This window comes from Magnolia sinica, chromosome 1 (assembly GCF_029962835.1).
Source record: "Magnolia sinica isolate HGM2019 chromosome 1, MsV1, whole genome shotgun sequence".
NCBI classification, from domain to species: domain Eukaryota; kingdom Viridiplantae; phylum Streptophyta; class Magnoliopsida; order Magnoliales; family Magnoliaceae; genus Magnolia; species Magnolia sinica.
This window is the reverse complement of record NC_080573.1, coordinates 136,585,188-136,729,366: the sequence shown is the minus strand read 5'-3', so window position 1 is coordinate 136,729,366 and position 144,179 is coordinate 136,585,188. Positions and strand designations below refer to the sequence as shown.

At 41.0% G+C, this 144,179-nt stretch overlaps 6 protein-coding genes across 24 annotated transcripts; 4 read left to right on the top strand and 2 right to left on the bottom strand.

Moving 5' to 3' along the window:
* Positions 1–7,754: 7,754 nt before the first annotated feature.
* On the top strand, positions 7,755–10,542 carry LOC131219888 (G-type lectin S-receptor-like serine/threonine-protein kinase LECRK3). Its single transcript, XM_058214891.1, has one exon. It carries the CDS (start codon positions 7,787–7,789, stop codon positions 10,346–10,348), a length of 2,562 nt encoding a protein of 853 aa, XP_058070874.1. The 5' UTR covers positions 7,755–7,786; the 3' UTR covers positions 10,349–10,542.
* A 26,517-nt stretch (positions 10,543–37,059) lies between these two features.
* LOC131219738 (uncharacterized) lies at positions 37,060–57,179 on the top strand. Of its 11 annotated transcripts, none has more exons than XM_058214878.1 (9): positions 37,069–37,241; positions 37,355–37,416; positions 37,813–38,313; positions 39,036–39,201; positions 39,298–39,348; positions 39,696–39,878; positions 40,013–40,130; positions 40,395–41,191; positions 42,013–42,773. In XM_058214878.1, exons 3-9 carry the CDS (start codon positions 37,850–37,852, stop codon positions 42,373–42,375), a joined length of 2,142 nt encoding a protein of 713 aa, XP_058070861.1. In that variant the 5' UTR covers positions 37,069–37,241; positions 37,355–37,416; positions 37,813–37,849; the 3' UTR covers positions 42,376–42,773. The 11 variants fall into 11 exon arrangements, with proteins under 11 accessions (XP_058070864.1, XP_058070861.1, XP_058070859.1 ...); XM_058214876.1 differs by having other exon boundaries at positions 37,808–38,313; XM_058214877.1 differs by having other exon boundaries at positions 37,801–38,313.
* Positions 44,519–59,385, bottom strand: LOC131219855 (uncharacterized). 3 transcript variants are annotated; one of them, XM_058214888.1, is made up of 9 exons: positions 58,910–59,385; positions 56,567–56,676; positions 56,343–56,399; positions 55,875–56,174; positions 55,015–55,265; positions 54,519–54,825; positions 54,164–54,437; positions 49,339–49,594; positions 44,519–44,535 (listed from the first exon to the last, which is right to left on the bottom strand). In XM_058214888.1, exons 1-8 carry the CDS (start codon positions 59,348–59,350, stop codon positions 49,340–49,342), a joined length of 1,995 nt encoding a protein of 664 aa, XP_058070871.1. In that variant the 5' UTR covers positions 59,351–59,385; the 3' UTR covers positions 44,519–44,535; position 49,339. The 3 variants fall into 3 exon arrangements, with proteins under 3 accessions (XP_058070871.1, XP_058070869.1, XP_058070868.1); XM_058214886.1 differs by lacking the exon at positions 44,519–44,535 and adding an exon at positions 48,107–48,253; XM_058214885.1 differs by lacking the exon at positions 44,519–44,535 and having other exon boundaries at positions 49,187–49,594.
* A 20,247-nt stretch (positions 59,386–79,632) lies between these two features.
* Positions 79,633–100,168, top strand: LOC131219671 (protein EMSY-LIKE 3-like). Of its 4 annotated transcripts, none has more exons than XM_058214869.1 (10): positions 79,633–79,805; positions 93,622–93,824; positions 93,931–94,040; positions 94,237–94,489; positions 94,682–94,867; positions 94,961–95,029; positions 97,885–98,130; positions 98,229–98,297; positions 98,383–98,446; positions 99,647–100,168. In XM_058214869.1, exons 1-10 carry the CDS (start codon positions 79,778–79,780, stop codon positions 99,850–99,852), a joined length of 1,434 nt encoding a protein of 477 aa, XP_058070852.1. In that variant the 5' UTR covers positions 79,633–79,777; the 3' UTR covers positions 99,853–100,168. The 4 variants fall into 4 exon arrangements, with proteins under 4 accessions (XP_058070852.1, XP_058070854.1, XP_058070853.1 ...); XM_058214871.1 differs by having other exon boundaries at positions 93,616–93,824; positions 99,668–100,168; XM_058214870.1 differs by having other exon boundaries at positions 93,616–93,824; positions 99,665–100,168.
* A 337-nt stretch (positions 100,169–100,505) lies between these two features.
* LOC131219717 (uncharacterized) lies at positions 100,506–117,320 on the bottom strand. Of its 2 annotated transcripts, XR_009158377.1 has the most exons (3): positions 116,789–117,320; positions 100,627–101,027; positions 100,506–100,582 (listed from the first exon to the last, which is right to left on the bottom strand). XR_009158377.1 is itself a non-coding variant. In XM_058214873.1 (2 exons), the coding sequence occupies exons 1-2, from the start codon at positions 117,135–117,137 to the stop codon at positions 100,705–100,707; spliced, it is 672 nt and encodes a 223-aa protein (XP_058070856.1). In that variant the 5' UTR covers positions 117,138–117,320; the 3' UTR covers positions 100,506–100,704. The 2 variants fall into 2 exon arrangements, 1 of the variants encoding a protein (XP_058070856.1); XM_058214873.1 differs by having other exon boundaries at positions 100,506–101,027.
* Positions 117,321–128,560: 11,240 nt separating this feature from the next.
* Positions 128,561–140,681, top strand: LOC131219639 (zeaxanthin epoxidase, chloroplastic-like). 3 transcript variants are annotated; one of them, XM_058214867.1, is made up of 10 exons: positions 128,561–129,744; positions 131,784–131,946; positions 132,283–132,357; positions 132,459–132,559; positions 133,086–133,201; positions 137,633–137,844; positions 137,962–138,053; positions 138,682–138,748; positions 138,963–139,066; positions 140,314–140,681. In XM_058214867.1, exons 1-10 carry the CDS (start codon positions 129,326–129,328, stop codon positions 140,342–140,344), a joined length of 1,380 nt encoding a protein of 459 aa, XP_058070850.1. In that variant the 5' UTR covers positions 128,561–129,325; the 3' UTR covers positions 140,345–140,681. The 3 variants fall into 3 exon arrangements, 2 of the variants coding, with proteins under 2 accessions (XP_058070850.1, XP_058070849.1); XM_058214866.1 differs by having other exon boundaries at positions 128,562–129,744; positions 138,682–138,796; XR_009158311.1 differs by lacking the exons at positions 138,963–139,066; positions 140,314–140,681 and having other exon boundaries at positions 137,962–138,569; positions 138,682–138,796.
* The last annotated feature ends 3,498 nt before the right edge of the window (positions 140,682–144,179 follow it).

The following is a 144,179-nucleotide window of genomic DNA, read 5'->3' as shown; positions in this document are numbered from 1 at the left end:
TAAAATTTACAAATTAATTTAAGTTATTAATTTTAATTTTTTACTAAAAATAATTCTGAGTTAAATTCAACAATTCTGATATAAAATAATAAAATCTATCTACATATATTATATTACATCTGACTTTAAAAAAAAAAAAAATCATAACTTAATTTGAACATATTCTATTTTTAATAATTTACCTTTATATAAATGAATTTTAAATTTTAGGAATAACTTATTTTAATTTTAATATTAACAAATATTTTTATATATAGAATTTATAAATTAAAATAAAACTTAAATAAATTGTTTATTTTATTCTGTAAATTTATTTTTTATATATATATATATATAACATCATGTATAAATGAATTTGATAATTCTATTTCTAAGAAAATTATTTCAACATTAAATATCAGAAATATATAAAATAGAAATTCATAAATGAGTAGAATTCCCTACATAATAATCAACTGACAATAATATTCCTATTAAATTTTTGAAATAAATAAGCATAATAATTAATTGAAAATGATAAACTTCAAGGTAAGATCACATACCTTAAAAGTCTGATGATCTGGCCCTGCTCTAATCTCTCTCTCTCTCTCTCTTGATCTACAGAGCTCTCTCTCTCCCTCTCTCTCTTGATCTACCGGGTTCTCTCTCTCCCTTTCTCCCTTTTCGATATGATTAAATCTTTGTTTATATCTTTCCTTCCTTTTCAATGGATGTGAGGAACGAGGCGTAAGAGTGGGGAATGTGGGCAGTTTCGTTTCGTAGGAAGGTTCGGTGCGCATTATTGTACGAAAAGGAAGGAAGAATGGAGAAGGTGAGTTAGGCGGCGAAGACGTGCGAAAGATAAAAATTTTATTTTTATGTTATTTTTTATTATTATTTTTATTTTTTAGATATGGCGGGTCCCCGATGATATAAATTTACTCTGTCCATCATCTCGGCCTGTCCATGAGAGGATATAAAGTCAAAAATGAGGTTGATCCAAAACTCATGTAGGCCACACACAAGCAGGCAGTGGGGTTAGTTCTCACAAAAAAATGGGTTGTTACACCAACCCAGCTACTGTTTAAATATAATACATTTAAATAAATTCAAGATGTAAAAAATCTTGGTCCTCACTCTAGATTAGGTCAACCCTATCCGTCCCCTATTGGTCGATTTTTGTTAAATTTAGACCCTTTGATCTTTAGTAATATCAACTGTTCATCTATCCTTTATTGGACAATTGTTTGTTAAATTTAGACCGTTAATCTTTTGTAACATCAATTGCCCATTTGATGAGAACCAGTCAGCCAGTCAGCTCATCCACTCCGTTCGATCTTTGAGTTGTAAACAATCCACAAGGGATCACACGTTTTGGACGGATGAGAGCATTTAGGACTTCCAGCTGAGAGTTTGCTACAATATAGCCCTGACAATGGCATAATGGGACATGAATTGCCTAACACCATCTCTTAAGTTCCTGCCCTCAGAATCTAGGCAGGCCCACCATGATGCTTGTGAGATATGACCCCATTTATCCCATTTGCCAGTTAACATGAGCCCAAAGATAGGCTGAACCAAAAATCAAGTGAGCCGCATGACAGGAAACGGTGAGGATTGGACTTCCACCATTGAAATATTTATGGGGCCATAGGAGCTTTGGATGAGGCTATTTTTTGTATTTTTAGTTCATCCTAATGAGAACAGACTTACAAACGGTTCGGATGGCATATAAACATCACGGGGGACCTAGGGAGGTTTCACTTGGAATTTCTCTACCAACATATTCCTATCACGTGGCTCACTTGAGTTTTGGATCTACTTTATTTTTTTGGACCATGATATTTTTGGATCATGAGAGGGTTGGCTTTCTCAACATTTCAGTAGATCCAACTTAGCTTCCGAGTGCAGTAATTTTGAGTGGTGGTGGACAATCTAACTCCGGCTATTAGAAAGTGCTATGTGGGATGCAACAATAATGGTTGTGTTTTAATTTATCCATGTCATCCATCAATTTTGGATCATTATTTTAGAGCATGAGCTAAAAATGAAGTAAATTTAAACCTCAAGTAGACTACACCACAAGAAAACATTGGTGATTGAATGTCAACCATTAGAAACTTCCTAGAGCCCATTATTATTTATTTGCCATCCAACCTCTCAATAAGGTCACAACACCTGGGTGAAAGTAAAACAAAGAATATTAGCTTCATCCAAAACTTGTTGCCTCAAGAAGTTTTTAATAGTAAGTGTTTAATCACTATTCTTTCCCGTGGTTTGGTCCACCTAGATTTCCATCCGCCTATCTTTAGGTTCATGCCCTAAAATAAGCTTGCAAAATGAAAGACCCATGCCCTAGAATGAGCTTGCAAACTAAGTGCATAAAATACATGCATCATAATGGAGCCGATGGGTTTGGTTAGGCAAAATGCAACTGGATACTATGGGGCTTTTGGCACCTTTGCATACGGAGTAATCTTCCAATGATCCAACCCCACCTTATTTTAAAATAGAAAGACAAAACCAACAGATTAGAATATTTCTACCCTTTGATTATTCAAATCTTTGAACATGGACGGTATCCTTAACTTTTAATAATCAAACGGTGGAAAATATTTCAAACCACGAGTTTTCCTCGGAGCATCCATCCACGGTGTCATTGAAAACGACCCCGACCCGAACGGCTCAAGTACGGACGGTTCTATTCCACAAAGAAACGTTGGGTAGTAGTCTAGCGACCCTCGTCTCCGTAGTCAACACGTGTTGCATGAATGTTCTATTCAAGTGCCTAGTCAAGGTACAAGTGGCAAAGATGTAATGATCGGAACCGTTGATCTGGTGAGTACCATGCCGATTGGCTATGGGACAGCCTTCTTCGGACGTTAACCTCTCGCGCTCAAAAGTCAATAATAATTCAGTAATTATTACTTTGCCAGGGTTGTTAAATGATATGCTAGCGGAGCATGGTTATCCATAGGCCATGTACAAGATAATGTATTCGTGGCATACATGCAATTCAATCCAAACCGTCCAAATCGTTTTCCCATCTTAATTTGGGTACCAGATTTATCGGATGATCATAAAATTTGCCATTTACTTGTCCAGTCTAGATCAATAATCACCTTTCATATTATCAGTCGATCCGATGTCTGTCTACCAGTAGGATTGTTATATTCTATCTTTGGCATGGTTGCTAGAGACCCATCTAGAGTGAGATCACGATTTTGGCGGTTTGGATTACATGCATTTCACGTTCAATGCAGTCATTTGCATCCTTACGGATCAACGTACTCCACCGAGTATCATTATTTTTCTGAATTATTTATTCCAGGCGCATCCAGAAAAAATCAGCGTGGAAAATTGAAAAAGTCCTGATAGACGGCGGATTGCGTCCTGTCCTTTAAAAGCGCGTGAAAGCCTTTAGCAGGAACTTGCAATCAGGACTACCGAGGCGTATGTATTTTGTCCATGAACAAGTCCACCGCACGTCAACTTCCGACCTAGAACTCGCCTAGAAAAGTATTTGTCAGATTCGTGGAATGCAGGATTAGGCGTTATTGAATGACGTGTTTCACATCATTACTAAGTAATGGTTATATATCTGTAATTACTTACTGTATTTTCAACATCTAATCTCATGTTTGGATCCAATTCTTACTTTTAAAAAAATATTATTTTATATGGAAATAGCATTTGGTGGGCATTGGAATTGTAATCAACAACTAAAATTCACAACTAATGCCTGCCACCTATATTTTACAGGACTTGACTCGAGTGTCACGTGTAAAGGATGCATATAGATGAATGGTATAAATAAAGTATTTGCATTAAGGTTAGGTTTAGTGATGTAGTGGACTTTGAAATCCATCAAAAATTCTTGTCTTTTGTACCTCATGGTGGCTTTGAAGGGTCAAATGCTTGAATTAATCTAACCATTCCCATTGATTCTAAACACAATATGTAATTTACATATGACCAAATGCAATTGCATACCATGTAATTCCACATTCCAAACAAGCCCTTATAGAATGCACTCAACTCCAACTAGGCGGAGGATAATGGACTTAGAATTTTGTAGTATAGCACACACTACATACTTCATTGGTGTGTCGGCACGATGTAAGTTCTATGGGCTCATCATGATGTACGCATTATATAAAAAATCATGCATACATTTTGCCAATTATTTTAGGGATGAGTATAAAATAAGGTAGATCCAAAGCTCAAGTGGACCACACTACATTAAGCAATGGGGATTGAACATCTACTATTGAAAACTTCTTAGGAGCTAAAAAAAGGTTTTGGATGAAGCTCATATCTGTGTTTTCACTTCACCCATGTTTGTGTGACCTTACGAACAAGTTCAATGGCAAGTTAACATCGTGGTGGAGCCTAAGAAGGTTTCAACGGTGGGCATCATTGTCCTCACTACTTTATGTGGTGTGGTCCACTTGAGATTTAGCTCTGTCTCTTTTTTTATCATTCCCTAAGATGATCTAGAAAAATGGATGGATATTGTGAATATAACACATACATAATGGTGGCGGCGTGGCGCCCACAAAATTTTGCCACATCAACAAGCGCTACACTATGCAATCCGAGTCTAGGGACGAGGGATGCGGATTGCATGCAGATTGTATCCTAGGCAACTCAATACGTTATAGCATGGGTGACATATATGTTTTATTCACATCCATTAATTCTTTTCAGCTCATTTTAGGGCATGAGACCAAAATTGAAGAATATCCAAGGCTTAAGCAAACCTCACCACAAGGAACGATGGGAATTGAATGCCTATTGTTGAAAAGTTATTGGGAGTGACAAAAGTTTTAGATCAAGCTGACATTTGAGTTTTCCCCCTTCATCCATGTATGTGTGAACTTATGAGTAGGTTGGATGACAAATAAACATCACTATAGGCCCTAGAAAGGGCATCGCCTTGCCAAATCATTTTAGGGCATGAGACCAAAAAAAAAAAAAAAGGGCAAATTCAAGGCTCAATAGACCATACAATGAGAACTGAACGCTGACCTTTAAAACTTCTTGGGAGCCATAGAAGTTTTGATCAAGCTGATATTCGTACTTTCCCTTCATCGGGACAGGGCATCATGGTGGGCCTAACAAGGTTTCAATGGGGTCTGTTATTATCACCACTGATTCTTGCGGTGTGCTCTACTTAGCATTAGATCTGCCTCCGTTTGGGGCTCATGCCCTAAAATAATTTATCAAATGGATGAACAAGGTGGTTAAATTAGGTGCATATTAGGCAAGCCCAAGGTACGAGCTTAATCAGGAAGTCCTTGACATTCATTTTACCAACTAGCTCATTTTAGAACAAGAGCTCAAAAATGAAGCAAATCCAAGTCTCAGGTGGACCACAGCACAATAAATAATGGTGATGGAACCTCAACCATTAAAAACTTCCTAGAGCTACCCTAATGTTTATTTGCCATCGAACATGTTGATAAGATAACACGGATGCATGTGTATATGTGTTCCCCAACATGCTCGTGGGGCCAGACTTTGGATATGTGTAGGACTCCGATTGCGTAGCATACACAGCACCAACCTTAGTATGGTGTACATGTGGAAAAGATCTATCAGCCACACCATGATGTATGTGTTTTATCTACTCCGTTCATCTATTTTTTTTCATATCATTATAGAGCATGAGAAATGAGGGATATTCAAGCTCAAGTGGACCACACTACCAGAAACAATAGAGATTCAAAGCCAACCTAGAAGTTTAGATCAAGTTAATATTTGTATTTTCCTTTAGTCAGGCCTGTGTGACCTAATTAACAGGTCGGACAGATCAAGCTCCAGGAAGGTTTCAATAGTGGGCATAATTATCCCCACCGCTTCATGTGATGATCTGCTTAATTATTTTTGAGCGTATGCCCTAAAATGATCGGGCAAAATGAATGTACGGCGCGGATAAAATACATACATCGTAGTTGGGTTGATAAAGCTTTTCCACGTACCTACCGAGGTGGGTGTTATCTTTTCCAACACGAATCGAGTCAATTTGTGCAGACGGTCGTTTGTCTTGCTAAACTCTTTCTTTCTTCCAAGGTGAGTGAAGGGATGCAGGGTTGGGTCCTTACTCTTACCCGGGTGGTAGACTCCCAGGAGTTTCAAAACCGGGTCAAGAGTTCGAGTACCCACCAGTGGTGAAATCCCACGGCGTGCGTGTGTGGGTGTGTGTGCGTGTGTAAGCGTGTGTGTGCGCGCGTGTGTAATAATAAATAATAAATAAATAAATAAGGGATGGCGGGTTGCGCGTGTGACTAAACTCCAACGCCTTTCCGAAGGTGAGTGAAACGGACGGAAGCGGATCAGTATGCCCGCTACAGTGTACTGTGTAAACTCTGTTCAGCCTATTGTGATGCATGTGTCTTATCTACGCTGTCCATCTATTTTTACAACTCATTTTAGGGCATAAGCCCAAAAGTTATGCATATCCAAAACTAAAATGGACCACACCACTGGAAAATGGGAATTGAATGCCTACAATTAAAAATTTCTCGGAGGCCACATAAGATTTCAATCAAGCTGATGTAAGGGACCTGGATTGGGTACTAACCCCACTTGGCCCAGCTCGGCACTCACTGGGGCTTTGAGGGGCCATTGTGACGGATGACTTTTATCCGCACCTTACTACATTTTGCCACATCATTTTATGGTTTAAGCCCAAAAAGGAAGCAGATCCAAAGTTCCAGTGGACCACATAGTGGGGGACTAAACACCTACTGTTGAAAACTTCCTAGGGCCACAAAAGTTTTGAGTCAAGCTGATATTTATGCTTTCCCTCCATCCGGGTCTAAGTTGAAAAGTAGAGAGAGTGTGCAAGATGTTACGTACCTGTAGCAGTGGGGTCTTTATTGTATTTATACCTGATCATCGAGCGGACTGGGTCCGTTAATCTCGGCACGATCCGCTCAATCAGTGAGATTTTCAGATCGTGGGGATATTGCCCGCAATTCAGAGATCATGCAGCATATCGTGCATATCTGTGGTCGAGGTAGTCGGTCATGCCTGCTTAAGGTAGTTTCTTATTTTAGAGCATGAATCATCCGTATTCCTCCCTGGCCTCGGCTCAGGACTTCTGGTCGAATAGGCCTTAACTAATGTGGACACGGGCATTTACTGTTAGTTTGTTGAACGTGGATTTTGTCATGAGTCCGAGTCGAGCACCGATCTGGACGGAATATGGACTTTATTCATCTATCGAGCATTCTAGAGGTCTTACCTCTGATCTCCGAGGCGGGTCGGCGGATCGATCAAGTTGAATTTTCCCGCAACTAATGCAAGTGGTTGATTTATTTATTTCTGGTCGGGACTGCCTGTAGCTTTTGACGTGAACATCACATTATCTATCTCAGATCACTTTAAACTGACTACGAGCCTCAAATGAGGAGTGCAATTAGGACGAAACCGAGAATTCTTCTTTTCCTTCAACGGCATTGTCCATTCAAACTACTTATTATGCATCCGATCGGATTAATGTATTGTGGCTCCTAGGATTTAAAGGGATTTGGATCTTCCCATAACAATCTCTAATGATTGGAGAAGATTTCATATAATCATCACTGTGGATAATGTAAAATTCAATCAAGAGGGGATGTATCGTAACTATTTTCCTTGGTGGCTACCTGTATAAGGTAGCCAGATTTTTCAAATTTGGAAGTAGAATTGGTTGGATAGGATTTGACGTATAAATTACAGTGGTTCCCGCCAAAAATATAATTAGATATTTTAGTCCCATGTTAGCACCAAACATAGAAGAGCAGGCTGACTTGTGATCATGATGGCCCACGCCAAAGGAAATGGTTGGGGAGAAACATTCATCCTTGACTTAACTCCTCTCCTCGAAACGAGTCCGATTGTAATTCTTCCTCTTCTTATTAATTATTATAATAAAGAGATACAAAGCAAATTATTATGGAGAAAGAATATCAAGAGTTTCCTATTCATGGCAAGCAGAGGATCCGGATTCGCGGAGAAAATGGATTCCGCTCTTTCTCATCTTCTCTGCCTCTTTCTTCTGCTTCTCCCACTTCCTGCCATGACTCAAACAAACATACGCTTGGGCATGTCTCTCTCCACCTCCAGAAACTCATTATGGCTTTCTCCTTCAGGTGAATTCGCTTTCGGATTCTATCCACATCCTCCTACAAATGACACCTACCTTCTTGCTATCTGGTTCGACAAAATACCCGATAAAACCATCATTTGGTCCGCCAATGGAGATAATCCTGCCCAGCTAGGATCGAAAGTCCAACTGACAAATGATGGTCGACTTGTGCTTATCAACCATCAAGGCCAAGAGATATGGAAAGCCAACACCAGAAACAGCAACATCACGTCTGCAGCGATGCTCGACACCGGAAACTTTGTACTCATCAGCAATAACACCTCTGATTCCGCATGGGAGAGCTTTGCATGGCCCACCGACACCATCTTGCCTGGACAGGTATTGCGTCGGGGCGGCAAGCTTTCTTCTCGCCTAATAGACAACAACTCGAATAGAAGGTTCGAACTCCATTTACAGGAGGACGGCAAAGTCATGCTCTATTACCAAGATCGTCCCACCAGATCCGTTACCGGTTCGGTCGATATGGGACCCGGCAATGCCTACTGGCAAAGCGAAACTGTAGGTTCCGGTTCCGATCTGGTCTTCAACGAGTCGGGCAGAATTTACCTGAAAAATGATCGAAATGATCCATTGGACATAACCCCAAAGGATTTCGATCCAATGGAAGACGTGTATCTCAGGGCGACGCTGGATTCCGACAGTATTTTCAGGCAATATGCCACTCCGAAGGCCAGTCAAGGAAGCTGGAAACAGGAGTGGCTGATCATGCCTCCTGATCCTTGCATGACACTTAATATGGAGACTGGAAGCGGAGTCTGCGGGTTTAACAGCTACTGCGAATTCAGCAAGGAGAAGAAGCAGGAGTGCAAATGTCCACCTGGGTATTCTTACTTGAAACCCAAGGACCCGTTCGGTGGATGCAAGCAAGATTTTTCTGTACAAGCATGTCGATTAGATCAATCAAGACTGTTGAATTCATTCGAGTTGGTCGAGATGATTAACGTGGATTGGCCGTTGTCCGATTTCGAACATTACAGCTCCGCATCTGAAGAACAGTGCAAACGAGCGTGCTTGGAAGACTGTTTCTGCGCAGTCGCCATTTACAGAGTCAGCGGTGACTGCTGGAAGAAGAAGCTCCCGCTCTCGAACGGGAGAATGAATTCTCAAGTGGATAGAAAGGCGTTCATCAAAGTGTTGAAATCTGACTCATGCAGAGAGGATAAGGAGACGGTTATCCTCACTGGCTCTCTGCTGATAGGCACCTCTGTATTTCTCAACCTTCTCTTTCTCTCAGCAATCTCCATGGCGGTTTTCTTCTCGTACCATAAGAAACTGTTTCAGTTCCACCAGGATTCGATCCTTTCAGGAAGGAATCTGCGATCTTTCTCTTACAGAGAGCTAGAAGAAGCTACAGATGGGTTCAAAGAAGAACTGGGCAGGGGTGCTTTTGGTCCAGTTTATAAAGGAATCCTAGCCTCAGATTCTAGAAACATCGTCGCGATCAAGAAGCTGGACAAGGTGTTACAAGATGGCGAGAGGGAATTCAGAACAGAAGTAAGCACGATCGGTCAGACCCATCACAAGAATCTAGTCCGATTGCTCGGATTCTGCGACGAGGGGACCCACCGGCTTCTAGTCTATGAGTACATGAGCAATGGCTCTTTAGCGAGCTTACTCTTCAAGGGCCCGACGCCTGGTTGGAACCAACGGATGCAGATTGCGATCAGCATCGCAAGAGGGCTCAGTTATTTGCACGAAGAGTGCAGAACCCAAATCATCCATTGCGACATAAAGCCTCAAAACATACTCCTGGACGACTTTTTAACTCCGAAGATTTCTGACTTTGGGCTGGCAAAGCTTCTAAAGACCGATCAGACTCGAACTCTCACAGGCATCAGAGGGACAAAAGGATATGTTGCAGCAGAATGGTTCAAGACGGTGCCGATCACGGCGAAGGTGGACGTCTTCAGCTTCGGGGTCGTGTTGCTGGAGATCGTTTGTTGTAGGAAGAACGTCGAGTTGGGTTTACAGGACGAAGAGAAGGCGATATTGACGGATTGGGCTTACGACTGCTACGGAGAAGGAAGACTGGATATGCTAGTGGAGAAGGACGAAGAGGTGCTGGACGACTATAAAAGGCTAGAGAGGCTGGTGATGGTAGCGATTTGGTGTATTCAGGAAGATCCGTCACTAAGGCCGTCCATGAAGAGAGTTACAGAGATGATGGAAGGAGTTGTTGAAGTAGCCGTGCCACCCGATCCTTCGCTGTAGCTAACTTACATCAGTTCAAGGCTCCTGTGGACAGAGTTTCTTACTTTTCCACCTTCTATTCCTTCATCCCTCATTGCCTATGGCTATCACCCCGGATTTTACTGCTTGTAGCAAGCAGAAGATAAATGCATGGCCGAGTGTAAGAGTCCAATTAAAGTAACGCAATTGCACCGTGGAGCCAAACCCCAGCATGAATGCCAAGAAAATTACAATTTCATCTCTCTTTTTTTGCTTTTTTTTTTAAATAAAATCTTTCGTACGGAATAGGGCTATCAATGCGCTGGGCCAGGTTCATAGGCCCGCCCAAATAGTTCAAAATCCTGGCTAAAGACAACACCGGGCCTGTTCGGACACACTTCCACATAGGACAGCAGATTGCCTGTGACCCGGGCACAGAGATATCTCTGTGCCCGGGGCTGTGTGGGGTCCACGGGGATGTCCGTTATAAATCCAATCCGTCCATCTGTTTTTAAAGGCCACAATAGAACAGTATGCTAAAAATCAGCCATATCCAAGACTCGAGTGGGCAATACAAACAAAACAGTGGTAACAGTTCATAGAATTATTATCATTCCGATAAACTGTAAGAACAAATGTCATCCCGATACAAAACTTCTGTCACCGCAAAGCTTTCGATCCCTACTGTTTCATGTGTTATGGCACACATGAGTTTTGAATATGCCTATTTCTAAAATCCGAATTACCCTGACTTTGTGGGACACCTTGATGAAAGTGTTGTATATCAACGCCGTTCATTTGTTTGTCCAGTTCATTTTAAGATGTGAGTCAAAAACTTAATTAAGCAGATACAAATCTCAAGTAGACCACACCGCTAGAAACGGTGGTGATTGACCTTTAAAAACTTTTTGACTTTCCGTGGGTCATAAAAGTTTTGGATGAACCTGATCTTTGTATTTTCCATTCATCTCGGTATGTTTGACCTAATCAATAGGATGGATGGTAAATAAACATGATGATGGGTTGGTAAATAAACATTATGATAGGTCCGAGGAAGTTTTTAACAATGGGCTTTCACTCACCACGGTTTCTTGTGTCCACCTTATATTTGTATCTACTTGATTTGTAGGACTATGTCCTAAAATGAGCCGGAAAAACAGATGGACAGCATAGGTATACAACACGTCATCAAGGTGGGTCCTATGATGGGATAACACTAACACACGCGTCACCCGGGCAACACTAGATGGGGCGCGGCTTAGGTACTACCCCTCCTCTTCCGAGCTCGGGACAGGTGGAGGCTCTAAGGGCCACTGAGGGGCCACCGTGATTTATGAGTGTTATCCACACCTTTCATTCATTTTCAAATATCATTTTACAAAAATGAAGCCAAAATTAGCGAATGTCCAATACCCAAATAGACTACACAGTGGGAATTAAATTCGTACTGTTGAAAATTTCTTAGGAACCACAGAAGTTTTGGATCAAGACTATATTTGTTTTTTCACTTCATCCGACTGTATATGACCATATCAACAGGTTGGATGGAAAATAATTGACAGAGCCGACCCTAAGAAGGTTTCAATGGTGGGCGTCCTTAGTACCTCTGCTTCCTGTGGTGTGATCCACTTAGAGTCTTAGATCTTCCTTATTTTTTGTTTAACAATCTAAACTGATATGAAAATATAGATAGACAGTGTGGATAAAACTCATAAATTACAGTGGTCCCTCGGAGCCTCTGCCTGTCCCGAGCTTGGAACAGGCGGGGGAAGTACCTAATCCGCGCCCCACTAGATGATAATACCGGAAACGGGTTGGCTACTCCCCCTGCCACCAGCCAATGGCTGGTGGTCGGTGTTCTTTGGACTTATACCGTAAAATGATCTCTAAAAATAGATGGATGGCATGGATGAAACACATACATCATGGTGGGGCCCACATAGTACCGACCACCAGCCATTGGCTGGTGTCAGGGGGAGTAGCCAATCCGTTTCCTGTTTTGGTGCCGACTCCAATAAATCGGCGCCAATTTTGTCAAGTCAGGGATGAGATGGGTTTGCACGGTGCGTCCAAATGCACGTCATCATCTCTGTTGTTAGGATCAAAACAGCTGTTGGGCCTCAAAAGTTTCACTCTAGGGTACACATCAAAATGGCCCTTAGAGGGCGCTTGCTCACCAACTCCATTCTTGCAGCAATGAACTTTTCCAACGCTTATGCATATATGGCCAAAGTATATAAATTACACTCGCCATTAAGGAATGCTACGAGTGTACAGGGGCGGCAATGGGCTGGGTGACCCTGCCTTGAAAGCCCACTGCTTTGTCTTTTAAGCTCGGCTGAGTACAAGTGCCAGGCCCAGTATAATCATCAAGTGGGCCACTTTTACTAAAAAAAAATTAAACAAAGGATGATTTAAAGATACTTGTGAGCAATTTGCATTTAACATTCAGGTGTAGTTTAAAAGAGTCTTGAATTTGAACTCATGTTTCAACAATCAAAACCATTTATATGTGTTGGACTATTTCATATGAGCATTTCACCTTTTAACTTAGAAGGTTGGCCGGCAGGACTACGACCAGGGCGAAAGGCTTTTTTAACCTGATGAATTTCAACCACACATTTGATAGCCATTAATTGGATGGTAATGATTGCTCAAACAGTTGAACTTCCTAGCCATGCTCATCCACTAATCCGATGGATGATTGGACATGCGTGCCGCGTGTAAAAGGAATGAGTCACCCAGATCACACTGCCCTATTTTTAAACCCGATTAATCAGTAAGTCAGATGCAGGTGTAGGTTTTGCAGAAATTCTACTGAAATCCCAAGAACAGGCATGTTTACAAGGTTAATGTGTGATCTTGGACCTGTAATCAATGACCCAGTTAGTGAATAGCTCAACTTTTAGGCCTCATCAACTGATGGGGCTCGAGCTGACCTTCACCTGGCCCATACCCGACCAGCGGCGAACCTATACAATGTTTCCTATTTTACTGTAATCGTTCATTGGTCTGGTGGGGAGAGAGTCAAGAGACACGGGCCACATACCAATATGATGCGCATGCCTGATATCTGAGCCGTTCATCAAGTGGAGGCCCACCATGAACATGCTATCGAGGTAAAACGAGGCTAGACAATTTATCGGGCGGACCATACGTGTGCGAGAAACTGGATATCTACATGCAACGTAAACGGGTGTTTGACCTTGATTCTTCGGACGGGACATGTCTACAGTGCACCCCACCTAATGAGTGGCCTGGATCACGCACACTTATGCTGCAACTTGCCTCTTCCCTATCTCCTGGAGGAAATTACTTCAGTATTTCTCGAATCTCTCAGTGGAAGATATCCGGAAACCAATCTTTCCCTTTTTTTTCTCAGTTGAATGTGAATCATTGCTCTACTTATTCTTCTTTTTTTAACCATTTAAGGTTCAGGACTACGCTAGCCAAAATATTTTTTCAGCATGCTTCATTGACAGTGGAACCCATCAGATCAGACGGTCTGGATCATTCAGCCATATGCCCAGCTTGTACGGACTGGACAACTGTGGATGAGCGCGGCTTGGTGGATCCACCGTGATTTATGTGACTTACATCAACGCTGTCCGTCCATTTTGAAAACTCATTTTAAGGCATCATCCAAAAAATGAAGCAGATTCAAGTCTCAGGTGTACCACACAAAAGAAAATAGTTGTGATTGAATACACACCACTAAAATCATCTTGTGAGCCACCAGAATGTTTATTTTCCATCCAACCTGTTGATAAGGTCCCAAGGAACAGGATGAAGAGACCATACAAATATCGGCTTGATACATAACTTTTGTGCCCTACAAGAAGCTTTTAATGGTCAATCACCACTGCTTCCTATGTTCTAATCTACCTGAGATTTGAATATGTATTATTTTTTGGATCATTTCCTAAAATAATCTTTCAAAATGGATGGACGGCATTGATTTAATGAAGATACATCGAGGTAGGCCCCTCATCTAGGGATCCACCGAAGCCGCGCCCACTGTGGATAACATGCGTATCCTCCACGTCAATACAATGAAATCCGATTACGTACTGTAACTCAGTACGCTCTTATCGTACTGAGTAAACTTCGTTGGGCCCACCGTGAATGTATGTATTTAATCCACGCCGTCCATCCGATTTTTCAGCTCATTTAAGGGGTTTAACCCAAAATTTAAGAATAAAAACCTCAACCGTATCATACCACAGGAAACAGTGCTGATAATGACTTTCACCGTTGAAACTTTTTTGGCCCCAAAGTGATGTTTACTTGCCATCCAACCTGCTCATAACATCTTAAATACATGGATGAAAGGAAATAACAAATATAAACTTGATAAAAAAAACTTCTGTGGCCCACAAGAATTTTTCAACGGTAGACACTCAATTCACACTGTTTCCTGTAGTATGGTCAATTCAAGCTTTAAATATGAATTATCTTTTGGTTCAAGCACTAAAATTATCAGGTAAAATGGATGGACGGAGAGGATTAAATATATAAATCATAGTGAACCCCACAGAGCTTATTTAGCGTACTGAGTTACCTAGTACGCAATCTGCTTCCTACACTACAAAACCCCTTTTTTAGAATGAGCGAGTGCTCCTCGATGGCGTAGGTCAACCGAAACCTGGAATTGCTTTAAAAGAAAAAAATTCCCATCCATGTCAATGTACAATGGAGTTGTATACGGCCAACATGTCATGTGTATACAGCATCCGAGCCATCAAAAAATCTTGACCCACCTTGATGATCATTGACTGAAACTGGCCCATCATCTGCTGGGACAGTCGATGGAAAACCACAAAAACCAATGGACGGCCAACAGATCAAAGCAACCTTCACATGTGACACACTTGATAAATGAATCAGCCTGATTTTTGTATTCAATGATCTCCAAGATGGAGTCAACCTTTTTAGTGGCACGGATGTCATAGAAACATGACAGGCTGGCTGTATAAAGCCAAATGCATGCATGCTTTTATCAATGGCCGGGATTAAAAAACGTTCCTCTTAAGATATAATGATTTTAACCTTACCTAAGAGAATCAAATAACATCTTGAAAGCACTTTCGGTTTCCACGGATATGATTCCGTCCATAAAGAGTAGTGAGAAATGATGACGTTCACATACATCCGTTTACTTCTCGCCGACGCTTCATATCTTCGTAATATCTGACCATCGATAAGGTGGACCACACTATGAAAATCGCCCAGGGAGAAGACACAATATAACAATCGATGGATAGCTGAATGTATAACTTATAATAGTCTGGCCCACCCAATGAGTGTATGGACCTGATTTTCATGCCCAATGATCAGCATAGTGTACCCACTTTTCACTCGGTTCAGATGATCATTTCTAAAGAGAAATCTATACTCTACTCGTTTTCAAAATACCTACAGTAATTCAAATGTAGTCAACGGCGGATTTAGAATATCCTGCTCCTCAGGAGTGCTGTTTGGTGGCGAACTGGATTTCTTGCATGGTGTCCCATTGCTTAAGCTATCCAAGACGTTGATGTGATAGGCCTCAAGGATTGGAGATTCATTGAAGACCACCAAATTTCGAAGATCAGGACTCGTTTATAAAATTCAAGGCTTAGAGGATAATTCCATGGGTCCACGTTCAATATAAAGGAAAAAAAAAAAAAAAGATCAAATACTAAATATTTATAATATTTCAATCTGGGAAGCTTGCAGGCTATCATCCCCCATCCACCGTAAGGCCTATCAAATCGAGTATCTACAGTTTGAATCCGCAAGCCATGGGCTCCACATGCATGAAATCAAAGTAGCTTAAAATAGAAGAAGGGATCATAAAAATATAAATTTCTTAGAATTGCAAGAAATAGAGAAAGGTGCACCTAACAAATGAAAAGCATCTTAAACCTATTTGAGATGGCTACTTTCTTTCTACTTATTACGACATGAGTTCTCTGGCTGCGATATGCATCCTGACAAACTGTAACAAGATACATCTGGATTCCAGAGTTTTAGAGGTTTTTCAATGATCCAAACTATGTATGTGATAGGGCTACACTTTATTGACAAATGGCCCGAAAAACTCTCAGGTTAAAATTTTCTAATCCTTGAGTATACGCAAGGTTGTGATGACCGCCTATATTCAAAGCAAAAGAAAGGGATTGAAATTATCCGATTGAGAGGACCCGTCGTAACAAGGACGTCTGTAATAAAGACCCATTGTAATGTGCCGTTTTGGTGGGGCCTGCACCACCTTCACTGCTCATCAAAGAGATATAAATAAAGGAGAATAATATATACCCTTGCAGACATGTACACGCCACAACTTGTGCCACCTGGCTTGAATATTTGAACGTTGTCATGTGAGACCCTATGTACAACATGTCTCTGATTGCGTGTGTTGCTAGAAAAGCTCGGCCCGGGCGACAAATAGTGTACGTGTTTTATACAAGTTTATCCATTTTGCCCACTCATTTTAGGAGTGTGCCAAAAAAATGAGGCAGATCCAAGTCACATGTGTACGGCACCATAACACCCATCATTAAAACCTTATCAGGGCTACAAATATTTTAGATTAAGTTGATATTTGCCTTTTCTCTGGTCCAGTTTTGTTTACCTAATCAACAGGTTGGAAGAAAAGTTTTGTTTACCTAATCAACAGGTTGGATGAAAAGTCAACACAACAAGGTGCTTTAGGAAGCTTTTAATGGCTTCCCATTGTTTCCTGCCATGCGGTTCATCTTAGATTCCGATCTATTTGTTTTTTGGACTCATGCTCTAAAATGAGTTGGAAAAATGAATGAACAATGTGGATAAAATACATATATCATGGATGGCTTGCAGACATTTTCTAGTAGCGCTACAACTACGATAATTGATTTGGTTTTTGTAAGTACCTGACTCAAACTTGATTTGATTCGGGACCAAGTCCAGCAGGGCTGACTCAATCTTAACCGATTCCTTGCTGACCTGATCCGAATCGAGTCCAACTTGGTTAGGGAAACAAAGTCGGATCGACTTGAGTCTGTCCGGTCAATTCGAACTGGGGTGAGTTAAGTCGAGTTAGAATTCTGGTTCTAGAAAGGAAAAAAGAGGGAAATTGGGAAAGAGAGAGAGAGAGAGAAGGAGATGAGGAAAATCGAGAGAGAAAGAGGGAAGGAGAGGAAGTCGGGCTGCGGGGCCGCATAGGTTCATCTGGCGGCGCCGGCTCCGATAGGATTAGGGTTCAAGTAGAAGAAGAGTTTTAAAAAAAGAAAAAAAGTAAAATCTGACTTTCTACAACCTGATTTCGGTCCGAATCGGATCGAGTTGCTATATGACCTGAACTCAACTCAGTTTGGCATCAAATCCAAGTGGATCTAATCAATCCGACCCGTCTCGACCCTGGCTTCAGTTTGGGTCGGATCCTGCCCACCTATGCACATATTAGACTCGTCAACTTATACAATGGGCCAGTAAAAAGAGGAAAAAAAAAAAAAAAAAAGGCAGGATAGTAGATGCCCAAACAATCAGAAACCATGCAAAGTACGGAACCATCTTCCCAAAATCAAATGAGTACTAAAATGATCATAACTGTTGTGCATTGGACATTTGTTTGCTGAATTTAGGCCGTTGGCTATTTCAAGTTTAGGCTCCCATTAAAATGTTCACCAATCCGCTGATTAGAAAGATAAATCAGTACAACTTTCTGGCTTATAAGCCATCTAAATTTGGTATAACAAGTTGAACGGCTCAATCTGAGTTATGAGTGTATAGCGTATAACTTCTTACTGCTTGCGCATGAAGCATCACACCCTCCAGGAGTACCAAAGTTTTTCTCTCAAAAATCCGCTGACAGTCGATGTTAAACTCGAGAGTAACCCCACCTCTTGAGTGGGCGAGTTCGATCTTTGGGCCATGATATCTATGCAGTGGGCAGTACCTGAGGCGCAGGTTAGATGTCCAAGTCATGTGCCAAAGTTGGACGGTGACTGTGTGCAGAGTCATCCCTATAAAGTTATAGGGCCGCTCAAGAACCCTTGGAATGCGCTATTACGTGTCATTATCATGAGTGTATTATGTACGAGGAGGAGAGGCCAGATCCTCTACATGGCCTTGTCAATGATGCTCATGGAGCCCTTGGTTGTACGTGCGGGTGTCCCGCATGTCTAGGAAGCTTCCAAACACGACACTCAAAAAATTAGCTGATCCGCTCATCATATGGGCCACTATGAGTATAAAAATTTTTGGGTGAATGTACATAGCCTTCTATGGTAGGGCCCACCTTATTTCGTATACACAATTTAACTTGTGCATCACTTGAATCCCACCGTGATGATTGGATGGCTATAAATAGTTGGGTAATATTATAGAAAACAATGGACATCCATTCAAAAACTTTCAAATTCACGTATTCTTTCACGGTGGGAAGAAAAAATTAGTAGATAAATTGGATGCCATGCATAGACACCATGGACTCATGCACATCATTCATGGAATAAACATAAATCAAGGATTCCAGGAAAGATGGGCTAAACGATATCCAGGTCCTGAGTATGTATTGATGGCCCGGTCACACCATAAGGCCTCTAAAGTCACCATGGACGGGAGCCTGATTTTTTGGGGCACCCGCTGGGAGGAGATTAGGTGTGACCTGGGTAACATCTTAGTAGGTGTTGCCTTAACTGTGGGGCCCACCTTGATGCATGTGCTGTTCATTAGTTTTTCTAGCTCTTTTTAATTTAGTACAAAGCATATATATATCTCAAGTGGACCACAAACACTATTGATAAGGTCATATGGCCTGAATGAAGGAAAACTTTTGTAGCTCTCAAGATCTTAACGGTGGGCATTTCATCCCTACTGTGCTACTTGACATTTGGATGATACAGTACATATATCAGGGCAGGGCTATCGGTCAGGACAACACCAGCTGATGTGTCTCCCGGGTAACAACTAGTCCCCGCCCATATTCCTACTTCCATGGCAAGGCCGCCCTGGTGGATAAGTTGAATGCCCTGAACATATTCCAGAAGTGGGCCCCACACGGAGCACTACTAAAATCAGCTTATTTTATGAGTTCACGTGTCGTCGGTAGAATGGACGCGGATTAGGTGGTGTGTGTCACGCGGATTAGATGATGTTGGGCAACACCACCCTCAATTGTGGCGTGTTGATGTATTGGGCGGTGTGGGGCCCAACATGATGTATGTGTTTATATCAACCCTGTCAGTCCGCTTTTCCAGCTCATTTTGGGTCATGAACCCCAAAAATAAGCAGATCAGAAGCTCAAGTGGACCACATCATAGAATCAGTGGGGATAATGACACCCACCGTTGAAACCTTTCTATGCCCACCGTAATGTTATTTGTCATGTAACCTCTTAAAGGTTCACTCAGACCTGGATGAAAGAAAAAAACACAAACATCAGCCTGATCCAAAAGTCTCGTGGCCATCAAGAAGTTTTTAATGGTGAGTGTTCAATCACGCAGAAGTTTTTGGTGGTGAGTGTTCAATCACGCGCGGTCCACTTTAGCTTCATATCTGCTTCATTTTTTGTCTTTTACTCTAAAATGAGGAGACAAAACAGATGGACGGTGCGGATATAAAACATATACATCACATTGGCCCCCACAGCCCACCACATCGACGCACCGCCTTTGGGGGTGTTGGCAACACCACCTGATCTGCGTCCCTGGTAGAATACGCCGTCCATTTTGAAAAGGTAAGACGTGCCATCACGGTCGCCTCATATGAAAATCAGGCTGATTTCATTGGGTGGGCCATAACGTAAAATTCAAGCTCAATTGATGGAATGACGCCACGGGCATGGCCCACCAGATGCGTCAACTGGTCTGATTTTCGTTATGGGATGGTCATCATGGCATGGCCCACATTTTGTACAGATCAGATGTGACATGGTGGCAGATAACAAATGATTGAATTCGATACAGTGGCCGTATCTGATCATCTATCATTATATATGTCCCTAGCCATCCATCAAGCGGATTCCATCATGTAGATAGGCACGACTCAGAATCAGGTTTGTCTACTGAACAGAAATGAAATTTAGAACGGGCAGGCTCTTTATAAATTTTATTTAAAAAAGAAAAAAAAAAGCCAAGATTTTCTTATCCGTCCATCTGTGAGATCAAATGAATGCCTACGTGTGGCACTAGCACCACTGGCCGTTCATCCCAACTCCACTCAACAAGCGGTCAGCGTACGGTGATTGGAACAGTTCATCTACTGCTTCCATTTTGCCAAGGCCCATTAATTAATCAAACACATCAGATGACGATCTAAGAACCATGAGGTATATGCGATGTTTCAGCTGCTTTTGTCTTCAGCTTACACAAGTGGAGCAAGGCCTACCTATTGCTGATCCAAAATGGGTCCCCTTGTGTATGGCCCATGAACCAAAATCCCCCCAAATTGTCAGAATCCTGACATTTCAACGGTTGATCAACAAGTAAACGGTCAAGAGAGAAAACAAAGCAACGGTTCACAATCAAGCTAGCATTGTACAGCTAGGTTCTTCCAATCTTGGAGATTTCGAATGCACATGCAATCCAGACGGCAGCCTGTTATATCAAGGGTTTGGATCACATCACCACGGACCCCACTTGCATAAACTGAAGAAAACCGGAACCATGGAGTCCAAACCTTCCGGAGTTTTGAAATTCGGTGCCTCGGCACCACAGAACCATACGATCGTCGGTTTCCACACATGGATTGCATTCTTAGATTGATCTGAACTGTTGATGTTCTCATTACTACTGTGTAGCAAGCAATGGTCTTATAATCATGTTTCAGGATGATACTGACCTTTGAATTTTGCATTTGAATGTAAACCATTAAAAATTACTTTCCGATGTTCCAGATTCATCTTCATACATAATCACATGTTCAACAAATACTTCTTGGGATGGCACGTGTAAAGTAGAATCCAGATGGTAAACGGCTAAGATCATCATCTAAGATGCAATCAAGGGTGGAGACAGGCTCAGATCATCATCTTAGGAACCATTGCTTACCGGCTATTTTGTTTTAACCGGTCATCAGTGGACCGCTGATGGCCAGTCAAAGACATCTACGTCGGTGGAGGTGTTTTTCTTCTCTATTCTCTCTCCTTTTTTTCTTTTTTCTTTTTTCTTTTTGGTTTTTGTCTTTCACCTACCACAGTCCGGACGTGCAACATCTACCGAATCCATCTCAGGAAAATATATTAATTTAAATTAAAGGAAACTAATCCGACACAATTGTATGAGTTTTAAAGGTTAAGGCAGAGCCATTTATCCAAAATCTTCTCTCACGTCATGATCCTAACCATCCAATCATTAGATCTATTGAGGACCGAAAAATGAATGGTCATGATTGTCCGATTTGTGCGAATGCTTGAGCTATAGTTGAACCATGAAGAGGCCCACTAGATGCAGTGCCTGGATCTGGTGCGTGTCTGCCCCATTAAGGCTCCGCGTATGGATTCAAAGTCGTTGTAATGACTGCAAAGTTAGATTCCGCAGCATCGTGGAAAGAGAAGCGCTTTGCGAAAAGCAGTGGGTTTTTTTTTCTTTTAAGATTTTGATTTTAAAATTATATTTTTACATTTTTTAGCGTATTTAGTTAACCACCTAATTAATCAAATTTAGAGATATAATTTTTAAATTTTGTGTTTTTATTACAACCAATCCCAAGTGTCTCTCGCACAAATCACTTACGAATCTCTCAAGAGGTTCACTAATTACACATGATGATAGAGCCGCATGAACCGGATTGCGTCATACCCATGCGCCGGAATGGACAGATCTGGCTACGGGCCATCCATGATGTATCTGTTTAATTACACCGTTTATTCCTTTTCTTGTATCATTTTAAGGCATGAACCTTAAAAAGGCAAATCCAACGTTCAACTGGGCTACAACAAATTTTAATCTTCAGTTGCATTAAATGCACAAAGCATTAATGCAAGACATCTTGCGTTGTATTAAATGCAAAAGTCATCTACAGTGTAGTGTGGTCCACTTAGCATTAAATCTGCCTTATTTTTTAATTCATGCCTTAAACGGGGATACAAGAAAAGGAATGTGTTGGGGACAAACGATATCAAGTTCGAAGACTCGGACTTAGTGCCTCGGGTCGCTAAAAGATGTATCAGATCCGAGGTATGGTTTATTAAGCTGAGACAGAAGTTGAGTCGGTTCGAACGACACATCACAATCCGGGCACGCGTCGGGCCGACTTTCTTGTCAGATTGGCCAGCGCAAGACAAAAGCCTCATCCCGAATATCTCGAGATAAGATCCCCGATCCCGAAGCTCACGGGATCGGATAAAGATTGGAGATGGGCGCGATCCCATCTCCGCGATATCAGGAGAAGAATCCTCGTACGATTAAATGCTCCAGCAGCTTTAAAAGAGGGACCTCCATCGTCTTGGGAGGTAAAAAATAATAATTCTTTCTCAGAACCCCTCCATACATCTAGACCCCGAATCCAGGCCTGACTTTGGCATCGGAGGGTCTCCTGCTCAAGCCAGGGTCTCCTTTGTCCCCTCTCTGTGCAGGTACACGAAGGTCTAGGAGGACGAACCAGATATTTGCATCAACAGTTTGGCGCCGTCTGTGGGAAACCGTACAAAAAAGCCATCTCATATTTCTACATTGAGTTCCATGGTGATGACTAGAAGGACGGTCCCAGAAGAAGATTTGAATGAGAATGCGATTACAGGGCCAGCGGGTCCAGTCGCGGTCCCCGCAGCCCAGAACCCACCTAACAACCGCCAACGAGGGGCGACCAGAACAAGCAACAATCAGCGGGGTCGCGACGATGGACGGTTGGACAAGGAGGTTCAAGAAATCCGCTCCGATATGAATATGATGAAGCAGATGCTGGAACGAATGTCAGCAGCAAATGCAACCACTCCCGCATCCTCAAGGGGAGACAGCGAACGCCGGCGGCGGTTGATCCTCAACCTTCGGCGCCGCAGTCTTTCAGGCCGAGCCAACCCCAAGGCGAATCAGAACCATCTCCAGCGTGCCAACGCTTCCCTGCCCCCGACCGATCTTCGACACGAGATAGAGCGAAGAAAGCGTAACCGCCCTTCCATGGAAGGCACGGCGGAGAGCAGTGAACCTTGGAAAGCCGATATTCAAAATTTTAAAAGAGAAGTGCGGGAAGAAATGGCGAAAGAGATGGCGGACATGAAGCACGGCCGAAATATGTATTTGACCAGATCCGAAGTAAAGGCGTCCCCCTTTGTGGACTCGGTAATGAAGGCTCGGTTGCCCGAGAGGTTTCTCTTACCTCAAATCACTCCTTTCACCGGCAAGACCGACCCGACGGAGCATATCGAATGCTTCAGAACCTATATGGAGCTCCACGATGCCTCGGATGCGGTAATGTGTAGGGCCTTTTCTCTTACATTGACCGATGTAGCTCGATCGTGGTTCAAACATTGAAACCAAAGTCCATCGGCTCATTCGTTGAGCTGAGCGACGCCTTCCTCACCAACTTCATCGGCGGAAAAAAGAAATTGAAGCCCCCTGCACATCTGAACAACATAGTTCAAAAGCAGGGAGAGCTACTGAAAGATTATATCAAGCGTTTCAATTTCGAATCCCTTCAGGTTCGAAAACATTCAGAAGAAACGGCCCTCAACGCGCTCATGCAAGGAGTTAGAGATAAGCCGTTCTTGGCATCTCTAGACAAAACTCCGCCCGACACTTTGGCAGAATTTATGGCACAGTCGGATAAGTATGCAAACGCCAAAGAAACGCGAATCCTGCGTGAAACTAAAACTCTGGCCAAAAAGTCGGCCAAAAAGGAAGCCGACTCGGCCGGAGGAAAGAAACGCAAGGATGATCAAGCACATGATGAGCGAAGGTCAGGCAAACGGCCAGATCGAAGATTTTCCACATATACCCCCCTGAACAAGACTCAGGAACAGGTATTGATGGAAATCAAAAACGAAGACTTTGTCAGCTGAAGCTCACGAGTAATCTTAATCGGCGGGACAAGGATAAATACTGCCATTATCACCGCGATCACGGGCATAACACAAGTGATTGCCGTCACCTAAAGGAAGAAATCGAACGACTCATAAGGGACGGCCGACTCAAAGAACATGTGGTTAAAGCTAGGGTAGCCGAGGGACGTCCGACCGAGAGTCAGCCCATGGAAGAAATTCGGACAATTGTCGGCGGCCCGCGAGGTGGGGGCGACTCAAACAATGCTCGAAGGAATCACGCGAGGAAGCTCAGTCAGCCTAAGTCCGAGCTTATGATTATAGATCGGCCGCCAAAGGAGAAGAAAAGAGAAAGATATTGCATCTCGTTCACAGAGGAAGATGCCCGAGGCATCTATCACCCCCACGATGACGCTTTGATTGTCACCCTGACTATCGCTAACCGAAAAGTGTTTCGGATACTCGTCGATACGGGATCATCTGCAGACGTGTTATTTACCCAGGCGTTCGACAAAATGGGGATCGAACGGTCCACACTACGCCCAGTTCGGACCCCGTTGATCGATTTTTCGGGAGGACAGGTACTGCCCGAAGAGATTGTCTCGTTACCACTCACTACTGGTAGTGCCCCACATCAGACGACGATGATGGTTGAATTCTTGGTCGTCGATCAACCTTCATTGAGTCTCCTCCAGGCCGTGGTATCTACATACCATCTTTCGCTGAAATTTCCGACTGAGTCGGGGATAGGAATTGTCGAAGGAGACCAGCAAGATGCAAGACGTTGTTACATAATAGCTGTAAAGGGAACCGTCGATAAAAGTTCGGTCAACATATCAACAATCGAATCACTGGACCCCCGGGGCGAGAGTCATGAACGAGGGCAACCGGCCGAAGATCTTATCTCAATCCCCTTTGTCGAAACAGATGGATCCAAGACGGTACGAATCGGCTCGTCCTTGCAGTCCCCCTTGAAAGAGAAGCTGATAGCCCTGCTCCGTAGGTACGCCGACGTATTTGCCTGGTGCCATGAAGATATGCCCGGGATCGACCCTTCTGTGATGACTCACCGACTCAACATCGATCCGTCGTATCGACCGATCCGACAGAAGCGGCGACCGCTCGGCCCTGAACGATACGCCATCATTGAAGAAGAAGTCAACAAACTCCTCCAGGCTAATTTCATAGAAGAAGTACACTATCCAGAATGGGTCGCGAATGTCGTGCTTGTAAAGAAATCCAACGGGAAGTGGCGAGTCTGTATTGACTATACTGACTTAAATAAAGCCTGCCCAAAGGATAGCTTTCCGCTTCCAAGGATAGACCAGCTAGTAGATAGTACCGCCGGACATGAGCTCCTTAGCTTCATGGATGCTTATTCAGGATATAATCAAATTGCAATGCATAAGACAGATAAATCAAAAACTACCTTTGTCACCGACAAAGGCCTTTATTGTTACCGAGTGATGCCATTTGGTCTGAAGAATGCCGGCGCAACCTATCAAAGATTAATTAACAAAATCTTTGCTCGGCTTATATGCCGAACCATGGAAGTATATATTGATGACATGCTCGTCAAAAGTATATACGCGGCAGATCATGTGAATGATTTGGAAGAAATGTTTCTCACCCTACGGAAGTTTCGGATGAAGCTGAATCCGAGTAAATGTGCTTTTGGGGTGGGCTCTGGAAAGTTCCTCGGTTTCTTGGTTAGTCAGCGAGGAATAGAGGCAAACCCTGAGAAGATAAAGGCTTTGATTGATATGGAATCCCCTAAAACCATAAAGGACATCCAAAGGTTGACTGGACGAGTCGCAGCACTTAATCGGTTCCTGTCCAGAGCCACGGATAAATGTCTCCCTTTCTTCAGACAGTTGAAAGGAAGACAAACAATGGGCTGGACGGAAGAATGTGAAGCGGCATTCCAACAATTAAAATCATGTCTCGGTTCTACACCTCTCTTATCAAAGCCCGAATCAGGGGAGTCTTTGCTCCTTTACCTAGCGGTGTCCGAGGCAGCGGTTAGCTCGGCTTTGATACGAGAATTCGAAGGAAAGCAACTGTCGGTTTACTATGTCAGCAAAGTATTATTGCCAGCAGAAACAAGATACCCAAGCCTGGAAAAAATGGCCTTGGCTTTAATTACTTCCTCTCGCCGACTCAGGCCATACTTTCATGCCCATACCATCATCGTAATGACCGATCTTCCGCTTCGCCAGGTACTGCAAAAACCAGAAACTTCCGACCGACTCACGAAATGGGCCATCGAATTGAGTGAATTTGACAATCAATACAGACCGAAGGCAGCAATCAAAGGGCAAGCAGTAGCTGATTTTATCGCCGAGAGAACACCACCAACCGAGCTCCCGGTCAACGATATGCCAAAGGATGTTGCAATTCCAACAACAACCGCTCCCCCGACCCTTACCTGCCCTATTCCCTGGAAACTGTTTGTCGACGGTTCTTCCAACTCGAAGGCAAGTGGGGCTGGGGTTGTGCTGGAAACCCCCGATCATACCTATATACAGTATGCCTTACGACTTGGATTCCAAGCGTCGAACAATACGGCGGAATATGAAGCGTTGTTACTCGGCCTCCGACTCGCCGCTAGCATGGAGGTCACGCACCTCAGTGTTTTCAGCGACTCTCAGTTGGTTGTTAATCAAGTTACCGGTGTATCCCAGACACGGAAAGACCAGTTAAGGGCATACATGGAGAAAGCGAAAGAACTTATCAACGGATTTCAACTCTGTCGTGTCACTCGGATCCCTCGTACGGAAAACAGCAAAGCCGATTTGTTAGCAAAGCTCGCCTCAGCCGATGAAGATGAAATACCCAAGTCCGTCCCTGTCGAATACGTCGATAAGCCGAGTATAGATGAACCAATTAGCGATGCCGTCAATACAATCAACTCGGAACCATCCTGGATCGATCCAATCCGCCAATACCTTGACGAAGGAAAGTTGTCTGAGGATCGCGCCGAGGCTCGACGAATTAAGATCCGAGCCTCCCGTTACACCATACTCAACGGAACCCTCTATAAGAAAGGTTACTACGCCCCGTTGCTGCGGTGCCTCAAACCCAGCGAGGCAAACTATGTATTACGGGAAATCCATGAAGGAATTTGCAGAAACCACTCTGGAGGGCGATCTCTCGCCCATAAGGTCCTACGACAGGGATATTACTGGCCCACTATCCAACACGACGCTCGCCAGCTCGTCCAAAAATGCGACAAATGTCAACGGTTAGAGGCAATTCCGAGGCAAGCCCCCGAGGCACTAACGCCGATGACTGGTCCCTGGCCCTTCGCACAGTGGGGTGTCGACATCATAGGCCCGCTCCCTATGGGAAAAGGTCAGACCAAGTTTGCTGTGGTAGCAGTGGACTATTTCACGAAGTGGGCCGAGGCGGAGCCATTAGCTAAAATAACCGAGCAGAAGATCACCGAGTTTGTATGGAAAAATATTATCTGCCGATTTGGAGTACCCCGTACCATTATTACAGACAATGGAAGGCAATTTGATAATAGAAGCTTTCGCGAGATGTGCAACAACCTCGGAATCAGAAACACCTATTCTTCGCCTCATCATCCTCAAACTAACGGACAAGTTGAGGCGGTTAACAAGATTATCAAGCAACATCTTCGGACCAAGCTTGACCGGGCCAAAGGCGCATGGGCCGAAGAGCTCCCGAAAATTCTCTGGGCTTACCGAACTACAGCGCGAATCGCCACAGGAGAAACTCCCTTTTCACTCGCATATGGCTCGGAAGCCGTCACTCCCTTTGAAATCGGATTACCTTCGGCTCGAATCACTTCGTTCAATGCGGAAGAAAATGAAGAACTCCTTACACTCGGACTCGACCTTCTAGACGAACGAGGGAAATGGCGCCGCTGCGCACGGAGGCGCGGCAACGACAAGTGGCTCGGTTCTACAATACCCGAGTTAAGGTCAGGAGGTTTCGAATGGGAGATATGGTTCTCCGAAAAGTATTTTCCAATACCAAGGAATTTGGATCGGGTACGTTGGGACCCAATTGGGAAGGACCCTATATCGTCTCGAGCACCATCCGACCAGGAACGTATCGGCTAGAAGATCTAGACGGACAATCATTGCCTCACCCCTGGAACGCTGAGCACCTCAAGATTTACTATCCTTAGCCCGGTATTCGATATTTAAACTGAACTAAGAATTGAAGCCAAGTTAAATGAATAAAACTAGGCGTTTACTTTCATTCATCAACATACAAGTACAACACATGAATACATCGAGTTTAAAAGTAAAACAAAAAAAATATCAGAGACCCTCTCATATACCGGCCTCGTTCCCAGCAGTGCCTTCAGCAGCGGCGTCCGGGTTCTCGGATTCCGAGGCTACTCCACCCTCGATTTCTGAGAGATCAAGATCAGGAAAGGATTTCTTGATATCCTTGACACATTCCAGATATCCGCTTTGGAACAAACGATCTCTCTCATCCTCGAACTCAGCTGACTCAAGGAAAGCTTGGACGGCTTGGTCCCTAGCCTTCTCAGCCTCCCGAGTCTTCTCGTCGGCCTGCTGAATATGCTCCGCCGCCTCAAGCTTGGCCCGAGCCAAGTTATCAGCACAAGAAGCATGCACTGCGAGAACTCGCCGGTTTTCTTCCTCAGCTCCCGAAAGTAGAGCCAATAGCCGAGTAACTTCGGCTTGTGCTTCGTCGAGGGCTCTCTTGGAGAAAGCCGCCTCTGCTTTCGCTTCTTCGGCAGCTTTCCGGGCAATGGCCGCCTCGCCTGTCAAAACCCGGACCCGGATTTCGGCCTCCTCGCGTCGCCCTTTGGCTTCCGACAGAAGAGTCTGCAGCCGATGAGTCGAAGATAGCTCTTTGCTGGCCTTGATCAAGCAGGGAGCAAGTTCAAAAAGCACCCTTGCTGCATGGCCAACGGTTTGCGATGAAGGGGCGTTGTAGAGACTGACGAACTCTTTTTCGCCCCCATGGGCTAAGGCCCAGGGAACCATCCCCGACACCACCTTCTGCAGGACGGACGGCCCTTCTTGGTTCGTCTCCTCCCCTCTGGAGGATGCAGTCCTCGTCTCTTCTTCCCCTCTGGAAGACGCGGCTCTGGTCTCTTCCTCTTGCCTCGAAACATCCGTCGCAGTGTGTCCCGAGTCAGGTGCCGCCTGAGGTTCGGAGGCAGCGGCCTCCGTCGCTTTCGCCCTTTCTTCCGGGTCAGAAATTTCGACGACGGTAGGGGCAGAAGAGCTAGCAAGCTCCTTCTCCTTCCGCACAACCCTCTATCTCTTCGGCGGCCGAGGCTCTGACAGAAGAACTGATCGCGGAGGGGCCTTTAATTTTGAAACGGCCCTAAGAGGGGGACGAGCTCCAGTCATTTTCGAGGGAGTAGGTTCGGGAACGATCCTGAGACTGGGTCGAGCTTCGGGCAAATCTACAAAGAAAAAAAAACGAAGTAAGTCAGGGAAAATTTAGAAGATGCATAAAGATGCGTTTTCAATTACCTGTGACGGCCGAGTCTAGACCTGCGAGATGAAGACGCTCCGGCTGTAAAAGCACCTTCCAGGACCTATCTGCTGGGTCCAACGTCCTCAACTCTTTGATCCGGGTTGAAGCACTGGAGCCGAGCTTTGGCCGCTTCTTCGGAATATCTGCCAGACACAACCCCGTCAGATTCAGAATATTACAAAAATAAAGAAGGGCAAGAGAGAAGACCCCAGTCACCTGCTCTCTGGAACGCCCGAGGAACGCGAGCCTCGCAGGACTCGAACTCAGCCGTCTCCCAGCGGCCACAGGCCCAAAACCAACGTTCTCTCCAATGTTTGTTGGAAGTGGGAGGGTCAGTTATTAGGGAGCCGCCTCCGCCTCGCCAAGCAGCGAAGATATAAAAGCCGGGGTAGTTCGGGTTCACACGCACTTGGTACAAGTGGAGAAATTCGTCGACTGTTAGCGGTGGCTGTTCCATCTCGGCCCACAGCACCGCACACCCGAATAAGTTCCTCCACCCATTCGGAACTATTTGCCCCGGGGTAATTCGAATACGGGATAAAACTCCCCGGACAATGGCCTGAAGGGGCAGACGCAAGCCGCATTGCATTGAGACTTGGTAGATCGCGACCGCCCCAGCAGGAGGATGATCCGGCAAGTCATTCGGACGGGGAAGATAAATGATAACCGATTCAGGGATGTGATACCCGATTCGGATTCTGTCTAAGTCCGCCTCGGTTAAAACCGAAGGAACGGGGCCGCTTAGATCATCCCCTGATCCTTCTCCTTCGGACTCGGCGTGCGCAGACTCATCAACAGGAACCGACCCAGAGGTTCCTTCAACAATCAATATCTCCTCTTCTCCCTCCTCTTCTTCCTCTATGCCCCTTGGAAAGTTAGGCCTTCCCGGGTGGGTTAATAAAGACAACCCACCACGAGAAGGAGCAACGGAAGCAGGGCGCTCCGCCGGTGCTCCAGCAACCCTCTCAGAAAGGAAAGCAGCGTTCGCATCAACTGCTACCTCTGTCAGTAAAGAAGGCGATTCCGCAACGTTCCAAAAACGTTGCGCTTCGCCTCCATCTCCGGAAACTCCCTCCTGGGGACTTCGGGGACCTCTAGCCGCCATTATCACTAAAGAAAAAGGAAGGAGGGACTCACCGGAGGGAGAAAGGAAAACGGAAATGGCGGAAGGAAGCGCTGACGGTTAAGAGAGAGGAAAGGAAGAAGATGACAGACTAAGAAAACTCCAAAGAAAACGCAAAGCGGGAATGGCAATGGCAATAAGAGTTCAAAGTGCGGGACCCCTACCGTTTTATAAGGTTGCCATACGGCGGAGGCATTTAATGGGGAAATGATTCGACGCCTGCATCGATTCCCCCACTCGACACGTGCCGCACGTCGACTAGCGACAGTAATGCCTTTGCTACGTGTCCAACCCTCATTGGCGGGGTGTACGATTTGACGGCTGACGGCGCATGCGATGTCAGAAGCTGAACCGTCCCCCATCAAAAGCCTCACGAAATGCATTAAATGACTACTTCTCGTCTCGGACTAAGTTATGAACCGACTCGAAACTCGCTACTCCTAAGTGTCATATGAAACACACGGAGTAAGGGGGCTTACTGTTGGGGACAAACGATACCAAGTTCGGAGACTCGGACTTAGTGCCTCGGGTCGCTAAAAGATGTATCAGATCCGAGGTATGGTTTACTAAGCCGAGACAGAAGTTGAGTCGTTTCGAACGACACATCACAATCCGGGCACGCGTCGGGCCGACTTTCTTGTCAGATTGGCCAGCGCAAGACAAAAGCCTCATCCCGAATATCTCGAGATAAGATCCCCGATCCCGAAGCTCACGGAATCGGATGAAGATTGGAGATGGGCGCGATCCCATCTCCACGATATCAGGAGAAGAATCCTCGTACGATTAAATGCTCCAGCAGCTTTAAAAGAGGGACCTCCATCGTCTTGGGAGGTAAAAAAAAATAATTCTTTCTCAGAACCCCTCCATACATCTAGACCCCGAATCCAGGCTTGACTTTGGCATCGGAGGGTCCCCTGCTCAAGCCAGGGTCTCCTTTGTCCCCTCTCTGTGCAGGTACACGAAGGTCTAGGAGGACGAACCAGATATTTGCATCAACAGAATGTATGACATGGATAAACAAATACATCCAGGTAAGCCTCCACAGAGATCTACCTGTGCCCTGGTCAGAGACGGCCAAGGAAGACACAGTCCGCTTCAAGAGCGTATGCCTCCAAGCATTGTGCCAGGGATAGGAGATTAAATCCATCCACTTCTTCGTAGGGTGTCAATGAGCCAGGCTCCGGCCTGCAAAAATAGAATTTGAATAGAGATGGCCCGGCTCAGCCCGAAACAATTTAAAACTAAGCCAAGACTAACTCAGGCCTAGCCCGATGACAGTCCTCCTTTGCCTCATCGTATATTCTTCAGTGTGATTAATTTAATCCACTCACATGGTGGGTTCCAACATTGAAAATATTGGAAGCTTGTGAATGGATTAGAAAACTTCGACCCTAAGGTCTAGAGTCAGACATTTGTTTTAGAAAATGTGGCTCATACCCATGAATTAACTTAATTATTGAGCTAAGGAATTAATATAGTGGTGCTTTTCTAATGATCAAATGTTTGGCATGTACATGAATTGCATTCCACCTATGCATTGGTTTCTAAAACCCATTGTGGGCCACACTATGATGACCATATGGCATTCACTTTATTGCAATTGTGAAACTTCAGTCAAGTGGGCATCATGTGATCAATGGTTTGGATGATTTCATCATTGAATATTTAGATTAAGTATACCAAGCCCACATATCAGTTGTGACCGATTCAGATACGTAATAGGGTGGTGTGCTGGATGGTGTTACATATTCACAATTTTTCTGGTGGACGCGGATTTCATCCAGGGCAAGACTCCTAAGGAATGAAGAGTTATAATGGGTTGACTTACTTTGAGCTATTCTTTATTAATATATGTTCTGGGCTTTCACTGGGGGTGATCTTAAGTAAATTCAATATATACAGCCAATCACATTAGGGTAGTGTTGTTCAACTTGGACACACATATAATGGATGGCTCAAATTTCATTCAATGTGTGCAATTACATTAGGTGTTAGGTGTGCAAGAGTCATGTTTGACTCAAATCAAATTGAATGCTTGTAACCTTAAGTGCCAAATAAATCATATTAAGACCAAATTTATAAAGATTGGCCTAATTATTTAGTTACCATTTGTTAAAAGTAATTAGGCGACTGATGAATGAGAGAGTTAGTCCTTTTGAATTAGTCATTTTGCCTTTAAAATGATGACTTTTCTTTCAACAATAATAACTTAAATCATGTTTTTCAATAGAATAAGTAAAAGATAATAAAAATAATTATTTGATCATTGATTTTATTAATTAGGATATCAATATAGTATAATTGACAAAGAATAAAAATAAGTAAGCAAAAAATATTAACCTATGACAGTTTGTGCTGGTGAAAACAACCATGGTCTTTACCGTGCTCTAGACTTGAACGATCATGACGTGAGGTCATTAGAATATGACCATATATGTATCAAGTTGAAACTTAGTAATATGAAAATCCAATGACGATGTCATGAATATTTAACAAACTAGCATACTACAATGGGGTGTTGGACAATAGCAAAACTAAGCTAAGAATCTAAATTAAAGGCTCTAAATCTACTATAACATGGTGGTGGACAGAGGTAGAGAAAATTAAGATTAAATTAATATATGTTCATAAAAGATGAAAGAGATGAGCAACATAAAGGTGAAAATTTATGTATGATTGTATTGACATGAGCCCTAGAGTTCACTGTCAAGTGTTGCTTTTATATTTTTTAAGAGGCGGTAGCCGTGTGGAAGATCCCATTACTTGTGCAAGAGTCGTTCGATTAGTAGTGGGCATATCCTACTTGATTCTGGAGTCATTGTATTATGCCACCATTAGCAATATATTTTTATCTTCAGATGGCTTCTCATTGTTTACTCTAATGATTATGGAGAGTCCAACAACAGTAAGTTAGCAAAACTTCCTCAACACGTCAAGGGTCGTGTTTGCCTTGCGTTTGTTGGTCACGTGTCATAGTCATGTGAGAGACAATCACTTTTCGTGTTCTGATCATGCATAGGTTCTAAGCGTCTATCCTTTTTAGAGGACACGTGCATCTGTCCTTTTTACAAAATGCATGCCTTGATAGTCATTTGCATCTTTTCCTATTGCGAATATATTTCTCTTCCGCTTTTCATACAAGTGTGACAACACATGGTGACTTATTGTTCGCTAATTTGGAATGCGTCGGGCTAAATGTAAACAGGTATAACTAAAAAGAATCAATGTAAATCCATTACTTAAATAGATCATGCCACGGGAAATAGTAACGATTCAAAATTCACCATTAAAACATTTACAAGAAAATTGTTTCATTTATTAACATAAGTAACTTTTGAGAAACAATATTTTAAAATGTTTTGGTCATAAGGGTGATCCATTGACTTGCATCTTCAATTGCCTATGTGGCATGCATGTGCCAAATTTGGGACCCTAATTAAGCCAGTGTGGCCGAAAAACCTCTATGGCCTGTCAACCACAGGTGTGGCTTCCGTGGGTCCCCAAATTTACTGAGGTGGGTGGATCCCTGGCTGTGGGCCCCATCCCAATGCATGTGTCTTACGTCCATATTGTCTATATGTTTTTGCAGCTGATTTTGGAGCATGAGCCCAAAAATAAAGCAATCCACATCTCCGGTGGACCACACCACAAGAAATATTACCGATCATATGAAATAATGGTAATTGAATTCCAACCATTAAAACTTATATGGGGCGACCGAAATGTTTATTTGCCATTCAACTTGTTAATAAGGTCATAAATATCTAGACAAAGAGATCACACAAATATAAGCTTGATGGAAAACTTATGTTGTTCCTAAGAAGTTTTTAATAGCAATTATCAGTGTTTCCTGTGGTGTCGTGTTGTCCACTTGTCATTTGGATTTCCTAAATTTCTGGCCTCATGCCCTAAAATGATATGCAGAAACGGATGGAGGGTGTGGATATAAGACACATACATCAAAGTGGCCGCACAATCAGGAATCCACCCACCTTAATAGTGGATCCAAGGATCCACGAAAGTCGTGCCTGTCAACCACACCAATCCCTTTCTCGAGCGGGCAAAAGCACAGGAGGAAAATGGAGTGTATGTACATGTGGCGTATGCACTTGTCGACCTAAAGATTTACCAATGTAGAGTTTTCTGATAATGCATGCATATATAATTTTGATAAAGTCAATAAGAGGGTGACATGTGACATTGCATGAGAAATAGGAAAGTTGATGAAAATATCTTTGAAGATTTAGAGGGCTTTTTTATAGGTTTACAAATGAAATAGGGAAGTTGATAAAAATATCTTTGAAGATTATAGACATAATGTTACAATTGATACACAAGAAGCACAATCAAGTTGTTTAGGATATAAAAGGCAATTGAGGGCAACAAAAATAAATCTTTAGCTGACAAGAGTAAAGCAAGCAGTCGAGATGTGTTAAGAAAAGAAACGGTCATAAGAGATTCACAAAAGAGAAACATAACAATTGAAGAATCTAAATAAGAGCTTTGGATTACTATAATCATTGCAATAATGGAAGAAGGATATGGAGGAATAAGTTATAGAATAAATCTATAAATAACAAAGGAATTTAACAGAGAAAACCCACCAAACCCAATCCAATACCATGACTAATCAAATCAAATCTATCAATTTATCATATATCTTAGTTTTCGTACTAGTAGTAGCAATAATTCTTAACATAATATTTAGTTGCAATTGCTCCTAATGAGTAAGTATAAGTTTTTTCTTTTGTTTGGTTTACACTTATATTTACTTATATTTTGAAAGTCTTTTATTATGAAAGGCACAAAGTAACTTACCTTTATATGAAAAACTCCACCCTCGAGTGATAGCAAGCAACGCATCTTCTCATAATTTAGTAAAAATTGGATAATATATATATATATATATATATATATATATAGACACACACGCACGCATACACTGGGCAGTTGTAGGGGTGGGTTATAAGTGGCACACCAGTGTTATTTAAACCAAGCCAAGCAGACGTACGACGGATCTCTCCAGCCCGACCGGCATCATTTACAACACCTTTTTACCTTGGCATGAAATACCCAAAGTTTGTAGACCGCTTGTTGTATATGTTAAATCCACTCCATCTATCAGGTTATATCCTCAATGTCTTGTCTTTAAGACTAAACTTTAGCAAGACCCACAGCTCTGATGGGCCACACCATATGGAACATTGAAGCCAAGGATGACAAGTTCGCTTGTGGGACTACCATGACTCGTATCTTCCATCAAACCCGTTAATCAGGTGTAAATCACCGTGATGAAGATAAAACTCAAAAATCAGGCTGATAAAATAATCGGTAGTAATTTTACATCGTCACCATCAGTGTGGCCCATTTGAGTTTTTAACAGGAAAAATTTACGGAAAAAATATGGGTTATCACCTGATGGACGGAATGGATTTCGCATATAAGACATGCTGGACCCCAGAGCTTGAGTGCAAGTGTTGCAGGCGACTCCGGTCCCTCCCGGCCGAACGGCTTCAGCATAAAATCGAGCCGTGGCGGTCACGTCGGGAGCAGGTTAGGTGCGGCCCCCGACGGTGCGGCCCTCACGTGGGGCCCATCTTGATGTATGTATTCTAAATCCACTCCGTCCATCCATTTTTCCATATCATATCTTAGGACATGGTCGCAAAAAGGAAGTATATACAAATCTCAGGTGGACCATACTACAGGAAAAAGTGTTGATTGAGCGGTCCACCATTAAAAATTTCCCGGGGCCTACCTTAATGTTTATTTTCCATCCAACCTATTTATAAGGTCATACAAAATTTTATGAACGGATAAAATAAATATAATACTGATCCAAAAAATTTGTGGCCAGCAAGAAGTTTTTAATGGCGAATCACCACTTCTTACCATTGTATGGTCTATATGATATTTGAGTATACTTCATTTTTTGGAACATTTCCAAAGATTATCTTAAAACACGGATGGATGGTGTGGATGTGAAATACATACATCAAGGTAGGCCCAATGGTAAGGGCCGCACCGCCTTGGGTGAGGCCGGGGCCGCACCTAATCTGCTCTCGGTCACGTCCTGCTCACGTGGCAGAGGAACCCGCGTACAGATGTGATCTTTAGCGTTCCTGGACCGCTATAAATACCGTCTCCTTCATATGCCGGCCCAATCGAAACGGATTGCTTTGTCTCTCTCTCCCCTCCTCTCTCTCTCTCTCGCCTTTACCTCCCCGCAAAGCTACGAATCTCATAAGCTGAAAGGATATCCTTTCACATCACGAAAAGGCTCAGATCGTGCTCCGAAACAAGTAACCGAGTTTCATAACCCTTGAGCTCTTCGTTCCGTTCTTTCACGCTCCTGGATCGTGCCGATCTCGCAGGTACGTTATTCACCGTTTCCTTCGTGCTTTTTTCCTTCGAATCTGCTCTTCGAAACTAGGATTATAGCTCCGATCACAGATCAAAAAGTTATTATAGGTTTCTTATCCTCTAGATCTACAAATCGTCGAAGTTTCAGAGTTTCTGTTCGAATCGGTTGTGGAAATCGATAATAAGGTTAGTGAAGGTTCAGATCTCGTTTTATTAATCACGATTCAATCTCAGCTCTCTGAATCGTAGCTCATTTGATGATCTTCAGGTCCTCATAAGCCCTAGATCTGCAAATCCACAGATTATCAGAGGATACAATACTGGAATTTCGTTCCGTTTCATGTAAATCTGTAACCGGAAAAGGATTTTAGGTGAAATAGGTTCAGATCTTAGTACAGGAACAAGATCTGTTGTTTTTTTTTTCCCTAAATTTTGAGTCTCTGTGATCTAGATCGGTAGATAAACGGATTAGGGCTTTCCTAAAAAATCTCACATTGTAAAGAGCTCGAAGGATTGAAAAATCTGCTCGGGCACCATCATATCTTTAGTTCTGATTGTTGTCATTCTAAGCTTTTAGATCAGATCTGTAAACTGCCGCTCGTCTTTTACTCGTCCGACAATGTGGAGATTCAAGCAGTTCATGCCCAAAGAACAAACTGGCCTGGAAGGCCGCACAATCGATATCGGTAATCTAAAGGTTCATGTCCGGAATGCGATTGCCGAAGGAGGTTTCTCTTGTGTTTATCTTGCACGTGATGTGGGTCCTTCATCGAAGCAGTATGCTTTGAAGCACATGATATGTAACGATGAGGAATCATTGGATCTGGTGAAGAAGGAGGTTTCAGTGATGAAGTTGCTTAAGGGGCATCCCAATGTTGTCACACTCCAGGCCCATTCTATTGTAGATATGGGAAGGACAAAGGAAGCATTTCTTGTGATGGATTTCTGTGAAAAGTCTCTGGTTAGTTTGCTGGAGAACAGAGGAGCAGGATATTTTGAGGAAAAGCAAGTCCTATTAATTTTCAGGGATGTATGCAATGCAGTATTTGCAATGCATTCCCATTCACCATCGATTGCTCATAGGTAAGGCTCTTTGATGCTTGAGCATTACTCGTTAACCTCTCTTCATGTTGATCTTCTTTCTGTTAATTTGTGTTGATTTATGATTTGAGAAGAACCCTGTTTGGTTCTGGTTGTGGTGATTATCTTCTTCCTTTGAATTGCTCTTGGCAGGGTTATGAGATGCGATTCTATTCTATTGAGAGTAGTTATAGGGTACTGATCCTCAGGAAATGTATAGTTTTTGGAGGCTCTGAATTCCATGAATTTTGTATTGATGGTGTGGGATCCAGTTTATTGAATCATTCGGATAAAATAAACCATTTTATTGATCTACTGATCCATGCTGTGGATGGAGATATCTTCATTTTGGAAGATAACAACCCTCTAATCTTTTGCCTTTTGCCATTGAAGCCATTTATTGATGTATTGATTTCTTAACCGTCATTTAGGCCACTGATAAAAGGGTTTGGATCATCCAATCTGGCAGATTTTTGGGCATCTCTCCCCCATCCTTAATGGGGCCCACTAGATCAACTGTCTGGATCATGAAACCATGGGCCCTACATGTATGAAATTTCGAGCCTGGGATACTCTAGATTAGTTGGGCTCAATAGTCAATAGACTCAGTACCTACTTCTCCTGTTTGATTCTTTAGGATTTTTATTTTCTTTTTCTCTTTCTTTTTTCCCTTTTTGGTCAAACTGTATCTTGTGACTGTTCTGCCTCTTCACTGCATTCTGCAGAGATCTAAAAGTTGAGAATGTCTTATTGGGACCTGATGGAGCATGGAAACTGTGTGATTTTGGTAGCATTTCAACCAATCACAAGCGCTTTGACAGGGCTGAAGAGATGGGTATTGAAGAAGACAATATCAGGAAGCATACAACGCCTGCCTACAGAGCTCCAGAGGTTTAATGGCAAACTAATTTGCTCTTGATAATTTTATATTGATCAATGATAATGAAAGTGGTAACTAGTCTTTTCCTGTTTTTGCTTGACTCTCAGATGTGGGATCTGTTCAGAAGAGAAATTCTAAGCGAGAAGGTAGACATCTGGGTAAGTCAATCATCACCCCGTATTTTGTAAGAGACTAAGATCAGTCTGTCATTTTTTGAACAATGCATGTTAATGGTGTAGTTTAATTTGACATTATCTACTTAGTATAACACATTCCTCTTCTACATGGCTAGTCGATTTAACATATGCCGCAATTGCCTGATTCTATACTTGACCCCATTGTCAATGAAATTAAGAGAGAAATATATCCTCTGATATGTTACAAAGTTGCAACAATACTACAGATACTCATTGCGGCTATGTTTGGAGCTGTTAGAACTAGAGTCCCAAGTAGACTGTAACTCCCTATTACGGTCTGGAACTTAAGTAGCTTTTGTTTCCTGCAGGCCCTTGGATGCCTTCTGTACAGGATCTGCTACCTCAAATCTGCATTCGATGGGGAATCAAAGCTACAAATTCTGAATGGAAATTATCGCATTCCAGATTTACCAAGATACAGTTCCTCCATAACAGACTTGATCAAGGACATGCTTAAAGGCTCGCCAGATACCAGACCAGACATCACGCAGGCAAGGTCTTCGCTTGATTGGCCATTCATCTCCATGAACCTAGGTTAGTTCTAGATTGTCTGCATCAGTGTTAGTCTTAGATGCTGAGGCACTTTCTTTTCTGCTCATTTATACAAAATGTCTTCTTATGACAGGTGTGGTTTCGTGTTAACGAGCAATTGCATATAGAGTTGCAGAAGCAGATGCCAGATGGGCTGACATCAACGGTGGCAGCTGACATGCAGCTGCCAAATACAGGCGCACATGATGAAGGTGAGAGTTGGTTTCTTAAATATGTAGAATAGGTCCTTAATGGTGATCTGCATAAGAATTCCATGCATAAGTGAGCATTTATGTCCTAAATTGTGATCTGCACAGGAGTCCTAAATTGTGATCTGCATAAGAATTCTATGCATAAGTGAGCGTTTAATGTTTGAAAGTTGCAATATTCTCACTCCTTACGTGTACTGTAATTTGCTATTATGCTGCTTTTTAAGTTTCAAATAATTCTGATATGCTGAAGTTGGGATTTTCCAGTTCCTTTGAAGAGGACTCCTCCTAGAAGGACCCCTCCACCCCCACCTTCCTCTGGAGAGCAGGTTCGAGATGGATTCCCATCGTCCTCATCTGTGAAGGAACCACAGCACTCAAGACCATCTCAGGGCACTTCAAAGGCAGCTGGAGGTGGAGCTCCCTTGGGTGCTTTTTGGTCCACCCAGCATGCAATGGATGCGGTGGTCGGCGAGGAGAAAGGTCCCATATTCGATGAAGAACCTGCTACTAGTGAAGGCACATTGAAAAGCAATCGTCGGAGCCCAGAAAACCACCACCATGTGGACAGTGCTAGCCCTCCCAAAGGTCACCACATCAAAGCTGGGCATCAGCAACCCAAGAAGAGCGTGCATGGGAACTCCAAGCAATATGATGATGGCCCTTCTAAGGACTTCGAAATAAGATTCTTCCCAGAGGATGCAGACCGCGGTTCTGAGAAAACAAAAGCATCAAATCCTGCAAATGTAGGAATGTTTCAGAATGAGGCGTTCAACACTTTTGTTGCTGAATTCGATAGCAGCAAGCTCAACTCCGGGAATGGTAGTAGATCAGGGAAGGAAGATTTAGAAGCAGAAGTCGAAAGGCTGAAAGAACAGCTGAAGGTAGCTAACTTGGAAAAGGCTGAAATAACATCCAAATATGAAAAGCTGTCAGCCATTTGCCGTTCTCAGCGGCAGGAGATCCAGGAGCTAAAGAATGCGCTTGCTGCCAGGACCCCATCACCAAACAAAGATAGTTCAAAGATCCAGAACTCTCCTGGAAGTCGGCAGTCTGGCACCCAGGTATTTCTCCTGACCCTCCATGGCCTCTCTGTGTGTCTGTATGTGTGTGTACATGCATGCCTGCGTGCACGCGTGCATGTGTGTGTGTGTGTGTGTGTGTGTGTTGAATCAACTCAATCTGAACTTTGGCTGCTCCTAAAACCCAAGATGTTTGAAGAATACCCTTCAACCCCCAAAAATCAAACTTCATATGCTTGCTTTTTTTAATCTTACCATATATATTGCCAACAGCTTTGGACATTTTTGCCCTCACAATTAGTCTTCACATAGTCTTCACAACATTGGTTTAGCGAGGGTAAATTCGTCGTAAAATGTAGCTGTTTGGCAAGGAATGGTTGGGATTCTACAGCACAATGTACAGCTTGGATTCAACTGGCACGAAGAGGAGATTGTTGTGCTGCGTTGCGTGGTACAACATGTTGTCCATGTAAAATCCACTGTCCATCAGGTGAGAACCATTATTTGAACCATACACACAGAAGATTAGCTTGATATAAATAAATAAAAACCTCACATGGACTGCACCAGTGGGAACAATGTAAAATTGCTCCCAAAACCACTAAGTTCTCACATGGTGTGGTCCACCGGGGTTTTTTTTATCTGGCTGATTTAACAGAACTCGATTGAGTACCTCATGCAGTTTAAGTAGAGTTTCAGTTATTACTCTATGATGGAAATTGTGAATTTCATTTTCCATTGTAATTGTGATTATGGTAATTTATTTTTTCATGAAATTTTAATGGATCCAATTTCTGCTCGACTGCTACTCATGTTTATATGTACTTGATCTGATATGACCTCCCCTCTTCTCCTCATCACAGCCAAGGGAGAAAATCGAAGGATCCGTCTGGGAACTCCAGCAAGGGATGTTTACAAACAGTTCAACCATGCCTGGGTCAGACTCCAAGACATGGAAGGCTTTCAGTGATGAGCCAAAAGCAGAGCAGCCCATCTCGAAGAACAGCCAACCCAGATCTGTCCGCACGACAAATGGACACCAGAACAAACAGGCAATCTCAAGCTCCAGCACCTGGGATTTTGGCCAAGATAGTTTTACAGCAATCCCTGCTAGCCCTCAGATATCCCGGGCTTCTGATCAAGTTAGTAACTCTCAGCGATTTGGCAACCAGAAAACAGTGGAAACAAAGCAGGCCTCTCAGCCAGCTGGATGGGCTGGTTTCTAAGCCCCAGAAAATCAAAGGTAAATCTTCACTAAGCTTTCATATGGTGAGTGAATACTTTCTGCTATATAAGATCCTCTCCTCCGATGGTTCTTCTCTTTTGCTCAGGAGTGAAAAGAAGAGAAAGAAAAAGAAATGTATGGCTTTTGTAGCTTGTTTTGTGCTAAGGTATATCTGTGTTGTGTACATCTCGGAATGGGACATTTACAGAAGTTGCCGGAGTGAGGCTGGAACCAATCAGCAAGCGAGAATTGTACAGTTCTTGCACATGCCGTTGGGAATTCAATAATGATTTTGGTCCTTAGGTTCTGTTGATCATTTTGCCAGATCCTGTTGGATGCTTGTCTATTCGGGGACTGTTTTCTACCCATTTTCTATGGTCCAATAGGTTCTTATCTTTTCACCTTTTTGCTTGGTGAGTGTTTCCCTCAATTGCCTTGCCTCCCATGTAAATTCTCGAATTCATGGGCCATGGTCTTCCTCTTTTTTTTTTACCTGATTTACTAAGGTATTCTTTTAGGCCTGTTTGAATCCTTGTATTGGTCAATCCAGGTTTCCCCAATGCATGCATTTTAGACTGGATTGGTGTAAAAGTTAGTTCGAAATGCATGAATTGGGATTGACCAGTGCAAGGTTCCAAATGGCCCTTGGGGATTGTTTGGATATATGCAAGGTTGTGTAGTGGCATGTTGTCCTGCACATACTATGTGGGTCATGCAAAGCAGGGCTCTCTCTAGATAGATAGTATTGTTTGTCTAGCACTTTTTCATGGGGTAGTGGAACTTGTGGGGAGTTTAGGATTGTTAATGATACCACATAACGTAGCATTGTAGCGCATGTGTGCGCTAGTTAGCATATGGTAGGGCATTTGAATATTGATGGTGGCATGTGTAGCTGCATAAGCATGGATGGTTTCACATGTAAAACAACAAGCATATATGGGGCACAGCATAGTCTATGCCATCATGCATCGTGCATCATGCAAAGTTTGTAGCATGCATCGTGTATTTGAACTTTTTGAAGCAAGGGATACACATCCATTGGTAACCATCATATTTGTTTGTACATGTTATACCCATTTCCCCCTTTTTTGCATGCAAAAGGTTGCTTGCTTGACAAACCATGTCTATGTCTATCATGTCAATGCAGGATGGTTTGCCGGGGCCACGACTCTGTTTGCATCCGAACAGCCCCTCAGTGTCTTGAAGATAAAAGCCACTGTATTTTTGCATCTCCTCCACTGTCCCAGTGGGTGATGATAGTATATGGCGGGTCCCACACCTCACTGTTCCTAGTTGTCTCCTCCCTAGAGGACCAGGCCATCTTCACTGGCATTTTATGGAAAAGGTCACCGAACCTGTGGAGATCAGAGTGCTCGCCTGATTTATTTTTTAGTCTTTTAAGACATGCAGCGCGGACACCGACGGCTAAGCGCATCGAGACCTTTACAAGCACTTAATTGCATTTGGATTTGTTTGCCTCAACATCACCTATCTGGACCCTCCATTATACCTGATTTTATCCTGGGAGGCTTGAAAAAATCATACTGAAGTGATCAGGTAATCCAAACATGTTTCAGTGGCATGCAAAATTGGATGGACAAGATTGTTCTCAGGAAATCAGTCCAGCTGCGGATGCCTAGGAGTAGCGTATTGATGTGAGTTTTGTCTTGTAGTGGACAGAGTGTAGACTACACCTACTGGACGGTTCAGATGAGTGATATGGATGACACTGAGTCCACCACGCGAAACTAGGCGCATGGGATAGTTTCAATGCGCTAAACCCACTTACCATGACTGAAACTTTCACCTGGATAAAATTTTATTCAACTGCCATGTGGGTCCACCGTGTTGTGACTCAATCAGTAGGTGGGCCACACAATAGAAAAACAATAGAAGAAAAAGCTTTACCTGTTGCTTGTAGTGCTTTTGGCTTGATCTCTTCGGCTCTTCCCATCTCTGCACGTCCCCCTGTCATCGACACGTTGCAAATAAGTCCCATCGCCTCTATCCTCGTTCCTTTCTCATACACACATCACCTATGGGTCACACATTTGCTTTGTAGTTAAAAGACAACCGGAAACCATCCGTTGCTCCATAAAAGAATTCCTGTCTAAAACCCATCTGATGTAATAATTGAAATTGTCCTTGAACAACCATAGGCCTTGTAAAAAAAAATTTGTCTCAAATGCTCATAAGTTATAATGCTCTCAATTACACCAGTTCATTGGACAGTCTATTCGACCAACCTGAACTGTGTACTGAGTCGGGAACAAAATTCACAGACCCACTGTTCAAAATCTGATTCATTGGATGATCCATTCCCATCTATGATTTAGCACCTTATTTTCTACCACCATCATTTTTGAAGGCATAGATGGGATGGCTAAAATTACCTGACAAAAGTGATTTTTATAATCATAAGTAGCCCACAAGCCCTAGTGAACAGATGGATCCAACTGTTGATTGGACCCAATTTTTTTTTTTGTAAATTATTTGACCATCCATATTAAAGACCATTGATCAAATGGTTCATATTCGTCAGATAAGTTTGATGCTTGCAAGATGGCACATAGATTGTACGCTGGACCTAATGAACAATCTAGATCAATGGATTGGACTAACTGTCCCTATGTAACTAGGAATATTGTTCCGAGAACACTACAGCTAATCACAGCTGGAGTTGGAGGTATTTAAAATATACACTTTTAGTTTGTTTTGAGCCCTCCTTTTTAATTGCAGGAGAGTTGCACACTACTAATCCACTATACATATGGCATACTAATGATGCCCCAGGACAATCTAATAATCAGCTGCAATAATAAAATCACATCAATAGAATGATCTGCAATGTCCAAATGTTAGCCATCTAAACGGACAATTGAAAAAATCAGTGAGTTGTTCATTTGTCATCTTTATGTTTGTACCCCACCTGAGTTTAGAATTTCCTCATTTTTGGCTATATATTTCAATGAGTTTATTACATTCATTATTTCAAATATGACATGTATACTATTTTGAAATATTAAAGCTGATTTAGTTAATCAAATTAAGGTTAAGACATACTTTGTCTACCAGATTATATCTCTATATTCGATTCTTTCTTTTCTGCATGACTTTAAATTTTTTTATAAATGTTAACATTTTACTGGATTCGGTGTTTAGGGGGATGTGAACTGCATGCGACAGGGCACTACACCCAACACTCGATGGATCAATAACATGTCACAATGAACACTGTGGATCGATAACATGTCACCAATAAACACTCAATGGATCAATAAAAAAGCGATACGAGCACATGGTAGATGTGAAGCCACAGTGGAAAGTAAAAAATTTCCCTGCATGAGGCAATGATTCTGCCCTTTTCACTGTGGGTCCACGCACACATGCACATGGCTCTTCTTAAATTGGTGACACGTCATTGTTGCACGGTTCGATTTTGGTCCCACCTCTGCCACATGGTGCTTCTCATTGGGCAACTTGCCATTGCTGCACGGGTTCATGCAGTTCCCTGCTGCATGCAATCCACGTCCGATTTAATGGCAAACTAAGAGGCTGAAATGAGATGCTTTGAAAAACAAATCCATCTGCCAACCGTTTTAAGATAAACAACGGCAATGTTTTTTTTTCTTTTCTTTTCTTTCTTTCTTTTTGTACGTTTGTGTTCCCACTCCTATTACTTTTTTGACACTCACCTACTAGATGGTGGGTCACGCAAGACACTCATCTGGTGGCCTGACCCAATTTGTGGATTTGTCCGAGGATATCCGGGGTAATCTTATTATCAGATTGGGTCATAGTGGAAATGAAAGAAACTGATACTAAAGAAAAAATGATCGATGGCCCATGTTACATAGGGTGCATACCTTCCCTAATTTGGTCCTATGGAGCTACGTCAAAGGTCGACTTGTGGGTTGGAACAAAGTATTAACTATTGATTAACAGTGGAGAAGGGGTTTTACCATCATCAATGCATGCTATTTGTGTTGGAGAAATAAGGCATCAGTAATTCATCTATTTATTCAGTCCTTTCTTGAGAGACATCGAGAATAGTGTGCTACGTCACTTCGGTGTTAGCTAGGTATTACCGGAATCCGTTGGTGACTTTTTTGTCCAATGACACAATGCGGAGGTGGAGAGAAAATAGAGATTGTTCTTTTTGACTAAGTCTATGGTCTATATGGCTTGAAAAAATAATAGATGTTTCCAAGATAAAAGTGATTCGTCATGGGGTGTTTTTTCTAAAGCTATGGCTTATGTAGTTGAATGAAGTGGGGCATTGCCCGTGTAATTTTCTTTTGTTTTTTTTGTTTTCTTGTCTATGCTTTTTTGCTCCGTTCTGTTGCTTTTCTGTTTTCTAGGCTTTGCCCTAATTTAATAAAGTTGTCATCCTCCCCAAAAAAATATGTAGAATATTCCACATGTGGCCCCCAAGATTAGACGACTTGCCTGATGGCCCATATTCAACACATGCGGCCCCCAAGACAAGATGACTAGCCTGCTTTTGACTCACAAAATCTACGGTGGGCCCCTCCTGATGAGGAGCATTGATCTCTCAAACAGATGAACAAAGCTGGCAAATGTAATAGGCGGGTGCAAAAGAGGCATTTCATGCTCCTGCCCACATGCACATTTGATTACTGAATTTAAACTAATCCTACCATCCTGATTTTCTTTCATTCAAAAAAATGAACTATTCTATTGCGAGTAATTGTTCACTTAGAAGGCAACTGCAATCACATCCAAATGGTTAATATAAATGCATCTTCGGATGAAACTGACATTAAACAGTCTAAATTTTGGAAGATGCGGCTTGAACAGTAGCTGCGTGCATGCATCTGTCTCTTAACCCATGTAAGGGCCTGTTTGGATACACTGTCAAAATGGCTGGTCATAGATAAACCCTCATTTTGGATCAAAACCATAGTTTCACATCACATCCGAAATCATTGTTTTCAAAACCATCTGAAACGCCACTCCCACAGAACCAACATTGGCGAGTCAACGGAAGCATCGGTTTTGCAGGAAAAGCCCTTTTGTGGATGTTGGTACCTTCTTTAGGAAAAGATGACACACCAAACTTCCTTGAAAACCACACCCCCAACCCTCATCCTCGCATCACCTTTCGGGGAAATTGCATCCAAACAGCCCCTGACCACCTTATTTAGGAAACCATGATCCAACCAAGTACCTTATTTTGGAAACCATGCCCCCAGTCCATTCTCATCCTTTGGCATCACCAGGAATCCCACAGTTACAACTGCATTTCACCCTAACCCACTTACAGAAACTACTCTCTCAATCACACTACATGCGTTACTCACTTCACAAGTACAACCAACCCCACACGTCACACTCTCCCTTCTGTTCTCTCACAGGACCTGCCACAACCCACTGGCTACAATTACTTGTCAGAATTCTCAACCAATGGGCCATCATTGGCCAATAGTTTGGATTCAAATCAGATCAGATTGGTTTATCATGTATGAGATGTATGGGTATGCTGCAGGCCCTACTTGAGTGATCGTAAACATGATCCAAGGGGTAGCAAACACATGCATGCTCATGGTACGTAGAGTCGACGATTGTGTGGTGTTTTGACTAGTGTGGAGTGTTAAAATATAGGAGTTTAAATGATAGCTCAGGACTCCTCTATCATTACATATGAGGCTTGTTCCCAATCCCTGTGTCACTGTCTACCAAAGGAATCCCCACTTGGGTTTGCATTTAGTGGGAGAGGCGTGGATGGGATGTTTGAAGAACCACATACAATGCAGCCCACCCTTCAGTCATTCAAGTTGGTAGAAAAAATCACAATCCACAAGGACTGGGAAAGAAAATTGTGCCCTCATCAAACCAGGATTTGGAGCAAAGATATCCTGCCCATGAAAGGTGTATTAAAATACTTGCAAACTATTATGTTACAAATATGCACTATACTTTTATTATGCAGGTCACTGGTTCAAACAAGCCAAATACCATCAAAGATACCATTGGTAAACCACAATGGCAACAGCCATGAAGAGGTAAGTATAAAGAAGAATAGCAAGTGAGACCTAGTTAAGATACCATAAGAAAAGAAATCCACCAGTTGAAATGGATCTATAAAATAAAGCAAAAGGCTACTCATTAAATGGGGCATTACAAGGCATGTATGGCGGCTAAAGGATTCACTCAAAGCCACGGAAAGGACTAGGATGAAATGTTTACTCATATAAGTAAAATATCAAGTGACCAAACAAAGAGACACTTCCACCAAAGTATCAAGCACATACAACGTTTGGTCTCTTAAGTTGAAGTTTGGGAATGATAGATATAGGTGTGACTAGACAATTAGAGTGTTAGGAATAAATTGTCCAAGTCATAGTATGTTACTGTAAAGGCATTTGTAGGTAACTTGATTAGAAAGCTCCATACCATTGGGTAGGTGTTTAAATCTACAAGTATTCTAATTCTAACATGTTAGGAATCATCATTAGTTGAGAGTAGTACTATGATTTGGTTAGAAATTAGTTGTTGGTTGCAATTAGGAAAGCTAGTATGAGGTCTAAGTGTGAATGGATGGATGCCTATATTAAGGCATATAAATATTTTTCTATTTAATATAATTCTCTCTTCTAATCTCTACACCACCATCCATCTTCTCCTAAGATGCCAATGACCCTCCTCTATAGCCTTACTTGTATGAATTTCTACTAGAATTGAAAACAAACACCCTATCACTGTCCTTGGCAGTCACCTTTCACTTTAAAACCTTGTACTCTACAAGGATCTCAAGGGTGGAATAATTGTTTGGGACCAAACTGCCCAGATGCATGAAACCAGCTCCAAGATTCCTCTTTTACTTCATGAAACAAAGCAGCGTATCTTCCTTTGCAGTTAACCGTGTGGGAGAAAAAACTTACTTTAACCGTTATTTACAATCAAAACTTACATTCTTAAATTGTGGTAAGATTAAACAAACCTCAAGAAGAGCAAGACAGCATGCAGACACCTGGCCGATAAGCCCATGCCGGTGGCAGGCGTGCATACTTCTCCATGCCTGGCTGTTCATTGTATGGCCGCTCCATAACTTTGAGTAGCCTGCGTACCTCTCCATAATCACCTTGTTCAGCAGCATCAATGGCACTTTGACATAGATAGTTTCGAAGAATAAACTTTGGGTTCACAGAATCCATTGCCACCTTTCTTTGTTCATCCGAAATGCCGCTAGAGGCCAGCTTTGTAGACAAATAAACAAATGAATGAATGGAAGGAAAGATAATGAAGATTGTGAGAAACAAATATTTTTCATCAAATACCATTGCAGATCCTTCAATAAGTATGAACCTAAAATTGAGAAGATCAAAATATCACGACTGCTGAAAACCAAAAATAAAAAAATAAAAATCCAGTTAATCTGAAAATCTCGCACGCTCTTCTGCATAAACAGAATAAGTTGTTTAGGTACAAATTGCAAATATGTCAAGCGATTTTTCAGTTTCTGTGATACATGGTGACGCACGGTTATACTGCACAGTCTACATTGTGTTTAACTGGGTCATATTTAAAGAAAATAACAGAAGGCCTGGCAAAGTGTATGGCCTGCCCATTTCTTCTGTTTACATGCAGTTTTAGCTGTGAAGAAGTACCTAAATTGCCCCTGCATAAAATTTACAGGTGTTCTACCATCAGTATTTCTATAAGGGGCAATTTGATGTGAGCAAACCAAGATGAGTTTCACCTCCTCCTGGAAACATAGGAGCATGCAAACAACAACTCAACAATTGAGCTGTCATCTATTGCCATCACCCTTGCAAAACCAGATCAAAATGGAGTGGACCCAGTATCTTCAAATTTAAGAAACTCTCCCATTCCTATTTGGTTCAGGTCTTCCAAGGGCGGTGCACTAGATGAGAAATCAATTGCTGAAGTTGTCATTGGATGAGACCATGGGTTCCATCATGCAACAAAACAGGGATTTGGGACTTCCTCAACCCAAAGAACCCCGAAAAGATCAATCAGCATCTTACTATTTTTCCCCCCTTACTACTGAGTCTGGCCAATCAAGAACAAGCAAGATTCTCAGCTAATCAAGAATGAACAGGAATGCCTTCCAGCTAAATCAAGAACAAATAAGACTGATTCTCAAAAAAACTAAATGAATAGGCTATGGTTTCAACTTGCCGAACAGGAAAAAAAGGGGGGCTAGGATTCCAGTTAACTCACCTTGGGAACAAACGAAAAGAAAATTGGTGCCTTTTTACAAAATCAAATAGTAGGAAGCTATATATACATACATATATATATATAGGGAAAAGGTATGATTTCTAATATTTAATTCTTCCTAATATTTGTTTATGTTATATGTGGGCAGAAGAAACCGTCGACCATCTATTAGTGAACTGTCCTTTTATATCTTTTATCCGGTCTGATTTCCTTCTTCGGTTCAACAATCAGTTGGTGCTTTCCTTATGAGGCCAATCTTCTCCTTCAAGCGTGGCATGGGGTTCATATTGGAAAGGCTAGAATGAAGATATGGAGGATGGCTATTCTAGTGGTCTGGTGGTCAGTATAGGAAGAAAGAAACAACAGATGTTTCAGCGACATTGCCAATTCCACAGGGGCTGTCTCGTCAAAGGCTAAGAAAAGCTTGTTCGAATGGGCCACTCACGTTGAACGACTGTGATTTCCTTTTTTTAGGTGTTTAAGTTTGTTTGTCTGCTATCTCAGCGGACCTATCTTTTGTAGTTGTAATCCTTTTCTTCTTTTAATATAATCGTCATCTTTCAAATATATATATATATATATATAAGGTTCTATGTGGTTGAGCTCATGGGAACTTCCCATGAGGTCGAGCTGTGTGGGCCCCACCATGATGTATGTCGAACATCAACACCGTGCATTTGATGGGTCCCCTTGAAATTACAGGATATCCCAAAAATCAGGGGTATACAGAACTCAGGTGCACCATACCATCTAAAATCATGTGAAGACATGCCTAAAATATCTAAAAGCACTTGGTGGGGCCCACCTGAAATTTGGATGCATCTGAAACTTGGTCTGACCCCTCATCCAAGTGGGACACACATAATGGATGGGCTGGATTTGTGAACCACATCTCGGTGGGCCCAAAAAATGATTATGAATGTTTTAATGGAGGGTAAAACCTCTCAACTTTTGTATGTGGTGTGGTACACACAAGTCACGGATTGACTTGATTTTTAAGTCCTAGGCCCACCATGGAATGGTGCATCTAACTGATGGGGTAGATGTTCGACACGCATCACGGTGGGGCCCACACAGCTCGACCTCATGGGAAGTTCCCATGAGCTCGACCACATAGAACCATTTCCTATATATATATATATATATATATATATATATATATATATATATATATATATATATATATATATATATATATATGAATCTGCATTAAATTTAGGAAAAAGAACAGAGATTTAATAAAAAGAAAAACGAAGAGAGGGATTTTTTTTAAAAAGAGAGAGACAATAAATGACAAACCAGAAAGCTACTGTTGATTTTACTGTTACTATCCCTATAAACTGTGTTACCTAGACACGTGCACTAAGGCTGGGAATGGGTTGGGACAATGATGCGGGACAATTAACCACTTGCTCTAAAAGCTCGAACTGATAGAGCATGGCAAATTAATCCATTTATCTCATAGCCCAAGCCTTACATCCATGGGTGAGGTCCTCGGCCGAACCCTCCTCGTGAGCCTCGAATCCATGGGTTCCGCCTTACACGAGCCACCTACCTCACATGGGGCCCAAATCACACGAGTTCCGCGGACCGCCCACCCCGAGTGTGCCCTCGCATCTCACAAGCCACCCCACTCGAGCCCAGTATGAAAATGCTCCTGCATTAATCACCCCCGGCGAGGAGTCTCAAACACGAGACCTCCCACTCTAATACCAATTTGATGCAAGACAATTAACCACTTGCTCTAAAAGCTTGAACTAATAGAGCATGGCGAATTAATTTCTTTATCCCATAGCCCAGGCCTCACATTCATGGGTTAGGTCCTCGGTTGAATCCTCCTTGTGGGCCCCAAATCTGTGAGTTTCGCCCCCTCATGGGCCCCAAATCCATGGGTTCCGCCTCACATGGGCCCCAAATCACATGGGTTCCCCAAGTGTGCCCCCACATCCCACAAGCCACCCCACTCGAGCCCAGTGTGAAAATGTCATGCATTAGACAAGGTTGGCCCTAAACCTGCCCTAGCCCTGGCCAGGCCCTAACATTAATTGGGCTAAAAAGGCATCGACCAATGCCCTAGCCCTACAGGATTGGGCCTGGCCAGGGCTAGTCCTGTAAGAAAAAAATTAACATGATCAAATGTTAAAATAGTCTAAATCCAAGAATTTTTTTTGTGGTACCCCCTCCATCAGAAGCCCAATATATAAATGGTTTTGACAATAAGAGCATGACCCTAAATCCAAAAGTTGCTTTTAAATTATACATGAAAGTTGAACAAGATCCTTACAAGCAAGGTGTTCCGTAACGGTAACGGTGGCCGTAACGGCCACCACTGTTACCTTTACGATACAAGGCATAATGGCTGTTACGGCCTCGTAACAGCCGTTACGGTCTCTCTTTTTTATTTTTTTATTTATTAAAAAACCCCTAAAAAACCTGTATCTTCCCCGCAATGTTGATTAAACAGTATGAAAACCTATATATGTCCCGTAATAGACCATTACAGGGCTATTATAGCCTTTATAGGGGATGTAACGTACCATTAACGGAAATTATGGGTCATTTTTTTTCCAGAACGGCTATTACGGCCGTTACGACCCCGTAACGTTTAACGGTTGCCACCGTTACCTTTACGTAATGGCCTTTACGGCACACCATGCTTACAAGTGCCTTCAAATCATCCATCCTTTTATATAATAGTAACCCACTTGATTATTGGACTAGGAAAACAAGCCAGGCCGGAACGTTCACCATTGTCCTTAGCCTGGCCTAGCCCGGCCCGGCCCGCCGCAACTTGATGCCGAGTCTACATCTTGAACCCAAGCCCAGCCCTCGGGGCCAAGTTTTAGGGGCTCAAGTCCTAGGCCTACAAGACCGGTTCATCAGGGCAGAGCCATTGGTGCCAAGTGCCTAAGCATCCTAAAGTGTCCAACACGGCAAACTCCAAAATTTTAGGATACCTCCATACCCAAGCAAATAATATTTTAATTAAAAATAAAATAAAGAATAAACAAACAATAAAATAAAACGATGAAAATATTAAAAAGAAATAAAATTTTAAAAAATTATTCAAATAGCTCCAATGAAATATAACTAATAGTAATCTAAAATAACAAATAATTAATTAAGAAAACACTGAAGTCACGCAGTATCATCTCAAGAAAGGGTGGTTCGTATATACTCCGTTGGCTCTTTTAAAAGATTAGAGAACCCCAACAAAAGAACAAAAAAGCCAAAAGAACAGCAAAGCTTGTTCTTAATTGTTAAATTGTTCCATGGTAACCATAATGAAAAATGACTAAAATCTAGAGAGAGTGAGATGTCCTTATGAGCAGTTTTCAACGATAAGAGAACAGATGCAAGCTTGAACGCTGGGAGTGAAAGACCTTCGGCTCAACAAAAGAAATTTACAAGGAGAAGAACTGAGAATGGACACCTCACTAGAGTGTCCAACACATGGCACTTCACAATGACATCACCACGACAGATTCTGAAGTGTCATGTCATATCCAGGAGTTTCGAAGTGTTCCCAAGTTTCAGAACCCAAAAGGTGGAAGCAGCCAGTAACAATGACTATCACATACCTCTTGTATGTAGGTCTGCACCCAGCTAATCCATGCTTCTTTCCGCTCCTTCCCCATATCTAGCAAAACAGCCTTAAGTGGAACAAGTAGCTCATCTTCCGCAATGCTAGGGTCTGCTTTAATATTGGAAAGCAACCGGAAGAAGTTTGTATAATCGACTTTGTCAACAGCCATGTTGTTGAGAAGCTTACTGATCAGTTGTTTGTTATACTTTGGCAGTCCAAGTTTTTTTGTCATTATAGACTGATACTCATCCATGAATTTAGTCCCATATCTGTTACAGGTAAGGACAGATGCCATCGTCAGTCATTAATGGAAGCTTTAATCCATCATTAAATAGAAGAATCCATCGTACCTTTCCATAGCATAGTTTGATTCCTCCTTGTTGATCAGTTCAGCAGCTGATAAAGTTGTGGCAAACTGTGCGATATTCCATAGGCCGATATCTGGCTGGTTTGCAAAACAGTACCTTCTCCCTGGAAGGTCCGTGGTATTCGGTGTGTAACTTGGATCAAAAGCGTCCAAAAATCCAAATGGACCATAGTCAATGGTGAGACCTAAAATACTCATGTTATCCGTGTTTAGAACACCGTGAGTGAACCCAACGCCTTGCCATTTTGCAGCCAAGGAAGCAGTGCGCTCGGCAACCTCAACACACCAAGCTGACATGATCCACATTGGAAGTATAGAAACGTTAGCATGGTTCCACATGAACGTTTATGTGCAGTCCGTGTGTCGACGTGTTTGTGTGCATGTGTATGAGTTCTTGATGTCTGTGTGCATGAATGTGTATACAGGAGTAGTGTTGGATCAGACCAATACAGAAAGTAAAACAAAAACACAGACATCACCTGCATACTTGTTGGACGTCAAATCCACTGCAGAAGAGCCCTCCTGACCTTCCGCCTTGAAAGATAAGCTGTCACTCTTGCGCATATTTTCAAGGTGAGGGAAATGATGTTGGATGGTATAGTCCACCAAAACACGAACAATGTCAAGGTCCTCTTTTTCTCTAGAAGCATGTATTTGGAATGAACCAAAGCGCAGAAAGGATTGAGCAACGCGGCAAACAATTGCCCCGGGTTCTTCCTTTGCGTTACCACTGCATAAAAACACCATGGTTAGCAATAAATCAATTATTTACAACAAGCTTTTTGTTCTTTTTCTTTCTATCTATCTTTTTCTTTTTCTTTTTCTTTTTCTTTTTTTCTTTTTTTTTTTTTTTTGAGGGGGGGGGGGAGGGGGGGTGTTAAAGGATATAGAGGGTATTCAATTCAGAACATTCGTTTACAAGAACAGAGGGATAAAATTACATGCATGCGTGAGACTTAAAAACCCACATACATTTGATTCAGTATTGAATAATAATGGGGTGTATGCTATTTCTTTAACAACAAGGCTACTTGCCAACTCAGTCGTTTAAATTTGCATTAAAACATAGGCAATTTAATATATTTCGAGTGCATATTCTTCTTCTTTTTTCTAGACAAATCAAGGATCTGTCTATTATTTCCAAATCATTTTCCAGAAAATGATGGAAATACTAGATGCCATACCAACAAACATGGGCCTGACGCTCATTTCTTGTGATTTCACATATGTCAACAGCCAAATGGAAAATCTGACACCTCATAATTTCTAAAATTATGATAGTTTGATTAGTCCCAAGAAAGCAATGTCTCTATTAACCATATATATTGGTAGAGCATACTCATAAAACATGTCACGGGTGACACCTTTGCCTGTTGTAACAAGACAAAGGGCACGGGTTGTTGGGATTCCCAAGCTGTGCATTGCTTCGCTGCAGAGGAATTCTCGAATGCTGCTCCGTAGAACTGCAAGACCATCAGCAAATCGACTATAAGGAGTCTTCCCAGCACCTTTAAGCTGCAATTCCCATCTTTCACCTCGACTATTCAGAAACTCCCCGAGGGTTATGGCACGCCCATCCCCCAGCTGACCAGCCCACGTGCCAAATTGATGTCCTCCATAGCACTGTGCATATGGCAACCTGTCGAACGAAATTGGCAAAAAAGGATGAATGTGGTATAGACAAAAAAACAAAAAAAAAGAAGGTGAAAATGCTCTAAGGGGGGAAGAAAAGAAGAACAAGAAGAAGAAGAAAGAAAGAAAGATAGGTTTGACAATGATAAACAAGACTTGTGGTATAACCACTTACCCTCCCACCAAAGGAGCTGCCCCAGAGAATATGAGTGGGAAATCTGGTCTTTCAAACCTGAAACTCCAACATGGTTTAGATGTAACTCATCATCAGCACTATAGCTAGGCAGGTAGATTCAACTCGTCCAAAACAGGAAGGTTTGATAATTTGATTTCTTTCAGATGGAGTTACAAAGGCTAGCAACAGTACAGTTGCCAGGGAGCACAGGGAGAGCCACTCACTCTTTAGGATCCAAATCGAGCAACTCAGCAACTGACTCTGACCAAGCCACAAGTTCTGGGTTTTCCACTTCAGCCGAGGGGGATACTTTTGTGTAACAAGCATGTAGCACCTTCAAAGAAAATACATAGCAAAAGCACATCAATTGGGTTTTTCATGTCAGAACCATCACTTAACTGGCTTGTTAACATATTGTTTGCTGATCAGTTCAAAACAGAATCAAATCCCTGCTTCATATCTACTTAGTCTCAAGGCTAACTATGCCTAAAAGCTTCCTAGGTGACTACATTGCCACATAAAACAGAAATAGTAGTCAAAAGGATATGGTCTTTTGCAATTACTTTTTGCTAATTGTCTTAACCAAGACTCGAGCAAGACAAGCAGCACACAAGCCCCACAGTGCCGCATACAGGAGCAGAAGGTCAAATTATCCAGGTTCTCATTTTTAAAACTTTGTTTGCCAACATATCCACCCAGTGTTGAAAATATCACTGATATTATTGATAACAATGGCCGATATTATCTGTATCTCACATCAGGGACAGATACCGGTGGTAATAACAGAGTTTACAAGTTATTGCCAATATTATCGATATTATCACCAATATCCAGCAATTTTTTGTTATATTGTGAGATATCAGAGACAGAGGTTTAAAATATATCCACTGTATGCTCAGAGAGATGGCGGTTTAAAATATATCCATTGTATGGTCAATGCAAGTGATAACATAGCTGATATTATTGATAATATCAACAATACCAATGTTAATATCTGCAACAAGGTTTGGGCGATCAGCCACCATCATGGGTTTGCTCCCTACAGGTGTGGATTTGACTCTCCTCCTCGGCATTACCTGATAGACGTGGTTATGGGTAATTGCGTGTATCCACAAGGAATAGTCTTGCCTCAACGGGGGCGGAGACACCCCGTGTCTTCAAAAAAAAAAAAAAAATCTACAAAATTCTAGAAAATAAAAAAACAATTTTTTTTGGAACTTTTGGGGGATCTTTCCCTAGGGGTGTTCTAAATTGATACATTATTTGTGCTGAATTATTGCATTATTTGTTAGAAATTAGTACATAAAATCATATTTATTAATTACACTTTTTGTCTGACAATTAGGGGTGTCAATGGGCCAGGCTCGGGCCTGAAATTTTAGAATTTTGAATAGGGCCGGTGATGCAGAACAATTGACCACTTGCTCTAAAAGCTCAAACTAATAGAGAGTGGCAAATCAATCCCTTTATCTCATAGCCCAGGCCCCACATCACATGGGTTAGGACCTCGGCCAAACCCCCTCGTGGGCCCCACTTCACATGGGTTCCGTTTCACATAGGCCACCCACCCCGAGTGTGTCCCCGCATCCCACAGGCTACCCCATTCAAGCCCGGTGTGAAATGCCATTGCATTAGGCTCTTCATATGTCTATGATCTATATAAATGGCTTCTGAGAAGCAAAAGGAGAGAGTGGAAATGCAGACGTCAAAACACTTAAAAAGAGAGAAGAAAACTTTAACTGATATAACAGCCTGATCATTCTCTTATGAAGTATGTGAAATTACATGATCAAAGGCTTGCTGAGACCTTGCATCTGGAGACCTGGCCGTCCACACACAAGTAGACATGCCCACATGGCACACCCGTGTGACATCTGAGCTTTCCACCAGGTGGGGAAAACTGTTTAAATCATCCAGCCTAAAAATCAGACAATTTCACTCCTCATTTGCGCACTGCAGTGTACAGAGCAAACGTATGGCTAGAATAATTTTTCTGCCCATGCATTTGTTCAATAAACTGGCCCACATCAGGGGTGAAATAGCCCCATTTACGGACCAGAAGATCTTTTTTTTTAAAAAGTCAGCAACCTACTTGAAAGCTTGGATCTCATACATGGGTGCCATATTGGAGCATATGCTTGTTCGTGATGAGCACAGCTCCACAGACATGTGGGCTTAGCAGAGTCTATATGGCCATGTAATCCTTGGCCCTCAATTTCTTACCACCACTGTCCACTGACCTCATGGGCCCAACTAACGGTGTGTTGGTTGCACCAAATTTCACAAAATATCATCGAATCTTGCACCAAATTAGACTGATTAATCATGAAATTCGTGATATTTGATGCAACCAAATGCACCCTGAATACACTCATCCTTCTCTGATAAATATATGTATAATTAAAATCATTTCCAAAAATAAAAACAAATTAAAATTCCAGAAAGAAAAATGATTCAAATGTACGGGGTTTAAGAAATCCAAGGCCAATTACGCAAAAATCTTAAATAAATCTTCATTGTGAATAAAAATAAACAAAAAATAGAAGATAATTAGAGGGGGGGAAAACCTCTCGTGGAATTGGATCTGTCCTCGGATCACCTGGCAACTCCCGCACGAATGAATGATCCCAATTCAGATCCTCGAGCTTCAATCGAACTCTTCCTTCGCCGACGTTTGGATCCCTTCCATCAGCAGCTGCCGATGATGGCTCCATCGTTGGATTCCAGTCGTTCGGAGAAATACCCGACGAGGCGAGGCTAGAAGGTCCCTCCACAGCGTTGCATGCGACGGAAGGACAGGAAATGAAGGGAGGATTCCGGCGATCGACCGGAAAAAATGGTGGATTCCAGCGGGTGGACGGAGATGATGGAGTTTTCCGGCGAGAAAGAAGGAATAGATGCGAGGGTTTTGAGGAGAGAGGGTAGAGGGAGAAGAAGGAAACGAAAGCTGTGGAGAGTTTTGAGAAGCTATGAGAAGGGAAGAAAGGAGAGAAATGGCCGAGTATCATCGCTCGCTTTCTGGCTCTCTCGATGTTTATATAGGGATTTCTCTCTCCCCTCTCTCGAGCTCGATTTTTGAAGAAAATTTGACTACTCGCGCGAGTAAGACTGTATCGTTGAACACGTGCCAGCTTGGCAAAGCGCGCGGATTGGATACTAGCGAGACTCCCTACTAAAGTGACGTCACCAACTTCTGTGGGCCACTATGATGTATGTTTTGTATCCACACTGTTCATCCATTTACAGAGATCATATTAAGACATAGTCCAAAGAATGAGTCAGATTCAAAATTCTAGTTGACCTCACCACATAAAACAATGGGGAGAGTAACACCCACCATTAAAAAGTTCCAACGGCCACAAAATCAAGCTGATATTTGTGTTTTCCCTTCTTTCACGTCTGCTTTAACACATAATAGGTTGAATCTCAATAAACATCACGGTGGACCTTCGAAAGGTTGCAACAGTTCCACTATTTTCTGTGGTGGGGTCCAGTCCAACCTTGGATCTGCTTATTCTTTGTATCATGCCCTAAAATGATATATCAAAATGTACGGACGGTGTGAATACAAAACATACATCATGGTGGAGCCCACATAACTTGGTGACGTCACTTCAGTGGCGAGTCCCGTTACTCAACCTGTCAGTAGCTAATCCGCGCCCCTTGGCAAAACGAGTAGGAATTCGAGTTGTCACTTCCGTGGTCCACACGCGGATTGCTGACCGGTACGCGAATTGCCTTTGCCGCCGCCCAAGTTAATTACCGTGGTTGGAAGATCTTCTGGGTTGATAAATACAATCCGTTTATAAATTTCTCAACAAAAGATTGAAATAGGACGGGAATTTAAAAATAGGTTGTATTCAAAACTCAGGTGAGCCACACCTAATAAAATTGCTGGGAACCACAAAATCACCCATGTACAAAACAATCAATACAAATCAAGCAAAGTACCCGTGATTACACAATTACATTTAAACAAAAACAATTCAAATTTTAGGATAAAAAACACTTGTGGGAAAAAAAACCACAACACATATCAACAAGTAATATACTATGAAAGTAGAAGTTATAAGAGATAAATTGTTACTGATTTGAACAGACCTTAAATACATTTCACAAGCCTTAACTATGCCCTTGAACTCTTAGAAACGAATTAAAAAGTCCTATAATACCTCTTTTATTTTCAAATCTCAATTATAACTGATATATAAAGTATTACAACCAGAATAGAGAACAAATTTCATGCTTAAACAATTTTGCGCAAGCTCGATGGTACCTTTAATGGCATCAACAACCCATTGAGGACCTCGATGACATTGAGTAGCAACATCAAAATGTTTCAACAACCAAAATAAATTTTTCGAATTTTTCCAATAGTATTGACCTTTGCTCAATGGCATCGAGTGGTCTGTCAACGCTTGTTATTGACAGATTTAAGACATCAACAACAAAAATAAGATAGGAATCATTTTTAAAAAATCCGACGGATTCAAATTATAATGAGCCACACTACATGAAGGATTGAATGGCCATTGTTGAAAACTCTTCGAGCTCATATAAATATTTTATCATAATGATACTTATTTCTATAGTTTATTTGATTCATAATTTCCATGCGGGTTTTAGCATGAACATTTATATTCTTACTGTTTCATGTGGTGTGGCCAATTTTGAATATGTTTGACTTAAAACTCCTGTCATGTTCTATCTTCAGAGAGTACTGGGTAGAGTAGATTTGTCACATACATCTCTATGGCCCCCACATAGATTTAGAACACAATAACGAGACACAGGCATTTACTAGTGATGAGTATGCAGGTTACTGTTGTACTCGAGCACAAGAAGTTGAGGTAGTTGAAACCTATGCGGAGTCCATAGAGACGACTGTCACAAATCCACTTTCCCACCAATTTTGCAAGATCATAGTTAGAAATGAGTCTAAAAATCAAGTTAGATCTAAAACTTACATGAACCACCCCGCATTAAACCATGGGAACGGAAATGTCTACATTCAGAAGCTTCTTGGAGTTGACCATATGCTTATATGCTATCCAAACTATTATAGGGTTATTATCACTCAGATAAACGGTGGGCACAAATATCATTTTGATACAAAACTTATGTGACCCTGCAAAGTTTCAAACAGTGGGCGTTTAAATCTCCGTTGCTTTGTGCGGTGTGGCCCACATAAGTTTTAGATCAGCTTGATTTTTAAATTCATGTCCTATTGTGGTCTTGAAAAACTGATAGACAAAGTGAATTTGTCATAAGCATCGATATGGGGCTCACACAACTTTTGGCTACAGGAAATGCAAATGGCTTACCACACCCAACCACCAAGAGTTCTTGCATTTGAGAGTTAGGTGGGGACCACTGTAATATTTCTTAGCAATTCATCCCGTTCATCCATTTTGCAAGCTCATATTAAGACACGGATTAAAATTAGGCAAATGCAAAACTCAAGTGGGCCAAAAGACAGGAAACAATGGAGATTGAACACCCACCGTTAAAACAACCGTGGGCCCATAAGTTTCGTATTGAGCTAGAATTTTTTAGTTTTTAGTTCATTCTTGCAGGAATGACCTTATGAATAGTTTAGATGGCACATAAACATTAAGGCAAAGGTTTCAACGGTGGGCATTTCTCCACCTACTTTTTCCCTGTGGTGTGGTGCATTTGGGTTTTGGATCCACCTCATTTCTTGGCTCATGTCCTTACATGTGTCGGGAAAAATGGATGGACAAGGTGGATTTCTCACAAACATCACAGTGGGCCCCAACTAACTTTAGACAGTAGGAACTATGGTAGGTGTCACAGGCAATTGTCCTTATTGACCCGACGTTGTATGATTTTAATTGGGCCACATGTTGTTGTTAGAGATAGACCCAGCCTAGTGTGTACTCAACCAAACTCAGCTGAACAACTTTCAAACATAAGCAATCTCTGATAGTGGTATGTGGCCCAATCAAATCCGACCTATTGGCTAGCCGAGTCACCGCACAATCCATTTCCAATGGGTCATACAGCATGGTGTCTAGCAGCCAAAGTCAATTTCTTACACCACTCGTCCCACCAATATCTTTAGTGGCACAATGTGGTTAAAGCTCTATAGGGCCCATTGTGCTAATCGTGAGGTTTCAATGGTGGACACCATCCTCCCCAGTATTTCTTATGATGGTCTACTTTGCCTTTAGATCTAACTCAAAATTAGGGTGCCCTAAAATGAGCTACACTGCGCAGATAAAACATATACAGCATAGCGCCCCTGTAAAGCTTGAGCCATGTCATGCCACTAGGAATATCCTGGTAGCAACCCGCTTTCATTTGTGGATGGTGGAATATCCTTTAGGGGTTGTTGGTTTTTTATGAAATGCATCAAAGTAAAAGTTTTTAAAAGTTTAGTCTTAATTATTAATGATATAGGTCGCATCCTAGTTCATAAACAAATATGAACCATTCATCACAAGTCATGCTTCCATGTAATGAATTGATCAATATGTTGCTGCCTATTTCCTGCTAACTTAGGAAGTCTCTGTCAGATCTATTATTCGAGGTGTGTCAGAATGAGAAACTTCATTAGAAACTCTGATAAGTGTTAATATCTAACTCGAGTCATCCGAGGAGTGAACCACACGCATGATGAAGAGCATGTACACAATCAGATAGGAGATGAAAAGATGAGACATCCACCTCCTCCTCCTCCTCTCTCTCTCTCTCTCTCTCTCTCTCTCTCTCTCTCTCTCTCCACCACTCTCTCTCTCTCCATATAACTCTCACATGTTTGGGCATCCAAGTTGGGCTTGGAGGCTTATCACTTTTTATCTCTCACAGATAAATCTTAGATTGGAGGAACTTGGGGTTTCAAGAAAAGCACCCTCCAGATTCATGTGTATCATACTGTAAAGTAGACATGTTTACCTTCGTAATTTACGTACCACAACCATCTAAATCCTTCTACTAGCCGTGGTCACCAACCGACAACCATCCTGTGTCATCCATAAGTTGTGGTTCAATAAATCTTAGCCATTATATGTCCATCACACATGGTTTTAAATAAATCTATCATTAAAAATCAAAAATAATAGTTGAAAACCTATCATTAACCAATCTGAACCCATGAAAGTATTAACCAGGTTTTTAAACATTTAATGAATAATCCAAATTCTAAGATCGACGTACACACTAATGTCCCAGGCGAACCAAATGGATCCCATTTTGGATTGTGTGAACTTTGTTGACCATGATGAAACATCTCAACTACACTCGCTTTTTAGGTGGCCTGGTAAAGCAAGCCAAAGAAGTATCAATCCGAACTATCCATCAACACTTCCTTGCATCATAGGATTTGATGAAATTAGTACAATTGTATCTCCTACTCCGAGCATGGGAGCATCCCTTGACCAGCATTTGCAAGTGATCCCGTCAATGTGAATAATTAGAGCCTCGTCCACATTCATGCATTCATGTGGGATAAGGCAAAGGTACACCAACAGTCTAACACCAAGTCAGGCCCAATGATGGAGACTATTCATCTTTATAATAAGTCAGCCCCCATGAGTAAGATGACCAATCATAGCAGTACAAATGCACTCAAGCACTTGCATGGTTATGGCTAAGGCACTAAAGATCCATGGATCACAACTCTATTTAGCCAACATGTCCAGTCTCAGAGCACCCAAGGACAACAAACCTATAACGATCAAATATGTACCACGTACAAAAATTAGGATAATGAACGAATAGTCATATAATGTAGGTCAATGAGCAATGAAACATTTGTTTTCAAAGGCACTACCCTAATAGTGAGTGTTGCAAGCTATGTGCTCTCACTTATACACACAAATTGCCTGAAGTGCATGCCTTCACAAACATCCCTTAAGTAGAACATGGACCCAGCTCTATTAGAGCCAATGCCCTGAAAAACCAAATGTAAGCCACAATCCACTGGTCATGTAAGTACGACTAGGGCGATCTCAATCATAGATCGTGATGACCATGAGTCCTTCATGGACAACCTGGTGATCCTTAATGTGTATTGTTACCTTAAATCTATATTATGGGTTGTTAAGGAGTGATTCCTCTAATAGTCCTTAAGAATCTGAGATTGGATATAACGATCCCTAACTAGAGAGAGTCATGGTTCATAAATCTCGGTATCTTGTTAAACCATGACTGTCACAGGTGCATACTGGTGGACATTAATTCAAGAGATATATGATTGTCTCGGATGGATAGTCGCCATCATCGAGAGTTGACTAAGTGTCAGTTTATGCCTTGCCATTACCCTGCATAGGAGTGAGGGTGAGCCATGAACAAAGAATCTAGGTTCAAATCTCTAGTCACTCACATTAGTGGATCGAGATCAAGTCAAGGTCCGAGGCCCCATCAGCCTAAATAGTGCTTGTGAGATCGAGACTCGATGATAGACTTGAGGATGTATAAGGGTTACAATCTTAACTATTCGTCTTTAACGCTTCTTATGAGGTTCATGCAAGAGTCGATAAAGTGGATGTAGCTGGTACTTCCATGATGAATCGTTGATTCTTGCACGGGCCAATAAGGGATCTACTTATTTACATAGCAACATGTTTATGGTTTTGATCTTAATTGATCATGGATTTATCAAGTGGTTTTTCGTTGCCACTTAAAATATTCTAAACAAGTTTTCAACCATTAAAGTTTTATTTTAACTGTTTACATATTTGTTATCATTCATAATGATAACCTAATGATGCATATCTGATGGTCAAATTTTAACTAGTGTGGAATGCGAACATTAGTGGATGGACATGACAGTGGAGGGATTGAATCATTAATATATGCATGGTGATATAAATTGATGCACTTCCCTTATGGTAAGTTATAAAGAAGTGCACATGGTGACGGAGCACCATACTCGATGCATCTGAAACCCTGGATTCCTTCTTTATATAGATTTTATCCCATAGGAGAGGAAAGATAAGCCTTGGATATCCCCCGCTCAGGACTTTTGAGAGGAAGATGGTAAGAGATTCAAAGAAATACATAATGCGAGAGAGAGATAGAGAGAGAGTGTGTGTGTGTTGCTTCCACATCTTCATCCTATTCTCATTCCCCAATCACCCTTGAATGTGCGGTTCACTTGGGTAAATAACATACTTTTCCCTTAACAACTACTAGAGGAAATTGTTTGCTTCATTTGAACTCTCTAGTACTAAGATAGACCGAGGAGAGACCTCTTAGGTTAGAGGTGTCGGGGTTAATTCTTAGATTAGTAAGTTCTTCCATTTGTTGTAACGTTGTTTATCATTATAGATTAATTGTCGCTTTGTGTCATGTTTTTTTCCTACAAAAATTTTTCATGTAAAACTTTGTGTTCTCCTGCATGTTTGATTTATTTGATCTCTTATTGTTTGATTCTAACTAGGAGTTGCCTTCGGTCATCCCCCCAACAAGTGGTATCAAAGCGACTATCGAGGTTTTAAGTTTTTTTAATATGAAGGCATGTCGTCCAATGGGTCTAATATTAAGTATGAAACAGAGAAGTTCAGTTGAAAAAATAACTTTGAACTACAGAAGTTAAGATGGGAGGCCTCCTAATTCAACAAGTATTGTAACACGGTCTCCTTGGTAAAGCGAAGCATCCTGCATTAGTGACCGATAAAGAGTGGGATGAACTATATGAGAGGGTTATAACCTCGATACAATTGTGTTTAGTGCACAACATTCTATATAATGTCCTGAATCAAAAGACCGCCGCAGGAGTATAGATGAAACTGAATAGTTTGTACATGAAAAAATTCATGAGTAACCGTATGTATCTTAAGAAGCAATTATATAATATTAAGATGACAAATAGGTCTGACATTAATGAACACATGAGCACTATCTATAATTACTCTTTCAAGCGTGGCTCTCAGTTCCACTATGACTCTAGTATGTGATGTTTCATCTGACTTTATTTATGGTCATCACCTCAGATGAAAAAGAAGCATGTTGTATTACCATTGGGGGACTGAATTCTTCTACACCGCTTGCCATTTTACTTGGCTAAGCTAGTCTGGCCTGAAAACTATAAGGTAAAGTAAATGCCATATTGCAATGAAACACCACGGGTGGCAATGTCCCAAACGCAATTCCTTCATTTGAACATTTCCCCCTAGTGTTTTTTACATCCATTTTCACATCAAAGTCTTCAGCATGCTTAACGCTTTTGTTAGCCATAAAGTCAACCGATACGTTTGTTGGTGAGACAACTTGCAGTGCTTCAACAGTTATTACTAATTCATTTACCAACATTCATCCCCTATGAAAGCATTCATCGCTGAGATAATTTGATAAATTATCATAGTCATCTTTATCTTTTGGGATGACTGACCGACCAAGTTGGCCGAAAACATTAGAATCTCAGTCACATAACACAAGAGACATGACTACTCCAGCCGTGTTTACATTTACTATTTCTTAATATACATGAATTCTCCTTTAACACCTCATACTTTTCAATACTCGAGTGTTACCATGAAGACCTAACCAAACATAAACACAATATGATTAATGCAAACATTCACATGCTTTAGCCTAAATTTGATCATTGGGAGAGATTTGCAACCATAAATCAATCCATCCGTTTGTTGAGTTCCAAGATGGACCGTCAATTGTTAATATCAGACCCTAAATTGCTAGATCCACCATTCATTGAGCCCACAACCCTGATGAGGTGAATTGTCATCTAATCGAATGATCTAGTCAATTGACTATAGATATAAATATCAAAACTTTACTAAAGAGGATTAGGGGGCCGTTAGATGTGTTATTGGTCAAAGTTGAGAGGAATATGGTCGTCAGATTGACAGAAATTCCTAAATAAGACACAAGATTTAAAAGTATGGCCACCTGAGCTACAGATCTGCCCCATCCTTAGTCTAATGCCCTATCATGAACGGTGAGGGTCAATTAACTGAGTAAATCTAACATAAACATCACAATGGACCCCACATTTGTTGCGTGTGAATATCTTGTGTGTGCACCAGATCTCCAGCACGGTCAAACGAGCATTGACCCAGGCTCACACTAAAAAGGAGAGGTTTTCTCCTCCTTTCCTGCCCGATGGGCGTTTAAATGAACAATGTCCACTCGCCTGATTAAAGGCCCACCGTCACATGCTTTAACCTAAATCTAATCATTGGGAGAGATTTGCAACCACAAATCAATCCATCCATTTGTTGAGTTCCAAGATGGACCGTCAATCGTCAATATCAGACCCTAGATTGCCAGATCCACCATTCATCGGGCCCACAACCTGATGAGGTGAATTGTCATCTAATCGAATAATCTAGTCATTTGACTATAGAGATAAATGTCAAAACTTCACTAAAGAGGATTAGGGGCCGTTAGATGTGCTGTTGGTCAAAGTTGAGAGGAATATGGTCGTCAGATCGACTAAAATCCCTAAATAAGACACAAGATTTAAAAGTATGGCCACCTGAGCTACAAATCTGCCCCATCCTTGGTCTAATGCCCTATCATGAATGGTGGAGGCCAATTAACTGAGTAAATCTATCACAAACATCACAATCGACCCCACATTTGTTGCGTGTGAACATCTTGTGTGTGCACTAGATCTGCAGCACAGTTAAATGAGCACTGACCCAGGCTTACCCTAAAAAGGAGAGGTTTTCTCCTCCTTTCCTGCCCGATGGGCGTTTAAATGGACAATGTCCACTTGCCTGATCAAAGGCCCACCATCATCAGCCAAACGAAAAATTCGGACGTCCGTCATATTGGGCAGGTCGGTCCGACCCAACCCTACCATTTTTCACATATTGTTACATGTGTTCATGCACACAATTTTTGGCCCAAACAAGACTTGCGTGTGACCATTTTTTCAAAAATGAAAATCATGCTTCCTCTACTGCCAGCTATTGCGATCCACACGAGGATTCCTCCTCCAATCCCAACCCTTCATTTGGACAAATCCCAACCCTCCATTCAGCGCTCGAGTTAGGGCTTCCAAATAAAAGAAGCCCTAGCTAGGGTCGTGTCTCCATTCCTTGCAGCTGCTCGAGAAAACTAGTCGTTTCCTTCAAAGCACGAACCCACCATAAAAAACTTCCCTGAAGCTTTGAAATATCATCCCTTCGAGCTCTCACAGGCCTATCTACACCACCCAACAGGTCCTGCTCAAAGAAATAAGTAGCGGGTGAGATTTCACCATTGTTGGCCATCGTCTTCTTCATCAAGTCAACGTGATTTGAGTCGCATGGTGGGGGTTGAGTCCAAAATCGCCTGGTCGAACAGAGAGTGAAAAAAAGATAGAAGAAAGGGAGAAAGAGCAAAGAAGAAGAGGATATACAGGTATAAAGAGAGATCGAGTTGGAGTAAGAGGTGCGAGTCGCTACATCGAGCCCATACTGGGATCCATTGAGTCTGACTCAATCCATGTGTGATCGAGTTTTCATGGTCTTTGTCCAACTTTCTCTCCACCTATAGTTGAGAAAAAGAGAGGTAGTGGAGATAAGAGAAGAGAATAGAGGAAAGGGAACTCAAGAACTTGAGTCGACTTGCTACAGAGTCACTGGCTGTTCGTGACTCACGATGGCAACTCACCGCTGAGTTAGGGTAGGTTTGGGGCAAGCATAGTTCAGTCTAAGTCATCCCAAAGAGAAAGGAAGAAGAGGAGCAGCTGAAGATGGGTCCGGGCTATACTGGGCTGATGTGTTGAGTTTAGGCTGTCTCCCCAATTGTCGAGTTTGAGTCCAGGTCGAGCCAATGAGGTTGAGTTGGGTTTGGGTTTGGGTATGGTCTAGGTCAGATAGGAGTTCCTACAAGGGCGGAGAGAGAGAGAGAGAGAGAGAGAGAGAGAGAGAGAGAGAGAGTATAATGGAAGGAGAAGATGAAAGGAGTTACGGGCTTTTAGGTCCTAATTGAGTTGAACCGGTTCTAACCCTTACATAACCAAGTTAGTAAGTTACTGACTCAGTTCTGAGTGTATTTTGGTTTGGGTCTGGATCTACAAACTAAACAATTAGTGGGGTGTTTCTCTCTCAAACTCAATAGACCTATGTTGTGATTGTCAGGTCGATCTGGGTTGAGAAGCATTAGGTGAGTTGACTCAGTATATTCTTTTACCGATTTTGAAGCAATTTAAATCTAATCTTAGTCATTCATGTAATATCATATTTTCCATCGGGTTTGACCCATGCAGGGATCTAGCTCTGTTGTGTCACTTGGGTTGAGTTTGAGTTACATCAAATAGACTACACCTTAAGGTGATGACTCCCCCTTTAAGTTTTTCACTTAAATTCGTTAATCTTGATATATATAATGTTTTAATTTATTATATTTAGTATCTCATAAGTTACTTGATTGATCTACTTGTCTCGCTATGTGAAGATGCTAATATGTTGCACGATTAACTCCTGTATTGGATAATTGACACGTCTCTTTAAACTTAGTAAGCATAAATGATTTAATTACGACATGTTATCTCAAGTTACAGAACTTGTTAATCAATTAGATGCTTGCTACCTATGATTGCTTGATGATACTTTGGAGGTCTTCGAACTAATGTTTATTTTCACGGATTGAATGGAATTTGTTGTAGACTTGCCATATTGTTGACCATTTGTGCCCTATGCGGAGTTCCACGTGATTTTCGGGTGAAGCCGGAGTTCGTCTGTTGATTTTCTAGTCATTTTACGGAGTTCATATTACTTCCAAGTGACGTTGGAGTTCACGTGTTGATTCTCTCTTCATCTTGTGGAGTTAACTTGTATTTTGATTTCCAAGTAAAGATTACGTTCATTTGTTGATTTTTTATAGTCACCTTGTGGAGTTCACGTACAATGTGATTTTTGGATGAAGAAGGGGTTTGAATGTTGATTTTCTATTCATCTTGCAAAGTTCTCTTATATTGTGATTTACGGGTGAAACTGAAGTTCACATGTTGATTTTCTAGTCACCTTGCAGAGTTCTATATGATTTTCGAGTGAAGCTTAAGTTCATTTATTGATTTTCTAGTCACACTGCGAAGTTTAAATGATTTATGAGTGAAGTTGAAGTTCACTTGTTGATTTTATAATAATCTTGTGGAGTTCACATACGATATAATTTTCGGGTGCAATAAAATGTTGTATGTTGATTATCTAACTATTTGGACATATTCACTCATATTACGATTGCTACTATATTTTTCTAATGGTGAAATTATATTGATTGGTTATATTTCTAAGTATATGATCATGATTTCGAATTGCATTGTTTAATATATCTTTTTATATATCTTACAAACTATATGGATCATGAATAATGAGTATGTAATCTTAGAGAGTATTTCTCACTACGATAGCCATTGACGCTATCAAAATATATCAATTGATGCAGGTGTAGAGCGAGCTAATGCGCGGTTCACTTGGTTGCTGGAATAGATAGTTGTAACATCCCGTCCAACCAGCACAGTATCTTGGGGTGTCCACGTAGGATTTTTCACAGGACCATTCATTTAAACCACTCACGGTGGGGTACTACAAGTTAATTAACCTACGATTAACCCATTAGAATAGACCATATAGGTCATGATAGGACCCGGTGCGGCCCGTCAAGCCAGACGGCTCGTCTACACTTAACAACAGCTCGTATGAGCTATACCGCGACGCGGGAAGGTCAGAAAATTATAAAACTTTAGGGAACCATAGATCTCACTGGGCTTGTGGTCCATCGCGAACCATGAACTCATTGGATACCCAAAAGTTAATTATCCGAGCCATTCCAACAGCACTTATCAACCCACCCAAGGCTTGAGTTGAAATCTGGCAATGTCAAATGAAATGGAGACTTCAGGCTTTTCAGTCGTCGGATTTCTTCTAGATTTACGGTGAAGGTCTAGTGTGTTGTCCTACACCCGTCCACAAAATCTGGGACCCGATCGTGGCGCAGTAACCATTGATCACAAATCGAACCCGTGTGACCAAACTCCATATTCGATCGTTCTCAAATTTTACATGGCCCTTCATCGGGCCATGGACCACCTGTCCTATAAGTTTCATTGCCGGGGGGCCACCAAAATTGCCTCAACAACCGAAATAGTCCCCACAGGGCCATTTGAAAATTGGAACTGTATGATCAAACCTCACCTTCGTTGATCTGTTTGCCCCCAAACTTTGCATGACCCCTTATCAGGTCATGAGGCACCTACTCACCAAATTTGGTGGCCTAGGGGGTGTTGGGTCCACCCTAAAGTCAATAAGGAGTCCTAAAGGGCCATTATGGGAATTCATTGAAACTTAAGGCCACTTGGCCCAACTCTAGGAAATAAAGCCCTACCCTTATCTCACAACTCTCACCACAACTACCATTACCAAGGAAGTAAAAAGAGAGTTAGAAAGTAAGGAGAGAAGAAAGAGAGAGTGAAGGAGAGCTAAGGTGGACCTTAGATCGAGGTGGGGCCTAAGGGAATCGACCCTTTCAACTCTCTATCCTTTCTCCAAGGGAAACTCTAGACCTTAACCTCAACAATCGTCCGTGGGTCGTATAGGTAAGATCCTTCACCCCTTCTTCTTGAAAATCCATGTATTAAGAAGAGATTGTCATGAAATTCTAACATACAAGAGCTTGTTCTAGGGATTCCGGCTGATCGACCCAAAAGCCCTCATTCATATGTTGTTTTCCGAACCTCCAATGATCCATAGGTGCGGACTATTATCCTTAGGTGGCCTAACACCAATTATAGTATGCGTTTAATGATTTTGTGTGTTGGGATGTTGTGTTAGAGAATTTAGAGAGAACTTAGGAATTGTATGTTGTTGGAATTGCATGTATTTGCATGTTTAGTTCTCAAGGTTATGTTAATCTTGCCTCTCACATGATATTATGTATGGATGATTCATTGCTTATGCTTGCTTGATCCTTTTCCCTCATATGTGGTGTTTCATTGTGAGTATGATTTATTCCCCTTGTGCATATGATTTCTTAAGATGGAAGAAGTGCTTAACTTCCTCACAAACCCATACCCTCACATGCACTTCGTTTCTTGATAATGTTTGCTTGCTTATCGGAGTATCCATTGTGTATGGTTGAGATGCATGAGTATATGATATTGTTATACTAGCTAATAACTTGGATAGTTGGCATGTTATGGATCATCCTCACCCTCTTGGGTTGGTCAGGACCATGAGGAGTGGCGGTAGTCCCATCGGTAGGACTATGCTATGGCTAGACCTGTGGTTTTGGGCGGGTGTGTACCGGTGGCAGTAGTTCGACTACGTGGGTCTCTCGCGCCCGATGTCACTCATCTCACGCTCCCCTGACTCGTGCGGTCTTGCCTACTTATTGACCAACCTTATTTACTAACCCTGTTTGCTCACCTCTGTATGGAACCTGGAACAATCTACAACCGTTTTAGCCTATCGATATCTACATTGAAACTGGTCCATCGCCTCATGAGCTGAGCATGGTGGAATGGGACACTGTCCGAGCTGTCGGCCTACGCTGGGGTGTCGTGCTTCCCCGTAGTGACCGCAAGCGATCCCTTTCTCTCGGCACTCCTCATGTGCTTGAAGTAGGGGATGAGGAACCCGACAGAATCAAGGACTGTGGGGTCTCGGTCTCACACGTTGGAGGGTCTTGGCCTCGCAACCAGCTAAGGGCATTGATACGTGGGGTTTATTAGATTCTCCAACCTGCTGGATGAACAAACTTAACTAAGAACTCGGCTAATACCATCGCATGACATCGCACTAGCTAGGGTGGCAACTCGGCAGTCGAGGTCGCTCTGAGGGAGTGTTGTCATATGTGATCATTAGATTGAGTTGCTCGAGGGAGTGTTGTGGAGAGGGTACGCATCATATCATTTATCATACATGCGCATTAATAAGATTAGCTAGGTGTTTATGATTGACTATTTTTCATTAAGTTCATATTATAATTGATGCATGTTATAACTTGAGACTAATAGTACCCACTGAGTTGATCACTTACTCTCACTCTGGGATGGTGTTTTAAAACATCAACCAGAGCTGTTCATAGATATAGGTGACTCAAGATATGAGGAGCCTAGCGAGGCGAGCTTCGAGGAGGAGGACGAGCTGTCCTACTTCCAGTTGATGGACGGCTCTCTGTCAGCTAGAGAGGCGGGATTGGATCACTGAGTGTGGGCTCAGCCTTATTCTTTTGGACATACTATTCTTTTGTGATTTTGTTGGGTGACGCCATGTGCAACCCTTTATTTCTTTTAGACATGTACATGTGTATATATTTGCGCTAGTTCTCTTTCATTTCAATCGGCTGGTGTGTTTATGCTTCATGTTCCAAGAACTCCAGGCTGCACATTTAAACCTAATTGACTATAGATTAACGAAAATCGGTTATAAGTGATACTCGGGAACTCGGGAGTCGAGTGTATGCGCGGCCCCCGAATTTTTAGGGTATTACAATAGTGCAGTCGAGGAGCTAGACGAGGTCCTAGTGGGACACATCGAGCTTCATCATTCGTCGATAAATTTTCATTTCATATTAGTATACTTGTTGAGGGTCAAATATTGCATATTATCCCTCATTTATATATTGCTTTTATGAATATGATAATGCTTAATGTTCTATTTTACTCATGTTTGTGTTGCAAGGTGAATTTAAGAGCTTTGATTAAAAGGATACTAAAAGCATAGATTTGATGCTCAATAATCATTAAGGCAAGGGATGGATCTTAGGAGACCAAGATTAAAGAATTCACATGCCAAAAATTCAAGAAAACAAAGTGAGGAATGAAGAGAATCATAGATTTGAAGTGAAAAAAAATCCTGAAATTGTCTTGAAAAAACATATTCTATTTTAGCATGAAGTATATTTTGAAAAATTGCATAGAGTAAAGTCTATTTTAACAAACTGCATAAATTTGAGACGGTTTTTATAGTATTCCAACTACGTACGAAAGTTGAAGTTCCACAATTATAAATAGGACTCTCTAAGATATTCCTATGTATCTTTTAGGGTTTAAGGAGTAGAGCAAAAGGGTGGAGGAGTTATCGCCAAAAGTTTTTCTTTTTCTTCATTAGTTGTTTTCATGCTTTCTTCTAGAGTTTTTAATTCAATCATGTCTATGGTTGGCTAAACCTCTTAGCTAGGGCTAAGAGATGAAGCTTGTAGCGTGATGAGATGTTTCTATTACTTTGATTCATGTTTATGTTGAACTCCATGGATTCTAATTTGATATTTAAGGAATACTTTCAGTTTTTAATGATTTATTGTGACTAAAATTACAGTAAATCTACAATAGCTTTCTGTATCTTCTTTTCCTGATTTGAGATTGTGAAATTAGTAAGTCCTGTTGTTCACCATCGCCTCTTAGGCTTGGTAGGGTGATGAAATCCTTTATAATTTTCACAATTCTCTTGCTTTGAAATTATGAGATTGGTAAATTTTGTTGTTTGCTATTGTCCCATGGGCATTGTTTGGTGATGGAATCCCTGCCAATTATCATAGTTCTCCTTCATTGAGAATTAGGTCAATGGAAGTTCAGATTTAATTTTATTGATATATTTTCCAATTGAATACGATAGGATGCCAATTTTTAATTGTGTTACTTGAATCAAGCAAGAGAGCTCCCTGATCACTACAAGTGGATCCTTGGCACCCTAGTTCCCACATTTAAATTCTTAGTTTTAATTACTTAATTCATGATTATTATCTCAATCACTTCAGAATTAGTTTTACATCTTCTTTTAGTTCTACTTCTAGTTAATTTCAGAAACGTATAAGTTTCAGTCTCTGTGGATTCGACTTTGGTCTTACCGAGATTATTACTACATCACAACCCTACACTTGGGGTTGTGAACAATACTTTCGGTATCTGAGTTGTATGAGTCATATATGGCCACTACATTTGGATTTGTGATTATAAAATAAATTTTTTTAACTTAATGCATTATTTACTTTGTTAATTTTTGTTACTAACTCTGATTGATGACAAGACTGTTTAAATTTATACTTGAATTTTAAAGGTGGAGGCTTAAGTTTTCAGGAAACAAGTGGTATACTCGGGTTTTAAAAACCGGGGTGTTACATCTCCAGAATGGTTGCGGTCGGACTACTTCTGACCGAAGTGGGTCTGTGACCCTTTCTAATTCTCTTCTCATAACAGCTTGATGTCTCTTCCATTGGCGTTTTTGAGTTCGAGCCAATGCCACCCACTTTCGTACTCCTCCCTGAGTTGTTGGAGGCTTAACCATTCTTTGGTTAGGTACCCCACCTCGTAAGTAGTGAGTAGGGGTCATTCGTTGTGCTCGATACTGACTGTTCCTTCCAATTTGCCTAGGAGTTATGTAGCGGCTTTACAACCTTAATTCGGAAGGATCTCCCCATTCGAAAGTAATCCTTCTAGCACATTAGTCACACAAATTGTGAATCTCGCTTTTATCTTGCTGAATCATGTTTGGTTGAGTGACACTTAAATAAGGAGACGAACGTTACCCTTGTGCTTGTTGTCGCGGTATGCTTTATTGGTTAGTTGGACCAAGATTGACTTTTGGTCGTGGCCGATTAGCTTTTCTCAAATTCACTATAACCATATTACCTCAAGGTTGGATAGGCATGTATTTATGTTGATCAACATAGCCTCATCGCCTCTCTCTAGGAACTTCAACAGCCCACGGTTGATATTATCATGGACATGTTCTTGAATACAATGTATTTATTAGTTGAATGAGACCGAGTTCCATGTCATTTATAATATTCAATCTCTTGTAATTCATTGGCCGAAGGTATCTTTTAAGTTTTTTTTTTTTTGCAGTCAATTCTGCTTTGACCGGTGGTTTCTTAGATAACATTTCGACAATCGTTACTTTGTAATTTGGTTCATGGTAATAAGTTCTCATTGGTGAGTTTTTTTTTCGAGCAGCTTCTTGCAGAAGTTCCTCGTACCTGGAGATCTTCCTACTCAGGTTATATAGGTCTATGGACTCTCTCCCAATAAACTTCTTATAAAGTTTATACTCGAGTTCGTCTATGTTGGTTGCATAAATTCGGCTTTGGTCATAACAATCTTACAACGATTTTTTGCCATTTTAAACCTAGTAATATAATTCTCACAGGTCTCTCCTGATAATTGTCGAAAATGGGTGAAATCGGCTATAGTTATTTCTCTATTCTTATATAAAAAAAAGCTGAGCATGAAATTTCTCATTCACTTCTTACTAAGTGTGCACCAAATCTAGCAATAGGTTTGAATACCATGTAAAAGCGTTGTCGTTGATAAATGACCAAATAATTGTAACTTATGATAATCATGATTCATTAACTCTTCACACTGCATGGTGAATCGGTTGACATGTTTAATAGCTGACTAACTAGGATCGCCTGAAAACAAGGCAAGTCCCGTCAATAATTTCGCAGTAATGGATGTTGTCGACTATCCATTTAGGATATGGTATGTGATATACCGGGATTATATTCCAGCCGAACACTTAGCCTGTAACCTCTTGAACAATTCGCATGATCTGGTCACGATCTACTAGTTGAGGTTCGATGACTGGCGGTGGATTGAGACCGAATCGATCTAGTCCCTATTGGAACAAAGGATTCCTAGGGAATTGTTGAGAGTTATATCCTATTGGTAAACCCTGATTCCGATTTTCAGGTATGAAATTTATAACATATCGCTCTAGTCATTTAAGTTTAACGAGAGGGGGAGTACTTCGCATTTCCTGAATCGGGATTGGTGGTGGATTCCTCTATAGAGGAGGCATAGGTGGCGACTGATTCGCGTTGTCGATAGAACTTCCTCCAGCATTATATTGCGTTGTCGATGACGTTCGTTCGGCCATTATAGCCATTAATTAATGCATGACCTTAATATAGTTGGCCATATACTTGTTAGTATTCTTAATTTGAATATGGAATTGGTCAACTTGAGTCTTTCTATATTCCTGGACATGCTGAATATTCAGTTGTACATCTTGAAGCATGACCACTATCTCGTTCGAGGGAATGGTTCAAGAGGTCAATGCTCCTTCCCGATCCCCAATGTCGAGGGGATGTACTGTTGTTCAGATTTAATGCTTTTAAGGGTTACTTGAACCATCATATCCTCGATTGGAGGTGGTGCGATTGGTGTGAAGGGCTCAACCCCAGCGATTCGATTATTTATTTCATTCATAATTTCATTTGGCAATATTACGATGTTAAATTAGAGACAGGGTCCCACAGGATGTGCCAAAAATTGTTGCTCGTTGTTTTCGACAGTTGGAATGTGGGTGTGCGTAATTGAATTTGTGGCTCAATTCAAACTAAACAACTATGATCCCAAGCGCCAAGATAGGCAGACACATAGTGTATGATCGAGATCTAATAAGATCATCCACCTATTTAGCCGCTCGCTCAATGTATAGAATATGATCAGACGATATTTAGAGGATAAGGTTCGTCCTTTGATGATGGGTTACCCCTTTGCCTTACGTAAGAAAGGACTTTTCGATATAGATAAAAAATAATGAGAAAGGAATTCTTATAGTCGGTCGTAAAGAATAACTGTAAAACATTTCTCCTGATGCAGAACTGAATCTAGTGTATGAGTGTACACTCAAATTACATATAAGATTATTAGCTACTTGATTGATGCTATGGATTATACTATGGAATGTAAACAACAGACATAAAAGTATGATTACACTAAGAAATGTAATTAACTTGGTAGGAAAAGTGAAACAATTTACACTACGGAATGTAAAAAGGACTGGTAATTGAAAGATAATGTTTGATTTTGATTGAGTTGGTAAACATTGCTTTGTTGAATTCCATTGCTATTTATAATCTTAATCCTGTCATCTAGATCCTTCCCACGTTTTGATGGTTACTATAACCGCTCGACACTTCATACCTTTCTCTGTTTTTTCTTATGTCATCTGTCTTGTAACCGCTTCTTCACGATTGGTCTTCCATCAACCACTTAAACAATGACATGACATTATTTAACGTGCTCCAGCTGTATTGTAAAAAAAAATCATCTTCATACATATGTGTAGACCTTCAAATACACCGCACCAATCTCTCTCTCTCTCTCTATATATATATATATGTATATATATATCACACATAACTTATTGTAATTGATTCTTACTAGAAATGACAGCAATAAGGATAGACACTCCATTACAGTTTAAATAAGACTCGATGTCTCAATGGTTTGGATCATTGAAACTTAACTTAGATCCAATAACTTAAAATGGCAGCACAAAAAGCCTTTTAAAAAACGAGTGCCATCAAGAATTCTATACTCCCGGTAGGCAACGACATCCGGCGCTTGTGAGATATGTAGTCCATTAATCAGGTTGACCCATATGCCTTGTGGCAGGTTTGCCCATATATATGCCTTATGGTAGGAAATCAAGCTCATTTTTTTATCAATCAGCCTATACATGTATCACAAACGTTGGATCGTTGGTTTCTCCCTTTTCACCTGATGAGCAAAGCACCAACTAATTGGGTGGTTTGATTTAAGGTACAGACAACACGTATGTAATGACAGCCTCGCTTGTATCGCCGCCGCCATAGATCATATGGCTTGGGTCCTAACTCAAGGCTCGGCGGTACACTCACATGAGTTTCAACACGGGGTTATGTGTTCGAGTACATGTTGCTGTGTGTCGGTGAAAAAAAAATAAAAATAAAATCGTATAGCTGCGCAAACGTGCTTTCACACCGGGACACGTGTAGGATTAGGAAATAGAACAGTTTGCTGACAGCCGTGATTCTTGTACATATGGGGACATTTTCTGGTGATCCACACCGTGGATCCATGAGACACACAAAAGATGGGGGCTACGTCAAAAAATCTTTAATAACTCTTTGGTTGATGGCCCACAAAATTATAGCTAATCGGACGGGCAATATCCAAACGAAAATAGGAAATATTTTAATGTGGGAGACGATTGGAGGTCCCACCTCCAAGGTGAGATGATCCACCATATGAACGTTTTGAATCATTCAACCGTGCGTCACGCGCACCTACGCGCACGTGGTCCTTCGCATCAGCAAACAGTACGGTACGCGATGAGGATCACCGTATAAATATCCCCTCGGAATCGGAAACATACGATTCCGGAACTCAAACGAAATATAAATTGAATAGAGGGCGCAATAAAACGGCTATCGAGTCCGGGATGTTTCCATTCCTGTCGCACATTTCGCTAACTACGGCTCCATTCTCTCTCTCTTGGTTTTTCGCTTCAATGCCAATAAATCGCCTCTATGCAGCTTCGAGTTCTCACTCGAACAGCGTGTTTCAGCGCCACGTAGGCTTCTCCTCGACCACTCTTGGAAAACCCTCGAAATAAATCGCCGATCTTTTCGTCTTCAATCCATCGCTGCTTCCGCGACTAGAAAACCCTCTCTCTGTATCTCTTCTCATCTTTTCAAGATTCTCGCAGTGGACTCTAGGGTTTGGATTCGATCTGGTGAATCTGGCGATGGACTACGATCCCTCCGACAGCAGCGGTGAGTTACTTTGATCTCTTTCGCCGATTCGGTTTCCTCCGTTAAGGGTTTTCCATTTCTTTTTGTGAATTAGGGCAGTTTTGGTGAACTTTCTATCACCTTCTTTAGCCAGAGAAACATTCTGTTACTGGAATTGTGGAGTGAGTTTAGTCTGCTGGAGTGCGGAGGAGATTGGGGAAATTAGGGTTTTGAGCCTTTTTTTTGGTAATTAGGGTTAGGGTTTTCAGATGGAGTGGTTCTTTTTAGGGGAAATCTCTGTAAATTTGCAGCAGAAGTGGTCTGTTGTTGCGGCTTTGACCTAATTGAGGTGGAATTGTCTTTGGACGCAAATAACAGCCAGGGTTTTTCTTTTTTGCTTTTTTCCCTTTTTATGTATACTGACGATGGGTGGACGTATTTCTGAAGGTTTTGGGGTGTAATGAAGGAATTGAAGTTCTCCTTTTGGTTTGATATTGGTACTAAACACAAAAGAAAGGATATTTAACGCTATGTTTGGATGTCTGTCCATGAAATCCTGATTTTGTGTATGTCGCATTTAGGCTGCTTTGCTGGCGCTTGCTTCTGAGCTTGAATCCTAAGAATGGCACACTTCCACCCTGGATCATGGGCGCATTGTTTCAAGTGCTACTGGAAACAATATGCTCATGACTTGAGAAGAGAGCATATCTCTTTGCTTGAAGTTTCACCACTGTGACCAGCGTCGCGGATATTTACCGTGAAAAATTGATCAGATGATGTTATTTGCGACGATATCATGATATTTTTAAAATGTCATGAAATTGTTAATTTTATTGTGATATTTGAGCTATTTTAAGGTAATTTTTTTCTAAATGTTAAAAGAATTCATCTATACCTATATATTTGAAAATTTAGAATTATTTAGTAATTTGTAATAATATTATTTAATATTTTATTTTCAGTGAGAAAAATCTGGAGAAATTCTGGATAATATCGCCAGAAAAAGTCAAAATCTGGAGAAATTCCCATTGGTGAGAAATTGCTGAGATGAGATTTGTCACTGTGAGTTTCATGTCCAGCCAAACATGCTCTAGAGAAGTCAACTATGTTCTGCCTCTAGGGTTGTGGCTTAAACTTCAAGAGTTTCGTGAGGGAAGTGACAGCTGAAGCCTGTTTTCTTCCCTCTTGTGATGTTCACGTTGAGATTTTTGTATCATCTAGAAGAACAAAGAACTGAAACTACCTTAGTTTGTAAGACTGATGCAAGATGGGAGATCAATTACACATTAATTTCAGCAATCAGCATATAAAATGAAGCATATCCTCATAATAGGTTCAAAAATTCAGATTTATAACATGAATATCTTAGGTTTTTACATACGCAGTGCATGAAAATATAAAATAGTTCAAGAGTGCCCCACTTGGAAGTAGGGACTTCCAATCTAGCGTGGGTAGTGCAACAACCACATGGATAGATAATGATGTAAGCAAAATTCTGGTTTGGGGAAAGTTTCACAAAAATAAAATAAAAAATTCAGATTTTGATTAGGGTTTTGGATTCATGGATGGAAATTTAGGAATGAGGTTTTTAGGGGCTGTTTGATTTTCTAATTACAGTGGTAATTCAAGGTAAATGGGTAATAATTATTTACCTTTGTATTTCCGGTTGGATTTCTAAGGTGATGTTGACAGCTACCTTCTTCATTTATAGCACTCTTCACGTCACCCGAGGAGAAAACGTTAAATCGTGGGGCCCGCCATGATGTGTGTCTTATCCACACCGGCCATCCCTTTAGCCAGCTCATTTTAGGGCATGAGCCAAAAAATGAGGTAGATCCAAAGCTCAAGTGGACCACCACAGGAAACAATGGGAATTGAACTCCCCCCATTGAAAGCTTCTTGAGGACCCTAAAGCTTTGGATCAGGTTGATATTTTTGTTTCCCCTTTATCCATGACTGTGTGACCTTATGAATAGGTTGGATGACAAATAAACATCAATGTGGGCCCTAGGGAGAAAACAACTTTCAACCGTTGACGTCTTTATGATCATTGTTCCCTAAGGTGTGGTCCACTTGAGCTTTGGATTTGCCTCATTTTTGGACTCATGCCTTAAAAGGTGCTGTTAAAAAGGATGGATGGTGTGGATTAGTCACATATATCATTATGGGGCCCACATTTAAATCGGCAATAACATGATTTTTATGGACCGAATTTGAAAACGTAATTCTTGGCCAATTTCAAATAGGTGGAGTAAGTCATAATTACTTATTTCCCTGTATTTACCACGGAAATTAAAAATCAAATAGTCCCTTAGGGATTCAAGGGATCTAGGGTTTAGAAGGTTGTAATGGAAAAGAAAAGAGGAAGACGAGAAGAAGAAGAATACCTTTTGAAAAAGAGAGAAGAACAATGTAAGAAGAAAAATACCTTTCGAAAAAGAGAAAGAGAAATGATGTACCTTGGGGAATCTACCACCAAACAATCTTATACCCTCTCACAATTCAATTGGAAGGGAGTGTTTCTCACAAACCCTAAAACACAAGTCGGAAAATTCCTTCACACAAGAAAGCTTCTCTCTTTTGTCTTTCTTCTCAATAACACCACTAGTGTTGAAACTCCACCCCTCGTGCTTTTATAATAAAAAATTCAGAATAATTACAACTATGCCACTCACTTAAGTGGCCCATCACCCAAAATAAGAAAACTTAAACATTTATTATCAATCTCAACCATCAAATAAATCGTAAAAATAAAAAAAAAACATAAAGAAAGTAAGATTAGAGTCCAAGGGGCCTAGATTTGAAAGATCTGGTGGCCCAATGGCCTGATCGACAAAATTCAACGGTCAGATTGACACGAAATAGAAATCATATGACTAAAACGGTCTCCTAAGTAGCTCACATGCATCATTCCAAAGTGGGGTCTCCTTGATGTACGCCCAATGCATGTGGGGTCTTCAAAATGGCCCGACGTGCCCCATCTGGAACTCATCTCCCATCCACAAAGAAAGCTGCGCTGATGTGGGTGGTTGTCTCTGTATCTGGTACACTCGAGTAGGTCCTATGATGCCCCCATCAAAGACTTTCTTGGACTCACTTTAGAGTTAGTTTAATTTCAATGGGAAAGCAAGCTCGTATGGTTCACCGATTTTTGTGGAAGTTCTTTGGCTAATTTTTTGAGCAAACAATGATTAAATTTATTGAAAAATCAAGATAAAGGGAGAAAATTCCGAATATAAAGGGCAAAATGGCCCACTCTTTTTGCCAATACACCTGTAATGCCATTATCATCATCTAAAGGCCTGGATGATGTGTGTGTGTGCGCGCATGCCTGATTTTACAATGTTTAAACATGTAATTTGACAGCAAATGCAGATGAAATAAGAGACAAGTAATTTGTAATCGTTATAATATTTTCCTTGTATTGCAATGGAAATCTCTTATTCAAACGTGTCACGCCTCGAAATTTGAGTATAGAGTGTGCACCCTTAGACATGAATTTCGAGTCGTAACTTGTACATTATGTACTTAATTCATTCCATCATATGATTATTCAAGGCAAAAATAATATTCAGTTTACATTCCAATTAGGTCCATTCATAATCGTTCACACAAAATGATTTAAGCATCAACATTTGTCCATTCTAAACATCCATTAACATTCAATCAACATAAATTAGGCACCATTCATCAGTTAATACAACTTACTAATGAGTACTTGCTACTGACCTAGAACAATTCAATTAAATAAAATCAAGCAAATGCTTAAAATCCTATAACTAATACCATCATTCATTATATATGAATCATACTATCCTAACAAGTAAAATTCTAATTAAATAATTAGGAACGGTCTAAATGTGGTCAATTCATCTTTTGATAGATGCGGCTCGTGCACCTGTTTAGCCACAACTTCTTATTCATGCGTCAACTCATCAACTAACTGCTCATTTGTATGGTTTTTTCACTAATTAAAATGTAAGCTAGCCAAGCTTAGTAAGAAAACCCAGCATGGTTCATGTTTATTGAAATTAAGATATAATAGAAACAAATTATGCACAATGATATCGATGCAAATTTTGTATGAATGCATCAGATTGGACAATCGTCCATCTGCTTGGGTTGTAGATCATCAACCCGCATCCACCCGTTGGGTAGGCTTCCACCTTCCGGTAGGCTTGGGCATAGCCCACATCTGGTAACAATCTACCCGGATCGACGTTTCTTCTAGGGAGGGCCCCCAGGATTGACAATGCAATGTGTTTGTATGATGAATGATGTATGAAAGCATTATTTTCATAACTGACATAGTTACTTATCTTGATCAGAACATTCATATGTGAATTTAACGTACAATTATCATAATTCATGCAATTTGACAAATATTAGCATGTGATTTACTATTGCATACATTCACAATAGTTAAATCAACAACATCGTAACAAAATACTCCAATCAGTAAATCAATCAATCAAACAATCACAAATAATTTATTTTAATTATAATGAACATGAGACACAATAAGATTACTCACCTGGGTCTACTAGTGAAGAATCCACAAGATAATCAGATTGATTTGAATTCAGAAATCCCATTAATTATATCCACAACATTGTTATTCATCTCGCCTTTGATTATCATCCTCGGTGGCCAAATCCTAAATGACCAAATAATTGAAATAATATATTCATTAAATTAAATTATTAAAATTCAGATATTTGAAAATTCTATTCAGACAACCTTCGATTTGATGCCGACGAATCAAGAAAATGCATTTTAAGGTACACAGATTGTTGGGGATGTAATTTAACCAATTTAGGCAGATCTACACCCATCATTGCCCACTCCATGATCAAACACCAGAGAAGACTTATGGATTTACCAATATGAACAATTTATATGCTTATTTACATCTAGATTCTGAAATTGAATGACAAATGATTGATTGGGGTGGCCCATTGGATGATTGGATCATCTAGATTCTTGAGGTCTTGGCATATTTTGTTTCTACACATTAGATGAATGAAGTGGATCTAATCACACATACACCAATGGCCCATCTTGACTTTCTACGCTAAGCGATGTAAATAGAGCTATACACGAGCAGAGTTAGCTCAGTAACTCGCTCGACTTGGCTCGAAAAAGCTCGATACGACCCGGATCAAAACTCTGTTCGATTCGAGTCGAGCCTTTTTTTGGGAGCTCGGAATATTTCGAGTCGAGTCTGAGTTGGACCTAGCTTGACTCGGCTCGATTCGGTATTGAGCTTGACTTGGCTCGGACTGGACTCGGATCGAGTTTTAAGTCAATATATAAGGGTTTTTTTTTAAAAAAAACCCTCATTTGCCCGACCCTACCCGCCCAACCAAGCAACCCTAACCCATTTCTCCCTCCCTTTTGCCCAAATCGCCCGACCCTAACCCATTTCTCCCTCTTTCGCCTAAATCAGCCATCCGTTCACCCAATACGCTCGCCGTTCTTCCCCACCCGACGACATTCTTTCTTCCAACGTTTGTCCGGACGATCTCCTCTTCCAAAGTGAGTCCTCTCCTCCACTCTCTCCATTTTTTCCGGCGAGTAGCGTTCGTTCGAGTAGCGGAACACATCCGAAAACTCAGCTTGAACTTGGCTCGAACTTGGCTCGGCTTGGACCGATCTACTGGCCGAGTCGAGCATGAGCTGTTGTTCCAAGCTCGAAGGCCGAGTCGAGTCGAGCACGAGCTGAGACTTGAGTTGTCCGAGTCGAGCACGAGCTTGACAAAGCTCGGCTTGGCTCGACTCGTGTACACCTCTAGATATAAACACTTGTGCAGAAATATGAGTTTTCCTTATTAAATACTTCCAGATTTGACTAGTGTGGCCCCATCTAATGGTCAAATTGATCTGGAAGTTAGGGCCCTTGTATATTTTGGCCTTAGGGATCATATGATCTGTACAGATCTAATTTGATTCGAACAGATGTACATAAGTCGATCTCTGTGACGAGAAACTTTGCATGTAATTGTAGCTTTCCATCGTCTTTACATCATATCTATCCATAGATCAATGCAATGAATGTGAGGCCGATCCACACTGTTTATTGCATAGATCGAGTTAAATTATATTAAATGTATAAAAAATAATGAAATAAGGACAATAAACTTACCGAATCTAAGCTCTCCAAAATCCTCTCTCTCTCTCTCTCTCTCTCTCTCTCTCTCTTAGTTGTACGTAGGGTGCTTTTTTGTTAATACTTGAGTTGGATTAGAAGTCCTCTTACAACACCTTCCATAAAAGGAAAGGCTCATTTGAGAGGTTGATAGTTACGGTGAGAGTTAGAGATATAAAATAGAAAAGGATTAGGGATAGAAATAAGATATGAGATGAGGATTAGGTTTGGATAAGAGATAGAGATGAGATACGAAATCTCTCTCTCAAATTCAATTTTTTCTCATGGGCGTTACAAAACGCGCACATTAGTGTATTTTTCTAGTTAATTTGACATTTCACTAACGTAAAAGTATCATCATTGCAATTTTTAATGAGAATTGTCACTCAAATTACCTATTTTTAATGAGACACGTATTGTAATTCGTAATCATTACACCTCTACAATAAATTATGGCTGTAATTCGCAATCCAAACAGGCCCCAAGTGTTTCCCTTGGCAATATGGGGTTGGCTTTTAAATGCGAAATTAGCAAAGTTTTACGATTGGCTACCGCCATACATGGACCTGCCTATTTTACCTGGATTTTTAAAATTTATTTTGTTATCATTATCATCATCTAAGCATTCCTCCTAGCAATTTGGGGTTGCCTCTTACATGTTAATTGGCAAAAGTTTTACGATCGGTTGTTGCCAGACATAAGCCTTTCTCATTTACCCGGGCTATTGGAGCTAGTTGTCAGCCACGATACTGGCTCACATTGACCCCACAATATATACATGCCAACGTGGACCCGCCCATTATTAATCCCCAACATGATATTTTTGTTTTCTTCTTTTTCCTCTTCTAAGCCAAGTGTGTTCATGGAAGCATGGTTTACATTTTGTTAGATAAACTTGGTCTCAATTGAGTCATTTTCACTTTGTCTTGGCTGGGATGATACACTCGCCGACTAAACAGACCTCCATACTTGTTCCAACTTGTCTCAAATATGTCTGAGTTGGCAGTGGCACAATGAGACATGAGTAAATAAATTTGTGCATTTCCCGAAGCCACCATTTCACATCACTTTCTTGATTATAAAGCTTGTGGGGGAGGCAAAAATGGATTATGGGTTGTCCGTTGCCATCTTTTTGAAGAAAATATGTTCATTGTTCAGAATTTGCGTTACAAGCTTGTAGAGAAGCGACCCTTTTGGGGGGTTTTGCTAAAGAAGGTATATATTTATCGTTTTAGTATAGTCCCTTTATCATGGTAAAACAACTTAAGTCAAGAAATCGGCTTTGCCATCTTATGGCCCAGTGGTAGACTCACAAGAGTTTCAACATGAGGTCATGGGTTTGAGCACCCATTGTGGTGCGAGTGTGCGGGCGCGTGTGGGGTGTGTGAGTGCAAGTATATATATATATATATATATAAAGTCAAGAAATTGGCTGACATCTGCAAAGCTGGAAAAATTGATTTTTCTCTCCATGATATAATGAGATTGCAGATGACTAATCAGAGGTAGCAGAAGAAAATCAATTCTATGATACAATTAATTTGGATCGTATTTGAAAAATAATGATTTATTAGTGATGGATTGTACAGAGAATAGCCTACTTTTTCAAACAAACTTTTCTTAACAACATGGATGTAGACATGTAAGCTAGACTCAGACAAGATTGGTGGGGCCTGTAGTGCCGAGTAGAGATAGTGCAACCACTGCTGTTGGTGCCTCATAGTCGTAGCCATCGACAATTTGATGACAACGACGATGACAATGCAGTCCCCGTGGTAGTAACGCTAATATATTGGTTCTAGTGGTGGTTGTAGTGTTAGCAGTGAAGCTGGTGTGATGATTTTGAGGGAGATGCACCTGATCATGGTGGAGATAGCATCTGGGTAGATGATATGGACGGGGTGAGACATGTCTTAGTTGGGGCCGGAGCTATGCAGATGATAATGATAATGAAGATTAATATCCTAGCTTCGGATGGTGTGGCACTGCACCCATAGTATCAAGGCTGGTGAATAGATGGCATTTGGAGTCTCATATGGAGCTTATGGGATATTTGTTGAGAACCAATTTGGAGTTGGTGGAGCTTATATGCAACGGTAGTATGAGGCCTCTCAAGGTGAAGGTGGGAAAGCTTGAAAAGGTAAGAGAGGGGAAGTTTAATGACCCATATCATGTTCGATGCATTAAGAGCGATGAACAGAGGGTTACTAGTCAAGGGCAGTGAGATCAATGGTAGGTGGAGAAGTTACTTTCAAGACTTTTAAAATGATAACCACTTTGAGAGTATAGGGATAGAAGGAACCATAAACTATAATCATATCAGAGATTGTAGATACTTTCTTAGGATTAGGATATCTGAAGTAAAAGAAGCTTAGAGAAAGATGAAAGTAGGAATGGCTCTCTGACTAGATGGTATACCAATAGAGGCGTGGAAGTTGGAAGTGCATGGGAGATACTGGATTATTTTGGTTTATGAAGTTGTTCAACAAGATTTTAAGATTGAAGAAAATGTCAGATAAATGAAAGAAAAGTATTGTGGTAACTACTTGTAAGAAGCGAGACATACAGAGCTGCACTATTTATCGTGGCATTATACTTATGAGCCATACCATGAAACCATGGGAGACTGATTGAGCAAAAAGACCAAGGCACACGACGAATATGTTTCATGCCAGAGAGGTCTACCACTAAAGCTATTTTCCTACTTAGATAGTTGATGGGGAAATATAAGGAGAGGTGGAAGGATCTTGACATAGTTGTTATTGACTTAGAGAAAGCATATGATAGGGTCCCTAAAGAGTTAATTTGGTGGGTGTTGCGAAAAAGTGGAGTCTCAAGAGAATATGTCGACATGATTAAGGACATGTATGTGGGGGTGGTAATAAATGCAAGGGCTACTAGTGGAGATACAAGTGAGTTCCCAATTACTATAGGCCGGGACTGGGGGTCGAGATTGAGCCCATACCATTCGCCTTGGTTATGAATGAGTTAACGAGGCATTTGTACTAAGGGATTCCATGGTGCATGTTGTTTGTAGATGACATAGTTTTGATTGACAAGACGAGGGAGGACACAGATACGAAGAGGGTGCTTTAGAACCTAAAGGATTTAAAATTAGTTGCACTAAAACAGGACTACAATTTTAGTAACAAGAAGAGTGCAAACGAGGAATTAGTCAAGATTGCCAAGAGAAGTTTTCCAAAATGATCACTTTCGATATCTTGGCTCAATAAGTCATGATAGTGGAGAGATTGAGGAGGGAGTTGCCCATCCTCGGGAGTTTTATGTGATTGTTGTGTATTGCTCAAACTAAGAGGAAATTTTATAGGATAGCTATAAGAGCAACCATGTTTTATGGGCAAAATGTTGGGTAGTTAAGGAGCAACATGTTCACAGGATGAGTGTAGCTGAACTGAGGATGTTGAGATGGATGAATGGCAAGATGGGGGAAGGATAGAATTAGCAATGAATGCATTTGAGGGAACTTAGGAGTCGCACCAATAGGTAATAAGATGAGGGGAAAGTAGGCTTAGATGATCATTCGCAAAAAAAAAGAGACCCGGATCGTTTGGTCATGTGCAATGGAGACTAAGAACTACGCCGATTAGGAGTGAGTTGGTGTGAGTTGTAGACTCTAAAAGGGCAAGGGGAATGCCCAAAATGACGTGGGTGGAGGTAGTAAGAAAGACTTGATGACCTATGATCTGAAGTTATGGCTCTCTTTAATATAATGGAATGGTGGAACATGATTCATGTGGCCAACCCTGATTAGTCAGTATAAGGCTTAGATGATGATAACGATGATGGTGATGTTCTTCAGATGAGGACATGAAGGATGGTATCATATGAAGGAAGATACTAATGGGTTTGAGTTGACATGCAATTCCATGTGTTATCTTGTTAGGGCTTAGTCATAACCCAAACCATATATGTAGGCTATGTGATGTAGGACAATTAACCACTTGCTCAAAAAGCTCGAACTGATAGAGCATGGCGAATCAATCCCTTTATCTCATAGCCCCCCCCCCCCCCCACGGGGCTCCCACTTCACATGGGTTCCGCCTCACATGGGCTGCCCACCTCGAGTATGCCCCTGCATCCCACAGGCCACCCTACTCAAGCCTGGTGTGAAAAAATGTCCCTGCATTAATAACCTCCGGTGAGGAGTCTCAAACACAAGACCTTCCACTCTAATACCACTTTGATGCAGGACAATTAATCATTTGCTCTAAAAGCTCGAACTGATAGAGCATGGCGAATCAATCCCTTTATCTCGTAGCCTAGGCCCCCACATCCCATGGGTTAGGGCCTCGGCTGGACCCCCCTCGTGGGCCCCACTTTACATGGGTTCCACCTCACACGAGCCACCCTCGTCACATGGGTGGGGCCCGCCTCACACGGGTTGCACACCTCGAGTGAGCCCCTGCATCCCATAGGCCACCCCACTCAAGCCCGGTGTGAAAAAATGCCCCTGCATTACTATGTTAACATAAGTTGTGTGAAACTTGTGTGTGGTTTTCACGTGTTCATTTACAATTTGTTTGCATTAGGGTTTCAATATGTTATCCTCAGTCATGTTAAGTTTGGTTTAGTTTGTATTGGAGGAGCTTAACAACAATATGTGGCCTCTCAAGGTGAACGCGGGAGTTACTATCATATGTTTTTTAGATGAGGTCATGGAGGACAACATCGTAGAGATGACAATAATATGGGTTCGATCCGACATGTGTGATTACGTGTGTTATTGACTATTCAATCTTTTTAGGGCTCCATAACCCAAATATGCATACAATGTGAACCTAATTTATGTGAATTTTATGTGGTTTAATCTGTTTATTGGGAATTTGTATGCATTTGGGTTTAAAAAAATTTATCCGAAGTTATCTAGGTTTAATTTTGTGGGAATTTATTTATTATTCTAAAATTTCTAATTGTATATTTTTAAAATTTTTAAATATTTTCTAGACTTAGTATACTAACTTGCCTTGTTTCAGACTACTTGTGTTAGTTTTTGGTCCCAGGTAAGTGGTGGAGCAAAGGTGATACTTCGAACCATATGTGAAAGGGCACTTACCAGGAAAGTTGTGTAGCACGAAGTACCACCCACACACACCAAATGTTATGTTTGAGCAGTTGGCTACATGAGCAGGGAACCCACTAATACATGATTACCAACACCACTTAGATGGCAACAGGATCGGGTCCCATCTTGCTCGAAAATAAATAAATAAATAATAAAAATAAAAAGTAACACACACACACACAACTATTGATACATGATTCCCAGCACAACACACATGCCAACCCCACCCTGCACCTGTGGACAACTATTGCATCTTAGCCCCGAAGGGGAATTTGATGTCTAGGGCATGCATTGCAGACAAGTCAATGGGAGCATGAATTGTTGAAGTTCTTCGGGCACAAAATTAATGGCTTTAGCTTTATTGTGGATTAGGGGTTCTGGGGTTTTGCATTCCTCTTTTGCTTTGGTCAGTGGGACACATGTTGATGCAGGACATGAAATTCAGATATGATGTGCAAGATTTCAGGCTTAAGATCACATAGGCATAAACAATTACACAAATTCCATATCCCACACAAAAGTCCAAATATTCAATTAAGGGGAATCTATGTGGGTTTAGGCTTACACACGTTAGGGCTGTATCAATAAAAATTATGAACCAAACAATACCCAAAAGGGAAATAGAAATCATCCACACATGCATGACAATCAATCCCTAATCCAAGGAATTCACCAATTTCAAATCAAGGAACCCTAGGGTGAGAAAAGAGATAGAAATTGGGGATTTAGGGCAATCTAGGTTTAGGGTTTATAAAATTAGGGATGAAAATAGAAAAACAAGAGAAAAACCTGTCCCAGAAATAGTCTCCGGGTGCAGACGGTGCCCCGGGGCTGACGCACGTGCGCATGTGGGCTGGGCGCACGTGCGATGAAGGCCCGCCTTTCCAAATCGGCTCCTTGGCCCTGGTCGGCTAGGCTTGGGCTGCAAAACCTCCAAATCTCACGTCGATCCGAGCTACGGTCTCGGCGTGGTGCTTCGTTGAAGTTTCAGCCTTCCTGCAGGGCCGGATTCTAAAAACTGGCTGTAGAGGGATGAACAACTACAAAATAAACGGATTTGGCGCGAATATGGTTGTGGGATGGATGAAATAAGATGGAGGGGCGGATTGAGATAAATGTGGCTTTGCACAACGGTAGTTAACCCTTCGAAAAGGGAGGGCTTCGCACCCACTTTAATTTTTCTACAACTCAAAAGCTCAGAGAGCAGAAAAACCACGAAGGAATTTTTATTCAACTTCAATGACTCAAAGAACTACCAGGGGTGCCTGTTTATAGGAAAACCTTATACCCCAACACTCGCGCCATGTGCGCAACCTATTACTTGGCGATGAAGTAAACTAAAATAAAAACCAAACAAAGAAATTTAAAGCGTTCATGATGTTCTAAATAATATAAATAAACAAGACCTAAAATATGAGATCAATCCGACTAGTGGGCCACGATCATGAGATCCCATGATGGGCTTTACTTGACTATTGGGCCCACTCTTTTGAACTAAACTTCGTCTTCTAACTAGGAGGCCCACCCTAGACGTCGTCATCAAGCTAGATCGACGGTGGGGCCCTCCTTCTTCTGGCGTATGTGCGTAGGGGGCCCGGCGTGCGTGCATGCGCGGGATGTCCCCATCACATGTCAATAGTCTTACTCTGATTCGGCTTTCTTGGAAAGCCAAGCTGGCACCATCTGTTGCTTGTGTAGGATTGCCATTTCTTGTTTCTTTAGAATATAGTAGTTTTAGCACCCTTTTTTCTCTCATTCATTTTTGTTTTTTTTTTTTGGTTTTGTTTTGTTTTTTGGAGATAAGTAAGCTGGGCTGGACTTAAAAAAAAAAAAAAAAAAACTGCTTGTTTAAGCTATATGTGGCCTTATCCAAAAGTTTGATTCTTCACTATTGTGTGAACATACTAATGCAACAAAACATAATTGATGGCCCATCTGCCAAAGGAAGGAGAGATGTCATATTTTACAAAGAAAAGATAAGGAGCAAGCTTGTTGAAGTGACGCTTTAAAAGTCTAATTTATAAGGAAAAAGTAATCACATAGACTCTGTTGCAATAGCCAGGCTAAAGATATCTATACTAACATATCATAAAGCAGTCTTACAATGTGTCATGGATGCATATTCAGTTGCAGGCAATGTTGATGTCTGTGATGTGCAATGGCATACCCCTCACAAGGTCTAACTGATAAATTACTGGCACTCATTGTTGCATTCCAAATGCTTAAGGGTACACCACAAAAGAGACCCGAAAAGTCATAACATAATTCAGTTGCTTGAAATAAACAAATTGCCAATGAAGGTAGGGACCTTGAGGCTTGGTGTTGTGAGAGACTCCCCGATTGGCCATGACAACCTTGTCATGCAAGTAAATTTTCATGAGGCGTTTCAATTTGCAAGCTGAGAATGCACATACAGGTGCCTTGATTGGATTGGCACTGACTTTTCTTCTCTGAAGCCAATATAATAATGCATTGAATTGTGTGAGATGGATCAACCATTCATCTTCTGCCACTTTGAATGGGACCAGAAGGACTTCCTTTCATCATCAAGAAGTTAGACTTATTTTCTGCCCATATCCATGGTTTGAGTCATGATGTGTTCCTTTCCTATATGATGGCAGGAACAGATGATGATCTTCCTCCATCACATCAGAATAGAGTCTCAAGGGGAAGCCATGTTACAGGAAATGGAAGAACTGCCGCTGTGGGTGTTCCTCCATATCCAGGGATCAAACACAACGATATGGAGACCCAGATCCACCAGCTCGAGCAAGAGGCATACAGTTCAGTTCTGAGGGCCTTTAAAGCCCAATCTGATGCGATTACTTGGGTATTTATCTGAACATCACTTGTGCATTATTACTGTCTAGTTGACAGTTGTGATGATTTTTCATGAGGCATCACAATGGATACACTATGATATATAATTTCTTCAGGAAAAAGAAAGCTTGATAACTGAACTTAGAAAGGAGCTGAGAGTATCTGATGAGGAACACCGAGAGCTTCTTGGCAGGGTTAATGCAGATGACATCATCCGGAGGATAAGGTCTGATATTATGAAACCAGCTTTATGATTTTTCTGGGATCACTCATTAGAAACATTCCACCATGTTCTTAAATAATATTCAATCAAAAAAAAAAGAAAAAAGAAAAAAGAAAAAAAGAAGAAAGAAAGAAATATTCCACCATGTTAAGTTTTATGCTTTTCTACATTTTAATCAGAATCTCTTTGATGCCATTAGGGAGTGGAGACAGGCTGGCGGTCTCCAAGCTGGCTTCCCCAGTGCTTCTCAGCCCGTTCATGACACAATACCCAGTCCTACTGTTTCAGCATCTCGCAAGAAACAAAAGACATTGCAATCAGTGCCTTCTCTATCATTAGGTGCACCATCCCCTGCTTTGCAGCCACAAACATTTGCAGCTTCTGTGCAGCCGTCACCATCAGTTGTGAAAAGAGGAGCTGTGCCAGGAGCCAAGAGCAAGAAGCCTAAATCAGTACGTAAGAGATTTTGAATTAATCTGTCTTATCAAAATTATAAAGTGATATATGCATTGGGTTTCCCATCTTATCAAAATTATAAAGTGATATATGCATTAGGTTTCCCTTCCTCTGTTTCTCTTTTCCTTCATGCTTTACTTTAAGAGGACCAGATCTTGATTGGTGTACCCTCAACGAAATACATACAGTTTCCTTCTACATGTCCACCTGGAAGGGGCCAACTCGTGAATCGGGATACCTCTGGCGCCTTTGTGGTGAATGAACCTGCTGAAGCAGCAACTTTTGATCCTCTAGTTGGGCGGAAGGTGATGACAAGGTGGCCCGAAGATAACAACTTCTATGAGGCTGTTATAACTGACTACAATCCTACAACGGTTTGTTTGTTTGAGCATTCATATTTTACTGTTCAGGATGTCAGTTCTAGGCGTGGTCTGCAGCTTACTTTATCCTTTTCAAATGAATTTCAGGGTCTGCATGCTCTGGTTTATGATATAAATACAGCAAATGAGACATGGGAATGGGTCAATATCAAAGAGGTAAAGTTCAATACCCCCCTATTTTCCTGACTGGCTCAAGATCAAGTTCCTTTCCCATTGACTCCATGGTTGCTATAGTTATTGACAGATATAAAGCTCAACCGAATAATTGTTGTTTGTTGATTTGCCCACGCGCATATATTTCAACCCTTGTGTTTTCCTGAATGACTCTATGTAGCTAATATCCATTCTTCTAGATGATGCAGGTGTCTCGTAATTTCCATTTGTTTAAGAAAACTTGAAAACTCAAGTTGAAGAACCTAAAATATTAGGAGTTCCAATGCTTGAGTTCCTATAAGGACGGGCATGCAAAGCTTGGTGCAGTGTTTGCAGTATCGATATTATCGGCCAATAGCATTGTTACTGCGTGTGCCCGATACAAAACAGCTCGGAAATCATTGGACTTCCGGATATCACAAATATCGCATTGTATATCGATACAATGTGATAGTTTGACGATATCACAGTTAAAAACTTCTTGTTATCGATGATACTCATCGATTCTAGCTGCAAAATCCCCCCTTATATTTTTCGGTCCCCCCACCCCCCCCCCCCCAAAAAAAAAAAAATAAATAAAATCTCTTGCCTTTAATCCATTCCATTCCTAATTTGATTTCAACCAACTCTCTTCCTTTTTTTTTTTGGAGAAACAAGGGGGTTTTTGTGCTAAAGTCGAGATCAGACAATTGGTGGGCCCAATTTTCAAACAGTGAGATTTTTTTCGATTTTAATCCTTAAAAAAAAATAAATTGTAAATCACCCAGAATCACTAGAACTAAGATGGAAATTCATGATTTTGCATAATTTGCATTCTCAATCATGGATTTCAACCTCCGATCTGTGAATTTGGGGGAAATCCATTTTTTTTTTCCATTTAAATTGCAATTAAGGTTATGGAAAAATCCTACAGAATGGAGGATTTTGAAATTTTAATTAAAAAAATCAATAAGTAGTAATTAAAAAAAATGAATTGATCAGCGTGTGTTTAGCCTTAATTTTGCAGCATTTACGAGTGTTGGCCGAATTGATTTTTAATATAGTTGCATCACTTCTGTTAGACAACGTGTTGTCTAGGACCCCAATACAAAGGAAACTCATTACATGCACTTGTTTTTTTTGTGATCTTTTGATTTCTAAGCATGTAATGACGTCTTTTTTAATATTCCCTGTAGCTTCATTGAAAAATTCGACCAATTTTCCAATGTTTCCCAAAACAGTGATACATTACGCGATACATCCGGTATTTCCCCATGTGATGCGATGCCCAATATGTTTCCGTATCCCAAGGGATGCGATACATCCATTGATAACGATGCTGAAAATACTGGCTTGGAGTTATTATTGGCTTCAAGACTACATTAAAGAGGTATGCTTTGAGTTGCAGTTATAGTGAATGCCTGTAAGTTCATGTTCCTACATAAACCGTTGGAAACTGAAGATTGTTGTGTAATAGGTCTGTTCTCCATGGGGTCTTTCGAAGAGTAAATCTCCAATCTGCTTGGCTGACCAATTGTGAATTAAGAGGGGTGAACACTTCTCAGTGTCATAAAGAACATTTCTCTAGGGATCCCTTCGAAAATAGTCGATTACTCTTTATCAATTGTGAGCAGTTTTCGCTTTAGGGACTTTTGAATTCGTCTGCCACCAAGCCTCAATTAGTTAGGGACATTTTAACCTTTTGACATTACTTGGGCTTGTGCTCAAACAGAAATCTTCAAAAAATAAAATAAAATTCTACATTCCAAATACACATGTTAGTGTGGGGAAGCATCCTTGTTAATTGCTTGCCTCGGGGCTTGAGGGGCTCACCCAACCATCCATCCACGAGATTCACAAGCAAACCAAACCATAAAGAGCCCAAGCAATATTGAAAAGCCTGTAGAAGGATGACTGAATATGACCCACTGACTAACGTCCGAGATAGAGATGATCTTCTGATTCTTTGTCATTCCTACACATGAAGCATGTCTTCTGGGTGGACTTTCTCTTTTTGGATATTTTCCGTTTTCAGGATCTTTTAGTCGTGTTTGCCCAAACAAAGGCTGCAACCTGGATGGGGCAAGTCCCCCACCCCAAACTTCTGCCCAGGGGATTGTGATCCGCAATCAAGCAAAGCACTCTGAAGAAATTCTTCACAGAAAAGCAACTTTTAGCACTAGGGGTCCAACACAGTTTTCCTTCTCAATATGGAAAACAGGAGGTTTACTTTAGCACATCCAAGAGCTCCATACCCATCAACAATCTTGAAGTCCCACAGATTTCGACGGAAAATGCTAAAAGACCAGACTACCCTGTTCCCTGTGTGCTAGAAGGATCCTTGAAAAAAAAAAAAAAAGAAAGAGGGGAGGAAATCTAGAGACCAATTACAAGTTATTGGGTCATAGATTTCCCAGCAGTGAATTCTGGCACCTCCCCCAATTGTGAAATGCATGCCTTATGAGAAGGCCCACCCGTCATTGCTAGGGGGTTTTTCAAACTAACCTCTATTTGATTCACTGTATTTAGTGGCAATAACTTCCTGCCAAAGAGCTTCTTGTTCCTTACCAAATCTCCACCACCACTTGGACAAAAGTGTTCAATTTCTTTGCCTGATGAATGTCATCTCGATAATATTTTTTATGGTTTTGAAAATATCAACAGATCCAAGACTTTGTCATTGCTTAGTTTGAAATATTCGAGCTAGTTTCATGTTCTGAGATTCAGCTGAGGTGATGAGGAGAGTCCGTTTAGTTGTAGCTCATTCTAATTGCTTTTAATTCCACTGGGGTATATCAATCTCAGCCAGAGGTTGATGAGCTCTCTTTATGAAATTAAAGATATGCAATTGATTTTAATTTAAAATTTATGAATGGCAGATTTCACCTGAAGACATCCGATGGGAAGGTGAGGATCCAGGTGTCTTTCGTCAAACTGGCCGTGGTGGTCCAGGGCGCGGGACTAAGAAGTCCCTGGGTCGTGGCAGTGCCACTCTGGGTGCAGGCAGAGGGCGAGGAGGCTCCAAGGTCCAGATCAAGAAAGAATTCCAACTATCACAAAATGGCATAGGGAAGAAGTGTTCAGATGATATCGAAATACTTCATACAGATACTTTGATTAAGGAGGTAAATAAAATAAAATAAAAATTGCGAGCAACTCAATTCAACTTAGCATGTGCAAACATGCTCATTCATTGTTTTGTTTTTCTTTGTGATTCAAGCAGGTGGAGAGGGTCTTCGGTTCAAGTCATCCTGATCCTCTCGAGATTGAGAAGGCAAAGAAAGTGCTGAAAGTAAGAACTGCCCCTTATTCAACATTTACCCATGTCGCACCCTTCCTCTGTTGAACAAACTGGAGAATGTTGGTTGTGCTTGCAGGAGCATGAGCAGTCACTGGTTGATGTCATTTCAAGGCTAGCAGATGCATCCGATGGCGAAAGTGGTAAATACATATAGGCCCCCATCTGCTTACTCTTTATTGTAACCTTATGTTTACCAAGCATAAAATGCCCTTTGGCCTTGTATATATTATGTATCATTTTTCCCTTTAAATTCTGGAAAAAGAAAGCTATTCTTTCCATATTGCTGGATTAACCAGATTTTGTTGTCAATGTTGGCCATGCTTCCGGCATGCACGTGGAAGTAAATTTCTTGATGTGGTGATTGGGAGAATTACCTTGATGGATTAACCAAATTGCAGTCACCTACCTGGGTTTCATGTTGAGGGAATGGTCTCCAAATTACAACAATGTTACTTTCAAGTTGGATTTGTAAGGAATGTAACTCCAATTTTTTTAGGGCTATTCCCCCATCATGGATGCTAAGTGATAATTACAAATTTGCCATATCCCATGTCCCATATATTGAACTGGTGATTGGAATAGAGAGTTTCCAAATTGCATCCAAAAGGTTGGCTTACATTCACGGTTAGAAAGTTCAAAAATCTGTTTGGATGCAATTTGGTATTATGAAATGTTGTCAGCTCAGTAAAGACTAGTTGTGTGGCTTCTGCCTAGTAGTAGCAATGTAGCGTTCACAATGAGCAAGTAGCCCACATATTGCAGTAATCTCCTTTAAAGTTACTGCAGTTTGGAGCATAGTTCCCCCAATATGGGGACTGAAGGTATCGACAACATGGTCATTTCCTCACTTATCAAACAATGGACTAATGGGCGGTCATTTCCTCATCAAACCAAAACCACGCACCCAACAACACCGGTCTTTTACTGGAACTTCTGAAATGCACTGCTTTGTGTCACTTCATTCTTCACATGGCCCAACCCCCAAAACAAGGGTTTTACATTATTCAATGCACATCAATGTGTATTATTAATTAGTTAAAAATCTAGGGGCATTAGAAAGGTCCTAGTACCCACGTTCAGGCAGCTGTAGTTAGTTTAGGCAATCAATGAACACTAAAGAATGGCTGATTTATGCGAGAATGGGCTGCCATGTGGCACACTTGCGAGTATCAGCATTTTAACATGATTCCTGAGATGGAATGTGCTGACAATACCCGTAGATGCAGTTTTGAGCAGAGATTGGATTCACAAGCAAAACTCCCTATTCTTTATTTTTATTTTTATTTTTAATTTTTTTAACTTTTCTTTCTTTTTTTGGTTGAGGATTAATGCAATGCCAGTTCTTTTGGCTGAAACAGAAGAGGGTGAGCATCACTTCTCGCATGGGCAGTCCATGGATCGGGAACAAGGGCGGAAAAATCAACAGCATGGCAGCGAAAAACAGTATGAAGATGTGTACGAAGGTCATGGGGAAGGCTGCGCCCAAATGGCCAGAGGGGCAAGAGTAACTGCTGATGGCCAGCAGGATGGTGACGGAGACATCTGATCTACTGACCACTCGGCCAAATTTGCTGCCACCAACAGATGATCGATGGTGAACATCTCACCTGTAAACTGCCACGTACTAGGTAGTTTTTATTATTCGTACTCAAGAGGGCAGCTTGCAAGGATATCTTCCATGGTGACTGATGTTTCTACATACACAAAATCATCTTGAGAAAAGGCTAGGATGCTCCTGTAAAATTATAGAAAGAGTAAATTGTTTTTTTTTTTTTTTTAAATTGATAATTGTAGGGGAGTAAATGCAAAGAATGTAAAAATGACTGCCTTTTTCCTCGTTTAAGGTTGCAACTGTTTGGTAATGTCGGGAGTTCCTCAGTAACTTCTTTCATGACAAATTCTTCATCGAATGGCTCCATGCTTGTAACAACTGGATTATGGGAAAAAAAATACAGTCATTGCATCCTAATCAAGTTCCAGACTATGAAATAAGAATTCATGGACGTTTTCGGCATTTCAAAAGTGTCAAGGGCATTTTTTAAATGAAATTTCTTACATGCATTGTCAGGAAGTTGGATTGTTTTTTTTTTTTTTTTTTCTGGCAATGGCAGTTTATGTTGTTTAGCCTTCCCTATTTGTTAGCAGAGGCAGACCTGTCAGCACTCCGCCTATGTTTAAGCCCCCCCCTTGCACAGAAAATAGTCAGTGAATATGCAGATAAATTACAATAATGAAAGATAGAGATCACAAAAAATAAGGAACAAGGGCATCTGGAGGCAAGATAGAGATCACAAAAAATAAGGAACAAGGGCATCTGGAGCCAAGATTATCAATGGCCTCCAGCAATCCTATGCTTACATTCTTGATCACACACATACCAAAGCTTGTCATGCTGGTCCTACAAAGATTCTATGAACTGGAGGATCAGATTCACCATTTGGGCATCATAAGCAGGACCCTCCATTTGGAAGTGGCCTACACCTTCAAGTAAATGGGTTTCAACGCGGCCCGACACAGATTTCAGCTTATTCTCCAACTGCTTTACACTTGTAAACCCGTCATTGGTACCCATAACAAAGAGCTTTGGTTTGGGAGATTGTAGAATGGCTTTTTGGTGCCTGCCAAAGAGGATGGAGGCAGTCCAGCCAAATGGGTACCCTAAACTCACATAGCCCACAACCTGTTCGACCAGATCCACTGCAGAACCTGAAATTGCTGCACCTGCGCAAACATAACACATGTAAGCAAGTCTTCATAAAGGCATATGTACAGATAAAAGTACTATTTCATTTTTAAAGAAAAATGTTATCAACAATCATGTGTCCACCCGAAGAAAAATGGCAACGCTGATCTCATACCATCATTGCATAACCTTTGTAGTGAGCTGCTCATCTATTGATTTAAACAACAGCTATGCATGTGAAGTTTCATATTCATGGCTAAACAAGCTGTTGAGGGTAGTTCTAGTTCTGGGCCAGGCCAACTACTACAGGGGATTTATTGAAACCATTAAATTCAGGAATATGATTAAAAGTGGCTCCTAGATGGGGGTTGCAATGGCTCTATTTGCGATATTCCTATCTACTATGTTTGAGATTTATAATTCTTCCATTTTACTGGATGGAATTTCAATGAGTTAGGTCCGTGAGGAGGGAGGGAGGCCCGCGGGCACACACACAGACCAGAACTAATAATGGCTTAACCACCTTGTTGGAGAATCACCACGCAAGTATGCTTCTCTATGTTCATGGTGAAATGAAACCTCGACTGCCACCAAATACCAAGAGATCAACTAAATCTGCTAGCTTCCTAGAGAAATTAATCCCTCTCATCAGCCCCCCTAACAGCAATCATGGGAATAACCCTAGGATATCAGCTTTTGAGGGAATGCTCATAATTCCACCTCACACAAATCCATTACCATCATCCTTCCAACAAGGACCATGATATTGATATTATATAGCATCTACTTTTCTTGAACCTATACATGCAAGTTCTGAAAATTCTACTGTTCCAGTTGATCCCCTCCTAGTCAAGTGGGGAAGACAGTCCTCGTAAGGGTCACACATTTGGGTCCTATAGTTTTATTTCCTTTTTCATTTTATCACACATACTTTGTTGAAAGAACCGAGTCCTGTAGACTAAAAAAATATTAATATTCTATTTGAATAAAAGGCCATAAGATTCTCGATCATGGCACAATCAGATTGCTAAACAAGCATCTGGGGCCCCAGATTTCCTAGAGTAAAGAGAGTATCATGCACATAATTGGCACATTTACTTATTATGTTGAAAATACGGCTTCGAGCTTTGCTAACTGCATACGCTTGTTCAATAAAGCTCATGTACACATAGGTGCAAGATCTAATCCATCCATCAGGTTGGTCCAACCTTGTACATATTTCCCAGACAAAATCTGGACCAATCAGCATGTGGGCCCTAGTATTGGAAACAGGTGGATGAATTAGACCAAGTTTTTCTGAGCCGAAAATTTGTTTTGCAAACTGCGAACCATCCTACCAGTGGATCGACCTGATTTTTGGGCTAGGGAATCAATGTAGTGGTGCTGTAGCGATGGATGGATTGGATCTTGGACCTATCATGCCATGATGGCACATGTGGTGGCCTGTACATGAGCTTTATTGCACATGCCATGCATGTGGGCTTAGCAAAGCTTTTTACTGGCAGCCTAGTTGGAAAGGAATTTAAGTAACCAAAGAGCTCTGTCAATTAAATGGTGTTTGAATTGTTGCTTCCAGTTCTGTTACAGCTGGATACCTCATATGCCCAGAGGTTTCCCGTGTCGAATATGACATAAAATGGGTATGGGGTCTGTGTTGGACATGGAAAGCTCTAGCTGAATATTCTATGTTTAAACTTCTAACATATATGCCGGAAAATTTGGTGTAACCCCTCATCCAAGGGGGACACACAATGGATGGACTGGATGACTAAACTGCATCTCACTGGGCTCTATATACAAGCAGGAAGGTTTCAATGGGTGGGCATCCACTCTCAACTGTTGTTTGTAGTGTGGCGCACCTAAGTCATGGATTGGCCTGATTTTTAGGCCCATGGCTCACCATGGAAGGATGCATCAGATTAATGGAATGGATGTCTGTCACACATCAGGGTGGCCCCCACAGAGCTCAACCTCATGGGAAGCGTCAACCTCATAGTACTACACACACACACACACACACACACACACACATATATATATAAAAGAAATGCTCCAGTGCTCCTAATTGCATTGGGATACTTTGACTATCAAGTCCACCAATCTTGATTGTTCACTAGGTCCAACATATATTTCATGGGCAATCATGCAAGCATCACCCTAAGCTGATAAATACTAACCATTCAATCAAGGGTCTTAAATATGGATAATTAAGCCCAAAGTTGCTACCTTCACATGGTCATTGGGTAGGAAGAAGGTCCTCACTATTGATAATCTTTAAAAGAGGTCTTTGATGATCCCGAATATGCGCTGCATGTGCAACCGTGATGCTGCAACTGTTGACCATCTATTCATTTCCTGCCTGTTCACTCAAGGGGTTTGGAACCATTTCATAGCTGCCTTCGGTGCCGCTTGGGTGATGCTGGGGTCGGTGCAGGACCTTCTTTGGGCTTGGCATGGGGGTGGTGGGGGGAAGCAAGCTCGGTTGAAATGACATTTGATGCTTCCTGCGATCTAGTGGTCAATACAAGGGGAAAGGAACCATCAGTGTTTTTGTAATCAATCCTGGCCTCTTCAGGTGGTTGTGTTGGGGGATTACCTTTTGTTGTTTGAATGGACTGAGCTGTAGTGACTTTTGGGGGTTTCTATGCTCTTTTTTTTTTCTGCCCCACCTTGCAAGTGAAAGCTTTTTCCTTTTTCTTTGTTGTTCTTTCCCTGTCTAGTTGTTGCTAGTAGGTTCTTAATAAAATTTTCAAAAAATGGACGGTCAAGATTATTTACAGAAAAATGGGTCCGATCTACAATTTGATCCATCTATTTGTTAGACACCATCTTGGATTGCTTATGATTCTAAAGAATCACTTTTGTTAGGCAACCGTAGCCATCCCATTATGGCTTGGAAAATGGATGGCTGTAGAAAATAAGACCAAACCATGGAATGATTGGATCATCGAATTAGGGCAATCTCTGCATGGTAGCCTTAGAAATCTATTCTAGACTTGATAGATAGTTTGGATAAATCAATTGGGCAGTCTAACTGAATTGATGAAACTAGGAGAACTGGATCATCTCTCTATATGTGTATGAGTGTGTCGAGTATGGGCTCCTAGTAGTCGAGAAAATGACCCATTTGATCAAATATGCTACTAATAGATCTTTACTGGTTATTATGGTGTGTACTTCTGGAGGAGCACGCATGCGAGAAGGAAGTTCGAGTAGAATTATCGTGGAGAATGGCAGGATATAGGAAATTCCAATGACCATTAGATATGAGTCACTCAGGTCCTAAATAATCAAGAAACCCCCTGGAAGGATCCGAACTAGACAATCTTTTTTTGGGAGCGATTCATCCTTCCCAAATGCAGCATACAACTGTTCACTGTACTGCGCTCTCCAAGTATGCTTGTTCCCTCCTTCCTTACCATGACAAGTCTTTGTGAAATAACTCTGATGAGGAGAAAAAAGAAGTTAAGAGATCCTTATGGCCCAAACCCAGACGGCGGAAGACATGATTTTTTTATTTTTTATTTTGAAAGGTGAAAGTTTTATTAAAGAAGAAACAACAAAACAAAGAAACAGAAGACGGAGAATACACAGCTCAAACTACAAACAGCGAAGATTGCTAAAAAGAACAAAGGGGCTACATCCCTGCCCAGTCTGATAACAACGAAACGACTCCAAAAATGATTGCTTGGCTAGATCTAGACAGATTCTGAAAGCGCCACCTATTTCTTTCTCCCCATAAGGCCCACCAAATAGCTAGTAGAGCAAGAAGCCATTTGGAACGATTAACAATCCCACTACTTCCACCGTGCCATGGCCAAAGAAGATCCCGAACTGTCCTTGGCATCACCCACTTCACCCCGAACTCCACAAGAAAGTAATCCCAAATCTCTCTCGCGAACGAGCGGAAAATGAAAAGATGATCCACAGTTTCTTCGTCACGGTTGCACAAACAGCACATGTTAGGGATCAACATTGTTCTCTTCTGTAAGTTGTCAATCATAAGGACCTTCTTTTGGCCCACCAACCAAGTAAACACAGCAACTTTTGGAGTTGCCCATACGACCAAAAATGAAAGGCATGCTCATCCTGGAGAATAGAATGGCGAGACTGCATGTTACCATAAAACGACTTAATCGAAAAGTGACCTGAACTATGCAGCGTCCACACCCAAGAGTCGGGACCTCCTTGCGGAAGACATGAAATGAATTGAAAAAAAAAAATGTCATAGCAAAAAGAAGTGGACTGAGATTATTTGTCCTATATGTGCAAATAGAATTCGCGCATATCTTCACCCGAAGTAGAGCATAGGATGCCTTTGGCATCCAGGGTCACAGATCGACCATAGACCCTGTTCAATATGTGGAACGCATTAATTGTTCGCTCTTCAGTTGGGCAGGGAAGGTCGAAGAAGGGCAATCACTCATTCTTAAAACCAACATTCTTAAGACCAAAAGGTTGGACAGAAAAAGGGGAAGAGCTCTCTGTTCCTGTTTATCCTATAGCTGGATCCTTCGGAACCACAAGAATCCTAAGGATTCCAACTCAGCACCTTTTGAGAGTTTGAGAAGAGTTGCTCTTTGGGGAGCACAATATGATGAAAGTTGCAGTCAATAAGGTAAGGGCCCTAGATTTGGATGCTCAAGTGGAATTTGGGGTATTCCAAAAACTTGGAGATCCAACTACAAGAAGGCAAGTAGTCCGATACAACATTGCTCTGGTATCTTTCGCCACTATTTGATTTATTTATTTTTATTTGAGGAGGGATCAAGTAGTCTTCTCCGCAATATACTAGGAATGGGATACAAGTAATTACCGATATCTCGTGTGTGTGTGTGTGTGTATATAGGAATGCTCACCTATGTACTAGTTCGCACGTCATTACATGCGAACCTTAAACGTATGGTTTAGATTACGTACGATATATATATATATATATATATATATATATATATATATATATATATATATATATATATATATATATATAGGAATGCTCACCTATGCACTAGTTCGCACGTCATTACATGCGAACCTTAATGTCAACCATAGGATATGACATATGGTTTAGATTACGTACGAGTTTAAGAGTGAGTTTCGGTCATGCGCACGTTGTGGAGAGAGACTCTATCCTATTCACACGCTTCCTGACGCGGGTTTCCCATAGAAGCCTTTCACAAGAAGTTACTGTGCTGGGATGCTAGGTGGGGCCACCATGATGTTTGTGAGAAATCCAACCCGTCCATCCGTTTTGCAAGATCATTTTAGTACATTAGACCAAACTGGAGTGGAACTAAAACTCTAGTGTGCCGCACGAGAGGAAACAATATGGATTCAGTGACTACCGTTGAAACATTCATTCGGCCATAAAAGCTACTTATCGGGACTAAGTTTTTTGTGATTTTACTTCATCCCATTAGGAATAACCTTATAAACAGTTTGGATGGCATATAAACATTAAGGTGGAGCCCAGGAAGGTTTTAATGGTAGTAAAGTCTTTCCCCACTTTTTCATATTGTATGGCCCACTCAAGTTTTGAATATAATCCATTTTTTATCTTATGTCCTAAGATTATCTCACAAAAAAGATGAACGAGGTGGATTTCTCACAAACATCACGGTTGGCCCCAGATAGCATCAAGCACGCCTACTTCCGACGACAGGCTTCCGCAGAAACCCGGTGCCGAGCCTCTCTCGAAATTATTGGACGCAAGGTGACTACTGATGCTGCTTTGTGGCCCCATCATGATGTATGTATCCTATCCACGCCTTCGATCAATTTTCTAGACTATTTTATGGCATGAGCCCCAAAAATGAGTAAGATCCAAATCTCATATGGACCACACCACAGGAAAGAATGATGATTGAACACTTACCATTAAAATTTCTTGGGGGCCACAAGTTTTAGATTAAGATGATATTTTCATTCTCTCTTTATCTAGGTTTGCGTGACTTAATCAACGGGTTATGACAGATAAACATTACGATGAGCCTTACGAAGTTTTTAATGGTGGGCATTATCCCAATTTTTTTTTGGGATAAGGCCAAAAATGAGCCAGATCCAAGGCTCAAGTAGACCAGACCACAGGAAGCAACGATGATAATGATTCTCATCGTTGAAATTTTTCTAGGGCCCACCGTGACGTCTATTTGCCATCCAACCTATTCATAAAGATATATAGACCTGGATGGAGAGAAACACAAATATCAGCTCCATCCAAAACTTCTGTGGCCCCCAAGAAGTTTTCAACAGTAAGAGTTTAGTCCCTATTGTCTAGTCCACTTGAGCCTTGGATCTGCCTCATTTTTGGGTTTATACCCTAAAATGATACAAAAAAAAAAAGAAGAAAAAAGATGGACGGTGTGGATAAGACCTACACATCAGGGTTGCCAGTCAAAGCTGCTGTCCTAGCTGGAGAGGCGGGGGTAAGAAGCGGACGGGATTTCCTGCGAAAGCCTTTCGGAGGAAGTTCTTGCAAAAGGATGGTGGGTGGGGCCCACTACAATGTATGTGAGAAATCCATTCCGTCCATCCGTTTTGAGAACTCAATTTAGGACGTGCGACCGAAAATGAGGTGGATACAAAAGGCAAAATTGGGGAAGGAAATTCCCACCGTTAAAAGCTTCCTAGGCCCCACCTTGATGTTTATATGCTATCCAAACATTTTATAAGGCCATTCCTAATGGGATGAAGCAAAAAAACAACAAAAATATAGCCTGATACAAAACTTTTATGGCCATAAGAATGCTTCAACGGTGCTTACTGAATATTCACTGTTTCCTCTCATGTGGCACACTTGAGTGTTGGATACACCTAATTTTCAGTCGCATGTCCTAAATTTAGCTTTTAAAACAGATAGACGGGGCGGATTTCTCACAACCATCGAGGTGGGCCCCACCCAGAATCCTTGCGGGTAACTTACTGCGAAAGGCTTTCGCGGGAAATTCGTGGACGCAATCCGTGTCCAATCCGGTTGCGTGCTAAGTACGCGGTTTGGCCAGTGACGATGCCACTAACCGGGTGGCTAGTGGTCGGTGCTATGTGGACCCCACCATAATCTATGTGTTTATTCACACCGTTCATTCATTTTTACACGTCATTTTAATAATTTATCCCATAAATGAGGCAAATCAAACTCTCAGGTGGACCACACCATGGGAAAACAATAGTGATTAAACGTCTACCATTAAAAACCTCATATGGCCCACTGTAATGTTTATTTGACATCCAACCTATAAATCCGATCATACATACCTGGATGAGGCCAAAAAACAAATATCAGCTTGATCCAAAACTTTTGTAGCCCTGAGAAGTTTTTAATGGTGAGAGTTCAATCAACACTGTGTGGCCCACTTGATATTTTGATCTACCTCAGTTTTGGGTTCATACCATAAAATTATCTTTAAAAAATGGATGGACGGCATGGATGAGACACAAACACCATGTTGGGGTCCATAGAGCATCGACCATTAGCCATTGACCAGTGGTAGGGGAATAGCCAATCCGTTTCCATTTATACCAGGTTTGTTTTCGGAAGCCTGTCGCACAAAGTAGGCACGCTGGGATGCTATTTGGGGCCAATCGTGATGTTTGTGAGAAATCCACCCCGTTCATCTGTTTTGCGGGACAGATTCAAAACTTGAGTGGGCCATACAGGATGGAAAACTGGAGAAAGACTTTACTACCATTGAAACCTTCTTGGGCTCCACCTTAATGTTTATATGCTATCCAAACTGTTTATAAGGTCATTCCTAACGGGATGAAGTAAAATCACAAAAAAACTTAAGACTGATAAGTAGCTTTTATGGCTGAATGAATGTTTCAACAATAGTTACTGAATACCCATTATTTCCTCTTGTGCAGCACACTAGATTTTTGGATCCACCCTAGTTTTGGTCTAAAGAACTAAAATGATCTCGCAAAACGGATGGACGGGTTGGATTTCTCGCAAACATAATGGTGGCCCCACCTATCATCCCAATGCAATAACTTCTTGTGAAAGGCTTCCGTAGGAAACCCGCGGAGGCGTGTGAGTAGGAAAGTGTCTCTCTCTGCGACGTGTGCATGACCGAAACTCACTCTCAAACTCGCACGTAATCTAAATCATACGTCATATCCTACGGTTAACATCAAGGTTTGCATGTAATGACGTACGAACCGGTGCGTAGGTGAGCATTCCTCTCTCTCTCTCTCTCTCTCTCTCTATATATATATATATATAGCCTAATTGCAGACATTTTTGAAACACCTCTAACAGAGGAACAAATAGTATATATATAGGGAAATGCTAACAACCTCATTGTTATGGGGAGGTCAGCAACATTCCCAAAGCTTTTGTATGACATGTGGGACATCCAATCAGCAATCTAGATGGTCCACTCAATACTACTATTGGGAGCAAGCCATTGTACAAGATTCAAGGCGGTTAGATGATCCTAAACCATCAATTGTTTACAAGTCATAGATTCACTTCTTCCACCCAACTTGAATTCTATGAGCAAGATCCTTTGCAATATCTAGTTCTCTACACTCATGAATTATCAACCAAAGATACCGAAAATGGTCATTTTGGGGTTACTTAGTAATCTTGAGTAATGAATTCCTCATTTCCACTCCTATTGTTGCAAAATTGCATTCCACGTACTTAGTTCTACTAATTTTAAAACCTTTAAATTCCAAGGCATCCCTTCAAAGCTCTAGCTTTGAATTTATGCCATCCCTTAATTACTCAATCAAAACTATCTCATCTTCAAACAACATACACCATGTGACCTCTTCTTGTAAATGCCTCCTTAACTTGTCCAAAACCAAAGGTCTCAATGCCAACCCCTGGTGTAACGCTGCAGTAATTGGAATCTCACTTCTCTCCACTAGTGGTCCTTGTATATGTTACTAGTTACCACTCTGCGATACATATTCTTAATCTCCTCTTCATGATACGCAGGCACTTGTAAATTACTTACAAATTGCATATGTGGCGTACAAGTGATTCAAAATGAACTATCCAAACAACACATAACAGCTTAGAAGTATCATGAACCAAGAACTGTGCCTATTTGATGATCAAGCTATCAAATTAGTTGACATTTATTGGATGATTAAAAAATGAATGGAATCCAATGGTCATATTTCAACAAACAAGTGCCCACGAATCAGAGGTTAGGATTGTGCAATCAATCTTATTTTTGTATTGTAACTTGGCAACAATGGATTTCACAATTTATCCGTTTTAATTTAACTCAATGTATGCCACGTGTACCCTTTCAATTCAAAGCGCTCGAGTATCAAGCATCATATGTAGCAGGAATATGAAATACCCCTCCTTGTTTTTAGTAAGTTCTAATTGCGAGGATTTTATTTCCCAAAATGAAAAGCATAGGCAACCGGTTCCCATCCGGTTGCTGTTTCCTAATCTTGGATAAGTGAAAGGGTCCACAAATTCTATCCCCAATTGGAGGGCGTGGACGCTGAACAAGTTATGTACTCGTGCGTCCTTAGCAACCTCCTGCTTGAACAATTGGATAGAGAAAAAGGTTCCCCATTCTCCAAGCCTTGAACTCTAGAACTACCCAGGTTCTAAACTCTACTTCCCGATCATCATCATTATCACCACCACCATCATCATCGAGCAATTTGGAACTTGCTTTTAAATGGTGAATTGGAAGACAATGAGCAGCTTGTCATCGATTTTTATTTTTTATTTCTTTAAAGGTAAATAATTTTATTGAGAAGAGCAAAGAAAACAGACTACAAAACAACCCCCTAATCGGGGTTCCAGTCCCTTAACAGCGAAAAAAACCTTACTGATCGCTGATGGAATGTTCCACTCACATTCCTAAAACAGCAACCATTTCTCTCCCACCATATAGTCCAAAGGACTGCTAACATAGCTTTCCTCCACTTTCCTTTCACAGTTTTAGACAGCATTGCTGCGTGCCAGGATTCCAACAAAGCTTCCACGGAACTAGGCACCCAGGCTATTTTGTAGAAGTTAAGAATGCTGCCCAAATACTTGAAGCGAATGGACATTGAAGAAAGAGATGGTTCACTGATTCTGCTTCATTCTTGGTCGGGACTGAGAACTCTATTTATCCCCACGAGCCAAGCGAAAGCTGAAACCTTGGACGGGACTCCATAACTCAAACATAAGCTGTGTGGCTGGAAGTGGAGGCTGAGGCAGTCCAGCTAGCTAAAGTTGACATCGACTTCGTGGAAAAGTATCCTGATCTATCTGTTGACCAGGATAAGGAGATGGGGAGATGCCATCCAATCTCTGCAATAGCTGCAAAAAATTGTCTTCCTCAAAGTCATTCAGGTTCCACCTACAAGGCAGTACCCACACTCCAGAAATGCTTACATTACTGAAACAGGCAGCGGCCGGTATGTTCTGAGAAGGGCAAAGGGCCGCTGGGTTGGGAAAATCTGCTTGCACAGGATGATTTCCTATCCAGATGTCATCCCAAAAACAAAATCTCTCGCCGTTGCCTAGTGAGAATCTTATCCCCACCCACACCTTATCAACCCCACTCCTTTTACCGAAGCCATGGAACTGGATGTAGCAGGGGTTCATATTGACAACACTATCGCACCAACACAGTCCCACATAATACTAACCCCCAGCCCAACGAATGCATGCACACCCCAAAAGGGCTAGCAAGAAAAAGAGGGTCATCAAGGCAGTTATTAGACACGATGCTAAAACATGAGAGGTGCATATACATAAATGGTTCCTTCATATCAGGTAAGTAAGATGGCACTGGAAGCTTCAAGGCACACACGTGCAGTTGGCTACAAAAAATGGCAAGGATCTCACTATTACATGGATACATGTAATGTCTCAAAATTTCAGTTTCTATGCACACACACATGCACGCACAAACACATACATGATACATGTATTTATCCAATAAGATATCAAAACAACTGTACTTTTTAATGCACTTTTTGTACGAGGCATGATAGAGAAAGCAAGAGGGAGAGTTATTCCATGGGCATTAGCACGACAAAGAGCATGTGGGAGCTAAAGTGGGAGGGCCTCTCTAGGAGATGGTTAAGTAGTTTTAATTTATTTTTATTTATTTCGAAAGATGACAAAAATTTTATTAAAGAAACAAACAAACAAACAACAACAACAAGATGGGGCCGCCAAAGAGGCGACCCACTTACAACCCAAGAAAATCCAGATTACAATCCTTTAGCTTGTAAACGCTAGAGGCCCACTCAACAAGAAGCAGCCTAGCCCTTTGGGAAGTTCCTTCCACCACCTTCCTCTCATTCCTTAAGTAGTTTTATAATCAAGGTTTCTAAAAGTGCGAGCCATAGCTGACGCATTCAGACTCTGTTAATCCTTGAGGCACACCGAGGCATAAGCCTCAAAAAATAAATATAAAAATATTTAAAAATATGAAAAATGTAAATTGAAACTTTTGAAACAGGACTAACATAATTGAAAAATAAATCGTAAACAATATAGAGTAAGGCACATGTGGTAAACTACGATATAATTTATGAAGATAACTGATTGATTTGGGTTATTTTGTGGTAGTAAATTACTATCATTAATAAGCAAAGATAACAAATAACAAAATTAGATGAGTAAAATACTAAGCACCAAATTACTTATTTGTAAACACTACAAAGCAGCTTATATGTCCAAGTCTCTTAGACAATGCCAAAAGGCAAATCACAGTCTTAATCAGAACAAAACTTCAAAGAAGAGCATGTCCCAAAAGTCAATTTGGCCCATGCTAATGCATAAATTATAATATTGGACCTCGGAATTGATGGTTCATATCATTATTGGATCTATTTTCTATCAATGATATTGACCTAAAAGTTGGAAGGAGTGAGCAGGTACAAGTTGAGGGCTCTAAAAGGGCAAGGGGAAGGCCCAAAAGGATGTCATGTGGGTGGAGGTAGTAAGAAAAGACTTGATGAACTATGGTTTAACTGAAGTTATGGCATGCCGATAGAGTGAAATGGCGGAAAAGGCTCCCCGGTGAGTTGAAGTGGGGTTCCTTCCTCCCTCACCTTGCGACCTAGGTATTCCGTTTCTGGTTTCCACCATGGTCAAGTCTTCTGTTTCTAGGCTTTTCATAAACTCCTGCTCAAGAGAGATTCATGTAGCCAACAACAATTAGTTGGTATAGGCTTAGATGATGAAGATATTGACCCACGATCAGTGATCAAAAGGTTAGAATAATCAAACTTGTGTGGATTTTGTCAATGGCCTACAATGTGTGGTCCAAATAAGTTACTAGATTGTCCATGTGCCCAAATGGAACTCATAGCATAGCACTAGATCACTTTTCTACAGAAAATATTTGGATTGTCTGCAGGAAGTAACAGTCCACATTCAAGGGACAAAATTCCCTCGATATGAAGATGAGTAATGGTCTTATTAGAGTCGCATATTAATTTCTAAGACAAAAAACTCAAGATGAGTTGCAAATGATGGATAATCCACACAGATTATTGAACCATCCATGTATTAAATGGCAATTACCAATTGTCTATGCAAGGTTGTGCATGGGCGATCAAGATAAGCCAACATGATGCAAAATATAAAGCAACCTATGAAGCATCAAAATCTCCAATAGAAATAATCAAGTTCTGAATTAATCATCAATCCAGGTGATCCATCCAATCAGCTCACCTAAGAATGCCATGGCTAAAGCATCACATAGGTCCAACAATCCAAAATGCGTGACCAATGGTTTAGAAAGAAACTAGACTAATATGTCAATTCGGTAAGACATGCAACACTTGCTTAACTTATTTCTTATTTTCAAAATTTGGTGGTAGGTGTCGCTGGTTGATGGAGTGGGATGGTGATGAGGGCATCTGAGCACCTACAGGAGTTTATTGGAGGAGGAGGAGAGTTGAGGCCCCAACCCTAGTTTCATTATGGTTTGATGATCATTACATGGGGCCCGGTGGACCCAATTCAAGTTATTAGTCGCGTTAAAGACCTCACATGCATGGTTGTGCATTTTTTTAAAACCCCACACTAGGAAGATGCATGTGGGCTACTTATTTGGAACTAACTGATACATCTTTGGACTGTTTGGACATCATCCAGCCTGACATGGATCACATCTGGACGTAACAAATGCTAGACTATGCCTTTGGATATCTTGGACACATCAGTTTGGTGATCTGAACCGTTGGATATGTTAGGAGACTCAAGTTTAGGTGTACAAACACTCTAGTCTGCAAATCTGAGCCATGGACACATTGGACTACATTCATCCAGGCCGTTGATCACGAGTGGACGTACCTGTTGCACGTTGGAGATCATCCTTGTGCCATGTGGTATATATTTATTTCTGCTTTATTTTAGGTTATTAGAGATTTATGTTTTGACCTTGACCGTTAATAGATTCGAATGGTCAAGAATAGTTCTAGACTTAGGGTTTGCTTAGGTTTTCTTATATATACTTGTTTGAGACTTGAGACTTGAGATGATGGAAATATTGAATGAAATTTCTCTACATTGCTTCTTTTGAGCAAGAAGACTTCCTGTAAATGGAATTTAGTGTGAAGACATTAGAGTGATTCCAAGTTGTCTTTCTTATTCCTATTAAGGTATTTCTTTCTTCTTTCTTTTTTCATTGAATATCTTTTTTCTCTTCTTTCTCAAACCCTAACTCCATCATCATCAACCTAGCTCATCACCGACCAAACCAACGCAACCCCACCACACCGTCCATACAACTGTACGGACATGCTCGTACATTGCATGGACATGTCCGTACAGCCGAACGGGCTCCCCCCTCATTGATCATCTCTCTTCTTCTCTATTTTATAAAACCCTAATCCTAACCCTAGCCTTTTATAAAACCCTAAATTCCAAATTTGCTGATTTCCAAATCCAAACCCTAATCCATTCAAACCCTACCAAAGTGCAAGTGAATCCTCGAATCTAAAACAAATCCTATGCCAATTGGAAGTTCTACCTTTCATTGGGCAATGTCCAATCAATAGCCCTAAGGATTTATTTTGTGGGATTGTGATGTGCTCTTGAACTTGAGCTTGATTGAATATTTAATTTCTCTAAATTTGTGGTAGATTGGCTTTATTTTATGTTTTGATTTACTTTGGTAGTTCGTTAATTAATTTATTTGCATCATCCTAGTTTAGGGCATCCATCTTGCATCAAATAACGGAACAGGATTCATATACCTGACCTAATTAGTTGGAATAATGAGATGATGATGGTGGTGGTGGTGGTGGCGGTGGGTGTTGCTCGTGATGCTAATCTTGCACGCCCTTGTGGTGGGGTCTACACTTAACATGGATCACTTCTAAGCCAACATTGCCCCATTGCCCCTACATTTGGAACAGGGGGAATAACTGCAACAGAAAAGACGAGAATAAAAATAAAAATATGCTGTTTCCCCAAATACACCAGACTCAAGCTCATCTAAGATGCATGCCTCGGGGCTGAGGCTCACACTAGGCACACCTTGAAAAAAAATTATTACCTCTCCTTGAGGCGTCTAGGGATGTGAGGTGCACTTGAGAAATTAGAGCAAACAGTAACAGCTGAGCTACAAACCCAAGAAGAAAAACTTTGGCCTGAAACCCCACATCCAATTTTAATCACCATCAACATATAGATACAAAAGCCTAGAACCATACCCGTTCATTCTCCTAACATGGACGCCAATTTAACAAAGCTAAAATCACATGAAAACAAGAATGCATCTAGTGTTTATTATCATTATTGTTATCAACATCTCTTCAACAAAGGCACTTTATCATTGTACATGGACCACTCCGTTGGTAGCACCCTATAGTGGTTTGGATTTGACACTGGTTGGACAATCTGAGACACTAGATTAGAGGACATTTACCCTTTAAATGTGGCCCATTGGCCAGACTGTTTCACCCACTCATTTTATCTTGAAGTCTGCTTTTCCGGATGTTAGGATCGTCCAAGTGGTGCTTCACTTCCTGTACAGCCTACCTGAGGTAGGACACACCAAAATGAACACTATGGATCTTTGATATATGAGCAATGCGTATGAGCTAGAGAGCCAGATATCTAAGACAAAGTGTCTAACACCTAATAAATTCGCTAAAATCAAATGCCCATTTCTCCAAACTCAAAATTAATAAAACCCAATCAAACATGCAAATTTATACTAAAAAATCTTCACTCTCTGCAACACATGAACCCTAAATCCTAAAACCCCAAATCATACAAAATCAATCAAGCGGGATACACAAAATCATGGATCTTCTTGCCCAAAAGACAAGCTTGATCACAAATCAGATGTACCAATGTGCTTAAAAAATGGATGGCTAGGAAAAAAAATAAAATTAAAATCCATCCATCCATCCATTTCCTGGACTGGCCCACCTAAAAGGTTCACCTGCTAATTTTTGGACCAGAAGATCTACACAGTATAGCCTACCTGATTGACTGCTCGGATCTTGCAGACATGTGCAGTAGGTGCTGATGAGCAGGACTATGCATGCTCGTGGGCCCAGCAAACCTCTAATTACAAGAACCCATTTCATGAACTCACAATCAAGCATACAATCTACACCAAAAAAAAATAAATCTCAAAATGTAGTTTTAAAACCCTAACATCGCATATAAACAAATACCCATTTCATAAAACTCCTAATTCCATCAGAAAATCCAATCCATTTCATTAAATTCAATTTCCACTCAACAAAACCCATCAAACATCCATTTTGCAGGAAAAAAAAAAAAACAAAGTAGAAGAAGAAGAAAAAACATAAGAGAAAATCTCAAAAATCCAAAGGAATCGAAGAAAAATAGTACCTGCCGAAGAACCCACCAACAGAATCCGATCGGCCAACAGATTATCAACAGCCCATTTGCAGACAACAATTACATCGCGGATTTCAGCAGAGCCTGTGAGAGAAGCTCTTCCAGTAGACCTACCAGCACCTCGCATATCAAACGTAACGGCCGTGTACCCTCTCTCCGCCAAACCAACGGCTATCCCTCTCAGCAGGCCTTGGCAGCCACCCAAGACGGAGTACGGATGGACAAGCACAATTACCAAATTGTCCTTGGGGTCTTTGGGCTTGAAGACTCGGGTGTGGAGCTTGGCGCCATCGGCAGTTTCAACGGTGCAGGATTCGACGGTAGATGATGGTGTGGTCATCGAGAGAGAAAGAGAGATGTTAAAATAGCAAGGGTTTGAGAAATGAGGGGTGTTAAAGAGAGCAGATGTAAGAAACGAGCAACTGCGTTCTTAAGATGTGTTTTCTGGCAGTTTGGTAGCATTTGGGTGGGACTTTTAAGGAAAGGATGGTGAAATGAAGGAGACCAGACGGAGGTAGACGAACATTCACAGCGGGAATCCGATTGGGACTCGCGCGTGTGAGATTCGGAAAAGGGCCTCTCTACACATGTGCCATTCATCCGGAGAATCCTACGGTTAGTATTCCCTGGCCGGTCATCATCGCCGGAACCCGGGGAGCATTCTACCCGTCATCTCATGGACTGCCGACTAGATGGGCGACTCCTGTTCGACTCGACCGAGTTGACTCGGACTAGTATGCGTCAGAACCATGAGTCACCCGTTCGCCTTTGACTCAGGCCACGATTCGACTCAACCGGAATGATTTGGTATGAGCCACCGAGTCGAAAACCATGGGCGACATGGTGATGTATGAAAAACAGTGTCGACGCAGTGGGCCCTATCATGGATGGCCTTCCAATATATCAAAATTTCCCGCCAAGTGTTTGACTAATGGTCGTTTTCTTTTCTACAGTTCGGCCCTAATACTTAGTCATTTCTTCTCATCTCATACGTAACATGAATGGGCCTTCCAGCAGGGCAGAGTGCTGTTGAGTAGCTTATAAATCTCTTGAATATTTTGACGTTCTTTACTAGAGCATCGTAGAAGGAGTGTTGGAATAATGACAGGTGGCATTATCATGGCCATTGATGTCCGCATGTAGAGGTTTCTTGATGGATGCATCATAAGATCCTCTCCATTTGAATTGCTCCTTATAGTTGTAATCTTCTCTTCATCATGCAATAGGAAGATTTCACGTTTACTATCCTCTTCTCCAGAATTAGAGCATATTCAAATAACATTAGAACATTACACCAGCGTTAGGCGTGCATGTGAGGTAGGAAGTTAGCAGGTACATGAATGAGTGGGGATACTTTGACCCAAGCTGCATGTAGAATGGTGTACCGGATGATTTGGGGCTAAAACTAATAAATATTGAGTGATATGAATTAATTGTTGAAAACAATGGTACTGGCAATACTCAAACTAAAATAAAATAAGTGCAATATAGAATGGCGCACTTATTTAGGCAATTGCAAAGGTACTAACCTTCGTTGATGAAGAAGCTATCTAATTGTTGGACCACAGGCAAACTTAGTTACTCTCACTGTAAATAGTTTGTGCCCTTTAGGTTAATTTTTCTAATGCAGTAGGATTTTGGTGGGTTATGTAGACAATGTGCACATGTTGTGTGAAATCCAACACAAAAAAACACCACAACACTTTTTAGCTAATGAAGAGAAGAGGAGAGAAGAATTTTATGAAAGAAAGAGAAGTAACAAAGTGTGATAATCAAGATAAGAAGACCCTTCTTACATACACAAAAGGAGAGAGATCTAATCTTACTACAGCATGCATATGGAGAAGCAATTCACATGTAGGGGTGTACATCGAGCCGAACCAAGTCGAGCTGGAACCGAGTCGAGCTGGCCTTAGCTCGACTCGGCTCGGCCGCTAACTGATCTCAGCTCGAACTTGACTCAGCTCGGTCCTCGAGCCTGGCTGGCCAGCTCAGCTTGGTTCGGTCAACAACTCGGGCTAATTCGAGCCGAGTTCGAGCCAAGATTGAGCCAAGTTCTTCTGTATGACATTTCCACAAACACCTAGACTGCACCTTCAAAGTCTCATTGTTTGTAAAACAACTGCAAAGGTTGTTCAAATATTTTATCAAATACCTTCCAAGCAACACACACACATATAAAAGGATATTTGTTTCATATATATACTTTCTTTGCCACCGTCCACTCTCCGTTGAGTCATTTCATCAAACACTTGGTGAGCAACATCAATATCAAAGTAACCAAGTCATCGAATTGGTTCGATCTGAGTTCGATTCGAGCTGGGGCTAGCTCAAACTCTGCTCGAACTCATTTTCGAGCTCAAAAAACCAGCTTAACTCAGCTCGAACTCAGCTTCGAACCGAGTCGAATCGAGCTTTTTCAAGTCGAGTCGAGCGAGCTAACCGAGCTAGCTCGATTCGTGTACACCCCTATTCACATGTGTGAAAATGTGCATGGAAAGTGAGTCAAATCCAACCAATTAAAAAAGGCTAGAAGAAAGGGACATGTTCAAGCTTACATATCACATGTAGCTAATGTGTCAAAACTTTATGTTTGTTAAAAATGTGACACCAAAGTTACTATTTGATTTATTTACTTTTCTAATATTGTATGACCCATATTTCACATGCTAACAAGGCCCAAGTAATAGCGAGCTCTTGGAAGCGTATTTTTGACATTTCTCTCATGAAATTGTCGGTTTTAAGGTTAGTTATGTTGGAGACTTGGAGTTACGAGTGATTCACGATTTTTTATAATTTTTGAGAGAATCCAAGAGAAAAAGCTAAGGTATTGGTTGTTAGTTTTCTCCATCCCTTTAATATCCTTTAAATAATAGATTGATCATCGCTTTGTGTTATGATTTTTTCTTGCAAAGGTTTTTCATTTAAAAAATCATGTGTTTTTTGTATGGTTGTTCATATTTTCATTCTCTTGGTTGTTTTAGTCTAGATTAAGGTGCTTTTTCAAGGCTAATTCTTCAACAATGTCCATACTGATTTTACCCTGTGATTGGATTGAATCTTACATACGAGCATCATGCATATTCACATCCGTAAAGATACCGCTTTGCTTTGTCACTTGGGATTTTTAACACCGCATGCTTCGGAAAGAGTTGAAATGAAATAGATAACATAATTCATTGTCGTGGAGATCGACTAAGGTACTCTTTCGTCAACATTTTTATGAGCTCTGCATTTCATTGTCCATTAATTAGGTAGGCAAGTGTGGACCATTTAAATTATCAGCCTGGTGTGGATGCAACATGCCCCTCTATAGGATCTAAGATTGATCAACGGTTTAGTCTTCTACACATTCGGATGGCATGGATTGACATGCATACATACCATGTCAGTGCAAGGGATATAGTACTTCAAAAGAAGAAAGAAAAAAAGACAGTCAAGCTAATCTTGCCAAATAGGATGGTTATGTGCAATATTACTGATAAAAGAATTATATGATACAACATGTTGTATTAAGGCCTTATTTTTTTTTCACCGATGTTGTATTTTTCTTTTTAATTGTCTATTTATGAGCCAAAAATAAAATATAAAATTTTATCTTAAAAAGATTTTTTGGACATAATCCATTCATAGTAAGAAAAAATAAACCATAAGCCTGGCTTGTGAGAATTTAGAGCCATGGTTTAAAAGCCTTGGAGCTTGAAGACCTCATTGAATCTTATTCAGATCAAATCAACATTTAATAAATAAATTAAGAACTATTAAGATAGTGATGAATTTTTAAAACCAACATAACTATTTAATTTTGGCAAAATAAATGAGTATATCGTCTTTGGCAAGATAGATGCACATTGTTGTTCGGATCTATGGTGCCTTATTATCATAGGTGTGCTACTCTATCTAGTTATTATTTTCAAGAGTTAGATAATTTTGTAATTTTATAAGAAATTTTATGTAAATCCTAATTCATTTTGGGATAATATATATTTTGCCAAGAGAGAGATATTAGTTATTATATTGAGGGCTTTTTTTATTATTATTTTTGACCTTTAAACATAGTGAATTTGCATGAATCTAAGGATGTACTGGAAAAAAATTACCTAAATTTTTATGTTGCAGTTAACCTTTCTATTTTTCTACTTTTTTTTAAAAAAAAATTCTAATATTAATGTGTGTCATCGCGAATGAAATTTTCTTCCAATAATTATCTCACATAATCGGATTTGATTGGACCACACATATGGTTGTCAAAGATAAACCCCGATATACTTTATGAGGGCCCTTCTCCAACAAGGACACGTGGCATAATCAAATCCGCCAAGCCTGCCGAACCCGTCACTGGGCAATCGACTTCCTAGCACCGTGTCGTCTTACTTTAATGGGAATCACTCTGGGGAGACTTGCATGGACTTTTCGTTTTGTTAGGCCATTTTTAGTATAATGCAAAATAGTCGACGGTACATGGAATGTGGTTATTCAAAACAAATAAATCATTTAATATAAATAACCAGACTAATAGTTTTTAAGAAATTAGAAGGGTCTTTAGGTAATGGTAATCCTTTATGAGGCATAAGAATGATATATTTATAAGGTGAGACATAATTTTAACCGTACACGCAAAAGATAAGCCCGTGAGAAACTTTAACTCTGCGTTCACGTGGTGTAGCCCACCTGATATTCTGAATAAGGCTGATTTCGTATTTTCACTTCATGCCGGTGCTTTATGCATGATTAATAGGTTTGATGGTAAAAACACACAACCGTTGGCCCCATACGCGAACGGTTAGTACCATACCCTGCCATAGTTAGGTAACGGATTTCATCTTAGATGATGATGATGATTTGAACCGAAGGCGTTCTGGATTCCACGCTAAGGGGCCACCGGAAGAAACATTTGTTGAAAGGATGGCTGTGTACGAAGATGAACATTGAAAGTAACTATTTAATTGTCAAGTTTCAAAGGTCAGGATCATCGATGGAGCATGATTATATAGCTTCTATGTACTAATAATGAGAATATGAACGGTTAAGATCAATATAAGAATGTAGTCCAATGGTGGAAACTAGCCACTAGACCATACTACCGTTCTGGGCACGGGCACCGCACCCTCTAAAAACTCGAATCATGTGACGGTGGCCGCATCTCCGTAATTCAGGGCTTTTCAATTCATAACTCAGTTAGGTAGGCGAGCCAGGGCAATCCGGATGCTTTGCTTGCTGTAAATTTCACATCAAAAAAGTATGTATGACATGGTTGTACCACAATCCAGACCGTCTAAATTGCGGACCCATGAGTGCATGGCCCATAACGAAAATTCACAGTGCAAAGACAATATTAACCACCTGATTTCCCCTTTTTAAGTTTAGTCATTTATTTGCTAGCCAGAAATCGAATGGTTAGAATTTACTAATTTATTGATCGTTGTGATTTTAGATGCATGCTCTATCCACGATGGGACCTACAATTTGGGTGGTCCGGATAGTTGGACGCCCTACCTGTGTGTAGGATGGGTCACTGTCATTTTTAAACGGAGCAAAACTAATATAGGAATTTACCCCTTCTCTACCTACTCTTTCCACCAGAAATCTCCTGTTCTCTCCTTTGGGTACGTTATCACGGTTCGTTTTCAATCTGACAAATGGGCCATGGAAACGGATTGGCTACTCCCCCTGCCACCAGCCAATGGCTGATTGTCAGTGCTCTGTGGGCCCCACCATGATGTATGTATTTCATCCATGCCATCCATCTATTTTTATATATCATTTTATGGTATGAGACCAAAAATGAGGTATATCCCAATCTCAAGTGGACCACATTACAGGAAACAGTGTCGAATAAATGTTGATCATTAAAAAATTTTGAGGGCTATAAAAGTTTTGGATCAAACTGATCTTTGTTTTTTCCCTTCATCTGGGTATGTATGACCTAATCAACGGATTGGATGTCAAATAAACAGTACAGTAGGCCTTAGGAGGATTTTAATGGTGGATATCAAATCACTATTTTTTTCCTGTGGTGTGGTCCACTTAAGATTTATATACCCCTCATTTTAACCCCTAAAATGATCTTTAAAAATGGATGAACGGAATGGATGAAACCAATACATGGGGCCCACAGAGCACCGACCATCGGCCACCGGGCTGGTGGCAGGGGAAGTGCCAATCCGTTTCCATAGTTGCATGGTTGATGTCCTTAATTTGTCGAAATACAACGCTGTGCTGAGTACTTAATGGACGTTTAAAAGGAAAAAGGCCGTAAATAGTCCAGATTCGAAGAGAGATTGTTCCCAAATCAAAGGTGGGACTGTTTAATCAATCCCAAATGAACAAGGGCAAGAGCCGCACCTATGCCCGATCCACAACGCAAGGCTGGGACTGGAATCGTCCAGCACTCCTATTACCGGCAGCAGGTAAATCACCTAGGGTCTGTGGGCCCACCATGTTGTACATGCGAATTCATTCCATCTGTCCCTAAACTCAGAACCGTTATTTAAAGGGTACATGAGAAAGATCAGCCCGATGTAAAACTCAGAAAGGCCATACCAATGAGAACAATGGAAAATTACTCCTAAAAGCTCTAATTCATGTGGTGTGGCCCTCTGAGTTTTCGATCAGGCCGACTCTTCCAAGTGAATTACACTTGATAAACTGGTTTGATGAAAGATAATGGATAGATAATGAAGAGTCAAATGAGAAGCGATTCGATCTAGGGCTTGGCGCTTATGGCTCTGGCCCTGGCCTGGCCTAGCTCAGGCTCGGCCATGCTGAATTTTTAAGATGGAAGATTGGAATTCTAAACATTACCTTTAGCTAGGTGGAAAGCCCAAATCTTCTACATGTGTACTCTGCATGTCGATGAATAGCCGTTGAATCATGTAGAATTGGCAAGGTTCTTATAGCGATTTCATTTGTGGACAGCCAAATGAAAATAAGTGGTAATCAACAATTGAGGACAACTAGTGTGAAGATCGATGGTCCGCTGAGACTTGATTTGCCGTGGGGCACTGGATTGTCGGGTGCGCATGTTTTGATCCCTTAGGCTAGTATACCAATCACACTTAAACACTTCCACTCTTGCACAAGTCTTTCCCAATTGTTGCGGGAGAAGAAAACACTAAGGGCTCGTTTGGCGGGGTGGATTGGAAGGGATTGAATGGTGTTAGGGTTGATGGCATGGATTTCTAGGTAATGATGGTGTTGTCAGTGGGTTGTCTTGAGATCTATGGGATTGCTATATCCAGTCTGTTTGGCACGCCCGGCCGATCCCGGGATTAAACCTTCCCATCCCTTCCAATCCCTCAAACCAAACACGTGCCAGGTAAATTTGAACGGATTAGGGTGGATTGGATGCAATTAAAGGTATTGATGGTGTTGTCAGTAGATTGTCTTAAGATCCATGGGATTGGAATCAGACCACCGACTCTGTTTGGCATACCTGGCCAATCTTGGGATTTAACTTCTGAGACTTGATTTGCCGTGGGGCACTGGATTGTCGGGTGCGCATGTTTTGATCCCTTAGGCTAGTATACCAATCACACTTAAACACTTCCACTCTTGCACAAGTCTTTCCCAATTAGTGCGGGAGATTAATTAAAGTGGAGATAAATAAGAGCCATCGCCATTCGCCACAACATTTGCACCTAGCTACATATGCCAACAACAAAGGCACATTAGGTTAATTGACTGCAATCGAATTCCATTTTTCCAATGGTTAGTATTATTTTTATGAAAAAAATGGACAGTTTGTGGCTCATTGTGATGTTTGTGTTATATTCACTCCATTTATCCCTTTCACCAACTCTTTTTAAGACCTGAGCACAAACAGGAGATCACAAAATCATTTGAGCTATCCGACAAGAAACAATGGAGATTGATACCAAGCCACTGAAACCTGTTTGCTGCCTGTAGAAGTTATGAGTCCGAATGATATTTGCATTTTACCTTCACCTAGGTCGAAATACCCTTAATGAATTGATTGGATAGTATGTATATAAACAGCATGGTGAGCCTTAGGAAGTTTCAACAGTGGAGTGTGACCTAGTTAAGTTTTGTATCTTCCTTATATTTAGGCTTCATGTCTTAAAACGAGCTGCTGAAATGGATGAAACAAGTGGATACAAACATCACAATGGGGCCCATGGAGCTAGGGGTTGCATTGGGTTTCTTTAATCCTTTATGTTGTTAGAGGTAAGTTGCATCTCTTTTATGGCTGTTTGGGTTGAAGGTAAACCAAGGAAAGTAAACCTTTTACACTTGCTTATTTTGTTAAAGAAAATTTTGAAAAAAGCTTTTCGTTTATAGTTGTAATTGTTTGGATTGAAATTCTATGGAAAAAAAAAATATTTTTTCCTCTAAAATTACCATTTAAAATGTTATATTATAGATAAACTTTTTTTATTCAATTCATTGATTTTATGATGAAAAAATGTTATATTAGGAGATATCAAATGCAAACACTTTGTTACAGTTTTTACTACATTCTAAATGAATGCAAATATCTTAGGATGTAAATAGGTTGCATTTCCTGATTTACATTCTATCCAAAAGATTCCTCACTGATTCCATGATGGAGAGCCAGCGTGGCGTAAAGTGAAGATAGGGGAAGTGTAACAAAATCCCTTTCGTGGGTATTCTGAAGGTGTGTGTTGACATCATTGAGGTATATGTTATATCTAAATTGTTTGTTCATTTTGCAAGCTCATTTATAAGGCTTGAGCCAAAAAATAAAATAAATTCAAAGACCAAGTGAACCATATTGCAAAAAGTAGCGGGGGATTGAATGTCTACCACTCAAATCCTTTTGGAGTCACATGAGTTTTAGATCAATATAATATTTGTTTTTCCTCTTCATCCAAGTTTGTATGACCTTATGAGCAGATTAGATGAAAAATAATGTCATGGTGGGCTTTATAAATGTTTTATTGGTCGCCTAATGGATGAACCGGTGTGGATATAATAAATACATTAATGTGGAGTCCATGCAACTTTGATCTCCTTTGAATGGTTCACATAACTTGAAGCTTGAGAAGTGTAAGTGCTTGTCTTTACACAACATGTACCTACACTAGCCAGCTCGGTGGTGTGTGGTACACGTTTGGTGTATCACACACTAATAATCTCGTGTGTTGACGTCACCAAATTCTATAGATCCTAACATGAGCTATGTGTTATATCCAAACCGTTAGAGCTCATCGTTAGGCTTGAGATGAAAAATAAAATAAGTCCAAAGATCAAGCAGACCACACTGAAAAAGCAAAGGAGGATTTAACATCTACCATTGAAACCCTTTTAAGGGTTGTATAAGTTTTAGATCAATATGATATTTGTTTTTCTTCTTCATTTAGGTTCACGTAACCTTATGAATGTAACTTATCCACACCATCCAACCATTTTAACAACAAATTTTAGGGTATAAGTCCATAAATGAGACAAATTTGAATAGATTATATCTTAAGAAACAATGATTGTAAAGATGTCAACCGTTGAAAGTTATTTTCTCCCAACATCCCACATTGATGTTTATTTGTCATCCAATTTGTTCATACGGTTGCAAAGCCATTGGTAAAGGGGAAAACAAAAATATCAACTTGATCCAAAACTTTCGGGTCCTTAAAAAGCCTTCAATAGTAAGAGTTTAATTCCCACCGTTTCCTATGATGTAGTCTACTTGAGCTTTATACCTATTCATTTTCAAGCTCATACTTAAAAGAGGTGGCTGAGGGGATAAACAATGTGGACAAAAAACATATATCATGGTGGGCCTTGCAGATGTGATGTCTTTTTTCCTTTGGTGGTGACGTAAGAGTACTCTATAAATGAAGGCCGCCGTCAACATCAACCTCCAAAATGCCATTCTAAACTCGAAGGTAAATAATTATAATATATTTTCTGTGAATTATCGAGGTAATTACAAAATCAAACAGCCCTTAAAATGATCTCACCGAATGGACTAATGACGTGAATATAATAAACATATAATCTGGGTACGTAACTTTGATCTCCTTTTAACCGTTCGTACAACTCGAGGAGCATTAGGGTAATCTTGGCATGACCCGTATCCACGCCAGCCAGGTCGGTGGTTTGTGGTACAACAGCCAATCGGCTTCCATCCAAACATGCCCTCAATAATGTTTATGTTTATAATGTACACGTGGATTAGAAAGCGTAAACGTCACATAGGAAGTCATCTAGTGGAGTCTCCACTGTCCACTCTCCACTCATCTTCACCAGCCGACTCTCCAATCTCCAACGTAATCGGAACCGTTCGTGCAGTAGTCACAAGTTGTTGCCTTTTAATTTGGAACTAACAGAAACGGTGCATGAGAGATGAAAATGATGGCTAAGATCGTCCTATTTCAGAGTGGCTTTGAACTACTATCCATCCATTGCAGTGACCACTATGGACGGTCGACAATCCCGATACCCTTTCACATCGGAACGGTGTAGGTTGCGTGTACGCAAGTGGTTAAGGCTTACGCGTTCGTTTTGCCTCTCTGGCGACGTAGTATCCTGCGTGTGTTGCCGCCCAAGGAGACCGCATGCTACGTGGTCCGATGATCGGAACCGTCCATATTGTGCATCGTAACAGAAATTAGCGGATAATCGTGGCATCGCTCTCCCTAGATGAATTTGGAGCAACGAGAAGAAGGATCTCAATGGCTCTCATTCAAGTGTAGAAATCCAAGGCTTGGATCATCACTGAACCGTGGCTATAGGGTAATAGCCTTTTAATGGTAGTAACTGAAATATGGACGGTTAAAATCATCGGTCCATCTCAGCAAGTGGCCCTGGCCCATGTTAGCGGCGACAGACGCTGGATTACGAACTCACGGCCTACACATGGAGGAGAAATGTTGCCACGTGTCATTCCATTCTAATATCACAGGTGTCGCTGTTCCACAACGTCAGTCCACTGTAGACAGCCATGGTTACTGACGAGAGTAGCTATACAAGCGCCATTCCCCAACAGGGCAATTTGGCACGTGCGCATAAATCTAGACCGTTCATTAAGTGGGTCACACTGTTTCGTGACTGGAAAATGACGAGGTTACAGTCATCATATATGTCGCCCGTCCATGTTGAATGCGAACCCTTTCTCACTTTTATGTCCCACTCCGGGACACGTGTGGCCCACTTCACGAAGGCAAAGACCTGAATTTTTTACCACGATGCAGAAATAGTCTCGCCCATAAGATAGACGATCAAGATCTAATGAACACGTGCGACATTATACATTCGTGCCAACCAGGATTCTGAACGCTACGCGCAAGTAGCCATGCATGTCTACTTTCGCAGAATTTTTAAATTTTTTAAATTTTTTAACGAGTTAGTTATATTATACTCAGGCTGCATATGGCGCTTGATACGTAGGCACTGAAAACTTGTGTACGTGGCATATATTAACTAAATAAAACCGATTAGATAGTGTAGTTTACCGCCTCTAAGTGATATCCTCAAGATCAGATTAGCTGAATGATCCTGACCTCTGATTCGAGGACACTTTTTTGTGAAAATAAGACCGTTGGATATTCTCCGCTACTAACCGTCCAATAAATGCCCACAAATCCGATATGATATAATCAAATAAGGTGAAATTTTTGGTTGACTATATATCTACAGTAGGTACCAAAATTTGGACGGTTTATTCTGACTACTTATAAGCCACGTGTGCAATTTCTAAGAATGAAAGTTTTTGTTCCTGTGTATCATCCATCACACTTTGCCAGAGAATCTAAAGTTTTTTTTTTTTTTTTCCTTCTTTTTTCTCTTTCTCTCTATTTCTATCTTCCAGCATTTTTCGAGTTTTTACAAATTTTATTTTCTTAAAAATGATTTCTGTAGAATAATCAGAGTGATGGAGTCCATAGAAACATAGGATTTTCTTTCCACTCGATGGAAACGGAAAGAGGTTTTCAAAAGAATCATTTTCCGCCATTATCTTCTCTACCACAATCAATTCTACCCCAATTTCCTCTTTTGGGTAATTTTCCACCCCATTTCAATCTCTACTCTATTTTCGAATTTTAGAAATTTCTGGCATTTGGGTTCTTTCTTGGACAGAAATTCCTTCCTGGGTTTTGAATTGCCCACCATTTCATATCCAATTTCTTTCCTGGAATCTATGATTTCACCAGCTTGAATTCATTTTCTAGGAAATCTTGGTCCAGTTTCTGCATTTTTACTTTACGGGCCTTTAATTTTATCCCATTTTCCCTGCATTTCTTATAAGTTTTTGTTCCCTTTTCTAATTTTAAATTTCACCCCATTTCTCCATTTCAGTTCTGTTGAAAATAAAAGTAAAAATTCCAGCAGCTTTTGCATTTTTCTAAGATTTTTGTCCTCATGGGTCCTCTTTTTAAATCTGGCACATGTAGCATGACCTTTTGCTGTCTTCTGTCACACCCCAATGTAGACAACAAAAGCATGTAGATGTTATAAAGACAATCAGACACTTCTCATATCTGCAAATGAATTCAATTTCATACATACTGGAAAAATACCCACTTGTAATAACCTTCTCTTTGATCCATGGCATCTGTTCAAGGCCTTTGTTTCTACACTCAGCACCACTTCTCTACCAAAATTTATATATTTAGACAGAAAGAAACCTGTTTTGAAAGCAGTACAATCCGCTGCAAGAACGTTGGTCCTGTCGAATTCGAGGGGGATAAGAAGAGGAAGCCGCAGATTCTCATAGCTGGTGGTGGAGTCGGCGGTTTGGTTCTGGCGCTGGCAGCGAAGAACCAAGGATTCGGGGTTAAGGTGTTTGAGAAGAATTTGAGTGCGGTGAGAGGTGAGGGTAGACACCGTGGCCCTATTCAGCTTCAGAGCAATGCATTGGCGGTCTTGGAAGCTATAGATAAGGAAGCCATGGAGAAGATCTTCAAAGAGGGTTGTGTTACGGGCAATCGGATCAATGGCCTGGCTGACGGCATCACAGGCCATTGGTATGTTTCATGCTGTCTATGTGCATGGATTATTGGGCAGTAGAATTTAGAATTACAGTATCTGATGGTTATAATGTTTAGTTTGTTGGTCGTTTGGTTGATAGTAAATGTTTGTAATTGGCGGTAAATGGATGCACATGGGCAAAAAGGGTCATTTTGTTGATGGTAAACAGTGGTTATTGGAATCAATGCGAAATGGAATGCAACAAAATCATGTGAGTTGCAATCCTCTCAAAAGTCTGAGAATCGGATGCAAATGCTAGAAATGATTGGATTTTTGAGAGTGGGTACAGGCATCCAAAGACAAATTTTGGATTGCAGTGTATAATCACAGGCATCCAAACACAACCGAGGATTCCAATTTGCATTGATTCCATTTATTTACAATGTGATTTGGATTCCAGCATATTCCGATTACAAGCATCCAGACGAGCTCTAACTGCATCCTTGCATCTCTTATATGCTGTCATTTGAAGTTATTAGATAGTGAAAGTAGAAGAATTACATGTGGGGCTGTAGTTTATGACCCAGGCTGTTGATCTATGGGCCCCATTTTGGATGTGGAATGCAACAATCAAAGATCTTAAGACTTGAATTAGTGGATTGCTAGGATCTCCCAAATCAAAAGAAACCACTCCAACAAATAGACGGCTAAAAAATATGGCAACAATTAGGAAAGAAAAGCCAAAGATAGGATCCTAGGATTTTATAACCTGGAAATTTTCTTGGAGCATCTCCCATCCAGGGTGGGTCCAGTAGATCAACAGTCTGGATCACCAAACTGTTGGCACCACTTGTATGGACTACAGATCGGGTACATCATTCTATTCATGTCCTGATGCACCTGCACCTGATAATTCCTTTTGAAAAATGATAAGAAATCACATGCACCCTCTGACTTGTGCATGTAAATTTCTCCGCGCATGTTTGCATACACCACTTACATAGAAAGATGCAATCAATTTCAGGAGAAGTGGCAGTTAAGAGTCAGAAGATTTTTACCTACTGTGCCAAGAGAATAATGGTTAAAATCTAATATCTGTTACCAAACTTTTATAAGGTGAATTATTAATTGCAGAATTCAAGAAGGAAAAAAATTTGAATTCAAAATGAATTATAATGACGGGGTTTTTACAGGTGGTTAGATGCTACTGCTATTGGTGCGTTTGGTTGGACTTTTGAGTTGAATTGCATAACTAATATCATAAAGCAGAAATAACCAATTTGTGATTTCTTTAGCATTCATACTGGGAGTACGGACTTCAAATTGCAATTGTGTTGCTTTCAAGTTGGACAAGAAAGAAATGTAACTGCAACTATTGGCTACTTCCTCATCACAAATGCCAAGAACCATCATTATTTTTTGTTATTTCCTCTTGATTAGAATGAATGTTCACAATTCAATTGACTCGTGCATCCAAATGCAGCCTAATTTGGCAAATTTGGTGCAGGATGAGCCCTGACTACAACACTAACTAGTTGAGAGATCTGTTTCCATTGGAACCATCACAAAATCACCATATCTGATTGGACTCTTTTCTATCATGTTCCACTCGTCTCCCTGTTTTGGCGAGCTGAGATCAAAACCTGTGATATCAAGCTGCTACACAGCATTGTCTATCGTGTTGGCCACTTCTGTCCATGCCATGCATATCTAACTCAGTTCTCTCCCTCTCGAATATTCCTTTTCGCCAAAGTTCCCTTCTTGCATCTAATTCCATGAACTGAAATTTCCATTTAGTTGAACCATCTCAAATTTCCTTCTATTGGCTATAGAGTTGTGTAATGGTTGAATTCAAATCATCACCCTTTTTGATACTTGTAATATGGATTGAGTTGGACAACTGACTTTCTTAAATGTTTTCTTTTACATATGTAGATTGTGTCAAGAGAGTGTTTTCTTTTATCTCCACACACATGCTCAAACATGTACGTGCGTATGTACTACCTAGATGTGAAAAAAGGAGCCATGTATATTTAGGGACCATTTAGATTTTTCCAACTTCTGAAAGCTCAAGTTCCTTCTTGTTCAAGTGTAGGTTTGCCAAGTTTGATCTCTCAACTCCCGCTGTGAAAAGGGGACTTCCAGTTACTCTAGTTATTTGTAGGATGGCACTACAAGATATTTTAGTTGATGCGGTTGGGTTGGATATTGTATACAACAGGTCTAATGTTGTGGACTTCGAGGAAGATTCTAACAAGGTGAGATCTCTCTAACTCATGTCTTCCATGAGTCAATAGAGTTTGAATTTTGAAATTCAAATCCACTAGGTAAGGGTTAGTTTGGATGTGCTGTAGAGAATTATGCTTTTCTGCCTAAACAATATTCGTCTCATGTCAGGTTGTACCTGGAGTGAGCAAAATATTATTTTGGGGGCAGAGGAGTGGAAAATCCATATCCAATCCAATCCATTAAGGGTTCATTTTCTACACTGCCCCAAACACTAAGTTAAAAACAAAGTCTTTCTACCGAGATATATTTGGTGATGATCAATTTGGAGGTAGTTCTGAATGCAACCTTGGCATTTACTGCATCAGGTCACTGTCATCTTAGAAGATGGACGCCGATATGAAGGTGATATTTTAGTTGGTGCAGATGGAATTTGGTCAAAGGTGACGTGTTCTTTTCTTATGTTTTGTTATTGGGTTATTTTCATTTGTTGGATCATCTTATATGGATACAATTTTTTTCATTAATTTCATTTGATCTGCAGGTACGTGCAAAATTATTTGGGCGGCAAGATGCACGGTATTCAAACTACACGTGCTATAGTGGATTAGTAGACTTTGTGCCACCGTATATCAGCTCTATTGGGTATGATCATTGTCATTTGCTGAAGGGCTAGATTGACATTTCCATGCTTTCCACCATTTCATAAATGGCGATGAATCTTCCACCACATATGCCGCTTATGTATGTTGATCTAGATCAGCCAAATTGTTGGGGCCCATTGCCAATGAAGCATATGGCAAGAGTCATACTTATTGGTTGATTCTAACCATCCAAATGGTGGTCATCACATGGAAGGTTAAAGCAGCCTAAGTCAGATGGTTAAAATCATCCAATGAGGGTGTTTCTTTTGGATACTTTCCATCCACGTGTGTGGTGGTCGAGCCACCGCTGCTTAAGAAATGGTGCGAAATGTATATACTAACATGTCCACATTATGGAATAAACACGTGAAAAACTTCCATTCAGCTTAAAAGAATTACCAAAGTGAAATATTTCACCTCAGAGCTCTTCAAATTTTTATTTTTTTTTTAAAAATAAAATAAAATCTGCTCAGCATATAAGGTTTGAGCCGTAAATAACATGCCTATTTTGGTGTCTTTCTCTGAAGGTATCGGGTGTTTTTAGGTTTCAATCAGTACTTTGTTGCTTCAGATGTTGGTGATGGTAAGATGCAATGGTATGCATTCAATAAGGAGCCTCCTGGAAATATTGATCCTCCTTCAGGCATGTGAATTCTACTGCCCTTTTTCTTATCCTAGACTCAGCATATTCTTACCATACAGGATGTAGAGCACTGTTTTTGTGGCCATATATCACAGATTTTCCATCCTTGACAACTCATGAATGCTACTGTTGGATATTCTACTGGTGCTAGTGTTAATGCTCACATATGTAGTTCCTCATTGGCCTTGGTCCATGAGTTGGTTATCCTGGTTCATGATTATGATAAGTTTGATAGCGTACATACTAGGGGTGCAACTCGGGCATGTTGGCTCGGTTGACGGTCAACCTATGCCTGACATGACCTCAAGAGGAACTAACCACAACCCAACCAAACAAGAATTCCAACCTAAAGTTCTCAACCCGAACCCAACCCAAACTCCTTTATACTCAACCCTAAACTGACCCAACCCAACACAATATGCCTGATTATTCCCAACCTGACCCAAATTTGCTTAACCCGAAAGCAACCCAATTTCAAATTGGGTTAGAGTTTTCCAACCCTAACTGATGCAGGACATGAAATTAAATATGACATGTAAGAGCTCAAGCTTTAGATTATACCAATTTTAAACAATCACAAAATTCCACATCCTATATATGATCAAATATTCAAAAAGGGGAATCTATGAGGGTCCAAGCCTATACAATTTTAGGGCTGGATCAAATTAAAATTATAAACCAAACAAACCTAATGGATTGTTAGAGTCATACATTTTTGCAAAAGATTGTTCCCCAATTCAAGAGATTCACCAAGTTTCAATTTGATGGGAAATCTAGGGTTCGAAAATTGGGAAGAATTAGGATTTGGGACTCTTAGGGTTAGGGATCTGGATTAAGGGGTTTGATTTAAGTTTAAAGAGAATGAAAATAGAGGAAAACAAAACCTGAGATGAATCACATGCGCTGGACAGCCGATGGCCTTGGGTGCACGTGCATGTCCAACCGTCCGCACGTGTGTAGGGCCTACAAAGTCAGAAACTGACTTCTAGGCTAGGATCGGCTAGGGTAGGTGTCACGCGCTGAAATTCGGTACTCGAGTTGGCCAGGCCCGAACCCGAATTCCAGGACTGTGAGTTGTACTTAAATAAAATATATGTATCGCAACCCACATTATTTTATGCATTTCCAAGGAAATCAGAGCAACTAAAAGGGGTCAAAGTAACTATCATTAAATAACATCCACTAATCAATCCTTGAATCTTTAATTACATTAACATATAAAAAAACAATTAATAACAACATATATTGAATTCTAATTAATTTCTAAATAAATAAGGGAAAAAGTCTTTACTCTTGTCCAACCGGTTCTTCATGCACAAACCCTGCAAAACAGTCTATACAGGTGTGAGCGCGACGGCTCGTAGGGTCAAATCATTCCCAAATTGAAAATTTTACTTTAACACCAATACGACTCAATAAATTAAATAGGATTAATTACGAGTATTGAATCAGCATTTTACTTGACAACAATAACAATTTTTTTTTTTTGATAACAACAAAATAAGACAATGCAGTCATCTAAAATTCTTTGTGGTTTAATTCAGGGCAGAGCACTCGTGTGTGTTGATCCTTTTAGGGAATGACCCTCAGCAGAACACTTGGTGAATAAACTTTTAGGGTAAATACCTAGGGAAGAGCACCCGTGTGTGTTGATTCCTTTAGGGAATCGCCTAGGGCAGAGCACCCATGCCGATCCTTTCAGGAATGACCCTGGGCAGAGCACCTGTACCGTGCTGATCCTTTTGGGAATGACCCTGGGCAGAACACCCATAAAAATATAATGATCCTTTTAGGGCAGAGCACCCATAAAAATAACATGGTGATCCTTTTGGGGCAGAGCACCCATAATATAATTACAAGCATTTAACAATAATCAAATGAATTTATTCCACATATTAGAAATCAAATAAATGCATTCTATATCATGTAAAACCAAAATTAAATGTCTTAAATCAGCAATACGAAATAAATAATTAATGAAATGAAAGTATATAATAATGCAGTCTTTTCAATCGAGAAAATCACCTACCTGATTTAGTGTGACATATCCCATGTATGGTTGGATTAGGCGAGAAGATCTAAGATCGATACAAATGCGGTCCATTCGGCCCAGATGACTTCTGATTTGAATCTGAAATAGTGCTTCATGTAGATCATGTGGTGGCTACTTGACAAAGGAGATGCCGCGGTCTTCAATGGCGGATTCTTGTATAAGATAGATCTCAACGTGCCCTTTGTTCTAGATGGCTCAGATGAGTCCCACGGGGCTGAAGGAAGGTAGATTTTGAAGCTTCAATGAACTTGGTTAGTGGGTATTGTGGTTGGAAGCTTACATATGTCGCACATCTCTCGTCAAGTGTGAAGAAGAGTCGGCATTATTTTCGGTTAAAGTTTGATGTTGGAGTTAATGGTGGGTTGATGGCCAAAGATGGGTTTGGGTTTGCAGTTGTATTACGGAGAAGAATGAGAGGAGAGAGAAAATTGGGAAGTGGGATTGGTTTTAGGTGACGTGCACTTTTGTTTTGTTTTTATTATTATTATTATATTTATAAAAAAAACATGGTGGGCCCCACTCATGATGTTTATGAAAAATCCACTCTGTCCATTTATTTTGCCAGATCAAGTTAGGGCATTAGCCCAAAAATGAGGCTGATCCAAGGTTCAAGTGGGCTACACCAATGGATACGGTGGAACCCACCGTTAAAAAAAATGGGGTGTTACAGTAGGACTACCTCCATGCCAAATTTTGTGTCGATCTAATGCACGATTTGTGCATAGTACTCCGCCGAAGTTTCAACCCCTCAGATGGGCCAGAATCTGAAATCTGCTTGTGCCCTGCTGTAGAAGAAAACTTGGGTACGAGAGAGGGTGAATCTGAAGATGGAAATGATGTAGAAGATGATGGATGTGGGGTGTAAAGAGGTGGGGGTAATTTGGAACGGGTATGGCTTCATACCATGGTAGTTAGACCTTCGAGAAAGGGAGGGTTTCACACCCAATTTGATTCTTCAACCCAAAGAGATATAGAGGAAGAAAACGCAATAATTTTATTCATAAACTTCCTCCAATACCTACACGGGGCGCCTTTATTTATAAGAAAATCCTAAAACCCAAAACACAATTTTACCTTTGCGCAATGTGCGCGCATTAATACTAAAACTTAAAGCAAATAAATACTAAGCAATCAAAACTGTTCATGAAGTTTCTAATAACAAAAGTAATCAAAACTAAAAATCCTACATCATCTAAAGTAGTGGGCCACGATCATGAGGTCTGATGGTAGAATCTATGTGATGATTGGGTCCACTCCAAAGCCCCATTACGCAGCCCCTAACTGTGAGGCCCTTCCAAAGATGTCGTCGTCGATCTAAATCGAAAGTGGGGCCTGCCTCCTCCTTGAATATGTGCGTAGGGTGGGGGGCGTGCGCATGATGTCCCCATCACTAACCCAATATGACACCTGGACAACCCAAAGTTGGGTTGGGTCAGTTTTGTTAGGGTTGACCCAAACCCAAGTATATGCCCTGAAATTAAAGGTGGAATTGATGACTTAAAGTCTACCATTTCATGGATGATGTTTGGGTGGCTCTGCGAACTTGTGGTTGCAGTGATGTCCAAGTGCCACCCATGCACTTGGCATTTGAGGCAGAACATAAAATGCAATCCACATTAAGTGTGCTAGTGCTTTCGCTCTCTTTCCACATCAAGTCTCGTTTGTGATAAAATCTTGAAGTTCCTATCTTACCTCAACCATGATTCGAGGCTTGTGCATCCCGTCGGCCTTTGGAATGCCTATGTTGGGACTAAGCATCGCCAGCACATTTCACCACTGGGGCCCACATGCTGAGGTGGTCTGATGATTTGAATCGTCCATGCTCCCATACTACCATAACTAAGCTATGATCCCATAATCACCATAAATAAGTTATGATCCCCTAATCACACTTCAGTGATGATGTTGGCCCTGATTTTTGGAGTTGAATTGAAAATTTTCTTTTCTGTGTTCTGATTACATCTACACATTGTAATGGTCAGAATCATCAGTTAAGTGTTAGTTTCTTATGATGTCCTGTGTAGCATATAATCCTAAACACGGAGGATTCATGTGGGTCATGATGGGGGCAACACATTTTGGGATCCTGAGCTGTGACGGAACTACTCAACCATGGATAGATGAGGACAGGAAAAGAAGGAAAATTGGCAATATCAGAAACACCACCATTTTCATAATCCAACACATCTCTAGAAATGCCCTCGTTATAATGCTATTCAAGGGAAGTTTTATTCGAGATAAGCTAAAACTTCCGTGGATTGTTTCTAGACTTCTTGCTGAAAACTCTCTCTCTTTTTTTTAATGGTTCAAAACATGCAATTGGATCCAACTAAGGGAATGTTTCTCCAACCAAAGATTTAAATTACTGAAAACCACAGGTAAAAAGAGGAGGCTACTGAAACTATTCGGGGGTTGGTGCAGTGAAGTGGTAACTCTAATATCTGAAACGCCAGAGCATATGATTTTAAGGAGAGATGTTTATGATAGGGACATGATGTACACCTGGGGCAGAGGACGTGTGACGCTGTTAGGCGATGCTGCTCATCCGATGCAACCTAATCTAGGCCAGGGAGGTTGCATGGCGATTGAGGTATGTCATTTGCGTCTGCCTCTCGTTTAAGACCAATATACTATCCTAGCTCTTCATAGATACGTCTCCGGCAGCTGCCGTATTCTCATAGCCTATATATGTTTTGAAAATATGCAGGACTGTTATCAGCTTGTACTAGAGCTCGAGAAAGCTGTAGACTGTACCTCTTATGGTCTAATGTCAGATGAAGTGGCTTCTGCGCTTAAAAGGTTATGTGTTAACAAACATGGCCTTGGTGGTTGCTGGCATAACTGGTGGATTGAGCTTGATGGCCCTACAGAGGGTGGGCACAGCTCGAATTCGAGGCTCTATTAAGGCCTACGCTGAACCCGGGTCCAGGCTTATCTATGCTCATCATGGTCCCGGTTCGGGTCTGAACTCAGGCCCATGGTTAAAAGACTCAGTTACTTGGATCGACTGGTTCAGCTGTGAATCTATTCCTGACTTGCCTGAGTCAGGGCTGAATCAGCCCAACTTGCTCGCTTTGGGGGTGACTCAGAGGGGTGCTCGTGGTGTTGAATCAGATCGGGTCCCACTGAATCCAAGTTGACTCGCACAAGTCACACCTGACTTGGGCGAGTCTTAAAACCATGCTTTGGCCCTCAGTTCGGGCCTCCAACAAATCGAAAGGCCAAAACAATTAACTTGGATGGGCTCAGGATAAACAAGGCATGGCCTAAACCCGCCTTACTGACTGCTCTAGATGGAATTAACCTGTTCACCTGGTAGAGCGTGGATTTTCCGATATGTTGTTGTTGTTGTTGTTATTTATTTATTTATTTATTCCTGAGATCAGCTCAATCTACATGGTTTGCTAACTTTTGGTGATTTGAGTAGATATGAGGAGAAAAGGATGATTCGTGTTAGAACAGTACATGCAGTGGCTCGAATGGCGTCTAAAATGGTAACAACATACCGACCTTACTTGGATTTTGGGTCCGGCCCTCTATCGGTAAGTCTTCCATTCCTGCGTTATCGGATGGAAAAATTCACACTGTATTGTCCTTTGCCATACAATCTTTCAGAGTCTGAGAGTTGGGTGAAGCATATTCAAGGCCTGCTTCCTTGACTGATCCATTCTTTTCTCATCTTCCTTTTTCATGTTGGTTTTGGTGCAGTTCCTTACAGCGATGCAGATCCCACACCCTGGTCTACTTGGAGCACGCTTTTTTCTTGAATTTGGAATGCCGTGGTTGATGGCGTGGATGTTATTGGGCCACGGGTAAGCTTCCTTTGATAAATTTATTTAAGATAGATGCCTTTACCATGAAACTTTCTGAAAGTGGCCTGCTAACGGGTGAATCTTCAATCATAGAGAACAACCAGCTTATGCCAAAATGCATGGGTTTACCAACATCAGACACACACAATGACCCATTTGAATGGCTTAGGCTGCGTTTGGATGCACAACTGATTTGAAAATGCAAAGATTCAGTTCAATCAAGGAGAAGATGTTTCCTTGGTTTTTTTCTCATGCTAGCCCAAAAAACCCACCTTGAGCTAAAGGAAATGACCTGTTTTGCTTTTGGGTCTCTACCATGGGAACGAAATGAAGATATTGCTCATTTCCCAATTTCCCAATCAATAGGTGGCATGTGGGACCCCACATTGATTGATTCACACCATTGATCAATGATCTATACTAATCTAGACCATTCACGTGATTGGACATATATGCACATTCCCGATCAATAGTTGGTATGTGGGATTGATCCAGACCACTGGTCAACTGTCTAGACCAATCTAGACCATTCACGTGAAAATACACTAACAGTATGATGGGACATTAATGAAAGGTATGGGTTTATCTAGGGAGACTATATTGGACATAGTCCAAACCGTAGGGGTTTATATGTCAAAAGCCCTTTTTAAGAGAAATTTTGTTACTCTGGCACACGTGTACTTAGAAGTTGCATGCATGTCATACAAGTAATTCAAATGTCTATGGATGCCATTTTAGATGTATCATGAACCAAAATTACTCAATTTTTATTTTTATTTTTTACTATTAGATTAGTGGGCATTTATTGGGTGTTGAAAATTAAAAACATCCAATGGTCTTATTTCTTTAAACGGGTGTCCACAAATAAGTGGTTAGAATTATTCAACCAATCTAACTTTTGTGGATTGTAACTTAGCAATAGTGGGTTCCACAATTTAGGCAGTTTCAGCAATCCATGCTGGATTTTGGCATTGAGCCTCAAGGCCTGTGGGTTGGATGGGGTCAGACATAGGCTTGAGTCTGGATAATGGCTTGATAAGTAAGCCCTGCCGCATCCAACTCACTCAGGAGCTGGGCCGGGCTTTAGCCTGGACTTAGGTCCTCAGCTCGTTGGTTGGACTTGGACATGGACATGCGTCTTGCCACCCAAGAAAATAATTTGTTGTGGCTTGTTATATATTATTGGTTCTTTATTGACTAAAATGCCCTTGGTTTTTGTGGAATTGTTTGCGGTGGGCTTATTGAAGGTTGCAATTAAAGAAGAAGCAAACTACGTGATGAGGTCAAGGGTAGGTTGGAGATTTATTCTGAGGTGAGATGGAAAATGCTTATGCTGGACACATTGTTGTATATGTTTTTGTATTTTAGATAATGGGACTTTTGAGTGTAGATACCGTATGGGTTTGTTGGATATAGCTCCATTCATCGCCAGTCCAATGCATAACCTTTTTTGGGTGGATTTTGGACCCTAGCTTGCCTATTTGGTGGCCATTAGTTGGATGGTTAGAATCACCCCATCAATGTAATTTTAGGAATTGTTCATGCCATGTCATTGGACATTCAAGCCATGCACACCCAATGTTGTTTAGCAATTCTAAGATATGATATATGGGCAGATTTTTGCTTATTTAGAATATATATGAGAAATGCTCACACACAACTAGTTGGACCGTTGAATTAAATGCTAATTAATGTTAATAAATGATGTGTATGGAGAAGTTAATTGAAGAGGGAGAGGAGTTGCTGGCTTGGGATGGCTCCATCACGGTGTTTATGTAAAATCCACCCCAACCATTAGATAAGTCACCCCATGTTACACTCAGAACCTGAAAATCAGCCCCATCTCTGGTTCTGGTAGATCACTAGGTTGAAAATAATGCGCAGGGAAAGCTAACCCTTGAAAACGTTTTCCTTGGTATGGCCCACTTGAATCATGTATGGGCCTGAATTTTAGATATCAAGCCTAGCATTTGGTGTGGCGTCTAATGGTCGGAATGGATTTCACATGCTCATCACATTGAGCACTGTAACAATCAAGGGTGACATCTCTCCCAATTGTTTCCGTTGGTATGGCCCACTTGAATCACGTAGCTACTTAATTTTTTTTTACTCTGAGCCCTAAATGGAACTACTCATCCAATGATCGGAGTGGATCTCACGGTACACATCACTGTGGGCCCGATATAAAATATAGGGTGGGCATTGTTATTGATTGCGCCTGGCTGTTAGTTCTCGGAAATATGGGACTTTACTGAGAAGGTGAGACTAGATCCGTGTTACCCCAGTGATAAGTAGTGGGGTACATCCCAGACCGTGGGGCCCACCTTCATGTATGAGTTGTATATCCACGCCATTTATCGGTTTTTGCACGTAATCTTAGTATATGTTCACAAAAATGGAGCATATGTAAATCTCAAGTGGACCACACCACCAGAAATAATAGACATTGAGCGCTTACCATTAAAAACTTCCCAAGGCCCATCGTAATGATTTTTGACATCCAACTTGTTGATAAGGTCAGAGAGACCTGGATAATGGAAAAACACAAATATTATCGTGATCTAAAACTTTTGTAGCCCCACGGAGTTTTGATGGTTAATCACCACCGTTTCTCGTGGTGTTCTCCACTTAAGATTTGGATCCACTTCATTTTTGAGATTTTGCCCTAAATTGATCTGGAAAAACTAATGGACGTCCTGGCTATTCGACACATATCCGAACGAAGCCCCCACCGTCACTGAAACACACAGTACCGTATGACCCGTGTTACAAACCAACACCCGACTTACAAGGGTAGCGACACAGCAACCCAAGCTGGTGCTGTGTTGACGTGGCACATTCTATGGGCCGATCATGATGCATGTGTTATATCCACACCGTTCATCCATTTTCTCAAATTATTTTAGTGCATGATCCCAAAAACCAAACAAATCCAAAACTCAATTGGACCACACCACAAAAAGCAGTTGCGACGATGACCCTACCGTTGAAATCATCCTAGGGCCGACCATGATGCTTATTTGTCATCTTATCTGTTCATAAGTTCACACAGAGCTGGATTAAGGGAAAACATAAATATCAGCTTGATCCAAAACTTCTAGCTCTCAAGAAGTTTTTAATGGTCAGCGTTAAATCCCCATTGTGTGGTCTACTTAAGCCTTGGATCTGTCTCGTTTTTAGGTTCATGATCTAAAATGATCAGAAAAATAGATGGTCGGCACGGATAAAACTCATACATCATGGCAGGCCTCACGGAGCCTTCTCTAAGTAGGAGTGGAGTACGTTTGTTTCCATTTTTTTTTTTATTATTGGGGAGAGATGATATTAAAAAAGAGGTGCATTCGATTGAACGGTGAGAGAAAAGAAGAAGATGATTCTTTTCAAAGAAAGTGGGATAACTAAAAAAAATTGTACATATGTGATGTATTTTTTGTAACCAATAATATGATATTCTTTTTAAAAAATTATTTGGGTAGTTAGAAATCTATTCTAATGGTCCATATTCGACTTACTAGTGTGGCTACATCGGTGAGAACTAAGTAGATAAAATTTTATTAGTGAACTCTATTTAATGATTGAATCTTTGACAAATAATTTTCCTCACACTTATATAAGACTTAATGTGACACATCCTTACATAGCACGTTACATTGAATTAAAAGATGAAATTGTGTCATTTAATACACAACTAGTTGGTCCAATTTGAATAGTCCAACCAGTTGTGTGTGACCATTACTCTCTCTCTCTCTATATATATATATAAACACACACACGGCTTATATTTGACCACTAATCCCAAGTGGTGATGATTGTAGCCGCTGAGCATTTTGTTTGAAAAAAAAAAAAACATATTTTTCGATGTATCATGTGCTCTTAAAAATAAATAAATAAATAAAACCCTCGACGTGTAGGCTGCACCTGTGTACTTGTAATTCTCTGCCATTCTCTCTCCACATCCTCTACAAATTACATACCGTGTATGTAATGCTGGCAGTTTTTGCACCATTTTTGCCCCTTCAATAAGCCTGAGAGGGCAGTTAGCAAGGCAGTTTTGGGAAGTGAGCATATTGTTCCACGTAGCTTTGGATCTACCTCATTTTTTGGGTCATGCCCTCAAATGATCTTGCAAAATAGATTGAGACATATCATGGTGGGGCCCACAAAACTTGGTGATGTCAACGCACACAATCTGCTACCACCATGTGATGTATCTCAGTATCTGTTTATCCATGCCAATCATTCCTTTTCTTAGATTATTTTTAGATATGAGTCCAAAAATGAGGCAGATGTAGCACTCAATTGGATCACACCACATTATTTTTACATTTAGTGCATGTTAAGCTAACTATTTGGTGTGGTCTACTCAAGCGTTGGATCTGCCTCGCTCATACCTTAAAATGATCTGAGAAAAGAGATGAACAGTGTGGATAAACAAATATCCCGTGATGGCCACCAACAAATTACCCGTCCATGGCTTAGAGGGGTGTAGGCGTCCAGTCCTTTTGAGGCTTTGAGCGCCACTGACAGTTGTGGAAGTTGATTGCCTACTGATTAAAATCTGTGAGGCTCACTTGTGCCTTATTTTGTCTTGTCCACGCCATCCATCTGTTTGACTAGATCATTTTAGGGTATTATTCTAAAGTTGAAGCATATCCAAGGCTAAATGTATTACAACACAGGAACATTGTGTGAATTGGACATCCGTAATTGAAAACTTTACGGGGTGGCAGAAGTTTTGAACGAAGCTGATATTTGTGTTTTCCTTTCATTCATGTTTGTGTACCTTAAGAATAGGTTGGATGACAAATAAAAAGTGAGGTGCTAAGAAGGTTTCATCCATGGATATCATTATTCCCACTGTTTCCTGTGGTATGGTTCACTTGAGCTTTGGACACGCTCCAATTTTAGTTTCATATCCTTAAAATGAGCTGGAAAAACTAGTAAATGACGTGGAGAAGACACATACATCACGTGCGGGCTCCACGGAATTTACTCGTACTGTTATATTGAGGTACTTGTTTCGCAATCTGTTTTCGACAGTTGTTGCCTGCCTCAGTATTGGATCAGACTGATTTTTGTATTTTCCCTTCATCGGATACGGGTTTGATGAAAA

Coding starts and splice junctions, on each gene's coding strand:
- LOC131219888 (XM_058214891.1), top strand. CDS start 7,787: ATGATGGCCCACGCCAAAGGAAATGGTTGGGGAGAAACATTCATCCTT.
- LOC131219738 (XM_058214883.1), top strand. CDS start 37,850: ATGTGGAGATTCAAGCAGTTCATGCCCAAAGAACAAACTGGCCTGGAA. Junction 38,314..39,035: donor TCACCATCGATTGCTCATAG/GTAAGGCTCTTT, acceptor TGCATTCTGCAG/AGATCTAAAAGTTGAGAATG. Junction 39,349..39,695: donor GCGAGAAGGTAGACATCTGG/GTAAGTCAATCA, acceptor TGTTTCCTGCAG/GCCCTTGGATGCCTTCTGTA.
- LOC131219855 (XM_058214888.1), bottom strand. CDS start 59,350: ATGATACTCGGCCATTTCTCTCCTTTCTTCCCTTCTCATAGCTTCTCA. Junction 56,175..56,342: donor GCAGCTCCTTTGGTGGGAGG/GTAAGTGGTTAT, acceptor TTCGTTCGACAG/GTTGCCATATGCACAGTGCT. Junction 55,266..55,874: donor ACCCGTGACATGTTTTATGA/GTATGCTCTACC, acceptor GTTTTTATGCAG/TGGTAACGCAAAGGAAGAAC.
- LOC131219671 (XM_058214868.1), top strand. CDS start 79,778: ATGGACTACGATCCCTCCGACAGCAGCG. Junction 94,041..94,236: donor GACATCATCCGGAGGATAAG/GTCTGATATTAT, acceptor TGATGCCATTAG/GGAGTGGAGACAGGCTGGCG. Junction 94,868..94,960: donor CTGACTACAATCCTACAACG/GTTTGTTTGTTT, acceptor AATGAATTTCAG/GGTCTGCATGCTCTGGTTTA.
- LOC131219717 (XM_058214873.1), bottom strand. CDS start 117,137: ATGACCACACCATCATCTACCGTCGAATCCTGCACCGTTGAAACTGCC. Junction 101,028..116,788: donor GTTGGTGGGTTCTTCGGCAG/GTACTATTTTTC, acceptor ATGTTTGCGCAG/GTGCAGCAATTTCAGGTTCT.
- LOC131219639 (XM_058214866.1), top strand. CDS start 129,326: ATGGCATCTGTTCAAGGCCTTTGTTTCTACACTCAGCACCACTTCTCT. Junction 131,947..132,282: donor TCGAGGAAGATTCTAACAAG/GTGAGATCTCTC, acceptor TTACTGCATCAG/GTCACTGTCATCTTAGAAGA. Junction 139,067..140,313: donor TGGATGTTATTGGGCCACGG/GTAAGCTTCCTT, acceptor GGCTTATTGAAG/GTTGCAATTAAAGAAGAAGC.